The following is a 120,662-nucleotide window of genomic DNA, read 5'->3' on the forward strand; positions in this document are numbered from 1 at the left end:
TGAATTCTCCTCTTCTAACTGGACCGATCGATTTTCTCTACAAAAAACAAAGTTCAGCAACAAACTGTGTTAGCGTTTCTATTTTCTATCCAATATATTATTTCTTTTCATTCACATTATAATAAATTTTTATTATTAAAACGAAAATTTATTATAAAAAATTTATTTCCTGAATTTTGTATTTACTTTATAATTTTGAAAATGATAAAATAAATAAGAAAATATAATTTTGAAGTAATAATTTAAATATATATTGTCATTTTCGTAACATTTTAAATAAAAACCAATTCTCGGTTTTAAGAAAACCTTTAGATGTATTTCTATTAAATCTAAAGGTATTCAGGTTATACAACTATACGGATTTTTCTACTAGTTACTTTAATACCAAGTGCCAAATCATCTATTTTATAACTAAAATCATATTTTATATTAGAACTTCTCAATCTTCAAGTTCAAATATATTTATTTTAGTAAATTCAAGTATAAATATTAGTTTACTTAATAAATAAAGGCCCTTTATTTAGATGAATCTAGATTTTTGAAAAAGCCTATATTAGCTTTGTTTCTTTGTTATCGTTTTAAAAACCTCTTTAATTTTATCACACCAATTAAAATTTAACAAAATACAGACTTTGAGAAATTATTTTAGCGAAATTGCTATTCAATTACTACGATGACTTTAACGATGGTAATAATGCAACTAAATATTGCAAAGATAAAGGTATTATTAAAAAATTAAGAAAATTGCCACTGGAAATTCGGAAGGAATGAAAAATTAAAGGAAAAAAATCTTTTTGAAATAATATTTAAGGATATCGAAACTTTTGAATTGCACAGAAAATTTAAGTACCTATTGCAATTTTTTTAATATATTATTCGAATAAACTTCTTATTTTTAACCTAACCATTCAATTTTAATGTCAATATAGCTACTTATTTTGTGCTTAACAGTATAAAATAAAAATGCAGTATATCACCGCAGTTCACATGGAATTTAGACTTGGAGAGAAAACAGACCAAAAGACGGTTAAACCCTGAACTACCATAGGACATACTTCCAGACTCTTTGGATCAAAGAATCATAATACAATAATTGTATTACGCCCTTGCTATTCCATGATACTACAGTAAGGAATTTTCGTACTTTCTAGGGTTGGTGGTTGCAGGGTGCAGCCCTCCCAAATTTTTTAATATCTAGTATCATTGGGGAAGGAATCTTGGCATCAGAGTGTGTTCCTGAAGATTCTAATTCACTCTGTGTTTTAATATTAGCGCTGTCCATGAAATTCTAAATTCTGAATTCAGGAAGCTAGCTTTCGAGCCCGTAATATTAAGTAATATTGTTGAAACGTAGAAAAAATATTTTTAAATATTAAATTTACTATTTCCAGTAAAAAAGAAATATTTTTAAAGAATAAAAAATTAAATTTAAAAAAACAATTTTAAATACTTATACTTTATTCTAAAATAATTAGATTTTACACAAATAACATTTTTAATAAAACTGTTAATAATAATATTATAGTAGTTAGTAACGAGTCAGCCAAGGTTACTTTCTGGGACTCTATACCGGAAGTGCTTGAGTGAAGAATTCAGGTGAAACTATCTTTGTGTGGTCAACACGCTCTGGTGAGAACTTTATTAACTATTTTAACATATAACTAGTAGTGTGTTTATTCAACTTTTCAACATGAAGCGTTTATATATATGTGTTTAACATTTTCTTAAGGTAAAAATTAAATAATAAACTAGTTATATGAAAAATATTTTTACAAATTTGTCGATATATATATATTTAATATTAAAATATCTGTGTATTTTTTAAGAAATGGCAATTTAGAAGTATATTTTAGTTGGTAAATCAATTAGGACTTTTGGAAATAAGTTATCACAAGTCCGATACAAGAAGCTAGAGGAAATTATTATTGCATTTTACTTTTTGTGAAGTAAAAGACATTCGATGCAGGTGTTCGCTCAATCCAAAGTAGCCACTCAGGTGGAGAACGATCATCCCATCAGCAGTCCTTGTCTTCTGAGGCTTAATGCCGTAGTGCACTTAGCAGAGGGTAATCCAGGATAATCTTATTCTTGTCTCTGATCTGAAGTTTCCTCACATATTGTGCACCAATTTTTTTAAAAAAAATAAACTGTGGGCATCTAGCAAGGATCTTGGTTCTTTTGACCCCCAGATCTCAGACGATATATCCTGTAGTTGGCTGTGGTGTTGATGATTGGGAATGCTAGCTCGTGCTGCGACAATTTTACCTTATAAAATGCAACACCTTACGTAGTTGAGCTGAAACCGAGGATGATGAAATCATGCAACATCATTAACGAATGCTCTTCTCTAAATCTGTCATCTGACGATGATTTGCATCTGAGAATAAACACATACAACTTTCACTCAAAATCTTGTTTAGAATTCTTGTGTCTATAGATCATGAATTTCCTGCTGTATCTAAAAATTTTCGAATTCTGTAACTTTTTTCTGCGCTTCTAAAAACAAATACAAAATAAATTATTAAAATACCGAATTTAATTAAATATTTGGTATATTTTAACTTTCACTTGCATCAAAAATCAACTTGAATCCTGGCAAATCGAAAATGCAACTTTGCTGGAGTGATATTTAAATTTATCAAGATTTTTTCGAAAACAGATCTAACGGTGTTCTTTAAAAAAATTTTTTTTTTAATCTTCATCAGAGGTCATTTAGTGCCAGGAGCTTTTTTTCAGGGCACTGCCAGCTTGCGGACAGTGTTCCCTTGTAAAAGACAATTCAGTACCTCGCCGGAAAGTAAGCGATAAAGAGCTCCTAAGAAGAGAAAATATATTGGCCTGCATCTGGATTCGCAGCCAGGATTTCTAAAAATGAGAAATCAATTTTCTAATGCACTAACCACTGGGGATAACCACTTCCCAAAGGAAAGTGTCCAAAGATTCAAAGATTATTAGTACTATTTAATCCATCTAAAATAGCTATAACTTTGAAACATTTTTTTCTGACCAAATGAACAACTTTAAGCATCTTTCCAAAAATATACTTCAAAATAAATTCAATTCCGGCTCTAATAAAATATAGAATAAAAAAAAAAAAAAAAAAAAAAAAAAGAAGTTTTAAGATAGAATGTCAAATTTGACAAAGAAAATCGGTTTTCAAGCGACTGCATCGATATTACTAAATTGGCGATGCAATTTATTGATGAAATAAATAGCTACTTAAAGATAAAGCCAAAAATAATATCAACTATATCCAGAACAAACGATTTCCGATTGCATTGCTAAGGATTGGTATAAATTGAATGCTACTTCCGAATTGGACGGTAACGGCCTGTTAGATAGTAGGTAGAATAACCATCAGTTTCATCTCTAGTTAGGGTAATTAGTGACAAGCCCAACCGATCCATAACTAAGATTCGTTCAGTAAAATTCAGAAGTTTTAGAAAATTATAACACACAGGAGCGTAAAATTAATACTAATTTTTAAATAAGAGAAAGTGATGCAAAAATTTGTACTAAATTTTATTTTATTTTTTTTGATTTAAATTTGTTAAAAAATGTATCTGGTTTGAGAAGAAAATAAAAGTAAACCAGGTTATGGTTAACCAAATATGGCTTCATAACTAATTCCTTTTCTGGCTTTATCCTTAAGTCCAAACTGGAGTTTTTCTTTTTTCTTTTAACAACGCGTAGTATGAGTGTGTCGTCAATGGAGATATTTGCCACCCCCTAACCGCCACCGTTGGCCATTGACAGGTACAGTTTGACGTCAGAGCTGACGTATAACACTACCTACACATACCACATACATTTATATATATTAGGTAGATATATATCTGAGTATTCAACATTGAACGTACTTTTTCACACAATGAAAAATGAAAATATCGTTTACAACTGAAATTTCCTGTCTCAATATGAGAAACTGTGAGAAAAAATTTATCGGCGGACAATAACTTAAGTATATAAAAATGTCTTTTACAACCTTTTTATTTGGTATTTAGATCATACTGTTAAATAAGTCAAATATAATTGGCAAATGATTTCAGATTTTGTTTTGTAAGTCCTATTCAAGTGAATAAGATCCAATGTAAGATTTCATTTCGAAAAGTAATTTAAAAAATCCGAAATTTGTTAGCAAATTAACTTTTTAGTTACTTAGTAAGCACTAAATAAAAATACAAAATAAAATAAAAAAACTGTATTATATTCAGTTACGCTTAATGAACTGATACTAGAAGACCACAAGATAGTTAATCGGAATATATTACAAAGTTATTATAGTATAATTTGGAAAATGAATCCAAGGGGATTCCCCAAACATAAGACAGATGCATTCTTATTATTTCTTGTTAAATCATTATTTTGGAAAAAATTATTTGAGTTGGATTTTAGTATAGAGCACCTACCATCATCGTAAGAGCTACATGTTAGATCCAATCATAAATCCAATCGTCTAATTTGGATATTACATATCTCCGATTCAACTCCACCGAATATCGAATTAACTGGATCGTGGTCACATGAAATTAAACACAATGTAAGTAAATGTTACGTGAAACTTCACTGTGAAGGAACCTCCGCAAGTAAAATTTTAATTTAGAATACCATATCTTCTTAATCATTTTTCATCTTCAATCAGAAATTCAAGACAAAAATTGAAAATTTTGGAAAATGACAATGAAATTTTTCGCCTTCTACAAAGTGAAATAAAAATTAATTTTTTTAAAATTTAAATTTAAATGTTTTAATCAAGTTTTATTTAGTTAACTTTCGGACAAAAAATATAATATAATTCATTATTAGCTAATTTTAATATTTCAACAATCGGTAATTCTTAAATTTTGACATAACACATATAAAGAAATTATAAACTGATGCTACAAGAAAACATTGTATCGTTTTTGTTACGCGTGGACAGCTAACAAAACAAAGTTTTTCACTTCATCCAATGCACATTACGTCTATTACGAATACTTCCGAAGATAATCGAAAGAGTAGCCTTCGACTGACTAACAAAGTCATCGCAATTGGAATGAAGAACTGCGCAACTCCCATAGGCTGCAAGAAGTGGCAGCCTTTATTCATATTGAGAAAATAATAATTTTAAGAAAGTTTAAAAATTTTATTTTTTATAGAAAAGAGAAAAAAAAATTGTCAAAGTTGGGTGTTTTTCAACGTTACGCTTTTTAGTGCAGTTTTTTGACGATCAACTACCGGGCAGTTTTAATTACACTTAGTTTATTCATAGAGTACATAATTAAAATATTTTTTTTTTTTTTTTATGAAAATCGTTATTTCTCCAAAATGCCTCCGACTGTTTTCTTTTATTGTAAATTTCGCAAATACAATCAACTAATACATCCAGACTTAAAAGTTTTGTGGAAAAACTTAGTTTTAGAATATTTTTCGGCAAAGATTTGAATAACTTTCCTGTATAGTTACATTAAATGCCAAGTAGAATTTCACAAATCGTATTAATAATAATAATAGTAATAAAATAAAATTAATATGAATAAAAATTTCGAAATAAGAAAATTTTGTGAGTTAAGACATTATGAACAAGTAGCCAACATGGTCTTGAAAGTGTTCACATCGCTACTAACAATTTGCAATAAATAAAACCTTTAAAAAGATTAACTTCCATGTTTACTAATATACACCCATAGGCTAGAGAATTATTTTACAAACAATTTTAGACTTAAATTGGTTATTTTACAAGATATATATTTATATATTAGTCAGAGAAAATAAAAAAGAACACTGAGGGACAAAGTCTTATGTTTGTAATAAATAATAATTTAAATTTATCTTAAATAATAAGCGGCCAACTGTTGAAGGTAGCGTGTGATGGCGGCAACGATCGATGTGGCTGTGGAAAATAGAGGAGCAGATTCGAGGCGTGGGTGTGCGCGCCTCTATGTCCGTCAGCACAGCAGTGGGGCATTCGTCTGACCTCACCTGACATTCTTGCTTCCACCATTACACCGAGTACTGCCTTCAACGCTATCTTTTGGCCAGACCTTCAACTAACTACATTATTTTAAACTTATACTTTACAATATCTCTCTCTATACATATCTAGGCCCCGTTGGATCCACTACAGCGTTTCTTCATTATGATTTTTATGTGGACCGTTTGTTTTGACTGTTCAATGTACAAAGTACCGTTCATGGGAACTATACTCCACCAATACTACTTAAGTTCCTCACTTCGCTTCTAATTTCTATTTTTTTGAAAATATGATTAGGTCAATGTTGGATGATATACGCTGATTTTATCCATCTTAGCATGCATGCTTCTTGAAGCCTTGTCCGGTTTAAATTTTTATCCATCATAAGGGGTTTGATTAATAAATTTGGTGTAAAGAATATGACTTCAGATAAAATCGTGAATATTTCAATTTTTTTTTCACACAGGTGGATTTTAGGAGCCTATTTTTTTTTCAACCACCTAAAATAAAAGTTTTCTAATAATATACTGTAAAAAAAAGTAATCTATTGGAAATTCCTGTTCTAAGACAAGATTAAATGACAGAACTAATTTGGTATTAAAACTTTTTTTCTCTGGTCACCTTAACCTGGTACACCATGTATTTGAACCTGGTAACTTAGTTAAACCTACCTTCTGGTTATAATTTGTGTTAGGCCATCTAATTTTGCTTATTATTATATTATTATACTATTCAGTTAAACATGAAGAAATCTAGTGAACGTTCACAATGGTGTAAATCTGGATTTTTATATCATTCATACATTTTTGTCTAGTGCTAACGGAAACAATGAATGAACTAAACATAAACAGCAATTGATGTGTGGAATGGACCATTAGACCGATAACCAACTAATATATTATTTGATCAATGAGAGTAATGAGAAAGGGTTACTAAAACAATAGGTTGCCTAGATAATGGAGAACACTTTATCTTTAGTTCCTTTACTACTGAATACAATTAAGTTAGTTTCAAGGCCATGGTCTAGACAGTACTTTAAAGAAACGGAACATCCATTATGGCAGATCTTAGTCTTAGAGATCCACTCTATCGAATCTTAGTGTGTCTGTAGGCTAAATCTTTGTTATAGTAATTAGTGTTCACTCTTCACCTAATATATAGTTTGGTAATAGGGGTGATTCAATAACTTTGTTTATTCTAAAGAACTAGTGGAGAGCAAACTTCTCTGGTTAGGAACCTGATTTGATCGCACTAATTACAGATTACTTCTGGATAAAGGTAACTCTGGATCCACTAAATAGATGTAAGAGAATATGGAAGTCTTTTATGATAAATTTTTGCAATATTGTTTGTTTTTTCTTTATTCGTGCTTATTAATTTCACTGACTTGGCTTGGTGTGTTTCTTAACAAAATTAGAGTGGCCAGAAATATAGCATTTATCTGTGGAGATTGCCCAGTGTGAATTGAAATGAGGAATACGGAAAGATGTTCAGAAGCTGGATGAAGGTACTTGAAAAAATAGACTGACCTATGACCAAGGGCCAGTTTTTCAAAATGCAGTGAGTACTATAACCTGATATTTTTTAAATAATACTAATTACTTATATGAGGAGGACACTTAAACAAAATTTACAATGGATTATTTTAAACTGGAGTGCGGACTGTTGTGTTTGAGAGAAGGAATAAGAATGGTGTGCTCTTACTTTAGGTGGAAGATCATTTCCATTTTATTGCTAATGGTACCAATTCTGGGATATTTTTTTTTTTTAAAAAAGTACGTGAACCAGTACACTAACGGATCCACATTTTGAAGAGCATTTGTGTCAGCATTATTTGGCTTGCTTTGGAGTTTGCACTAGAAGCATGAAGTTTTAGACAACAAATTTTAGTTAACAGTATTATTGATAGTATTATTAGGATTCAGAAAATAATGAAATTAACACAAGTCCTTCAGTTATTTTGTTAAAATAATAATAGAAGGTAATGGACTGTAGAGGTTATAAGTTCAGAATTAGTTTGTGGGAGATCCCTAGTTCGAGTCCAGCGAATACTTACTTTTTATTAAGTATGAGCTTTCGTCTTTCGTCCACTATACCTACCTTGACAGCTGGCCTTAGAAAAATTGGCGATTACATTACTTTAATTTAATAGAAGGAAATGGACTGGTTCAGAGGTTATCGTACTGGATTCCCACACGGAGATCCCGGGTTCAAATCCACTAGCTGGACTATAGATTTTTCTTTTTCTTCTAAGCTGCCACTTACATCTCATTGTCAGTAGATGGAATATAACGAGATAACACTGTCCGGAGGCCGGCAGAGTACTAAAAAAAGGTTCCGTGCTTCAATAATCGAAGATTTCGACATATCTTTAATTAGAAAATAAAACACACTTTTCCAAAAATATAAATATTTTATATTTTTAAAATTTTGGATTACTTTTTTAAAATAAGTTTTTTCCATTTCATTGATACTTTTTCTTACTTTATTAGAAAGAGAAGTTATTGTAATCGCAGTTTCCGTTCAGCAAATACCGTTCTGTTGTCCTTTCAATACAAAATAGTGTTTTTTACAAACTGGACTGTTTATGTGTAGGTGTGCAAATCTATTCATCTTAACTTAAAAACTTATTTTAAATTTTATTCTCCATAAGAACTTTTGTATCTAAGTCGTTTATCGAGATTACCTCAGCGTATTCTAGCTTGTACATTTCTTTTGAATTGAAGCACAACTCTTGGTATTCCTTAACCAAAATAATTACAGAAAGTTAAAATTTTTGTTTAAGTACCATCAGAAATCACAATAACGTTTTGTCTTAAGTCAACCAAAAATATCACTTTACCAAAATTCTGTACATTTCTGTACATAGATCTATACATTTCTATTCATAGATCTATACATTTCTATTCATAGATCTGTACATTTCTATATATAGATCTATACATTTCTATACATAGATCTATACATTTCTATTGTAATTTAAATTACAATTTGATCCTTCTGAATGGTAAGAGAGATTCGTGTGAGTAATATCATAATTTTTTAATTTTATGTTTAATTTTTTAAAACTTTTTAAACGCTTCATAAAATTTTATTTCTATTCATATATTTGCTACATATAACAACTTTCTATCAACAAGATTCTACCCCTCTGACAGTGTAAGAACTTTGGGTAGAAGTTTGATATGTGATCACTGTGTAGCTCTATATTTTTGAGGATTTAATCTCTTTAGTATTATTAAACTCTGACGATGGATGAAAATTCGGTCAGAAATATGGATAAAAATAACCTGCATACGTTATAAGGAATTAAATCTACGAGATAATCTACTGGTTGCAGTTAATCGTGACATGGCCTAAACCAATAACTGTATCAGGTGACAGAGGCGCTGTATAACTGTCACTATTGTATTCATACACTAGCTAGAGAGAATACAACACGAATGCATTGTTCTGTGTACTGTCTCCTGCATTTATCGGACTGCTTATCTTAATTTAGCACTTTACATTGATTCTTCACAGCTAATTTCCTTTTTGGGGGGCTCTATCTTCAAATTAATCTCCAAATTTGGTTTTTCTGGAAATATTCAGAGATGGTCAAACATTTTTTTTTATAGAAAAAACTATTCTAGCCTTTACTGCAAGTTATAACGATAGACGCGACATATCGCTAAGCTGAAACGATGGTTAAAAAAAAAAATAAATAAACGAAAACTTGATTTAAGGAGAAATGATCATTTTTCAGGATTATTATCCTGAAAACTATGCAAGATTCCGAGGTATTATCATTTTCGAAGATCTCCCTTTATCAAAAACCAAACAAGAAAGTTAATCTAAGCTTTTTTTAAGTTTGTTTTATTATAACTGTTTTTCATCAAGCGTCAGCTGAATACAAATACTGGCGAAAAGGGACACTTTAGCTGCAACCGCTCAAGCATTATTAGCAAACTATAAGCTAATTTCTTAGGTTTTCCTCACAAATCTGACCTTTTTAAAGAAGACCGATTTCTGTACGTCAAGCAGAACCTGCAGACACATTTACAGGGCATTTATACTCCATAAGAACTTTTGTATCTAAGCCGTTTATCGAGATCACCTCAGCGTATTCTAGCTTGTACATTTCTTTTGAATTGAAGCACAACTCTTGGTATTTCCTAACCTTTTTCGGTGCTGATCCTGCAAATTCTAGTCCAATGACATCGCCATTTTGATGATCCGCGGGGCTTTATTGCCTAAATCTTTATGTGTGAAATCTGGGTGTCCAACTAAGACCTTTTTTTGTGGTAAAATTATTCAGGAAGCTTACAGCTATAATCAAGATTGGCTTCTGTGCGGCTGCATGTTGCTGCACTCTTCGCGAAGTGTACATTCTCGGGTGAAATTATCGTACCTTTGCAGTCACTCATTTGGAGCTAGCTACGAGCCACCACCAAAAGTGCTGCATGCTTTTGATGTCAGGGCTACATAGTTTGCAAGATTCCTGGTTATTTTCTGCAGTAATCACTCTTAGGTAACCCAAAATCCTGAAATTTGTGTTGTCGAAAAATAAATGTCCTTATTTGCAGACATAAGTTGCACGTGATATTTGCAGGCGCAATTCTTCTCTGGGCCATTCTACTCATTATGATAACAGCTTGAGCGGATTTGCCAAATTGAAAACAGTACAATTTCTGTCCATCCAACAGATACTTTGGAAAATAGGTGTCCTTGGACTTAGAAAAAAGGTTCACTTTTTTTTATAAGTCCTGTTCTCCTAAACTTTCTTGGTGAAAATTAGGCGATGGACAAATTAGGTTGATGCAAGTGGTAAGAAGCCATCTTGGTTCTTACATGCATCAAGTTGAGGTTTCTGAAGATATATGCCAATATTCAACATAAAATTAATATTGCGGAGCGGCCAGAATTGAATACCAGATTTATTAATTTACTTTTTTTTTAAAGTCCGCTTTCACCTAGTGGAACGCCCTAATTTTCAGGATTTTCCGATGCTGCAGCATGCCCAAATATTTACAAGGCCTGAGGTAATTCTAAATCAGGAAGGCGAGCCACGGTAGCCGAGCGGTTAGAGGCGAGACCTGCGAAGCTAATATGTATTGTGGTACTGGGTTCGATTCCCGGTCTTAGGCCTTGGATTTTATTTAATGGTTAATAAAAGAAATTTACAGTAAAGTATGTTTGCTAGGCGCCTCCGTCCATGACACCTAATTGGTAGTTGGACGTTAAGCCCCGCCTGAAAAAATAGGCGATTACTTTACTTTAATTCTAAATTAGGTACAGTAGCGTCGTCAACTGCTAGAATATGTTCGCTAATACTGAATGTACTTCCACGTCTTACGTGGAAAACTACATATTTCTTGTCTCCAGAGGATATTCTGATTGACTGAATAAAGAAGTAACATCGCCAAAAAAATCCTGCAACAGACACAGAGATTTAGGATAGAATTTATTATTTCAATTTAAATTTATTCATCAAAGCAACCTTAGAAACAAACATTCAAATTCGCAAAGGCGCCACGGTAGCCGAGCGGTTAAGAGGCGAGACCTGCGAAGCTAATATGTATTGTGGTACTGGGTTCGATTCCCGGTCTTAGGCCTTGGATTTTATTTAGTGGTTAATAAAAGAAATTTACAGTAAAGTATGTTTGCTAGTCGCCTCCCTCCACGACACCTAATTAGGCAGTTGGACGTAAAGCCCACCTGAAAAAATAGGCGATTACTTTACTTTACTTTTTACTTTACATTCACAAAAGGTATGATCCTTTCAATCAAAAATTCACCGTCAGATTATGGATTCTCCATTTTATGTCTCTAACTTTACCCTCCATAACGACCTCAAGATCTCATACGTAACTGATGAATCTAAATCTAAATATAGAAAATTCTTTTGACTCTCTTCCATTCTGTACCAATCGTCTTATTCAAAACTTTATCTCCACAACGATTCCGGACCGACCTTCACATCGATTGACCACGAGATCGTCTTAGCCTGTAATGAAACAAATGCCAGCGAGAGTCTTGCCGTCGTGCATCTTCTCTCCTCCAGCTCATCCTGGTCCTGAAGAAATCTTATATCAGATTCGCTGATTACATTTTATTTTTATGGATTGCGAATAGTAAATACATTAATAAAAAAAAATTATTATTAATATTTTATAATAATCAGAGTTTTGACAAATACTACCATAAGGAAGTAAGTGGTAAATAGATTTCTGTTTTAGTATTTAATCAATTGAAAAAAAAATGCAGGCTTGAGCAGAGGATAAAGGTAGCATCTCTGTTGTTAGCGTACAAGAGAGCGCGGACAGGGCGAGAGAATGTTTTAAAATGTAAGAGATGAAAGTTTATAAACGAGATTCTGGGTATGTGTTGGTGTGCACGTCGTACACAGGTCGTAGAGAAAAGAGAAATGAGAGAATTTTGGTGTTACCAAGCAGGCGGGTTGGTGGTGGGGGGCTAGAGGTAGTGGTGGAAATGTTTGTTTCAGAGAGAGAGTGACGTAATGGTCTGTTGCTCTCTCTCCGTCACTCTACTGTATTGTTAGATAGCGTTATCTCTATCCAATCTCTTCTCTCCTATAGCCGGGTTGCTTGTATATTCTCTCCAGTGTGCGGTATATAGCGGGGCCCCACAATTCTCTCCCAGATTGTATAGACTCACACAGAGAGAGAGAATGGACGAGCTGGCGTTTGGGGAGGGCAGAGCGAGAGACCAACTTCCGTTGCACTTTAGAAAATTACATATCTGTTGATTTACTTTCTCCCCCGACTCTGCTGTCCGCCCCCCACTGTTTCTGCGGCTCATATACACACACAAAACATTCGTTTAACATTTCTCAGAAAAATAAAAAAAAGAAGAGTATAAAACGCCAACTTAAATCAAATATAAAATCAAATCATCCTGGAAAGGTCATAATTAATACCAAAATCTCGTTTAAACGAACACGCTTCTTTCTTTTGCTTAATAATTAAATTTCAATTGATAAATTTTGAAAAAGTATAGATTTTTTACTTGCTCATTAAGTTAGTAAGGTGAATAGTTACACTGCTCGTCACTTGTAGCGCCACGATGCATTGAATTAAACCTATATAGAATGAAACCTATCATTTCCTTTAGATATTAATTTAGGTTATTAACAAAAATCAACATTAGGGTGTTTCAAAAAAATGTTGACTTTTAAATTTTAAAGAGCGCCAGGCGGAAAATCAAAGTTCATTTAAAAACAAAAACGTTTCGTTCCAAATAGAGCAAAATCGATTAATATTTAGAGGTCGCTACCATTGATCAAATAATTGTTGTTTTGCTTTTTTTTTTATAAAAAATCTTAATTAAATGTTTTATATCTTTTCAAATTATTAGCAAAACATGTAATTGTACAAAGTTTATTTAAATACAATTTGCTATAAAGACAATGCAGTTGGAATCATTTTGATGGCCTTTTTACTTTAAAAGTTATGAATAATTAAAAAAGCTGTATTTAAAAAAAAAAAAATATTAAGAAAAATATACATTTTTGAAAAATTTCGATTAATTAACGTTAAAATCACTCCAATTTTTTATGTGTTTCGTACAGAATTTAAAAACCAAATAATTTTGGATGCTGAAACGTCTAAATTAGGGAATATTTTGAATTTATTTTGTTATAATTTGTTTTAAGGCGCGTCAACATCTAAGGTTATTGGTGCCCGGAGCTTTTTTTCAGTGCACTGCCGGCCTCCGGACAGTGTTCTCTCGTTACAGTCATCACTGTCCATCACCGGACAGTGAGCTGTAAGAAGCTCCTAGGAAGAGAAAATCTAAGGGTCAGCACCTGGATTGGAACCTCCGCGTGGGAGTCCAGCACGCTAACCGCATAGCTAATCCGTTCCCTTCTTCATTTTTTGAAACACCCTAAACAAACATCTTTCAAAAGACGCCCGAGTGTGGCTAGTAAAGATTCTTCACCCAAAAGAATTCTTCAAGAAACTTAATTATTTCCAATAGCTTCAGAACTACAGACTTTTCACAAATTTATAGGATGTAAAGAACAGTAAGATGAGCGCACATTGTGATATCGATTAATTTCTTGGAAAGGGAAAAGTCTTTGAAGTCAGAAGTTTTTTGGGGTGAAAGAGAAAAAGTGATTAGTACTCGGCCGAAGAAGATCAGATTCTAAAAAGTAAGATGAGAAGATTTCGAGAACCAATCGACGTCAATTGACCAAACGACAGAAAATACCAAAAGACAGTAGGATGAATGAAATCATAAGTTTCTGATTGGTAAGATGAAGACGTGGAAGAAGCCTAAAGGCTATAAAGGAAGGAAGATCAGGAAAGTCAAGGCCAAAATTCAGAAATACCAAGACGTTTAGCGAAGGAGATAAGTCAGAGAAACTAAATCAAACGAAGAAGATTATTATTGAGAACAAGCTGAAAAAAAATCGATAGATAGAATAGAAAATGACATGATCAAAAATATAAAGTTAGGGGATTAGTCCAGAGTACATTGCGACGAAGTTGAGGAGGGAAATTTAGTAGCTGGGAAGAGCACGTTTCTGAACAGATAAAGTGAATGTTTCAGTGCATTGTGGGAAGTAAAAGAAGCTCGAATCTAGGAAGCGATGTGTCCGAATGAGGGTAAGACATGGTGGAAGGTATGAAAGAAAATAAGGCATTTAGTGAGGATAACATCTGTTTGGAAATGCTTGAATAAGAAAGAAAATGAAAGATGAAGCAATTATGCGAACTGACTTTGATCCTAAACGTTTGGGAAGAGACTTTGCCTGTTGTATTTTCACAAATCTTTAAACCGAGTAGCGGAAAGATTTTAAAAAATTACCGGGGGATTAGCAAAGGTTTATGACAGAATATCTTGGAAGATTTTCTGTTCCCCAGACTGATGCGGAATGCTCTGGAGTATAAGATGGCTTTTCTTTGCAAGGAGGTTTATCTTAGGTTCCTGTGAATGCAGGCTTCATGGGTGATTCGCTGTCATAGTTTCTTATTAACTTATTTACGGCAGTAGCAGTCCTACACATTAAATGTGTCAAATAGCAATATACGAGTATATGAATATGTAAAATCTCAAAGTTCAGCCCTAACATACAGCCTAAGTTAACAATATCTTGGGAAGTATTGATATTTTGAAAGAAACTAATACTTGCCTAAAAAGTACAGGCAGAGAGTCAAAAAGGCCAAGACTTTCCGGAGGCTTCAAAAAGAAAGAATAGATTCCAAAGATTACGGATTGTGAAGCCTTTTTAGAGGCCGTGTCTATGCTTTAAACTAACATCTAACCGTTACTCGGCATGCTGCACTAAATTTCAACGTAAACCGAATCCGTGGTAAGCATTAAGAGCATCCGGGCAGAAAGGCAACTCGATTGGCTGTAAGTTTAACGAATGTTCTTCGCCGTTTAGGTGTTCGATAGGGAAAGAAGAGCGAGACAAGTGACCATGAAGAGTGTGGAGTACTCGAATAAGGGTAGCCAAGGTCTCTGCAAGGAAGTTCTGATTCACATTGTTAAGGCCAGGAATCAAAACCACTGTCAAAATACATGTTAGTCGGTCTTTGTTGTTGCTCAGTTGTCGTAGTGCTATTTTAAGCTAATCCTTCCCTTATTCTGCTGCTTTTTGGAACAAATAGTAGGTTGTGAGAAAACGCAATCTTATTATGCGATAGAATTCTTATCGTATCCTTTAAAATAGCCTAAATCCTTAGGATATCCTACTTGATGTGTGGTTGCTAGGTTTTGTCTTCTTCATTATCTTTCAGTAGAACAATTATTCACAATTATTGGTTAATTTATCAAACGTATGTAAGTTAGATAATTTAAAGAAAGAAAAATTGACTAATTTTCAGACTATAGCCGAGTAATAAGCTGCGTCAAGGTCAGGAATCAAGGCGGAGGACCACTGCAAGGTCAATAGACGCACATATCGACTCAACATATCGACTAGTTCGCCAAACACACGTCACGACCTTACCAACCATTCTTCCGGAACAGTATGATGTAGCTTTATATTCACCCTCTTTTTTTTTTCTACTTCTTTTCTAATAAAAAAAAATATTATATTTATGAATATATATATATATATATACGCAACTTTAATACAATAATTAAAAACTACAAATACTTGAACTCCTCTCTGCAAGTCCAACACTTCTTTCAATGTCTGCAAGAAGTGAACCTTCCTCCACTGTTACAAAGAAGAGATTGAAGAATAATGATGTGCCGAAATTTCTTATTGAGGATTCGATTATGTTTGAATAGAGATTAAGAAGAGAAAAAAGACTTGAATCATATATGTTAAAGTTAGATAGAGCAAGAGAGCAAGAGAGCAAGAGAGCAAGTGAGTAATGTCGACTCTTCAAAGTATTGTAAACTTTGGATTGTTAGGAGGTAGGAATACTTGACAGAACCTCATTTTTGTTTTTGTTTTATTGCTGTAATAAATACATATATTTGCATAGAGTTTACATTCTCAATATTACAATTTAAAATAATATCTTTTGAAAAATAATTATATAGTTACAAAATAATAAAGAACAAGAAAGAAAAATAAATTAAATCTGATTCAGCAACAGATTCAGAAATGTCTAATGTCTTTTTAGAAAACTGTGCACTTAGAGATTCCTTTCTGATATTTCTCCAATTTCCTTATTCTTCAATTTTTAACTACATTGTCAAAGAATTGCTTCGTGATCAGTGGCGTAACTAGATTTTTTAGCAAATTCTAACTACGGGGCCTCACCCCTACTAACATTACGTGGATGATTATTTAATAATGTTGTTTTGTAGTTATAATTAATCTTAAATAATAGAATGTATTTGATATTTCAATACTTCTAAACGATATTTATAAACAAAAAAGATAATTAAATATATGATTATTTATAATATAAATAATAAATAAATATATTTTTAAAGGGGCCCCCGGCTTTAGGGGGTTCGAAAGCATTGCTTCCCTATAGCTACGACACTGTTCGTGATATTACCTGCTGGATAGGTATCAGTAGATCCCACCTTAGCCAACTCGTCCCTCTCTGATAACTCTGGATTCTCAAGAGAGCGTAGCTACGTAAATTCTCTAGGTCTTCTTCAACATTCAGCAATTACTTTTGAGTTCCAAAATGGCATCTCAAAACCAACAGTAAGCCACACTCTCCGAAAATATTCTCACTTCTTTAAAATCTTAGTGTCATACCCTAATATAATGAATTATCTCATCCTGAAATACGTCTATCATCTCCCCGATTAGCCACAGATCTTTCTTTCTGATCAAGCCTTGCAGCTAAACTTCAGGCCCAGACCATTGAATCATCAGAGAAACAGCAAACTACGCCGTTTCTTAGTACCTTCAGCAAAGGCTGAACGCGTGGATCGGTTTGTACAAATCTTAATAAAGCAGTGTTTCTTGTTTTTTTAAAAATTTAGTTTTTCAAAATACAGGGAAAAAATGAAAGAGTAAAAAAAAAAAAAATGCATTGCAAATAAAGCAATGTTTCTGAGCTTCCATTTCCCTGCAGTTATTGGTTTGACCACAATTGTGCATTTGATAAGTCAAACATGAAGCATTGCAGGAAGTTGCAGTTGATACTCTCCCGGTTAGATAATGTCGGGAAAATTTATTTCAGGTATTCTATAGGAGCTACAAAGTTAGATTTATCTAATTGATGTGGCAGGATGTAATGCATATTCGTAGCAATAGACGCTTGAGGGAGGGAATATGACAGAGAATTAAAGGGGTGGATGCAGATGACGTAGGAAGGGCAAATCATGGGCCCATTTCTCCTTGTTGTATCTTATAGTTAATGCTCTGAGCCACTGGACATTCTTAATGTCCGGTGATTTTTTAATTTTACAAAAATTACACAAACTTTAAAAAGAAATAGCCAACTGAACTGAAGAATTATTTATTAATTTGTGAAACCTTTAGGCTATACTAAAGGGTTAAGTTCAGAACAAACATAAATTAAATCAAAATTATAGTTTTTTTTTTAGCTCGCATGAATTTTACAGACGAGAACTTACAGCTAACAGATGCTTCTATGAACTCAGACAACATCTAAGAAGCGTCTTGTATCTAAAGACCCAAAAAAAAATGTCTCTACTAGATCTTAATTCGGGTATTGACCAATGGCTTCGAAATTGCCAAAAGAAAGATCCTCCGGTAAACTGATGGCCCAGTACGTCATGGAGAGAAATGGATACACTAACAGAAGCAGTAGTTGTATAAGATATTTAGGGATGTAGAGTAATGAAATGTATTTAACTTTGAAGACATGGTTGGGCCCGAGCACAGTTTGGAGGATGGTGAGATTCTAAAGTGGGTGAAAGAGCGCAGTTGCTAGAAAACAGAAGACAAGCAAAACTCAGAAATGCAGTTAACAAATTCTTAATTATAAGTGGATTGTCATTGAAAATTTTAGCTTCTCAGCTTTCATAGCTAGATAAGCTTCAGTAATTATAAGAAAAATTATGTACCAATGTAATAACTAAGGAACGGATTTTTATGTATTTAAAAATGCCAAATATTTAATTAAAATATGCATTTATTTTCGTCAATTATGTGGAAAATATGTGATTTTCTTAAAATATTTTCTGGAATATTTAAGTAAAATGGACTTTTTTTTTTATGAAAATCGTGAAATGGTGGAATGATTGCATTTTTCGAGAACCTCACAGTTCAAAAGGAATGGCTTTGAATCCACATCAGCATCACTGTCAAGTTTTCCAATAACTGCATTGGCAATATACCTGCCCTCAACGTCAGTGGTTTCATCAATTGACGCCCAAATCGGTCCATCTTTGATATGTTCTCGAATTTTGGTTAGTGTATCTTTATAGATATCTTCCAGGTAGTTTTTCCTCAGAGCGCTCTCGTCAGGCATTTTTTCCCAATATAGGTCTCTAAGAATCCTTTGAAATGAGGATTTTTAAGTTTGTGGAAAGGGATATCTGCTCTAACCAAAGCCCGACACAGATCTGTACTCAGAGTAGACTACTTGATGATGGAGATGTAAGGAAGGCTTGAAAGGACGTCCGAGGGATTTCTTTCTGTTTTTATTCTCTATGTGCGATCCGGTGGCAATATGTTGGGTGACTTGGGAACGTTGAGAGCAAGAAACGCGCTTGTCACAAGCTGTGCTGTACAAAATGTCTCCATCACTTCGAAAAATTTCTACTGGAAACTCGCGAAGATATTTAGCAACCAGTTGTTTGTTTGAGGCCGATGTTCGTGGCATTTCACCCAAAAAAGAATACACTAAGTGACCGAACGAAATGAATTGGACACTTCAACGAACGAGCTGAAAGAACAGACAACGTCAGACAACTTCAAAGAACTAACAAGTGCCCGTCACTGTTTAGCAGCATTCTGTATAAATTACAATAACCATTGTACCCACTGTGATTCACAGCCCTACAGTCTGTGGTTCACAGTTCCTGTCAACCACCTCCCAATTATGAAATATGCCCAAAATGAAAAATATGAAAAAATATGTACATATTTTGATTAAATATGTAGAAATATTTATTTATTTTAATCAAATATGTATAAATATGCGATAACATCCAAATATGTGGAAATATGTGAAATAAAAGTAGATTCAAACGGCTTAAAAAGTGTCAGTATGAATACTTCTAGTTGAAAAACATCTGTAAATTGCCTAGAAAAAAATATGTAAATACATACGAATCCGTTCCCTAGTAATAACTATTCAAAGTTAAAGGGTTTCGTAAGTGTAAATGAAGTATTGTGGTCATCACTCTTGAAGGCTTCTTTAAACAACGCTGGGAAAACTTTTTACACGTTACTCTACCCCTGTCTGTTATATAAACTTAATAAATACATTAGTAAATGAAAGTAATGTTTTTAATAATTCGAAGAAAAATTGGTAAATCGCTAAACCAGTAAAGAACATAAAGGAAATCTGTAAAGTATGGTTATAGATGAACCTGGCGAAGAGCAACCTACCGTTTTCTCGTTATTCACTCCCTTCGCTCATAGTCTCTCTCGTTTTATCCCTTCAGAGAGCCGCATCTTTTCAACCATTGTTCAATCCCCCTACTCCTTTTTAGTCTCTAGTCCCCTTTCTTGTTGGAAAGTTGGTGGTTGCTAGGGATGGTTGTTTAGAAGTAACTTCTTTTTATACTTTGTTAAAAACAGGAAAAAAAAATATTTCAAACTTTTAGAAAATTAACTCTCATTCCAATTTACATAATTACCAATATCTTATAAGTCAAAGGGCGAATTAATTAATATTAAAAGGTGAAAAAAATCTTTGTAGAGTTATTGTTCATCGTTTGATGATTGATTTATAAATCAAAAAAGGACGTTAAGTACGTAAGCAGGCAGGACAGAAGACACGCTAGCCTTACACATAACAATATAAACAAATATTATAACTTAGTAGCGTAAGCTCAGAAGATGAGCTAATCCTAGATTGAAAGCTTGGCAAAAGTTGTGGCTGAAATTGGCAATATTGTAACGAAGTTGACCTGGGCGAGAAGAAAGGCCTAGATTGTTCTAGGGGTTGAGCGGCCAAAGTCGGTAACAGGCCACCACTGTGTAAAAAAAAGGGCCAGTCACTACCTGAGGAGAAAAGAAAGGCCTAGATTGTACTAGGGGTTAAGCGACTAAAGCCGGTAACAGGCCACCACTGTGTAGACAAAAGGGCCGGTCTTTATTGAACTAGAAAGGAAAGGGCTAGATTGTTCAAGGAGTTAGTGACCTGTGTAAAAGCCAGCTAAGAGAAAGGCCTCAGTTGGGGTGGTGGCATATGTGTTTCCCAGCCTGTGATTGACAGGTGAGAGGGAGACAGACGGAGTTGGAGAGAGACGGAGAATGGGAGGAGGCGGCTCACAGCTGAGGTGGTGGCAAGTATGTTTTCTCCAGCCAATGAACATCAGGAGGGCGTGGAAACTTATGCTCAGAGAGTTGGAGGAGGGCAGTTCCAGTTGGAGGGAGGCACGCAGTTAAAAGGAGGCCGACACAGCTGGAGAAGTCAGTGTTAATCGAGTTTCAATCAAGTTTTAGAGAGTTTTAGTCAAGTTCGGAGTTAGTGTTGAGAGAGTCAGTGTTGCGGAGTGCTTCAGTGGTAGCTAGTTGGGCAATTAGTCAGTTGATGAGTAGAGCTGTGTTAGTGCAGCTGAGACTAGTGCAATTCGGTGCAGTGCGGACCAGTGGTCAGTCGGGGAACAGTTTTGTGGCGTTACGAAGTGAGTAAGTAACAGTAAACTGTTGTGACTGTTGTAAATGGTGACTGTAATGAATAGCATTAGTTGCTTGTAAATGTTAATGTTAGTTAATGTTAATGTGTGAATAAATCAGGTTATTACTTACAAACTTTAGCGAGTTTTATTAGTTAATCAAACCCACATATTTAATAACTAGTGGCAGGCACTAGTTGTGTAAGTAAAGTTTTTTTTGGGAAAAACTTTACATTGGTGTCAGAAGTGGGATCTAGTAAAACCGCTAAAACGAGTAAGTGTTGATTTTATTAGTTCGGGTGAATTGCCGGAAAGTTTTGGAAAATAGACGAGTGTTATATGCCAGTGAGTACTAGGAAGCAGAGCATGGAAGAGTTAATAACACTGATGAAGGAGATGAAGGAAGATGTGAGAAAGGGCCAGGATGAAATGAAAGAAGATCTGAAAAAATGCAAAGACGAAATGAAGGAAGACATGAGAAAGCACCTAGATGAGGTAAACAAGGGCCAGGAAAAGATGAAAGAAGAAATAATAAGGAAAATAAGAAGGGAAGCAATCAAGATGCCACAAGAAATTAAGGACGAAACAGAAAAGGTCCAAGAAGCAGACAACATCCAAGAAGAAGACGAAGGTGGCAAGGATGATGCAGGTAGTGGAGATAGCAGGTCGCAATGTTTAGGTGAATGTGACCAGATTAAAGGAGGGTGTAGCCGTGTAGAAGTTCAGAAAGTTGCGTGGGAAGAAGAAAGAGTAGAAAAATGCAGCGGACAGAAAGAGAAAGATAAAGGTAAGAAAACCATTGTTCAACCAGGTGTGCAAGGGAGCCTTGAAGCGTGGACAGCGAGGAAAGAAGAGGGAGTTCAAGTACTGCTGCAAGGATCGCAAAGGGACGAAGGGCTATCGGACATCCACGGAGGTAACACCGGGATCCATCTTGCAGTGAAGAGGGCATTGGCCAAGCGGAGGCAGCGGTTCTCTTTGGTAGGCTACCACGAGGACGGTGTAGACTGGGTTAGTCGTAGCACCGAGTGGGTAGCAATGAAGAGAACCAGCCGAAGAACCAATGGCGCCCTGAGGCAGGACAAGGTAGGAACTCCGTGCAAGAGGATAGCCAGCGATATGGCAGCACCCTCTCCTGATTCCAGAAGAGAGATGCGCTACATTCTGGTTGCGATGGACCACTTCAGTGAGTGGGCAGAGGCCCACGACGTAGCAGATCAGGACGCGTCAACGGCAGCTGCAGCATCGACGGTCTACCAGAACCTCGCCGTCAGGAGGACAAGGACGACGCCGCTACACCCTCACTCTGATGGCATAGTGGAGCGAATCGACAGGACCCTAGAAGGCCATCAAAGGTCTTTGGGGAATGAACATCAGGAGGACTGGGATGAATATACGCCTCTCCTAAAGATGGCGTACCGTTCAGCAGTTCCAGAGACCAAAGAGCGAATGCTTGCAAGCATTGCGTTTGGCAGGGAGCGTCGACTACCCAGTGACGTTTTATTTGGCAGCCCAGAGACGGACGAGTCGGACGTGAACAGCTATGCTGTGGAACTTCGACGTAAGTGGAGAGCTGCGCGGGAAAAGGTACGTGACAGGACGGAACAGGATGGTGACCGGACGAAGACATCGTACGACAGGCAGGGCATTGGAAGAACGTTCCAGAGAGGTGAGAAAGTTCGGTCGTATAAACGTGTCCGCAAAAAGGGAAAACCTCCTAAGTTGCTGGGAAGGATCTTGCACCATTGCCTGTCGGCTCAACGACCTGGTGTAACGGATTCAACGCACGCCCAGATCCAAGATGAAGGTGGTACACTTGGACCGATTGCTGCCCTACATCACGATGGAGACTTCTGTTCGGGACGAACAGTTCTAAGAGGGGGGCAGTGTAACGAAGTTGACCTGGGCGAGAAGAAAGGCCTAGATTGTTCTAGGGGTTGAGCGGCCAAAGTCGGTAACAGGCCACCACTGTGTAAAAAAAAGGGCCAGTCACTACCTGAGGAGAAAAGAAAGGCCTAGATTGTACTAGGGGTTAAGCGACTAAAGCCGGTAACAGGCCACCACTGTGTAGACAAAAGGGCCGGTCTTTATTGAACTAGAAAGGAAAGGGCTAGATTGTTCAAGGAGTTAGTGACCTGTGTAAAAGCCAGCTAAGAGAAAGGCCTCAGTTGGGGTGGTGGCATATGTGTTTCCCAGCCTGTGATTGACAGGTGAGAGGGAGACAGACGGAGTTGGAGAGAGACGGAGAATGGGAGGAGGCGGCTCACAGCTGAGGTGGTGGCAAGTATGTTTTCTCCAGCCAATGAACATCAGGAGGGCGTGGAAACTTATGCTCAGAGAGTTGGAGGAGGGCAGTTCCAGTTGGAGGGAGGCACGCAGTTAAAAGGAGGCCGACACAGCTGGAGAAGTCAGTGTTAATCGAGTTTCAATCAAGTTTTAGAGAGTTTTAGTCAAGTTCGGAGTTAGTGTTGAGAGAGTCAGTGTTGCGGAGTGCTTCAGTGGTAGCTAGTTGGGCAATTAGTCAGTTGATGAGTAGAGCTGTGTTAGTGCAGCTGAGACTAGTGCAATTCGGTGCAGTGCGGACCAGTGGTCAGTCGGGGAACAGTTTTGTGGCGTTACGAAGTGAGTAAGTAACAGTAAACTGTTGTGACTGTTGTAAATGGTGACTGTAATGAATAGCATTAGTTGCTTGTAAATGTTAATGTTAGTTAATGTTAATGTGTGAATAAATCAGGTTATTACTTACAAACTTTAGCGAGTTTTATTAGTTAATCAAACCCACATATTTAATAACTAGTGGCAGGCACTAGTTGTGTAAGTAAAGTTTTTTTTGGGAAAAACTTTACAATATTCTTTCTTCCTTCTAGAGAGCAATCCTGTTTGAATCATCCGCCTTACTTCCTTTGACAAATCTCACAGCCGTGAGTGACACCTTCTACCTCTAGCAGATCATACTGCCATAAATGGAAGCACACGGTAGTAGGTAGGTCTTATTTTCTTTTGCATTATATGCTTCCGTTACATCTCATAAATCTAGTAGTAATAGAAATCAAATATTAAAATTCAGAGTTGTATTAAAATAAGTAGTCGTTTTTTGTAATTTCAGGGTACAATCTGCGTGCCCAAAAAGAATTAAGGCAGTTTCTCGGGTGTATTGATAATGCTGTCTGGAGCATTGTAACTACATGTTTCTCAGATCTAATTGACCTGATCCTCCAAATATAGAATTCTTATGAATGTTTAAGTGAAGTTAATGGAAGTGCTACATTATTCTGAAGGTTATTTGGGTAAGCCTTAAGGTCACAGGCTCTCCATTCTCTTACAAAATCTTTGTCCCAGATTCTATGTCAATAACAAAGAAATTGTTACATACAGCTTGTCTGCGAAGGGTCAAATCCCTAGTTTCTAAAAAATATATTGGAGTTTTCTGTTGTGACCATGATCGTTTGTAAAGTGGTAATATCAAATAAGCAAGTGAATTAGAAAGAGCGGGTTTGAAGTGGTACAAAAATGTGGTGAATGTGTTATAGTGGCCTGGAGCACTAAGCTAGAACCGTTGAAGATACGACAAGCTTTACAAGTTCGCGGATGTTATGTGGAAATCGTAATCTCCAGTGAAGAACGCAGTTATCTCAGAGGTACTCTGGGAGAGTAGTGCTTCTTTTATTATCCACTGTCGATGTAGCTGGGTAATATAATCTACGCCACTACACGCAGACAATCGTAACCTAAACCCATGGCACAGTCATCCAGTTCTGCAAAGAGTGGATTTAATGTTTTGAAGGAGAAAAAAAGCTTGGTAGAGAGCAGAACATCTCGTCGAAACTCTAAAATATAATGAGCTTACCAGTAGTATATGATTAATAGTTATTTATTTAACAAGTGTGGAAAGTAGTACTTTTCCTCACGCGAGGCAGGGTTTGCACGCACGAGCGAGCGAAGCGATGCGAATGCAAGTGCAAATTGCCGAGTGTGAGGAAAATACTTTACACTAGAGTTAAATATTATATCTTTTCTGCAACCATTAGATTTATTAACTAATAAAATTAAAAATTTCATTTTTACAGTCTACAAAAAGTAATTTATTTATTATAAACATTTATTGTTATATTACAATTATTTACATTACTTATGTATTTACATTACTTATTACATTTTCTGCTGTTTCTTTTATTGATGGAGGAGTGTTTTCTAAACAGGCATCACTAGAATCCATTTTAAATTTCTATAAGGTAACACTATAACCTTTTTAACTGTTATAATTAAAAATATCTAATTATTTATTAAAGTATTCCTTTTAATTTTTATTTTATTTTTTAATATTCGTTTTTTAATTATTTAAATAAAATAAATTTAAATAAGCTTATTAGAGTTTTACAGAAAATATTTATGTTAATAACAAAACTTCTTATATCAAGGAAGCACAATAAAGTTTTTCCACTCACTTGTGCGGAAAGTGACACTAATGGGAATTTCCCCCCACTAGTGTGGGAAGTTGGGCATTACACAGCTGATTTTAATTGAGTAATGAGAACTTCCCTACATGGTTGCAGAAAAAAGAAATTAACATTCCATCACCTAGTTATCGTTTATTAGCAACCAAACACTGCACTACAGTTCAACTGGTTTTATTCCAAAACATCGCTGACGAACCTCTCAATCGTAGCCTCCCCTCTTAAGAAGTGTCGCTTCATTGAATCTATTACTTATGTTGGAAATAATATTACAGGAAAATGCTTCTCAAAGAAGTGAACTGGAGGAGAGGTGGGTTAAGCATCCCTCCTTAAGAGTAATGTGCTATACTTCATGCAAGTTACACTCTTCAGTACGTCAATAATAAAAGGAATTCAAAATATTGGTAAAATTCTAAATTTGAATCAAATCGGTAGTGTGAAAGTGACTGAAAAGAATTTGAAGTTTTCAGTGATTTATTTAGTGCAGCACTCTAAGAGAAGTTTGTATGAATGGGTTCTTAATTTAGCCAAATGTAATTGGTTTTGATACTGCAGTTTTTTTTGAACGTAATATCATATCTCTTTAACAAAAACTTACAGTTTAAAATGTTAAGTATAAGGGTTGATTAAACGCCAAAAGGTACACAAATCAGCAAGTACCCAACATTTCATTAATTCTTCATTAATATTTAAGTAATTTTACTGCATTAATATTCATTAATATTTTTTAGAATTTATTAGATGTCACAGATCCTTATGCTGGCCATTTTCATCTACAAAATATTTGTTCAAGACTGTAGACTGTAGAATCTATTTATTTATAATAATCAAACTATTAATTACAGGTTAAAAAGAAAAAAAATATGAGGCTAAAAAATTCAAAACCTTTAAAAAAAAAATGTTCACACCAACATACATTAATTATTTTATTTTATTTATTTATTTTTAAATAAAAATCGTCGGCTTAAGTTCATTCTTCCATTAAAGTAATTGTTATTTTATGAAGTAGTCAAACGTTTATAATAATAGATAATAATTATCTGGCTTTATCGCAAATAATGTAGTTTTCTTCAATTACATTCTCAATCATCCCACAATGTTGTATATGTGTAATATAAAATAAATAAGATATGCATATTTTTAGGACAGCTAATTATTCCAGTATTTTACCATAAGTAAAATTAGGGGAACTAAATTAAATTACAATTGAGAAATGAATAAATAATGTTGAATAATCTACTTGTTATTAACTGTGTGTTATTTGTGCTCACGAATATTTCGGTAAGACGAATTCAAGACTGAAATATTGTTTTAAATCCTCCGTGATTGAAATTTAAAAAGTGGCCGACTCTAACTTTGTTTTTTTCTACTTTAACGTGCATGTATATGTGACTACTCAGAATAATTCATCACTCATTTTATCATAATTATAATAAAAAAATATTATGAATGAACTGACCAGCATAAGGGTCTGTGACATCTAATAAATTCTAAAAAATATTAATGCAGTAAAATTACTTAAATATTAATGAAGAATTAATGAAATGTTGGGTACTTGCTGATTTGTGTACCTTTTGGCGTTTAATCAACCCTTATACTTAACATTTTAAACTGTAAGTTTTTGTTAAAGAGATTTTTGTACCTTTTGGATAGATTTTCCTTTTCGTCTATTTTGCAAAGTTACATATCCGCTTTACAGATTTTTTTAAATTTGGAATAAGCAATTCTATCATTATAACCTGATAAGGTGTTAAGTCGGAACGGTAACTACCACTAGAGAGATCTTTTTAAAGAATGATTATAGTTGCGGTCCCCCAAACCATCCTCAATAACAATTTTTTTTGAAAAAGCGTTTTGAATAACATAGGAAGGTATTTGTACGTAAATAGCAAAATTAAACTGCGATTTCAGTACTTCCTTTAAGAGGAGTAAGAAAAATAAACTGCGATTGCAGTACTTCTAGGCAAAGAGGCAATGATTTTTTAATCGAACGACAATTCATTGATTTAAATAGGTTCACTCATTGATAATTTAAACGATTGCAGTACTTCCTCTTAATAGGTGCAAGAGCGTGATAGCACTTCACAGCCATGTAGAGGAGCTTTAACCACTTATTTGAGCTGAATTTTATCAAAATCGGACTAAGCGTTATAGAAATATTGGTAATAATAATTTTAGAAAGGGCCTTACTTGGGTGAGGCAAACTCCCCTCCTTATGAGGCACAGCCTCGAGGCTTTTAAAGTGCAAATCTGTACAAAATTTCGATTCGAATGACACTTCATTCATGAAAATCGGTTCACGTCTCGATAATTTGAAACGATTGCTATACTTCCTCTTAACAAGTGTAAGAGCAGAATGTCGTTTTAATGTTACGTAGGGAAGCCATAACCCTATGATCCTACCAAATTTTATCAAAATCGGGCCAAGATTTACAGAGAAATTAGAAATAATAATTTTGGAGGGGGCCTTACATAAAAGGGGGCTAACTCCTCTCCCATTCGATGTACAGCGTCGAGACCCCCAAAAGGCACATCTTCATAAAATTCCGAATCGAATGACACCTCATTCATGAAAATCGGTTCTCGCGTTTAGGCGCTACGCAGTTTACAAAAAAGGTAACAACAACCATTTTTGAAAATGCCGTTTTTGCTCATTTTCAGCAACTTTTTTCTCGAAATCTATTATATCTATGTTGTTGCGAAAAAATTACAGGCATAAAGAAGGATTGCCCTACTTTATAAAGAAAATTTGGGAATTTTATCTTTTATAGAAAAAGAGAAAAAAATTGTCAAAGTTGGGTGTTTTTCAACGTTACGCTTTTTGTGCAGTTTTTGATGATCAACCCTTATACAACTGTCCTACCGGACAGTTTTAATATCAGCTTTACCGCGGTTTAATGTAAGTAGCATGCCAGATAAAAATTAATTCTCTGGTTTTAAATAAATCCCTGAAAATCCTATTTGTATAAACACCAAAGAAAACTGTCTGCCAATGAGCACAATCAGTACTGTCCTAAAGATAAGAGAGCATTGTCCATATATATGGGCACTCCACCAAAATGGAAAGTATTAACGTTGAATAGTATTTTTTAAGTTGGTTTGAAGGTAGATATTTAAATAGAAAGAATGAGATTGGTAGGTTAGTCTTGTTGTAAGCTACGTAATGTACTCGGAGATCCGTTACAAAGTCCTTGAGACAAAGGTTAACTTCTAAATAAAGGAGGAATGATATTGTGACTAAATTAACAAATATGGAAGATCCTGGTCTTTTAAAACAAATAGGAATCTCTATTTACCGCGCAATTTTTTATTTTTATCTTTTTATTTAAAAAATAAATAAAATAAAATAGTGCGTCCACTTCTACTTATTTATAATGCTGGCGTTGCTATTAGATACGTAACGAACACAATATTTATTTTAAAAATTTGAATGGAAATTTCAATATTTAAGAAAAAACTTAATTTATTTTTTAAATTTAATTTAGAACCTGAATTTAAAACTAGGAGTAAGAAATACATCCAAATCTTCAAAATCCAAATTCGTAATGGTGATCACAACTGCATAAGTGCCAAAAGCGGCTACCTTAGGTGTAATTCTTGATTGTTCCGGTTTTATTCTGGCGTAGTTCAAGTAATTCCAAATTATTTGTTTTTTAAACTTTCATTTTAAAAGATTCGCTTTGCCGCTAATCAAAAGCGTAAAGCACATCAACATCTCAACTGCACGTGTTTTGAGGAAGTGTTCGCAGCTGTTTAACACTGCATTGCCAATCCGAAGTCAATTTGTCTCCAAAAAAAAAAAAATAGGAATGGTCTCTGTTTCCCCACATCTCATAGCTATCCCGAAATGCTCTTAGATATGCTATCCCCACTCTCTCACCATTTGGATAGTCACAAGCTGAAGACCGTGGAATTCTTAGTTTCTTTTTGCAGATAAGTTTAATTGAATCATAGGAGTCATTTTGACTCCAGATTGGCATTACACGTAAATATATCGGAGTCATTTCGACTCCTGATTGGCAATATAAGTAAATTTTCTGTTATTAACTTGACTCCAGATTATTGCCTAAATACTTATTTGATAAATTTACATAATTTTCATAGAAAGTATCAAGGCACAAAAAAGCCTCTTTCTAGAATTGTTTTTCTGTCCGAATTGAAGCAAAAACTTGTAGCGAATTGGGTAATTTCCGATCCGTGTCAACAGCGCACAGTAATTGAAAAAATAGTGAATGTAATTAAAAAAATGAAAAAGCCCCTGATCAGAAGGCAGTCAATCAGGATTCTAGAAAATACTGAAACTACTGCGATCCTAAGTTAAAGTTAATTCCTTCTGCGTGAAATGTTAAAGCCGATTTGTGGACAGAATTTGTTTTTTCGTCCTTAATTCCTATTTTTTCTCATCCTTTAATGCAAATTTTATAATTAAAATTTATATCAACATAAAAAAAGATGAAAATAAATTATGGAGTCAATATGATTCCACATTGGCAATAACTGACTGAGTTCGAGCATTGGCAATGCTGTGTTAAGTGGTAGTTCTGCGTAGCAATCGAGTGATATTAGAAAGTGAAAAGCATCATTTACGCTAAGTGTGTGAACTGTCTCTCTGAGAGGCGTAAAGAAGAGATTGAGCGCAATTTTAGGGCTCGGAGGGATGATCATCTCAAGGGATGATCTAGATATTTTCTCGACGAGGATATTATTATAATTGAGGAAATCATTGAATTCTCTTGCCTCAGTCAGCCATTACTTAGGTATATAAAGCCAATTTAAAAATTTATGAAAGAAAATATAAAATTCCATATAAAAATACATTTTTAAAGTTAATATAAATGTTTCTTCACAACTCGATAATGACTGTACGAGACAAACTCCTCCTCTACAAAGTCATCATGAGGCTGATGTTCCTCTAAGCCTGCTCCGCCTGGAGCCCTGACCTACTGCAGTAGTAACAACAAGAAACTATAGAGTTCTCAAACTTGCGACAAAACTCTCCTTGACGTTCTAAAGTAGATTTAGATTGCGTCCCTGTGTCCAAAATCGCATGCTGAAACTTCTCTCCCTACCGAATTACCATCTTTAACCCACTCTGCCGTAAATGAGCCACCTGCGATCCTTCCATTCCTAATAGACCCAAAAGGCTTAAACATAACCTTCTGTAACATTCCGTACTATAATATAATGTCCATGCATTCTTTTTGTTTAAATGTAAGGTATTTAAATTGTTTTTTTATATCATATACCTTCTATAAAAGGATAATTTTGTATTATTTGTTTTATATGAAATTGTCAATTATAGATGGGAAAGCTGTGCTTCAGCAACTCGATACAGTCGAGTTTTGTTACTTTTTTTGCTCACCTGTCAGTCTACAATAGCTCCAGAATGGAAGGTTACAACTAAGAAAGTAAGGTACCCAGCAAATGTAGTGCAACAAGTATAAAATCTCGTATCTAAAATTTTAATGTGAACTTATCTATTCTTCCTTCTACGACAATATGCAAAAGTTTACTGATAGTTCTCAACTCTATTATGAACTTAATTATGGACATTCTGAACCAAATAATCTGCATACTACATTTTCATTAACTCTACCGTTGCAAGTATTTCATTTGATTAGGACATAAATTTTAAAATCTTTTATGTTTATCTAAGAAATGTAGGTCATAGAAGGATAAAGTTTTAGCTTAACTCAGCAACTTAATATCTAAACTATATGATTGATTGTATGTTATACAAGAATTTATCATTTAGATTGAGTAATCCAGCTTATTTCATTTTGACAGTTTTAAAATGTCTAGTCTGAATAATTTAAGAAATTACTTCATTTCTGTTTCTTAGATTAATGAATAGATTTCACTTTTTCGTTTGTATTTGTCTGCAATATCAATCAATTTCATTAAACAATCCAAAGAAGTTTGTATTTAATTAATTGGCCTCTACCTCTTTGCTAAATCTAAAGCAATTGAATAAGAGGGGATGTAGAAAATTTGACTTTCAATACAGTAATATGAGAAGGGAACAAAATTGAAGTCAAATTCTCAAATACTAAACTGATTAAGATGATGTAGACGTCACAATAGTCGAGCGGTTAGATGCGAAGTCCGCAAAGATAATTCGTATTGTGGTACTGAGTTCGATTTCCGGTCTCAGGCCTTGGATTTTATTTAGGTAAAGAAAAGGAATTTACTGTTAAGTTAACGTGCTAGGGATGCAAAAAATATTAGTGCTTTGACGTAATCTTATTTTCAACTAATCCTAGATGTGACCCATGTTTGAAGAATTGTTGAAAGATTCATCCTGTTAAGAGTATGGTGAACTATCAGCTTGCTAAAGTCTAAATTCTGTGGGAAGGACCAATCATAACAGAAAGCAAACTCCTTTTGAAAATTCGTTTGAAAAGTCCGTGCAAAGTCAGAGAGATAGCACCACTGGCGCGTATCGAGGTTATGTTTAGTTAGTAGCATCTCTTGGAAGAACACACACCAAGTTTCAGCCAGATCGGTCTATTTCTTTGTGTTTGGCATTCGTTTGAATCGAGGAAGTCGATTGATTTTCAAAAAATGGACGAAAAAGAATTTCGTATGTTGATTAAACACTACTTTATGAAAGGCAAAACGCCTCAGGAGACTAAAGAGAAGCTTGATAAACATTATGGTGACTCTGCACCTTCGATTAGAACAGTTTATAAGTGGTTTCAAAATTTTCGGAGTGACGCTGAACGTTCTGGACGCCCTGTTGAGGTTACTACTCCAGAAATCATTGATAAAATCCATGATATGGTGATGGATGACAGAAGAGTGAAGGTGCGTGAGATTGCTAGTGCTGTGGGCATCTCGAATGAACGGGTACATAATATTTTGCATCAACATTTGGACATGACAAAGCTATCCGCAAGATGGGTGCCGCGATTGCTCACGCTTGACCAAAAACGAAATCGTGTGAAGTGTTGCAAGGACGGTTTGCAGCTGTTCCAGAAGAATCAGCAGGACTTTAAGCGTCGTTTCGTCACTGTGGATGAAACATGGATACATCACTACACTCCTGAGACCAAAGAACAATCTAAACAATGGGTTACCAAGGGGGGAATCTGCGCCAAAAAAGGCGAAGACCGTTCCTTCGGCCGGAAAGATTATGGCGACTGTCTTTTGGGATTCGCAAGGAATAATCCTCATCCACTATCTGGAAAAGGGTAAAACTATTACAGGTGCATATTATTCATCGTTATTGGACCGTTTGAAAACCGAGCTGCAAGAAAAACGCCCACGATTGGCCCACAAAAAAGTCCTTTTCCATCACGACAACGCACCAGCTCACACCTCAGCAGTTGTGGTCGCAAAATTAATGGAAATAGGGTTCCAACTCGTTTCACATCCCCCCTATTCTCCAGACTTGGCTCCCTCGGACTACTATTTGTTCCCCAAGATGAAGAAATGGCTGGCGGGAAAAAGATTTTATTCAAACGAGGAGGTGATTGCAGAAACGAATGGCTATTTTTCAGACTTGGACAAATCCTATTATTCGGAAGGGATCAACAAACTAGAGCAGCGTTGGACGAAGTGTATAAGCCTAAAAGGAGACTATGTTGAAAAATAAAAAAGGTTTACCCCAAAAAATTAGGCTGGTCTGGGACTGTCTGGGTGCCCTGAAGGAAATTAGTGACCAAAATAAGGTCTTTCTGGTTTGGGTACCTGGTCATTCAGGATATAAAGGAAACGAAGTGGCAGATTTATTGGCCCGGGAAGGCTCTGCGGGACACTTCGTTGGCCCGGAGCCCTGTTTTGGGGTTTCGAAGTGTGTCAAGACTGCGGCCATTAATTTGTGGGTGCAGAGTAGGTCTCAGGAGTGGTGGCTCGCCACCACTGGACAGAGACAGGCGAAGGAGTTTATTAAAGGCTATTCGCCGAGGCTGACTGCAGAATTAATCCGTCAAGGCCGTGGGGCTATCAGGATGATTGTAGGCCTATTAACTGGCCACTGCAGACTCAGAAAACACATGCATCGCATGGGCCTGGCAGATGACAGCCTTTGTAGGTTCTGCCAGGAAGAAGAGGAAACTGCACTGCACGTGTTGTGTCAGTGTGAGGGGCTTGTATGGCTAAGGATGTTACTTCTCGGGGAGGAAAAACCAAGGCCTGAGAGCTTTACCCAGGAGTCACTCTCCAGAATTAAGAGTCTAATTAAACGGACGGGTCTGGAGGGTGAGCTCTAAAAGTCGGGGAGCCACAATAGATCCAAAGGGGTCGCAGTGGCGTAGGCCTTGTGGCCTCCCTTATTTAATCTTATCTTACCCCAAAAAATTAAGTAGTTTTTATTTTTGCACGGACTTTTCAAACGACCCTCGTAAATACTTATGCTCAGTGTATTATAAAATCACTTTTTTGCAAAAAATGTTTTATATAAAGTGTAGATAATTATTGCAGAACATATGTTGCATAAACAGCCTTTATTGGTAAGACATTTAAAGTAGAAGGGATTTTAAAGTATTCTAAGATTTTAATCTCTTATAGATCAAAGTATTTGCTTGACTACAAATATAAGTCGACAAATTATGAAATTAATTTTCAGAAAGAAATGAGGATAAGAAAAATAAAAATTATTTAATAATACAAAATAAAAAATTTAAAAAAAAATTATACAAAAAAATTATTGATGAACACATGATGTTATAATTGAAAAATTGTAATGATAGAATATGGGTTTAGTCCGAAGTTCATTAAAAAAGATGTTTTTATACTGAAAATGGCTGTAATACAACCAAATTCAAAGATAAAATTTATTAGACTTATTTAATGGACTTTTTTTTTAGTTTATTCAGCAAGAAAAAACAAAACAAAATGAACAATGAAAAAATATCTTAAAATACGAAAAAACTCGGAACGGAATAGTTCATTGTGGTATTGCGATGGATTTGTAACACGGAAATCCCGAGTTCAAATCCTGAAATCCTTGGATTTTTCTAATCTATGAGGTTGTACAGCTAATGTTTGCAACGAGATAAAGATAGTTCTTTTTTTAAATAAAAGACCGGCAATGTAATGGATTTCAGATTGGCGATGACTGAAATGCAACTGGAATTAGAATGCTTGGTTGAAGTTCATAGTTTTGCTCTGTAAGTCCAGATAGGGTGGACTAACTATTGTTTGGAAGTTTGTACTAGTAAACGTTTTAATAGTTTTGCTGTGTTTTGTCATCTATTTTTTGAGTTTAATGTGGGGATTCCACGTGAGTTGACGGTCTAAGGTATAATCCCAGGTATCGTACTTTGTCCGCTTATAGTTGGGGATTACGTTGAACTGTATGGAAACGACCTTATCTCTCCTAAGATAAAGTTCCTATAAGTTCATTTTGCTTTGTCTTAATAATTTATTTATATCAATTTATGGTATAAATCCTGGAAGGCTTTATGGTGTTTTCTAACAAATGCTACCCGGTTAGTTTGGTTCAAGGTTCAGCACTTTGGAGAAGAAACGACCCGCCATCATTCTTTACCCGGTATTCTCTCATCAAACTCTCTAAGCAGACATGATTGGAGGGGATGCCCTAACTAGCCTTTGCCACAATAGACCCTCTGGGTCTGGTTGGCGCAGGCTTCTTGGCTAACCCTCGTTTAACCAAATCTAATCTAATCTCGTCTATCTTCTATCACATTGAATTGAGGTATACTAAATTTAATTCATTTGAATTAATTTAAAATGCATTACAAATTTGAAATTCATACGGCCATGAGTCTATGAACCAACCAGGTAAAATTTTGAAGGTATATATTAAAGCTTCTTACAAACTCCGTGTTTTAAGATTTCAAAAATAATTATAAGTCAAATAATTATGACGTAAGCGAAAGTAAATCTGTCACACTACATTATTTTAAATTCCTAGATTTTACCATGTATTTTAATTTTTAAGGTTCACTTAATTGAAATAAAGTTTTATTTTTCTAATTAAAGACGCATTTTTAAAGCGTATTTCTTTCTGATCTCTTGAGAAGTTAATTATTTATAACCTTCTTGAAACCTTGAAATAAAGTAAAGAGAGTAAGAGAGTATGTGTGTGTGTGCTAGTGGTGGGGGGTTCTAAGATTTAGTCTTGAAGCTCCAAATGAATGAAACAGAAGAGATTAAAAAAAAATAACCTTTGAGAACTGATAAAGTACAAGCAGAAGATAACAAAGTGTAAAAGCAGTATTTTCAAAGTTAACACAAGACACGGTATCTCAATTTTTTTTCTCTTTATTTTTTTTTTTATTTTACAGGCAGTTTGGCTGTCCTGTTGACAGATGGCAGTGCGCTAGCAAGTCCACTGCCTCTTATATAGGAAGCTTTCCACTGGTTCCAGAGAATATACGTTGTCTGCCTATAAAGAGGGGTTAGAAAATAGGAGAGTTTCCCCCCTCCGATTATTGATCCGAATTGCAAGCAACGAAAACCGTCCCACGCTAAACATGCCAGTCTAAATTTACCCGTTAAAGAGCTTCCATCAGACTTGTACACTAACATTTTAAAGCCCACAACATATCTGGCACAACTTTACATGGTCTTAAAATAAATAAGCTTACTAGAGGAGGTTATTTTATTTTTATAAAAGTAAAACAAGTTATCAAGATTTTCTTTTACTCTGGGAAAAGCGATAACTAAAAAAAAAACTAAGAAAATATATAAAAAAAAAATGAAAAGCGAATAAATCTTTAAATTTAAAAATAAATAAATAAATATATACATAATTTTTTGTGTAAGAGAGAAATTTATTATACATATTAAATTGGTTTTCTCTCAGAGAGATATGCGTCCAATTTAGAAATATTAATGAAGACTATAAGGGACCAGCAAGAAAGCGTAATACGATTGGCTGGCCCCTCCCAATCACCAGATCAATAACCGGACATGACGCATGCGCACAAGCATGCCTTATTTTAAATTGACACTCTTAGAAAACCCGCCAACTTATTTAATTCAACGAAAATACCCTAGAACAAACTTGTGTATTGGATTATAAAGAGTAAAAAATAAATAATAATTAATGAATACTCGATGATTATTAATTATTTCTTTAATAAACTATAAAATAAATCATTATCTTGGACATGAGTATTTAATAGTGTACAATTTGAACAGCCGGCATTTTTGCACCGACTAGATTCGCCGGCCTACTTGTCATCCAGATACGCGCATAAAGCCGTTATAACCTAAACTTTTAACAACCTTAATTTTTAATCTATTCTTGTTATATTTCATTAGTTATTTTAATTTGAATCATCCCATTTTTTTATTTATTTCTATTTCTCTCTCTGTATGTACGTACATATATATTTTGTTATAATCTAAAATTATTCTTATCCTCTTGATAACCTAATAGGCTCCTTCCTTGTCGTTATTAAATAATATATTATTAACGATATGCATTCCGTTTAAATTATTTCACTGTAAACTTGTAGCTCTAATTTCGAATTCGTTTAGGAAAATCTATGAAAACTATTGGGTTGCTTAATTTTTATTAAAATTTAATTTTAAAACAATTGCACGCCAAAATTTTCTTAGTTTTTTTTTTCAAAATTCACGGCTAAAATAATGATTTCATAAATCTTGATGTTCATTTCGTCACTTGATGGTGAAAAAATAAATATGAAGAAGATACCCAATGAATTAAATTGGGAAACTCACGACATATCTTTGAAAGAGCTGAACAAAAATGTGTAATAAAGTAATTTTTGAAACAACTTTGATTTTAAATCACTATTTCTGTCTATTTTTGGTTTTTAAGCGAAGAATTAACACTGTCTCTCGTGCAGGAGATTACTAGTGGTCAGTAAATACGGTCGAAGTGTACAGCTAAGCACATTTCTAATTCATTGAGGTATTGTTCTAGAACTTTAACTAAACATCCATCTGCAGAAATCTTTTTGTAATTCATGAAGTAGATTGGGATTTCATCAAACCAAAAGATGCTTTCAATCTGGGACTCTTAGTGTTTTTAAGGTATGAATAAATATGTTAATTTGTGGTGCATCAATATCTAAGGTTATTGGCGCCCGACAATTTCAGTGAATTGCCCGTCTTCATGCACTGTTCTTTCATTATAGGCTGAAAGAGAAGAACATAAAGGCGGGCAGCTGGAATCGAACTCTTGATCTCCGCGGCAGAAATCCAGTGTCCAACAACTGGGTTAATCCCTTGCGGTATTTATTACATTTAGTCTATTTTGTAAAGATGTAATACTTATTTACTTTATTTACTAATTACTTTATTAACAATTCTAGTCTATGTGACAAATAATAATAACTTTTTTGTTACGTTGTTTCAGTTTTGAAGTTCGGGACATTCATTGAAGAACTACTCAGGGTTAACAAGAAATTTAAAGAGAATATTTTAATAAGAATTTGCCAAGAATGGCCAGAGTTCATCTCTTCACTTACAGTCATTACAAATCTTTCTGGCATGTTAAACTTTTATGCGTGAGACAAATTTTTAAATATTACTACATGTAGCTTTGGTTCTCAATAATCTTATAAGTAACCAGCATAATTGCTAAATAATTTGATTTTTTTTTTAAGACAGGTCAACATATGATGTCATTGGTGGTTCCCGAAGAATGATCTCTTTCGTTCTTTCTTTGCAGACAACAATCCAACACTGGATATTGAGCTATTAGATAGTGCAGGAATTTAGACTTGAACCTGGGATCTCCATTTGGGATTCAAATGCACTAATCACTGAGCTAAACTGTAACCTCGTGGGGGTACAGAACTTAATAATCTTCATTATATCGTAAAAAATGCTGATAAACACCGTTGCGATTTGTTGCAACATTTATTGAACCATTGGACATCTATAATCTTTGGTCTTGTCTTCCTTAGAGATCCGTTTTTAGAGACAGGTGATAAGGCCTACCAATTTTTTGTGTATTTAATAATAGTAAATCTTTTGCTAAAATTTTCGGCTGACAAAAATGAACAAAGTTCCTGCAATAGCACTTTTTTAAAAAATGAAATAGCTACCGTTCCTTAAGATATAAATTTTGGAAAGGTAGGACTAGGTTAGCTGAGAAATTGGGGGTTTTTTGGGCCAAAAACATTGCTGCAAAAGCGTTACTAGGATATAAAGGCTTTCAGGATAACTGTGAATGGCCAATAAAGAGGCTATACGTTCTCGAAACAATTGATAAGCATTTCGTTCTAAACTGCTTTCAGTGCATCGAAAATTGGACTCTCATGATCGGATCATGGGTAGAAGCGAATGAGGCACTGTAAGCTCCCCCCCCCCCCAAAAAAAACGCCTAATCTATTTCTTTGCATATCTGGGAGCCACTTTTTTAGGACATTTACCCAGCAGTACAAGACTTCTCGTTTCACCTTTTTTTTTTTAGCAGCCAAGCACAAATACTTGCAAGCTATTCCCTAAAATTGGGCACCTTCAAAGCTGGAATCGTATTGGGAAGACAATGAGTTCTCCTTGGTTCTAACCTCTCAAGACATAATTAACACACGTTTAGATCAGCAACTTTGGACAATATTAGCGATTTCATTAGTTAAGAGTCAGTTTAGTCTGGTGATAACTATAGACATGAATGAATAACGGATAAGATTATGAAGATTACCAGCTGAAGGAAATCAATAACAATAGGATATTAATTTAAAAAAAAATTGAACGTAAGATTTTTAATAGAAAAAAGTTATCCTTAAACGAATATATCGCTAAACTCATTTATTTTAGGATTTAATTTAATTGTTACACAATCAATTAGGACTTTTTTTTTAAATTAAGGAAAGAATTATATAATAATGTGGAATAAAGTAATAATAGAGTAATATATAATCGTGGGAAGTATTAAATTGATTATGTATCAAAAACAAAAAGAAAATAATATTTTCAACATTAATTAAAAAAATAAAATTAAATAAATAACTAAAAGAGTAAAAATTCAAAGTTTTTGTCATATTCCTTTGAATATAATTTTGGTTCGGTGGGTAACAGTGTTTTATAATGAATTCAAATGGTACTAGTCCTTCACTGAGCGAGGGAGCGAGACAGCAATAGAGGCCGTTAGAGAGAGAGAGACAGCGACACACTGAGAGGTGGGAGAGTAAGAGAGAGGGATAGATAAAGTGGGGAGCAGGTGGGAATGGGGAGTTTGGAGGTGGATGTAGTGGGGGAATAAATGGGACTTGTTGGAGGGGGCCACTCTCAGCGAGACTACCACCTACCAAACAGCCCTCTCTACTCAGAACGCAAACACAAAATAAGGCCATACTATTACTACAAAAACTTGTACAATACATCTCTCTCCTCAGCAGTACAAATAAAAATAGTTATATAATATCTCGGAAAATTATTAATTTCTATAATTCTTTTTTTGTTAAATAATAATAATAATAAAATGTTTATTAATTTAAAAAATAATACAGTAATATAAAACATAAAAACAAAACGCAAATAATGCATGGATTTTACTCCGTCTGCATTAGTTGCAATAAAATTAAAAATTTTAACCCAAAAATTATAATGTTTAATTTAAAAACTGAAATTTTTTTTTGAACTGTTGTAAAAGTAAATTTTATAACTAATCCCAATATCAAATTTGAAAATTCTGGCGACTTTCCATTTTTAAATGTTAACCATCCATACGAGCACACACAAACTAATAAGTAAGAACAACTTTACTAAACTCGGTAAAGCTCAAAACGGATTGAATATCAAAGTTTAAAAAATTAAAGCTTAGTTTAAAAAAATGATTTAAGGCGCGTCAACTTCTACGGTTATTAGCGCCCGGAGCTTTTTTCAGTGCACTGCCGGCCTCCGGACAGTGTTCTCACGTTACAGACAACATTGTCCATCACCGGACAGTGTGATGTAATCTGGATAGCAGACCTGTGTTGAACCCTTTGTGTGCTGTAAGAAGCTCCTAGGTAGAGAAAATCTAAGGGGGCCAGCAGCTGGATTCGATCCCGGGATCTCCGCGGGGGAGTCCAGTATGCTAACCTCATAGCTAATCCCTTCCCATTATGAGTTCAACCAATCTGGATAGCAGACCTGTGTTGAACCCTTTGTGTGCTGTAAGAAGCTCCTAGGTAGAGAAAATCTAAGGGGGCCAGCAGCTGGATTCGATCCCGGGATCTTCGCGTGGGAGTCCAGTACGCTAACCGCATAGCTAATCCCAGTCTGGTCTCTCTTCAAAACGAATAAATCTTTCGCCTTTTACTTAGTTAGTTTTAAAAACAAAACGAGATAGTTAAACAAGATTGATTTTTGCTCAATATCGATTCTAATGACTTGGGTGGCCAGAAGGAAAGCTGAAGAGACTCTGAAGAGATTCCATGATTTGGAGGATGACTTCAGGTGATTAGGAATTAGAGCATGGTAGGCTGAAGACAGACAAGTATGGTAAGTAATTCTGGAGGAGGCCCTGGCTCGAATAGGGCTGTAATACAATGCAGTAAGTAGTAAGTGGTAGGCAGAAATAAGTAGAAACAAAACAATTTAACGGTATGAGTTCAACCAATCTGGATAACAGACCTGTGTTGGACCCTTATTATCTTCAGTAGCAGGCACCACAATGCCAAACAAAATGCTGTGCGGAGTAGAAAGACTAGGAATGAAAAGCCATACCAAGGACCGATAGAAGTTGGGAAATACGATATGCCAGGGGTCCGAATAAAAATTAAGAAAAAGATCGGCGAGATGCAGTGCAAAGTGGACACCTGAATCCGGACGAGGAGTTAGTCAGGTAAGTTCGAGTGAGAGTCAAGTCAGCGTCAAGAAGAATCACGTGCTGATGAAGTTATTTAGCAAAGAGACCGAGTTAAATCATTTTCTGTTGGAAACGTTTTAGTTAAATTAATTTGCATTAGTGTTCTTCCAAAATGTTAGCTTTTTTAAAATTTTTCTCTCAAGTTTGCGTAATGTTTGGTTTTATTTTACTATTAGTTCTCTTATTACTCTTGCCATAAGAATTTCTGTATTTATGAACATCTCAGAACAAGCTGTGCTTAGCATTAAGCAGTTACTAAGGACTCAAAGGCTTAACCTGACTGCAGTATGTAATTTAGGCTTCTAAAGTCCTCTCCACCACAATGCCTAGGAAATATTTATTATTTATTTACTGCAGTTCATTTACCGATTCTTCGTTTGAGAGGGGAAGGATTAAAATAACCTCTTCTTTAATACTGTGCAAGAAACAAAAATCCATAGATTTTATGATTCGACAATTCAAAGGTTTACATGCTGACATCTCTTAACGAATCATACTGGCAATCCCAAATAGTCATTTCATGCGTTGCTTTCATCAGAATTCTTTCTTCTACAGACAACCTTTTCTTGCTTGTTCATTCTCAACAAACTGGACTTGATAAATGACTAGATAATACCAATTACCTTCTTTATTAAACAATTAAACATGCATATCCAGAACTATGAGCTTTCCTTCAACGAAAAGATGAAGAATTACAGCACTTTGTGTTTGTGCATCTGCGATAACCTCATTAACACAATGATCTTAAGATGAAAGGGAACATCTGGAAAAAAGATCCCTCTTCTTCCAAATCTTCTACCTCTCCCTTAAAGACAGGTTTGGATAACCCTACTGGAAGAAAAACCAAGAACTAGAACTAATAGGAAATCCACAAGAGTTATTCTTTTCTACTTTAAATATTATCAGTCAAAGAATGTCTAGATAGTTTTCTAGGGTTCAAGAAGACATCCGAATCTACATAAATACACGAACAGTTAGGCAGCTCCATTGCATGCTGAATGTGGATAGAAAGAGTCGATCTGTCCTAGAAAGCTCCAGCAGAAGCTAATGTGGGATCAGAAAGGCTTTTTAAAATCACTTTTTAAGATCTAAATTCTGGTTGAGCAATCCAACGGCTAAGTGTAAGGAAGACCACTGCAAAGTTCAGATATTTTCAAGCAGGTCTGTGGCTTGTTCTGGTTCTTACCTGAATCTTAAAGTATTTAAAATTTGGAATAAGACTCACATGACTTACATTTTATTCTACAATTCTCAAGATATAATTTTTTTCAAAAATGATGCTGATAGAAATAATGTTCATCTATGATTCTGCAAAAAAGATGCCAAGTTAAAAGAAAATCATTGCAGCCAATAGTGAGAAAATCACAATTAAGTGAGTGGAAAAAAGACTCATTAAAGTGGTACCTGAAGGATTTCCTTCGCAGTCAGTGAAAGCTCCAATGAGGGAACTCACTCGAAATATTTAGTCTTAGCTTCCTGTGATTTTCTTTTTTTTGAGCCAGTGTTTAAATATTCACCAGTTTTGAAACCCCAAGAATTATGTACTTTTGGTAAAAACTCATGAAAACCTGAGGTTTTTATCATCTACTCAGATTGTATCTCAAAAGATGCAGAATATTTTGTAATTTTTAGTTGTAGGAAAATTACTTTAGATAGAAAATAATTAATAATAAAATAAATCAATTCTCCAAATATTTATTTTGTAATGGATCTTTATTTCTGTAGGTGATTGTATAACAGGAGAGCAGTATATCACAGAGCTCTATGAAATAAACGATGAGTTCTAGGTGAGTTGCGTGCTATTCTGGTATCCTGCCATTTTTTTCTTGGTACCTCTTTCTCTATTGTTTTTTCTTCACTTCTCGTTGTTTTTACTTTTAAATATCACTTTTAAAAGTAAAAAAAAAAATGAAAAACATATTTGTGAGTTTTTTTTTCTCAAAATTGATTTTATTTTATCTATTTTAATTTCATTTTCAGCACAGCAAATTTCAAATTAAAACAATTTTTATTTGTAATTTAAATAAATATTTAAGACGAGCAATATGAAAATAGGGAGAAAAGGATGGGGGGATATGATGAGAAAGAGAATGGGTTACGTTTGAAATTTGTTAATACAAAGCGGCGGCGTTGGAGGCGGTAGACGGTGGCGGCAGTTTGGAGGCGGCAGCACACTTAGTGGAGAGGGTGGCGTACGAAGAAGAAGGAGCAAGGATAGGCAGGAAGGGTGGACGATATAGATGAGTGGAGTAGTTTTGTTCCGCTCTGCAGTGAGTATATATATTAGTTAGGTGGTTGCTAAGCAACTGAGGCCAACCAATGAGAATGCTAGCTCAGCTATACACCGTTTCCAACACCCACTTTCGAAATGTTCGCCTCCGCGCACAATATCATCTAATACAATAGAAAATTGTCATTTTCCCAGCCCAGACTTTCGGATTGTTTCGGATATACTACTCCTCCAGCGTGTTACACCAAAATCATTGACTTGGAATCCTTTTCGTACAATTTTCTAAAATTAAAAATTAAAAAACCCTTTAGAAAAGAAAAGTATTTCTCTATAACGCAATTTTCTTTTTCTTTTTTTTTTGTTAAGTAAACCATCCAAATTAAAAACGGAAGTCCAACTAATAATGGCATTTACGTACTAAAAGTACTGTTCTGTTTTCAGAGATAGATTCATCTTTTTTAATATTGACTTTATTGGTTTTAACTTCTGCAATATTTCAAATTGGAATTTCTGAAATTAATAACAATAAAAGGAAAAGATTAGCAGAATGGTAGCGCTAGAATTGATCCGCTACAGGTTCCAGGTTCGAATCGATTATTCCATTTTTTCTCCCTAAAAAGCCCTTCATTGTTCTTAGTCTTGAGAGGTGGACGTTAGACTGTAATGAAAGATCGCTGTCTGTAAGTCTTTCAGGAGACCCCAGACGACAACCAACTAGATATCTTTTCGAGTCCCCGTTTAAAAAAAAAAAAATCCTGTATGTAAAAACTGTGCGTAATATCAGAAAATGTCAGATTGATAAGACTAAATCATGAGTAATGTACTTAAATAATCCAAAAAATCTGTGAGTCAGAAATCACAAATCTTAGTGAAAGTAAAATGTTTATTATTTAATTATTCTTTAATGTAATTTGAAGAGGAATTCTTGGGCTCGGCAAAATAATGGACCTAAACACAAAGATATCATTAAAATCTAGGAAACAAGAGCCTCCGCACCAAATTTCGTAGAAGATCAAGAAGAAAGTATGGTTAGAAGGAATAGGTCTTTTGCAGTATCTCTGCAAGGAAGACACAATAACTAAAATTTTTTTTTTTTTTCTAGTCTAGTTAGTTCCTCGTCATAGGAAGAATCTTTAGGAAGAGATTAGAGAATTGTTACTAAAAATGAAATGAGCAAGTCTCGGGATACAGATCTTGGGTTTGAATCCATATCGGCTTTTAGATTTCCATTCCTAGGAGCTTCTTGCAAACATATGTTACTGTCCTGTGATGAGCAGTGTTGTCTGTAATAGTTTTACTATTGGAAGGCTTGTAACGGCGGCAGATAGGTCTACAGACCTATTAAAGGTACCAAGGAATTAGTTATAGATTTCGCCTTGCTAAAGCAGCATAGCAAACTTTTGGGTTGTAGGTGTACAAAGAAGTATATTGACTTATATGAGGTTAAGTTAGGAAGCCAGCTGTCCAGTGGTTTGAAGACACTTAAGACTTAATAATACAAGGGAGCTGCAGGTTGCCGACATTATTTAAAATCTTTTTGGATAGTGCTCTGTACGAGTGGTATAGAAAATGTAATGGGTTGGATATCCCACTAGAAGAACGATGTACATGTTCTATTAACTTTGCGGGCGAAAAAGCTGTACTTCCAAGATGAAGCAATTACCGTGATAGGCGCAGTGAAAAAGAAACAGAAAGACAGACCCTAATTTAAAAACTTAAAAATAAGAGACTTAAATATGTAGCTTAGATAGTAAAAACCAACGAGTATGTAGGTTCAGTTTTGGAGGATGTGAGACATCGGGGTTGGATATAATAGGAAGAACGTGGTATTCACTCCTATGGTGAACGGTGTTTAACAAAGAATATGAATAAGGGGAACACTTCTCCACTGAAACCTTAACGGCCTTGCATAGGCTTAGAAGTGGGCGGAATGTACAGAAATCGATTTCTGGTGATGATCTCTCAGAAAAGGCTTCTGCACAAAATGAAAAATTAAGACAAAATAAAGCCAGATGAATGAAAAAGAGGATGTGATAGAAAAAATAGTTTTAAAAACTATGACCCATTAACGTTTTGAACTCGATTTTCCAGGAGCGCAAGAGGAAAGGTTGAGTCCAGGCAGCAATAGAATGATGGGCAGGAAAAGAAAAAGGGCAGGCCATGCTTTTATTGTTGGCGATTGATTGGACAGATCTAGATGGAAACTTCGGGATGGCGATTCATTGGACAGATCTAGATGGCAACTTCGGGATGGCGATTGATTGGACAGATCTAGATGGAAACTTCGGGATGGCGATTGATTGGACAGATCTAGATGGCAACTTTGGGATGGCGATTGATTGGACAGATCTAGATGGAAACTTCGGGATGGCGATTGATTGGACAGATCTAGATGGAAACTTCGGGATGGCGATTGATTGGACAGATCTAGATGGCAACTTCGGGATGGCGATTGATTGGACAGATCTAGATGGAAACTTCGGGATGGCGATTGATTGGACAGATCTAGATGGCAACTTTGGGATGGCGATTGATTGGACAGATCTAGATGGAAACTTCGGGATGGCGATTGATTGGACAGATCTAGATGGCAACTTCGGGGTGGCGATTGATTTGTTTCTATGGAACTGAATTATTTCTATGTTGTATGACTGATCTATGTTCAGGCATAATAGACTAGAATTTTCAACTTTATTCCTGAAGTCACCAATAAAGAAGTTTTTAGGAAATTATGTTATCCTTCGTCCACGATACTGAGTGGCATCTGTAAGTAAGGCCTACCTGAAAAACTTTACCTATTTTTCTGATTGTGAACAATCAGAGGCTTGAAGAATGTAATAATTTAGAATTAGAAGTTCTTGGAAGTGGATTAGTTGAGAAGTTAGCTACTGGAATTCTATACAGATCTTGGGTTTGAATCCATATCGGCTTTTTCATTTCTAGGAGCTTCTTGCAAACATATGTTACTGTCCTGTGATGAGCAGTGTTGTCTGTAACGAGACCCACAGTACGGAGGCCAGTAGTGCACTGAAAAAATATCAAGGCACCAATGATTTCAGTTAATGACGTGCCTTAAATAAAATATAAAAAAAAAATAGAAGTTAGTTTTAAAGTAAATCTAAGAAAGGCTGGTCCCCAACATAGAAAAAATTTCAAAAGAAAAAAATGTTTGGGAAATAGAAATATCTTAATTTATTGTTGAGATTATCACTTACTTCCGACTATACAGGGTGTTCAGCATAAGACAACGGTAACTTCGGGAGTCGATTCTGGGCATCATGTGCAACAAAAAATTCCATATAAACTATGGCTCGATTCGGCTCCGTTTTATAGATATTTTTGATTTTATGTTTTTTCAAGGTGTTACTACTTTTTAGCAAAACGTTGTCTATATTTCTCAAACTATTAAAGCTACAGCTATTTTAATAAGCTCATTAGAAAGAAGGTTAAATTTCCTTTTAAATAAGCTAATTTGTATTCCAAAATAATAAAATTAAGTATTTCAAATTGTGGCCTAAACATAAGAAATAGCAAGTTTCTATTTTTTTCCAAAAACTTTGACTTCATTTTTCTCAAAAACATTTTATATGAAAAAACCGTGCACTATTCAGGAAAAACATCTACATACGATTACCTTTTGAACGGTATACAGTAATTGGGGTTATGTTAAAAATTGATGCAGAAATCTGTGATTAATTGCAAAAAAGTAGGCCTCAAAACAGCGTCGGCATTATGAAAGGAATTCACCTACCATAAGAATATAACTGATCAGAATCATCAAATCCAGTACGATTTTTTGCAAACGTGTAATTTAATAATTAATTTATTTAAGAACTATATTCAAAAATATAAAACTTACATTAAAAATAAATAAAAAGAAGAAAAATGAATATGATGTTAAATGAGTGTTAGGTACCAATTTCGAAAGAGAGGATTTTCGTTTAACGAGTTTAGATCTGTGTGTTATTCTTTAGTTAATTAAAGAAATATTCCAAATAATGTGAATAAATCATCATTTTGAACTAGTCAATAAACTTTTGGAATTAACATATTCATTTTTCTTCTTTTTATTTCTTTTTATTAATGAGCTTATTAAAATAGCTGTAGCTTTAATAGTTTGAGAAATATAGACAACGTTTTGCTAAAAAGTAGTAACACCTTGAAAAAACATAAAATCAAAAATATCTATAAAACGGAGCCGAATCGAGCCATAGTTTATATGGAATTTTTTGTTGCAAATGATGCCCTGAATCGCCTCCCGAAGTTACCTAGTCTTATGCTGAACCCTGTATAAATTAAACTGTCAAATTAGGTATTTGTAATGGTGTATCTTACTTTCATGAGTCATCATAGAATGTACGTATGGATTCCCTTGACAGTAGTAGCTTGTACACCAAGGAGTTAATATGTTATAATATTTAACACTCTAGATTAATATTTAATCTAATAATACAGAGATAACATGAACTCGCAAATAGAGACCATTACACATAATCTAATTGTTTAATGTAGGTACAAACAGTTGGTTACTGTGGTAGAATAAATGTGTAAAATTGATATAACTGTAAGATCTCTGTTTTGTTTACATTATTTAGAATGTTTTTTGTTTTTTTAATTAACATCACTTATTGTGATTTGCCTAAGGTAACTTTCTATGCTCCCAAAAAGATACATGAAAATAAATAATTTAGCTCAACACTCAGTGAGAATTTTAATAAATCTTAAGAATGTATCTTCTATGTTCTGTATTTTACATAGTTGAAGCTAAAATCAATATTTTCTCCTTCACATGTTAGTTTATTTCTCACCATTCGATGATTTTGATCCAATGAATTTGTCTGTAACGAGAGAACACACTCTCTGGAAAAGGTCCAGGCCTAAAACAAGCCAGGGTTCCTCTTTTCTGCTTTTATGTCTCGCCATAAATCTGATGAAAGTACATTTATTTATCTTCAATTTTCAAGAAATCTGTAATGGCTAATGAAGGCCAAAATAAAACTGATAATTCCTCCAATTGATTGAAAATGGTTGGTTTAAGGTTTTATTCTTGTATTCCCACAAAAATAAATAAATATATTAATTAATTAAATATTGAAACTTACACTATTTTGAAAGTGAACTTTTGAAATAGAGACTCTACTGCATCTAAAAAAGAGGTGTTAAACGGAATAAAAATAAATCCCTTCATTCACAGAGCAGATACCAAACACAAAAATTTATTTACATCATGAGAAAAAAAATCTACACAAGAAAAATAAAAATATGGTTAATTAGATTAAAAGTTATAGAATGAAATCACCGTTTTATAAAACTCCATCTAAAAACTTATATAAAAAAAAAATAAAAACCTTTATAGCATTCTAAAGAATCATTGTTCATAAAAAGTAGGGACATTAAATTTGAGTACATGGGTGATGGATGAGTAGTACATAGTTCCTTGTTGGTTCCCTGAACCCAAATGAGGCACACATGATCTCATTCTGCATGTGCTGGGCGTGTAGTGTAAGTATATAGGCTAATTGTCCTTGAGTTTGGGTTAACCACCATAGGAATTAGGATTGGATACCCTTAGGGACGCCGAGTTCCTGAAGAGGCAACGTTTTTCTCCCATCTAATGGAGAAAGTAAAGCAAACATTTTTTTTTTTAATTTACCTACCATCTTTGCTTGTACCAAAATTATTAGATGTCAAGTGAACTACCAATTTGGTATGCTCCCCAAAAAAGAGAGTATAGTTAATAAATTTTAATGGGAAATGACGCTTGCTCTTAAGTATGTTGTCTACTTTTTACGAAATAAGTATTTAATTTAAATGATTTTTTTTGCATTCAGCGAAATAAAATTTATAATTAGAAATTTCAGGATGAGTTTCGCTAGGCGTATAAAGAAAGTATAGATTCAATTCTAATTTGCACTTTTTGGCGTTATGTTTTTATCAGGCTTATTTTACAAGCAGCAGCTTTTCAGGCGGGAACCTTGGTTAACAAAATCGACCCTAGACTAGTGGCGCCGCGATGCTAGCTCAGCCTATCTGTGCTTTTACCACACTAAAGCTTTTTCTCTCTTTAATTTTAAGTTTCATAATTTGATAGAAGTAAATTATAATTATATTTTGAAGATAACCTGGTTTTCTTATTATTAATATATAAATAATTAATCTTTAATAAAAATGCATTAAAGCCATTACTTTCATTAGAATACCTTTAGCTAAGGGACAATTATTTATCTTTTGAATTGAAATCTTAAACACAAGTACATTTCGAACATCAATTTTCCTTTCAAGTTTTCTTGAGGGTCTCAAAACAAAATAATTCAATTCTATATCATATTTTACTATTTTTTTATTTCTGCTGAATATATAACTTTTTACTATTTTAATATCAGTCAAACTTTTTGTACTACAGGTCTTTATGTCAATGCCTCTTAAAACTGAATATGTCAGAAATGTATCTTTATATTAAATTTACATAGTTACAATCCAAAAATTTAATTAAAAAAAAATCGATGCACTCAATTAATTACAGGAGCCACGGAGATCATTAAGGGGAATTGCAAGATGAAGTAAAAATAATCATGATCAAGTTCAATCCCGAAAAAAGAAGTTTTTTTTCTCATAAAATGTAGGTACTTCTACCCCTCAAGGAAATGTAGTGCGCAGCACTGAGGCCACGATCCTCTGGGTTCTTGAGTACGGTACAATACATTGGTACAACAAAAAAAAATAAATAAATTAGCACATATACAAAACCCGTTGATACCAATTCTAAATAGCCTCTCGAATAACACAACTCAAAAAGGAGATTATGAAGTACATTCGTCTTATTGGAGTCAGCCATTGATACGTACATTAAGAGTAAATTCAAAATAAAAACATTTAGAGACCTAGTAAGTAAAAATGATGTGCAATGTAAGAGGATAAAATAAACAAATTTTATGTTTAATAAAATTAATGACTTATTTGTAAGATGTAGAGAAGATATCATAAAGTTGCTGTTCTTAAAAGGAAAATAGAAGTTGAGATGACTCTAGAAACCAAAAATAAAAGATAACTTCAAATTCAAACAAAATTTTTTCTATTGCGAATTCAACTCTCTTGAATTCAACCAAAATTTGGACGGCTTATGAAATGATAACCTCAATAGTGCCAAAGTAATTGGCCTCCACAGGCACAAAAAAAACTCTGCAACACCTGCTAAACTTAATAGAAATACAAAAATACTACAAGATTCTGAAGATTAATTGGCAGAGCAAAAAGTGCAGAAATATCATTCAGAAATATCTCTTCGCTGCAACATAGAGACCCTCCTTGCAAATTTTTGAAAAAAAAAGGCTTCGACACAAAGTTGAAAAATGAATAAATAAGAACAATTTGATTCCGGCTTAAACATAGTACCCAAATTCCTCTTTGTACTTGGATTAGATCAAAAAGTAAGTAACTCTCGGTTTAACATGAGGATTCTTCAAGAGAAAAAAGTGGGATAGTTGCACTCTACGAGAGCTGACATAAAGGTCTGAATGAGTCCAAATACAAGATAAAATGGCTTTCTCTAGAGATGAAACAGTAACAAATATTAACCTTCTCAGTGTTTTTTTTTTAACTTGATTAAGTCTTTTAAAGAACTAAAATTATTATTTTGAGAACACTAATCCATCCCTTCTGGAGTATTCAAGTGTCTATGACTGTAGTCAATACTTACGCCTTTTAAAGGAGGGTTGATCCTTTCTAGTTGCAGTAATTAGATTGCTAAAAACTGTTAAATGCCCAATGCATTTCACTACCATTGCAATTTTTAGATAATATGGAGGTCCAACATTTTATTTGTTCGATGTAGATTCAAATTTCTTTTACGTGGTATTGGCCGAACTTCGTAAGGAGTTCATGTTCATATAAACTATAATTACATGGTTATAGTTAGGCTTCCTATAAAACATCGGTTTTCTTTACACAATATTTGTAAATTTCCTACTGCAAAGAGAGGAAAAAGTATCCAAAAACATACAATTCAAGATAACTTACTGGAAGAAATAGAAATCTCTATCTCTGTCAAATGCCTAAAATAATTAATGAATCTGTAAAGAAAGAGCCTGTCCCAAGATTCTGTTTGGAAGTTAAAATCAAATGAAGTTGGTTGCTAGCGCGAAGTGCAGCCCCAAGGTAGCCAGTGGAATGTAGTTTACCTTGAATAAATGATCAAACATTAAAGAGTTTATATGTCAAACTGCAGAGAACTTTCTTTCGTCAAACATAAAAGCTTCTATACATATAAAGTGAGAATAAGAGAATGAGAATGGGATGTTGAAAGAGAAAGAGATCTAATGTGCAGTTATGTGGCTTCTTGTAGAATGCCATGAGCTAAAAACATTTTTATTTTTCATAGATTTTTTCAAGAAGAAAACGTATACGCCAAAATTGAATTGAATACTTAAAAATAATTAATTTCAACTAGTATAAGTTTCAACAATAAAAGAATGTTTATAAACTAAAATTTCAAAATGCACTCGAAACCCCTTTTATTTACTTTTTTATTAGTTTAAAAGTACTTATTTTTTTCTCCGCAAGAGTGGGCCAATAGTTGTTATAGGCAGTTTTAAATAAATAATTCATTTTTTTTTTCTTAAATTTAAACTATGCAAAAAAAACAATAAGCATTTTGATTATTAAAGTCATTTCTTATATTCACTTGCAATAACATATTGTCGAAAAATTGGGGGGGGACTTATTACTTTTACAATTTAAAAAACAAAGCCGTGGGAAAATTTGTGTTTCGTCATTTCTTTCAGGGGCCATTTTTAACTTATTATTCTCTTTCGATCATCCACAACATCTCCAATTAGTAAAAATGTTGTGAACTCCCATTTCTAAAAAAAAAGAAATATGGAAGATCTTTGTTTGCTTTTCAGTATGACTATTCTACTCGTGAAGTAGAAGACATTGAAGAAATGATGAGGCTACTTGTAAAACTCAATAAAAGCTCTCCGGGATTTTTTTTTTAAATAAAAAAAGATAAATAATATTTAATTTATATGCATCAATTTTTTTACGTTGTATATTTTGCCGAGAATAAACTGTTATAAATAATTCATAAATAAACAGGTACTTTGACAAAAGTATAAACTATCGCAGTAGATAACATAATCATAGAAAATTAGGAAAGTGACAAAATTAATATCCCTACTTATGTTTATAAATTACAGAATTAACTCAACGAATCAGTCTACTTAGTACATGTGTTGTGTTAAATAAGTAAGTAAACATTTAAGAGCTCACAGAAATTTTGGAATAATTTTTTTTTTTTCAATACATATTTAAAAAATAAAATAAGTAGACGATGAACAGATATAATATTTAAAAAATCATCAGCACTAAAAAAAACTACTCTGTTACGCCAGTATTATTTATATATGAATTATAAACAAAACAAAAATCTTTAAAATAACATGAGTGTAGATCATTCCATTATTTCATGTGTTAAATGCCCTTTAAATGCCCAAATTCAGTTATTAACAGCAAAAATTATTTGATGGCAACTAAAAATAAAATGCAATATTTAAAAAATAAAATTAAAAATTAGAATTATAATAGAAACAACTGTTACAAAGTTAAAAGTGAAATTATACCAAGAGTACCAATATATTCTGAATTATGATTGATGGAAAACGATTTAACGTTAAATTTTCAATAAATTACAACTGAGAGATTATTCTCTTACTTTCACGCAAAAAAGTATTTTCCAAAATTGAGAAAACTTTATCTTTCAAAGTTTCCTCAAGTTTACAAACATCAACTATCAAGTATTACAATCTTAAGAATGAAATAATAAACTTTTATTTTTTATGAGAACCTAGACAAAGTAAGCAGCAAGTTGTGCCATCTTATCTTTTGGCTGCCGTGGGCGTCCTTTTGCCCTAGATCTTCCCCGGCCACCTCGAGCTGGCTTGCCAATTGCAACAGGTCTTGAAGCCACTGCTCTGTGTTTCTCTACCAATGAAGAGAATTCCTGACAACAAAATACACATCCACTCATTTCTGGTACTCCTTTGGGAAGCTTACTCTTCTCCGATTTGTACTCTACATTGACCATTTGAGCACCACACTCGCAAATGTTATCTTCTACAGAAACTTTATGAGCATCCTCAAACAGATGAATTATAACGTCACACCTATTGCATCCCATTTTCCACTTTGGCGCCGAAGCCGGATCAAGTACTAAAACGCCATCACACTCATTGCAAGTAGATATACCATTAGTATTAAATGATTGTGGACAATTCGGATGTGTGCATGAATTGCATGCATACCCCTTTTTCATATCCCTAAAGGGTGGATGATTATAACAGTATGGGCATAGAGGAAAACTCTTACCACGCACTCCTGTAGACCAGGAAAGCAATTCAAAATCATCAAGTGGGCACTTCAATTCTTTGTAAATGCGAATATTTCCATTTTGTGGAAGACTATAAGTTTCATCACAATGAGAGCAATGCAGTCTAGAGGGTTTGGCTTGAATATATTTCATATATCTTCGACATTTTCCACATCTTGATTGAGCTTTGCCCGCAGTAGCTAGTGGAGAAAAAGTCACTTCAAACAACTGGTCCATGCCGTCAATATTTTTCACAAAGTAAAGGAATTTCAATTTAAATATGTCTACAGTGTGATCAAGCACCGACTGAAAGTCTGCAAGTCCTTGACCTATTAGGCTAAGTTGTTTCTCAACAGCAGATCTCATTGTAGGCAACACAAGTTCAGGATCTATTTTCTGATAACCATGCACCAAAACAATGCCAAGCGGGGTAGGAATTAACTTTCGTCCGGCTGCTACCTGAACATAATTTCTTTGACAGATATTGTTAATGTGTACAGGAATAGATGCATCTGTTCCAATTCCATGCTTCTCCATAAGAGTTATAAGTTCGGATTCCGTAAGATAATCGGGTGGAGACGTCTGACACTCTACCATCTTCACATCAGTTACTGGAAGCTCCTCTCCAACTTGAAATGTTGGCGTAGCGTCACTCTTGTGCATAGCTTGCCAATGCATAACAGTTGTGTACCCTGCAGATACCAAGTTTTTGCCACTGATAGAAAACACTTCAGTACCTACTTCGAATTTGGTTGTTGTTACCAAATATTTGCAATCATGAGCTACAGTAGCAATAAAATGACGAACAATATAATCATACACTTTCCAAGAATCTGAATCTAAATCTGAACGAGATGCCAACTTCATAGGTGTAATTGGAGGATGATCACCAGCATCATGGCCTTTTCGAGGAGCTTTAAGTCCTTCTTTCAACACTGCTTGCACCTCGCTTCCCCACTCTGTACCAGGCTGAAGAACATGCAATGTTCCTACCAGGTCAAAACTTTCGGGATATTGAGTTGTTTCTGTTCTAGGATAGCTAATAAAACCTTGAGTGTACAGCTTTTCAGCTATTTGCATTACATGATGAGGACCCATGCCCAAACCAGAACTGCCTACACGCATTAATTCAACAGTATTAAGGGCTTGAGGCCTACTTTTCACCTTTTCTTTACTAACAACACTTGTAACCCGAGCATTTAGAACCCCTTTAACAAGGTTAAGGAACATAACTGTAATATCCTTTTCAAAACATCTCACACGTTCCCATGATAGAGTTGCTTCTCTCCCTTCAGATGTTTTAATGTTTACTTGTAATACCCAGTACGATTCTGGTTTGAATGTTTGAATGTCATCATGACGTTTCACACAAAAGCCTAAAGTTGGAGTTTGGCAAGGTCCATAAGAAATTAGGGATGCATCCAAATCACCATATTTACCTTGAAAAAACTTAGTTTGAAACCGTGTGAACGCACATCCTATTCGTAAATCTAATTCTTGTCGGGCATCAACTGATCGTGCTTCATTTTCATTTGGTTTTCCTAGATTTAACATTGCGGATTTAATTTCCTTTTCTGTAATTGCCGAAAATTTGGCTCGATAAACAACATCCATAATATATGGGGGTTTTTTCATGGTTCCTTGAACAGCATTTATTACTTCGAAACAAATATTTTCCCCTTCCTTATCACAGTCTAACCATAAAATAAGATACTCACATCCACGAGCTTCCTGAGCTAGAAACTGTGGCATTTTAAGTTTGGGTGAAGCTTCTTTCTTCTCAGTCGTACATGAAAACAGTTCAACAGGATCAACTCTGTCCCAATTATTATATTTACCTATAAAATCTAAAGTCATTACATGACCACAAACAGATGTCATCTTAAAAGTAACGTTACTGTGATCAAAATGACCAGCCCATTCATGCACTGTACAGGTTCCATTACTGCCTTTTCGAGATGAATGTTTTCCATTGCTTAAAATTGAGGCTAAAGATGCGGCCAATGATGGTTTCTCTGCCACCATTAAAACATACTTCATCTTCACCAAAAATATGCATTAATCAGCAAAAAAAAAGTATGAATCAACTTTACCTTTTCAATGCACACATTTTGAAATCACGATTATTAAATTGTTAACTTTCTCCAAAACTAAAGGTCCACTGAAATCAACAGTTCTACAAATACTATCTTAATAACTGTATACTATTTTTCATTTTTATAACTACACAAATACTATTGACAATAACAATCTCAAAAACCTACACATCTTCGAGATGTGATTGCAATTCGATGTCACTACTATCGATACAATGCACAAAATGAGACGAATGATGTAGTTTTATGCCCGCCCTAACAAACAAATTTGCAAAATCATATTTCAAATTGACTTTATTTTTTTTGCGTAAATTTATTAAAAAAAAATTGTATTATAAATTCACGGCTTTGATTAATTTCCAGGAGTCACAATGGCTTCAAAACAGTAGAAAACTAGCCTTCATATATGCAAATTGGTCTTTCTTGGGAGATAATTTTAGCTGAACTGATTTTGTTCTTTCGTTCTTTTTTGGCAAATTTACCAACAGCTCTATGTGTAACTTCCTCATTCTTACCAATCAAAAATAGGGTTGAATTTTCAAATTTGATGAAAGTCAACTAACCGAAAGCCCACGCTTCTGAAAAGATTTCCTAGTAACAGGGGATTTTCTCAAAAATTGCTCTTCGGATTTTATTTAAACATCGAACAATAATTACAAAAATATAATGTACATTTTACATTTGAAACATTTGTCCTGGAAAATTTGGCTAAGGGTACTTCTGAAAGAAGGGATAAGTAGATTCCCATTAAAGTGCTACTTTTAGGTACAGCATGGTCCTATGTCTTGTGCTCTGTAGAAGAACTTTAAAAGAGTTGCTGAAATTCTTAGAATGAAGAAAATTTCTGAAATTAAGTTCCTCTATCTTTACACAATGAATGGTTAACTAACTTTAGAGATTTTCTCGTAAATGGCTCCTAGAATTTTATCTTAAATTTTAAATACACATAGATTTGTAACTTTTATTTATTAATTATACAGTTTCTTTTATTTTTATTCTTACTTTTTTAGTCGATTGCAAATATTTTATCATTAAATGAGCCAACTTTTTTTTAGTTTTTAGTTTGTAGTTATTAAATCTCTTTTTTTTTTTGTTTCATAATTTAACACGGTAAGAACCCGTTTGTATATGTAATATAATAAAATTTAATGTATCTAATAAGAAAATTTAAATAGATTTTTACTGAAGATAGACCAGGATGGACCGAAACGTATTCAGAAATAAACTGCTTTGAGACAGAAATATTTTTACCTTTATTTTCTCTTTACTACAAACAAGATTAACCCAAAAATATACAAATTATCAAATTTGATTATGTTCAAAATGCTTATTGAATAAATGTTCATAAATAGAATTTTGATGACATCGTTATATCAATTTTTTTTATGATTAATTTGTTCAATTTTGATTCAAATTTTTAAAAAGAATTACACATGTAACTAATATCAAAATTATGTGTAAGGATAAGTTGTAAATGACTTAGAAATTACAGATAAGGTAAGAGTGTAAAGAATGATATCTCCTTCACATATTATTAGTTATGAGGAGACATATTCAACACATAATCTAGAATTTTACATACATCTGTTTTTCTTTAAAATACATTCCTAACGTTAAAAAGTGGGTTTAAATTATTTTTATTATATTATCATTTGATTAATTAAAAAGAAGAAAGATTGTTAAGATTGATGAATGGTAGTAAATAATTCTTACATAAATTAAATAAAATTACTAATTAATCGAGTCATCAGAAAAACAATTATTAATTTTTTTCCAAAAAATTTAAATTAAAACTAATGATTCGTACAGAAATAGAAAGTAAACTCACTGCTTAAATTTTAGTAACAGTAATTTTGGCATATCGACTAAAACTTCTAGTATAAACCTTCCTTAATATGTACTCATTACATCGAAGTCCTCCGTTTGTTCCTGTAACTAAGCAGAAATGCAATACGAATATTAATAATAATCTGTTATTAGGCAAAGTTTTAGATGTGCGTAATTTATACGGGGTTGTATGGGATTTTAGGGGTTCATTAACAAAATGCAGAAAAATCTTGAGCTAAGTACTGCGATTCTGTTTCTTACATAAAACATTTTGAGTTCTTAGAAGTTTTAGAAGTTTGCGAAGATGATAAGCCTAATTAAAATGAAAATTTTTGAACGCAATGACAAAAATAGCTGTCTAGTATATTGTCTTTTAACAACTGATGTCATTGCAGGACTGAGACAAGATGATCTCTAACACCCGTAACGTTTAATTTAATCCTTCAATTATATCACCAAGAAAAACTTCAACATATCCCAGGGTAATATCTTTAATCGTTTGGTTCAGCATTTGGCTATTGCGGATAGAATGGCAGTCCCTTTAAAAGCCGCCTTTATGGCATTGAATGAGGCAGCTTAAGGTCATGAGATTGGAGAATAAACATGTAGGAAATTATCTACTTGACGAATTAAAAGATTTGGTAATCTTTTAGTAAGGCTCACTGACTTGAAGGAGCACGGAAATTCAAATATTAGGTCGCCCTTACTCTCAAAATGAGGTTAACTAAGACAGAAGTACAGATAACAGATGTTTTGGGGGTACGAAGAGGTAAGCTTCACTATCACCAAATCTCCAATGACCAATGGACATGCATGTTATGGTTGGGTTATATACCTGAACAAAAATCAAAATGTTAGGAAAGAAGTATGGAGGACATCCTGGTTGCATAAAATACCAAATGGACGACTAAGGTTCAGGTGGCTGCAGTATGTGTAATGCTTCAGATAGGTGCAAGCAGAGGAGAAGAAAATTTGTGGACCGCAAAAACTATCCATGGAGAGTAAGGTCCAGCGTAGGATGTACTGCCACATGAAGAGGAATAAGAATAAAAATCTCTAATATATATTTAATTAGTTCAAAGGAGGGAAAGGATTAGCTATGCAGTTAGCGTTCTGGACTCCCACGCGGAGGTCCCGGGTTCGAATCCAGCTGCTGACCCTTAGATTTTCTCTTCCTAGGAGCTTCTTACAGCTCACTGTCTGGTGATGGACAGTGTTGTCTGTAACGAGAGAAAACTGTCCGGAGGCCAGCAGTGCACTGAAAAAAACTCCGGGCGCCAATAACCTTTGATGTTGACGCGCCTTAAATCATAAAAAAAAAAAAAAATAGTTCAAAAGTATATGTGTGTTAAAAAAATTTGAACTTTTCATTAAAGACAAACAAATTTTCTGTCGTTAGTTCCATCTAATTTGTTACAATGTGTCTTTATTAGATAATGGATCACTGTTGAGAACCGAGCTATTACAAAAATATTTTGATTTTAATATCATGATTTCAGATAATGTTTATTTGAAGGTAATATTGTTTCCAAGTGAATATATCCTACTTTGAATCACCTACTGTCCATGAAAGAATCTGATTCTGTATTTTTGTAAAGGACATTCAAGTAATATCGCCTTCATGTAGGTCCTTAAAACCTAGTCCCTATGCCCAACAGCTATACTTAAAATGATTTTTGGTGAATATCGAGGTGCGGTCTTGAATAAAAACAACTTTTTTTGCTTTATACCAACGTTTCGGTAATTTTTACTACCTTCTTCAGGGTATTATAAAAAAAGTTTGTGAAGTTCAATGTAGAGCTACGAGTATATCATCATAACTGTACTTAAAATGTTTCATGGGTAGATAAACGCAAAAAAGTATTAGGTATGCGATCCATGTGTATCACTTTGATATTCATCAGATTGAACGAATGGAACTTTATTTTTTGCTACTCTTTAATGAATACTTCCTTCGTCATGGCCAATGAACCTCGCAAAAATTTGAGACCAAAACTTATTGGTCCAACTAATTAATGGAAAAGAAATATTGCCTTACTTCTTACACAAATAAATAAAAAAAAAAAAAAATCATATGCACACAAATTTATAAAACAGAAAAGAACAAAATCTTCCGTTCAAGTTTCCTAAATAATCAAAGAGGCGATTTTATTCTACATTTTCAATTTCCATACCTACCGTAAAAGGCTTTTGTTCACACATGCTTTGTAAAATATAAAGAAAAATTTCATTTATGGTACTTATTGGTCTAGTTGGAGTTAGCTTCCCTTTTTGCAAGGTCCAAGGGTTTTCTCAGCATTTTTTTTTTTTCAGATCTCAACGTGCCAAAGTTCAGTTATCGCACTAACTAATGCAATTAAATCAAACAGGAGGTTCCATCCTGCTTCTGACACAAACTGCTTAGGGGCTTTGATCTGTCTTACCTTGGCGGTATCCACAGATACTCTAGATAATTACGCCAACATTGTACACTTTACCTGTACATTTTACATTCTATGTTCAAATACTGGCTTCTAAGAGATATGCGTAACTATACGCTTTAGGCGCTGAAATTTGGTTATATAGCCACCAATTTCTTTAAATTTAGTTTTCTTCCTAAATGAAAGAACTTCAAAGAAATTCTGTTATTTTAAAGGCTGACTGCACTGAATACTCAAGTCGTAGGTAATTTTCCACTGCAATGCGGAACCTGCGCAGGAATCTGGGGTAAGCTTAGGCTATCCTGTGTGGTTGTTAATGGAGAAAGCATGACAAATGTTTATGAATGAAGGCCCACGCGATAGTTTCTGGCATATTCTGTAAAGTAATATATGTATATTTACATACACTGATCACGAAAGACATAATTTTTGGCCTCTTGATCACTCGCCATTAATATCTGCGGTGGAGAGCAGATTAATATGTTAAATATACAATTATTAACTGTGTAAATTATTGCCCTGCTAAAAAAATCGTAAGATAGTAAGGGTAAATAAACTGTAATAAAGATTGTTATTAATTTGTATTTTTACATGGTTATTAATTAGTTACAGGAGGACATAAAGAGGATAAAAATATACATTATTTAAAGTGTCTTTAATATCACTCTAAACTCAAGGAGTGGAAAGTTAACTCGGAAATTGGATTGGACAATATCTACTTTTCTTTTGTTACAAAGGCACCAATGAGAAATGCAGAAAATATTGAACAAAAAAAGAATACAAATAAAAATAACTACAGTGAGAGCTTTTAGATTGAGTGGAATAAAAAAAAATGGCTAGCACCTCACTCAACGGAAATATAGTTAAAACATAGCAAATTGAAGTTATTTACTCTATAATCATTGCAATTACTATTTCTATTTCAATGGAATGTCATGAAGAACAATAAATTTGGCTGAAAATAATTGGGAGCACAAAAAAAAAATACGATTATTTATTTTAATTATTTTTTTTTTTTAATCTTTCATTTAGAATATATTCAAGAATGTTTTTTATCTACCACAATCATGCCCGATATGATGCTACATGGACTAATGATGGTATAGATCCCTGAGTGTAAATATTTTAGATAAATTAATGAGCTTTTGTTTTCTTCTTCTTTTAAGTCTAAATTAAGCTACGATAATTAACAAATCTATCTAGACTGATCAATGTGGCTCCAAAATAAGAAAAAATTAAAATTAAATTTATACTCAACTTATGTTTTTATAATTCTGGTACAATTAAAAAATAATTTGTTAATTAGATAGTCAAACGATCAATTAATTTTGACTTATTTATAATTTAGACTATAACATCACTGTACACACAGCTCAGTATTAATGATCATTATTACTATATTTTTTTCTTATAGTTTTTATTTTATAATGACTAAATATCTCTACAACAATAATCACATCTACCTTTAATTTTATTTAATAATTACACATACTTTTGAATGCATCTAAACCTTTTCTTTTTTATTTATTGAACACAAGGGCCAATGCCCATTGGATAGATATGTATTATTTTAGTTGATTAAACTTTAACCAACTCAAAAAGTTGAAATGCTTAAATAATTTCGTTTAAATCATAATGCCTGCTTCCACCATTTTTTGGGGTGGGGGATATTAGGGTCATTATATTTTTCTTGATATTTACCAAAAAGAGTACTTCAATGAATTCGCTTGTTGCTAGAATTACTAGAATTTAGTTATTTATATGCGTATCATTCTACAGTTTCTCTGGAACTTTCAGATATTCACGTATTAACTAAAAGGACTGTAGAAATAGTAAATGTATGCAACTATTAATAGGTTTACCCACACAAAAATACTAAGTTCTCAATCACTCAGATTGCCAGCGTACCATGTGCTAACAGTGACACGTACAGGAGACACAAAGGTCTGTAGGTTGCGGGTTTGGTTTTTATAACTAACCACTCCCTTCACCAATCACCAATTTACAATTATTTATTTATATAAGTGCAATTATTGATCTGCCCTATTTTTTTTTTTTTTTTTTTGCAATTGTCAATTTTATTTTGATAACGCCACTAAAAAAATAAGTTTTGCGCCAGGCATGTAGTATGCATAATACAATAGTAAAAAGTTTAATTACAGAAGCTTTACGATTAATCGCTTCTCTCGGAAAAGTATTCTGCTAGAAACCCATTGCGACGTTATTGAATCAGTTTATCTCTTTTTCAGGATATTCTCGAAAACATTCTCAAATTATTTTAAACTTCACTCACCCGTTTTCACCCAACTAGATGCTAATCACTTTACACTTTTCCCCAAGAATATGTTTTCTAGCGATTTCTCCCTGATATGCTATTCTCAAAGTACTCCTTTAGAGCAATTTATGTTCAGCATTTCTCCTGTAAACTGCAGTAACATTTTTTCTTTAAACATTATAAACTACTTTTATTTGAATTACATTTTCTGAAAAAGTAACTTTAAAAAGTGACTTAGGTTATCGATTCTGAAAAAATAAATAAATAGAGAATTTATTATTTTAAATATTAAGATAATAACAGCTAACAGTTAATTTTTGTGCCATTATGCTTGTTTTTACAGCTGGAAATTTTTTCGGGCCATTGCCAATAAAAAAAACGAAAAAAAAAACCTTCTAATCAATATTTAAGGCTGGCAACTGGCATACCACTTTATAAAAATATTGTATGGAGGTTCTGGGAGTATTGAGAGCTAAGGGTTCCTATTGCTGGCCACTTCCTATCTTGTAAGAACCCATCAAATGTGTAAATGTGTTCATTGTTTTAAAAAAAAGAGATGGTCAATTACATCTGATGCTCAATCAAATGTGACTGAAATCAAATATGCGAATATTTCAAACCACTAAACTTATTAAAACCTAATTATGTACAAAATTCTTCCTAACAAAAAATTATTCAAACTGAATTTCGAATAGATTTTGATCGCAGCATGTCTTTTGCACATTGAGGAAGATAGATTTACCGTAAAGAATATAAACAAAAGAATAACAGTGAAATAAAATAAGAGACAGCCATTTTCTACAACAAATCCCCTACTTTATATAAGATCTCATTAGCTCAATTGTAAATATGGGAGAACATTCCCAATAGGTACTAATCGTCGAACTGGAAGACTGAAGATAATAAGGAATTATTACTGTTTTTGCTGAGCAATTTATTACTTTCAACATCTTTGAACATCTAACTCAACTAGATTGGGTCACAACAAAAGAAAAGTAATGGATGGTTTTATACCTTAAACTCATATGTTATGGTCACCATTCTAGAACAAAAATAAATAAATAATAATAATAAAGTAAGAAAGAATATAAACTTCTATAACCAAATCCTAACAAAGCCAAACCTTCTAACTGATTTAAGTTTCAAGCATTTTACTCCCATTAATTACTACTATCTTTGCGCAGACACAGTCAAAGAATTGCCACTCATTTTGGCCAACCTAATACTGCTAAAAATCTCTGTTTGCCTGAAAATATTGAAGTGAAAAAAAGCAACAAATTTAAACCTCCACCTTTTTGTTTTAAAAATCAAACAGATATATTTAATTACGCCTGAAGCAGGAGCAAATCTCTCTAAAAAGGCCCCACCCAGTTCATGTAAAAATTATGATTTAGACAAAATTTATAAAACAGGCATTACACTTTTGAAAAATTTTTAGTCTACAGTTTTCAACGAGAAATTAAATAAAATATAAGATTCATTCATTATGCCCATGAGCATCAATCTATTTATTTTATGTTTTTATCCAAAAATGTTTTTGTCAGTTTCAAATTATTTTACTTCCCTAATTAATTAAATAATTTTTTTCTAGTAATTTTCAGCATTTTCGGGTTACACAATTCTAATTTTGTAGAACACTATTTTATATTACAAAAAAAGAGCTTGTTCTTTAACAATGTTCATAATTTGTGAACCTACCGTATTCAATAACAAGGAAGTCTTATTTATCATTGATATTCCTTAAGTAATTTACATTTCTTTCTTTTTATTTTGTTTTTGTTCAATTATAAGCATTTCTTTAAATAAAATTATGTATATTATATACTAAAAATTATAATCTCACTAAAAAAAAAATTGTAAAGACTGTTCTAAAAAGTTTTGTTAACCAAAATATTATGAAATATATTCTTTAATCTAATATGAAACATAAAAGTAACAAAAATAATTTTCATGGCTATAATTACAATTATATTTCATAATCTCATAAATACAAGTTGTAAATTAATAATTATATATACCTACATTAATATATGTGCAGTCTACTTACTCAAATTATTGATTTTTTATTTTGCTTTAATTTTTAAATAAAATTTAATTTACATATTTAAAATAATAATATACATATTTAAGACACGATTTCATATTATACAGTTTTTAAGAATTACAATTTTGAACAAAACGTATTTATATAAATGAACTTTATTAACAACATCAACAACAACAACAAACAACAATAACACAGAGAAATATATTTTAACATTTTAAAGTTTCTTTATAAATTATTTTCTGAGTGAAAAGTAGAATTATGTTCTCTGGTTGTTCTAATTTTTTTTTTTTTTAAATAAAAATTTGCGAATATCACGTAGATGTTGATCTAAAAATTAAGGAAGCATCATTTACAAAACTTCTACATTTTTTTTTTTTTTTATGTGTTAATTTAAAAAACCACACCATTATGCAGACACACATACGATAAACTTTCACACCCACTACTTTAATAAAGTTGTTCATTTTCATTTCCTACTCTTCATAAATAATTAAATATACACATATAATTAATGTTACTGACGGGAGTAGTAATGTTAGTAAAAAGTAAATTATTTAGATATTTTTTCACTAAGCTCTGTAAAAATCTTCTTCATAAAACAAAGTGTTATTAAAATTTAAAGCTTCTAAACAAAAAATAATAAATAAAATGAAGGATCCTCTCCATGTATGTGAACCTTTCTAAAAAAATAATAATAGAATTAGAAGGTAATGCGTACAGAATCTTCATACAAGAAAGTGAGAATGTAATGAGTATTTAAATTTAGAAAGATTGTAGTTTATGCCATGAACATTATTTAAAAAAAAGCGTCCTAAGTTGACTACTGTAACTCCGCCTTGGCCAGTCCCAAGCCCGGTTGAGAAAAGAGGAGGGAAAGCCACCTGAATGGGCTAGAATATCCAGTCGTCTAAGGAAGTAAAAGTTATGTTTTAGAATGTATTATTTACTCTGAAGCTCTATAGTTGTGCCTGAAGTTGGCCTCCACTATGCTAGGGTGCTATGGGCCAATCCCCCATATACCTGGAAAGTCTATATGACTAAAAGAAAGCAAAAGAAAAAGCACCTATCTCGAAAGAAAGGCTACGCCCCGGCGAAGATATGGTACTTCGAAGAATGGAACCTGGAATGTGAGGAGCCTTATAGGTAAGGCACCCGAACTTGTGGAAGAAATGAAGAAGATGAATGTACCAATGTTGGCTGTAACAGAAACAAGTAGGAAGGTAACAGTTTCGTATGGGAAGAGAGAATTGATACGAATAGAAGATTACTAAGGGATGTTTTCTCAAATAATGTTATATTTAATACTAAATTCCCCCATAAATCTTTTTATAAATACACCAGAGTTGAATCTCCCATAAATGAAAGGCCCATAATTTAATACATTATTGAAAGAAGAAATATGTTTAATAAGATCAGAGATGTTAGAGAGCGATGCGTAGACAAGACCAGAGATAGGTAGCGATCATTATCTGTTGGTAGCCTATGTAGGCAGGAAAACATGGAAAAGCCTAAGAAAAACAAAAAAGTAAATGAGAAGATACAAAATTTTAAATTAACAGTACCGTAAATTAAAATACAATTTACAACAATAGTGACAGAAAATCTAGAAACAGTATGGGCAAACTTTAAGAACTTATTATTAAGAGCGGCGGAATAGGTTTGTGGAACAAAGCAAAAAGTCCAAGGATCTAAACCTGTCAATGATTAAGATCAAGACAATGGCAGTAGATAGAGAAAAGTGGCGTCTCTTTTGCAGATTCTCTACACTGTGAGGTAGAAAAGGAAGAATTCCGAATAATAAGAAGAAGACCAATGTTCGTTGGGTGCTAAAGAGAAATCCCAGTACTTAAAAAAAAAATGGAATCCTTTACTTTAGAGGAAAAAAAGTGCACAAACGAATTTTAGCTTGATTTATAATCCGCACAAGTATACCAAACTTAACGAACGAGTCTGATTACTATGACCACTTCCAATGATAGAAAACTGTTTTCTGTAACTCAACCAACCCGCATAGCCACGCCCTGAAGAAGACAATATATTTGTCGAAACGTTGGCAATAAGACGAGTTGTTGTTTTTATTTGGACCGATTCCTCGTCAATTTTGAATCCTTAATTTAATATTTTACAGTCACTAAACCAATATATATTCATTGTTCAAAACTTTGAAGGTTATGTTTGATCATCTGTATTCCTATAATGGCGTAGTAAATAATATCTGAAAAAAACCCTTCATAAAGTAATGATTCAATTGAAACGGAAAAATGGTCTAGTACTGTGGGTAATATATTAGTGAAAGAACCTAAATCCTGAAAACAATGTAACATCAACGCAGAGTAGATCATCTATATTACACTTTTGTTAAATTAATTAGAGGGATCATCGTTTCTTTCAATCATCCATTCTACACAATGAAATGATTTAAAAGAACAAGAAGGATTTGGAGAAATACCCGAGAAAGCTAAATTTTCTCATTAAGAGTTTAATGAAACGTTTGATCGGCTTGTAACAAAAAATATGTGATTCCAATCCATATACAAGGGAATGGAACGTTACCAAAAATTTACTACACATACTTAATAGTTTCACTTTTAGTTTTTTTAAAAGTGTAATACAATTTTTTTTTTTTAAATGTCACGGACTTTTCTAATTAAAACTTTCATAATGTTTCACAAATCTTAATGAATTACGAGAAGCTTAGCTTAGGTAAACTGATTGTCGTTTATGTCAATACGATTTTGCGGAAGCATGGTCGTTAGGAAGCTAACTGAAACATAAGCTGCTAGGTTGTACGAAATAAATACTGCAACCATAAAAAAATGTTCTCATAAGAGAACTATTATTTTTTTATATGTAGTCCGAAATGAACAGAACATTGTGAATGCAATATGCTGTAGCATTTTCCATTTACATTATTATTATTATAATTAGAGAATTAATATTTTTTCGTTCAAATTTAAGCATTTCTCAATCGAATGGTTACCGTTTGTGAGCCTATATTTCGCTCAAATCTTGTTACTTTTTTTTTTAATCTAATTTTGATCAATTTTAGTCACATTAATCTTTTTTTTTTTAAACAATTTTACTCTGAAATAAACCTTTAGTTGTACACATCAGTAAACTGAAAAATTGAATTGTTCCGTTAATTATTTTCCATTAATGAGTCAAAATGTTTTAAATAAGGCAACAGTATAAGTAAAATTATACAAAAAACAATTAATTTGAATAATACATAAATTAAATAACTGAAGTGTTAAAGTTGAAATAGCTCTAAATTTACAATTTTATTATATTGCATTCCTTCAAAAGGATAATTTAAGCATCAAATGAAAATAAGGCAAAAATATACATAAAAGACTATTAATTTGAAAGATTAAATTTAAGAGTCCAGTTTCAAGTTGTACTAAGCAAAAATTTGAAAAAATATTTCTTTGAAAAATAGTTTGTAACTAAGATAATTAATTAAGTAAAAGTAATAAATACATTATGATAAAAATCGGATTATTTTAAGCTAATTATAAAAAGTTATATGAAAAATTTTATATGAAAATGGTATCAATTGTGTAAAATAAATAATAAAAAAAAATGTGATTAAAATTGTTCAAAATTGAAAACTAAGAGTAATTTTATTAAAAGAATTGAATTTAATTGAAATAACATTCTCACAAAAAAGTTCATATTTTAATATTATTATTAATAATTTTTAAAGTTAATCCAGTCAAAAAGATTTAATTTGATTAAAATCAAGATTTCTACTTTTACGCAATTTATTTTCATGGAGAAGCAATTGTGACCTTTTATTCTATTTACTATTTATATAAAATTTGTTATTAAATTAACAAATCAAAACATATCCTAAGCCAAACAGTGCTTATTTTATTTAAATTTATTATATAAATTAAATAACGTACAGTTTTCGTTCAGTAAAATACTTTTTTACAGAAACTGTTTTTGAAGTGAAATAAAAATGTAGAATATTTTAATGATTGGGCAGTAACCATTATTTTATTGCATAATGGCCAACAAGAATAAGATTTATGCAACAATTATTTCTTAATTATATACATGAAAATTCATTTAAAAGAAGCAAAAAACTATTTTACATTTTACGTTATATCAGAAGATACTTTTTTTAATATTACTAATACAAAATTGGCGAAGTTCAAGAAAAAAAATAAAAAAGGGTAGCAGAAATATCTCTCAGGTATTATAAATCTAAAATAAATTGATTATTAAATTATTAAGAAATTAAAATGCATTTGAATATTCACACATTTTTACAAAATACACACTTTAGAAATAACATAACTATTTAAATGACCAATAGTTTTACACCTTTAAAATAAATATTACTACAAAGAGTATATTTATAATGGAAAACTAGATAGAAAGACATTATTACATCAGTTTGTGAGTTTTTATTTAATATTGGAGGAAATACTTGTATTACATAAATGGTTTTTATGTAATAATTTAAAAATAAGAAATGTGATGTGTAAAAGTAGTGAACGAAAAAAGTCAAATTAATATCATTTCTTTTCTTTTTTTTAACGTATTTAGTTTTATGTCTGATTAAGCACTTTATACATATGAGTGCCAAATATTAGTGAAATATAATATTGAAGTAGCATCGAAGTATCAGTCATTTATTGTAGCTGATAATAAGATTATTAGGAATAAAATGCAGTATTTAGAAACATTTTCTTTTATTAAGTTTGGAACTAATAATGAAGCTCTTCTTTCATCAAATGTGTAATAATATTTGTAATTATAAATGCCTTACATTTTATTACAAGGCAGCTTTGGATTCTTCAATGTACTTGCATCACCCTGAAAGCCATTAAGAGTCCCAGTCATCATGCATAAATGGCACGAAACATGCTCTTAAAAATATCACAAGACTTATATACACTGGTGTCTCGATTGTTTCATGGCAGTATTTCTAGTGGTCATTTTTAATCACATGCAAAAAGTCGAGATTAGAAGAACTTATACTCTCTCTATTTTTATAATCTTAAGAAAGTAACATTCAAGGAATTGAAGATCTCTTTAGTTTTTCATTGTAGGATATTATTTTAGGTAATTGATTCATTAATCTAAAAGGAAGAAAGATTATTACCAATTTCAGTCATAATTATTTATGACTAGAGACTCGAGTACCTAAACAGCCAGAACAAAAGACACTCTAACCTTTGATGTTAAAAATGTAAAAAATAAAATATTATAATTGTTAATAAACGTAAGTCCTGAAGATGACATAGTCTCTAGGTCAAAAGCTTGGCCAAAAATAAATAAAAAATTATGAAATTGGTAATAATTTTACTCCCTTTATTTTACCAGTTATTTTGCCGGAATAAAAGATTAGATTGCGATTCTATAACTTCAAAATTATTTTTATAACTAGTACGGAATTAAGTGTAGAACACTAAAAGATTTTATGCAACTAGAATATGCCAGTAATTTAAAGGAGTTCCTAAATTTCCCTGAATTATTCTAAATATAAGTGAGTTGGGACTAAGTATTAATTTAAATATAAAAATTACACCAACATTGATTAGGCTGTACTGCTCCGAACATGAATTTTTTCAGTCGTGCTTTAAATATAAAACACAGAAGACTTTTTTAATTATTGAAGTTTAACATTTTAAACGGGTTCTAGCCTAAAATATTTATTTTCAGGGATTCTTTTTTCTATCGTACTGGAAATGTTCCTAAAAAAAATTAACCAGCCTAATTCAAAAAAAGTGACTCACATTCTGCATACATTCATTTTGTTTTAATTGAAACGGAGTTATTCTATCGAAATACATTCATGTTTGAGGATTTGGTGCAAGATAATGTGCTCTTTACATTGTTCGTACGTTGTTTTCCAAATGAACAGTGACAATTAAAACCTTTAAACTGTTCACATCTTTATTGATTTATTCTCTACAAATTTGGAATTCTAGCCATGTGATTGATGACTGTTTACGTCATACACTGAGTAGAACGGTCTGGACTGAGTAGCAATTTAACTTAACGTCGCATTTACCCCGCATAAAAAAAGTTCCTAGGATCAGGCATTTGCTTGCCAAGTTGCAAACATTTTTTTTTTTTTTTTATAACTCAATATTGAGAGATTGGCAGAAATGGCAAGAAAGAGAAAGATCAGATGCTATTGGATCAAAATGTCTTTCAGATTTGAGCTTCATGACACAACTTGTACATATGACGCGTTCAAAACCTCTCGTTGAAAACCTTTGTTTCTATTTAAGAAATATGGATTCCGTACAAACTCAATTTAGAAAATTTGAAATGAACGATAACTTGTAGAAAAATCATTAATATTCGAAAACTAATTCAATATTTTATTTACCACTTTCTTATAAGCACTTACTTTGAAAACAATATCGCCTGACTAGACATTTACCTGTTAAATAAAATAATAAATATCAAATCATTATAAATAATTAAAATGAATAGCATCACAACACATTATTTTGAAACTTTAACATTGAATTGACGATTGCTTTTTTTTTTTATGCATACCGAATTTTAGACCATAAATATTTGTTTATCTAAATAACTATAAATTTCTCTAGGTCCCACTTGCTTGTTTTTATTTTTATGATTACTATCAACAAACAAAAGATATTGGTTCCTCTTTTTCCATTAATTATCTACTTAATAAATGTAAAAAACTATTTTTTTTCGATTTAATTTCGCAAGCAAAAGCCCGAAAAAGCTAATTCATTAAAAACTTAATTAATCTAGGCTTGGAAGACTTAAGCAGGCTGTTCGAACTATTTTTTTTTTCCACACTTAAATAACAATATAATAACAAATATATCTGCTTAATCCATACAAATATATTTTTAAATAGCCCTAATCTTCTCAAATGGCCTAAAAGATGAATTTTACAAAACCCAAACTACTTTCCAAATAATAATAATTTGTTAAATCAAATATATTTAAGCGCTAGGCTCGCGTATGGCATTTAAATTAAGCATTAAATTCATTTTTCTTCCAAATGGAAGTATAAGATTTTGGATGACACAAATAGAAGACTTTAAATGAAGTCCCAAAGTTGTTGATAAAAAATATCAAAGAAATTTGAACTCTTTGATAAGCTTTCAAAGCTATTTTGTTTTTTTTGATTCTTTAGATTTTTTAGGTACAAATAGTCTTCCATACCTTGGATGTAGATTATATTTTATACAGTCTTTCTTTATAAATTAAGGGATTTTTTTTTTAAAATTAAAAAATAATAAAAATAAAAATAAACAGAATGGAGATTCATGACATAATTATTTTTTACAAAAAGGTGGTCAACTTTGTTTTGTTCTTATTTATTAATTTTAAGGAAGCTGTATTGAGTAGTAGACCACACAAAGATTTTCCCTATCGTCGGAAACTATTACAAGCAGCTAGAGTGTGAGCAAAAGGTGTTTTTATTTAATGTCACTAATTAATTCGGAGTCATAATTATACTTTTATATAAACAGGCCAGCTTGACGATGTAAATAAGTTTTGATTAGAAAAATGCAGCATGAGTGAAAGAATTGGTTAATGTTCCTAACTACTTGAAAGACAATCAAAATAACTACTGCATAGATTAAAAAGTTGATCACAATGTATTGTAATAGTATTGAACTATAAAAGATTCCTTAATATATAACTAGCTGAAATATTATAATTCTGTACAATGACTCCATTCCGGAAGAAAAACGAAACTTAAAAACACAATTACTCAAACCCCAAAAAGAGATTGGAAGAAAATTTACGATCACTTTTTATATTACACAATTATTTATATAAACATTATGATAAAATAAATATACAATATTTTTATATATACTAAGAACCGAGGGGCTCAAACGGCGACTGGAGGGTCCGGATTCCTAAAGAGGAACTGGAAAGCGATGTATATAATATAAACATACCCAAGGTAGAGGTGGAGTCAGTCGGGCCGAGGATGATCACTACTACATCCTCCACCGGAGGGTCGATGATGATGTGAAGACTGTCTTGATAAATGCGGTGCCGAATTACCCTTATATAATTGTACTTGACCAAGTATTGTTAAATCAATTAGGACTTGTAATCCTCCACATAACCAAAATTGTGCTGGCGCTTCACGTAAAACAAAATAAGTGGTCTTGAACAGGTCCCCAACTGTCCACATCAATACCATTAGTATACTGTAACAATTAAAAGTATGTCTAAATTATCTTTATAAAAATAAAATCATTAAATAATTGATTTAACAAAGTAATTCCTAATTCTGCTATATCAATTCAATTTAAAAACTTAATAAAAGTAAAATTAATTTTATATAGACAATAAACTTTTCTATGACTGATCCATATATGAAAGCCTATTTCTTACATAATTCTTAATGCCATTTACATTGTTTCTTTAAATGTTAACCTCTCTTAATTGCAAACATTGCAATGGCTAAGGTTATGGTTCTTAATGTTGCTAATTTTCTGTAGCAAACCATTAGTGAATGAAATATATATTTTTTGAACTTCCTTAATTTAGAACGACCTTATTGAAAGTTATAAAAAACATCGACGTTATAATTTATTACTATTTTTCAATAACTTCTCTCTTTTTTAGAACTTTGATATGGAGTTTAGATCATAACGTAAATATTTTTATTACTTTTTAAAGTTTTTAATCTTAAGAAACAGTATAAGAGCCATTGAGCATTTTGAAAGATATCAGGTATTTTTTTTTCTTTAAATTATTTAAATTAAAAGAAAATGGAACTTTGCGAATGTTGTTCTAGGAACTGGAACAAGGTCAGAGGGGTTTTTATGCAATAGATTAATTAATTCTAGCACCTCCTCACTATGCTCCAATATTAGCCAAGAAAATAAGTGAAAAAAGTATTTTGTTTTAAGAAAGATGTAAATTTCATACTAGAAATGGGCATATTAAGTTTAACGTCCCTAATTGAACACATGAAAGGTTAAAAGGTATTACACAAACTAAATTTTAGGCAAAAAATAAAAAAATTCATAAAGCATTACTTCCAAATACCACAGGATCTTCGCTTCGGGGATTTAGCGCTACCTACAACCATCCTTTCATTAACGCTAGGTATGCTTCTTCTGCTTGACTAGAAGTAACGCTGCATGTTAACTTTCTAACATAGGTACAACTCTTTATAGCACTGATTATTTGTTATTTTATTATTATTTTTTTTTTTTGAAGACGTAACATCAGCTCATCACCGGAGCTTTTTTTTTCAGTGCACTACCAGCCTCCTGGCAGTGTTCTCTCGTTACAAATAACAATACCCATCACCGGTCAGTGTGCAGTAAGAAGCTCATAGGAAGAGAAAATCTAAGGGCCTAGATTCCAGTATACGCTAAACACTGAGCTAATTCCTTCCTTAAACACTTATTAATTAACTTTTATTTATTTTTCTATGGTGCACCAGCTGCTAAGGCTATTAGCGCTTTACTTTAGTACCAGCATCAAATATATATACAATAAATAAAATCTTATAAATCTTAATGCTTTCAAATACTCGATAACGTTTCTCATTTTGATATTAATATTATATTACTATATTATTACAATCATTTTGAAATGGATACAACGACGGAGAGGTGAGAAATCACAGATAACAACTAAAAAGGACTGTTTGAATCCTTTAATATCAACTAATTGTAAATTCACACAACTAAACACAAAATCAAAACAAACTGTAATCTTGAGGAAATAACTACTTGAAATATATATTTTTTTTTAAAAAAATAGAAAATTTCAAATAAATTACAGATATACATGAATGACAACACATATTTAAGTGTAAAGCATTTAATTAATTGGAGAAATATGGTTAATTGTATTTTTCTTACAAGCTAACGCTGAGTGTATACAACGTTTACAAAAATATATGCGAATTGTACGTTACAAAAATTTATGCTGTATCAGAAGGGTTTGAAAAAAAAAATACAACATACAACTCACCTCATTCCTTCAGTTGATTTTTGTTTAAAATTTCTGATAAGTTGTGGTACTGCGAGCATTGCTTCGATGAATAATGCCAGAAAACCAAGTATCTCAATGTATATGACAGAATCGAGTAAGAGAAATGTGAGTAGTGACATTACTAGGCTTACGATTAGCAGGAAATCTACATATGACTGGAAGTCTGTCCACGCCCAGAAGTATTTCCAGTCAAAGTCTGTAATGAAAGACACAACAACAAGGAGAAAAAGAAAAACAATAACATAAACAATATTAAGTGAGGTGATAAGTGAGGAAGCCTTGTAAATCATTAAATAAATACTGGTTGTGTTTTGTGTAGTTATTTATTTTTAAATAACTTTGTCATGTACACAGTAGGGGCACCTCTTACCTAAATAATGTTTAAGAAATAAGAGCCGTTTCGGTAATATTAATGTACTTAGGTTGAAACAAATTTGGATCTTACTTTGAAACATAAAGAGATCATCGACTTTGAAGTGTGTGCCATGTTTTAGACATATTTAGCAAACATCCACATCGCCAACTATTACTATGAATTCCCACACCCCTCTCTTACAAACATATCAACTACCCCGAACAAACGCCTTTAAAGACTATTATCTAAAAACCATTTTTATGTGATAAAGGGAATCCGAAATATATTTCTGGTTAACACTAACAAAGAAATCCAACAATACCCTCTAAATTCTACGCAAAAACATAGAAATCAAAATGGGTATGCCATACAGACATCTCTGTGCATAGAGTTGTACTGGAAGTGAGATACTAATTAGTGGAAGCAAATGTTCATTTTGAGAAAAGAGTAATTTACAAATATCTTCCAAACTCATATTATACATACAAAAATCAACAAACAACTTAGATTTTATATATGAGCTGTTATTTTTGAAAGTGATATAAGTCCATTTTTCCATGTATCGAGGAGATATTTAAGGTTTTGCATTTGAATTAATTTAAAAATATTCCTAAACCCTAATCTATTCAAGTGATGTTATTAACACTATACACCTATTATAATTATTACATTATATTAAATATGTAATAATAATTATTACAATTCTTAACAAAATAAACTATTTTTTTTTTAGCTCCAACTGGACTTATATACCACTTTTAAAAATAACTTGTTACAAAAAATAAAAACAGGAGTAAATATAAGTCCATATTTTTATAGACATTAGCTTTACTGAAATGGGTTTTTATGTAAAAAGTAATAATTAAAATGAAGACATTTAAATATACGAATAACCAAGTTTATTTTTTTTAAATTTCAGTTATATTAAAAATATAAAAATGAAAATTACTTCGTTAGGATCTTTAAAGCAAAAAAAGATATTTTAAACTTATTTTTCTTTTACAGTTAGCATAATATCTGATAACGAGCAGCGTACACTGAAGTAGCACTAATCAAAAATAATAGCAATAAGAAAGTTGTTTTAATTACAATTATTAGAAATGGACTTATTCCACTTTCAAAAAAAATATTTCCGTGATAACATTTTATAGTCAAAATTCTTTTGTTGACTTTATAAAAAAAATTGAACTCCATTGAATGTATGATTATAAATATGAAAAGAATGTGTCTATATCTTACTGAAATTACCATTAACTCATTTTTTTAAAAATTGGACTTATACCACTTTCAAAAATAACAGCTCATATTACTATATTAGGGAAAACTTGAAAAAAATTATCAAGTTAGGGAATGAAATAAACAAATGGAAACAATGTTTAATAATTCCATTAACATTATAACTGATACTTTCAATTTATATATTGAATTAACAATATTTAAACTAAAAAATTTAAACTAACTTTAACAATATTTTACTAAAAAAAAAAAAAAAATCGTACCAAGTGCACTGTGCTAGAAGGACGTTAAAAATCGCAAAAGATACATGCAACATGCAAATCAATTTTTAGCAATGACAGCATCTCGACTGAATCCCTATTAAATATTAACATAATTACGGAAAGTTTTATCCAAATGTGGCGCCATCCTATAACATGGCTTCGTATCTCCGAAATAGGCATGATGACGAACTGCAGATAAAAGAAACTTTTGGACAAATGCTCCTCTAGGAGATGTACTATACTGCGACGCTACTCACAATAGTAGACAAATAAAAATAACAATCTTCAAGATCTTCAATTCCTGGTAAGTATCAACTGATTCAATTTTCTGCTAGCAATGCTGAGGAAATAAGTATTCCCGATACAATGCCAGGTTATAACTACAAAATTCGTGCAAACTGTTTCTGGTCCTAATGTGACTGAGTGTATGAATGGCCTAATTTGACGAAAACTGCTGTAATTAAGGAACAGATAGAATGACCAATTAAAGAAACTGCCGTTCCATTTTTTCCTTTGCTCCCAATAAGGTTTCTCATTTTGAGATAAAAAAGAAATATTGAAGCTAAACGAAATTAGTGTATGTCTTATAAAATAACAGATAACACGGATGATAACTCCCAGATATTTATATTGAATTTAATTTTAATTGAGTATATTTTTAAAATAATTTTAATCACTTGAGTAAAAGAAAAATAAGAATTCTTTTAAGGAAATTAGAAAGTACACATAAAGAATTGAAAATAGGTAGTAACATGTATACATTTCGGTACAAAAATAATTACATAGAACTTAGCATTTAAATAATTTTATAAATAAAAATATAATTCTAAATCACCCTACAGGGTGATTCTAATTCTGCCAAGCTAGAGAAAGGTTAGTAAGTCATTTGAAACTCAAGACGTTGAATATTATACATTTTAAAAAATCATATTAAAACATGCTCACCTACCTTAGAGCTGCAACATCCGTGAATACCACATCAATAAATAATCTTTTTTTCAAAACAATTTCAGAAAGATATTATCCAAAAACTGAAGAAATAGTAACAAATGCAAAACATATAATAATAAATTTTATATATGAATCTAGATTATGTAAAAATTTCCCAAGCATATTTTTAAAAATTTAATGATTAGAAAAGGATAATTACGGGAAAGTGTAAATTCACTGTCGGTTAATGAGACCAATAAATTATGTACATTATTCAAAAAGTGTTTTAGTAAAAAATGAAAGAAGCAATTTTATTTATTAACTAAACATTACTAAATTTTATTGAAAATTGATAATCAATAAACTAAAATAAAGAATTAAGTAAATTAATTAAATAAATATGATTAAACTAAAAAATAACGTATAATATAATGTTTATATCTGGTATTTAACGTACCAATAATATATCGTCTTTTTTTAGTCTTTACAAAGGATCCCCCTGTATGACGACCAACACCTGTAGGGTGAAGAAAAAAATAATAATAATAATAGAAATAAACCAAGGCAATATAATAATAATGTAACAATGCAATAAGGACGAAAGCAAAATAGTGAAAACATTAAAAAGGTAAAAGAATCTAACTTAAATTATGCAACAAAAATATCTATCTATAGAGGTGTACTGTATGTATTTCATTATAATTAAAATAAACGTGTATTTGCGCTTATTTCTCTATCATCATAAAACATGATTTCTTTATTCTTATGTAAACTTAATACTCTAAATATAGGCCATCTAAATAGTACCCACCAACTGTGAACTAACGATGCCAAGCCTTTACGAACAGCAACTATCTTTGAAGGCCAATTCTCATAAACTTCCGAGTTTAAAAAAACATTATTAGCATGTTAAAAGTGGCTTTTGGTGAGGAAGAGGTGTTAATCGATAGGATTTGAAACCAGGTGGGTAATGTAAATTATTCAAATTATTAATTACCGATGACTTTGGACGATATCTTAAATCCGAACTTTTTTTTTTTTTCTATTCACCTATCAGCAATGCTCTTTCATCCAAAACTGAGTGTACGCGTTCTATCCGAATAGAGTTGAAATCGGATATAATTGCACGACTGTCAGTTGCAGCGCAACGCATTGAAAAAAGAAGAAGTTACAATTGATAATATCCATTTATTTTTTAATTTAGTCTCATACAATTTTTTGTTTTCTTCTTCTTTTAGATTCGTTTCTTCATCTTCAGTCTATAAAAGCAATCTATGTAATTATTATTTCAAATAATAATTAATTTAAATACTTTTATTACATGTAAAAAAAAAATCTGTTTTTTTAATTCATTTTTAGAATGTTGTAGAAAATGCCGAAAAAATAAAATTAAAGAAAATAATATAGTAACTGAATGATACTTATTAAATATAATAAAGGGAGATTTACAACTTTGAAAAAGAATATGAATGATTAGTCTACAAAAGAAAATTAATATATATATATATGTACAAATATATAACCATTTTTGTTAGCGGAATTTACATCCCAATACCAAATCAGGTGTTTTGTTTTGAGATGGGTAACTAACTAATATACTTTATTATAAATTATTCATACTAACTCTTATTTATTTAAAATAAATCCAAGGACAATGTTAGAACCCAATCATTATTGTGCGCCTGTCTTACAACAATATAATTTTTTTTTCAACACTGTCTATTTGAGACCTAATCTATTTCATTATTTTTGTTGGATTGTCAAGATAAATGCACTTTTCATAGCCAGTGATAATTTGCTTGCTTAAATTCCGTTTGAAGAAATATTTTATAGACTTGCAAGTCGACATGCAGCTTGTGTTGGCTTAATATATGTGCCAGCAGCAGCTCAGGTTCACGGTTGAGTGGAACATGACTAATTCTTCTCAACGTTTACTAGGGCTGGGACAGCAATTCGCTTTAACAGTTGTAATCAGAATCGTGGTCTCAAAGGCCCAAAGATGGTCTGAACATATTACTTTCTAGGCTCTTGCTCGTATATTTTTCGACCAGAAATGAGCAGCCCTCGTAGTCACACAGTTAACTCAATCATTTTTTAAATTGCAGAGATCTTTTCATAAACTAATACAAGCATAACTGGAAGTAAAAGGGTTCGGAAAAAAGTTGTAAATAGTAAAAAGTACGTTTACAAAAAACAAAAATCTTTGTTATACCCTGATAGAAAAAAGTTTGAAGAAATGTTTTATAGACTTGCAAGTCGACAATTTAAAGTCGATTATTTAATTAAAATAAGATTTTTTATTTTGCTGAAATAAATATAAATGTAATTATAAATGATAATTAAAAATTGATAAATATCAGTATATATAAAGTTGAAATTCATCTAAATTTAATTGTAATCCATACTAACTGAAAAAGTAGTATGTTTATGGTAACACTAGTCAGCCAGCTTATTTGATGGAACCAATCGATGTTTTAGTTCACTGGACATTCCATGAAATAAACTAGCCAGTAATCGTTTTTCAGTAACTATGAATTAAAATTAAAGTAAATTAATTCTTAGTTCAAAACAGTAACAGCTCATACGTGTTTAACACAAACAAATGTTTTTTAAAGAGATTTTCAAGAGAATTTACTTTAGAGGGTGTAGAGGAGCACTTCACATGTGCTTTTTCAATAAATTACACGGTTTTAAATTAATAAAGAATAAAATGAGGTGTCTAAATTCTGAATGTAAAAAATATTGGATGATCCGAAATGTGATTATTGGAAACTTTGTTTCCATCTCTTTGTTTGGAACATTTCCAAGAGTGCACTGATTTCAGAGGGATGTGGGACGACATGTTTCTCTCAAAAGTCTTGTTATTAATAAAAAGATCTTCGGCCATACTCTAAGAGTCTTTTTATTCAAAAACTTTTATGAAGTTTTATATCCACCATATTGTCTATCATTGATATCCATAACCTAAAGCAACAAACAAAATGTTTTGTAAAATGAATTTCTCTGGTTAATTTCCGAACATCCTTCTCAAAATATTTGACCTCATGTATTATGGATTAGGTATTATTTTAGAGAGGAGCTACAGGCCACTATTACTACAACCTAAATTTTATTGTGGCTTATTTTATTTTATGGAATCTTAAAATACATTTCAGTCAATTAAAATTAGTAAAAATTTTATGCTGATAGAAAATTAGTACTTTATTTAAGAAACTTTAATTGTAATTTTTTACGAAATGTTTAAAGAGAAATTAGTTTGTATGCGTCTGAATTTTAAAAATTTGTAACAATATTATGAGAAAATGTTGCCCCAAACTTCAAGAGCATATTTATTAGCACATTACTAAGCTTCCGCCAACTAATGAATAGAGCTTTTGAAATATTGCAAAGGGCTTTATTTATGATGATAAGATAGTAGGTCACCTGACTATTATGATGACCGCCCTTAAAGTAATTAAGGGTAGAATGGGAAAGGGTGTCCCGATACTATCTATTGATCAACCCTGACTCAGTCAGATTTCTTTTTCTTTTTTTACTTCTCGCCATATTTTTGTTTAAAGTAAAAATGGATTAATTAATTTAAATTAATTAAATTAATAATAGTGATATAAATATTTTTTTTAAACAATTAAATGATAAGGACCTAAATTGACAATTTCTATCGTAGATAAATGTAATAAATAACCTCAAGAAATTATTTGCTATAAATGAGTACCTCATTATCAGTAAGAAAAATAATTTTATTATTTCTGAATAAATTACATAACAATATACATAATTAGAATCGAAAATATGCTAGTTCATCTTTTGCTATCGCTTCGTAGATACGTTTAATCTGACCAGTACATGCAATCCGTTAATAGTACGCACAATCTAGACATTATAGCAAGCCATATTACAGTTAATTTTGGCCACTTCAGCCATGTGCTTTCTGTCAACCCAATATAACTTCGAATTTCTGGCCAAATCTATAGTCGTTAGAATCAAAAACATCAGATCAGCTTTTAAGATGTGTAATGGCCATGATAGCCCCAGTCTATCATAAAGTTCTCTAAATAAAGTTGAAGGAATCTTTTCTGTAGCTTTTTACAGATCTTTCCATAGCTTATATTCCTCTATTCTGTTCTAATTAATATCAGATGTAGCGCTGACTTTATTACTCTTTCAGCGCAATACATGGGCAATGGGTGGTCTTCAGCATCATGGATTCTTTCATGATTAGCCGATCAGCCTCTCTACAGTGCCCAGAAATTCTCTAAAAAACATTGAGGGCTTTGTGTTCAAATCTGCCCTCGGCTGCAAACTACGCAGATTTTTAATAATGCGTTACTCGAAAATGCTGCTTTCCTCGGCCTAATAAAAATGGCAAAAGAGTTTTCATATTCAGTATCTGTAAAGTTGGACAACTATTATTGTATTTATTATTTTAATAATTTAGATAAATATTTTTATTTGATAATGAAAAGAGAAATAAAAAATAATAGCAACAGAAAGGATATATTACTCATCATAGTGATTGCTATTTTTAAACAAAACATTTGTTCGATAACTACCTAAGGAAACATTGTTGGCTGATAGACGTTCAACGGTTAAAGGAGCTGAAGTTAAGTTTACTTTAAGTTAAATATAAGGGGAAGGGATTAGTTCTGTTATTAGCGTATACTCAAAACCAACGCGGAGATGCCGGGTTCGAAATAGCTGCTGGCCCTTAGATTTTCTATTTCTATGTGCTTTTTACAGCACACCATCCGTTAATCGAAAGTGTTGTCTGTAACGAGAGAATACTGTCCGGAGGCCAGTTGTACTCTGAAAAATAGCTCCAGGCGCCTCAGATTTTGACGCGTCATAAATTAAAAAACAAAAAAAAATTACAACTACCACTAAAACATCTTTGCAGCTTTATTGAAGCTAGGAAAATAAATGAAAAGAAGTTTGAAAAGGTTAGTAGCTAAAGCTGTTTGAAATATATAAATCTAAGTAGTAATAACACATATTTACCCTCATCAAAGATCTTTTTGGTAAAAGAAATATGATTTAACCAGGATAAACCTACAAGGTAGCTGGAACCCTTGAAAAAGGTACTAAGTATAGCTCCTCTACAGAGTATCGAGGGTTTATTGTCCTATAGAACTACATCACTATATGAACTACCCTCGTCTATTTGGGACCTTCAAAAATAACAAAATTAGACAATCATATCAGCAAGACATATACGAAACCAATTAGTGAACCTAACATTCGTATTTTAAAGTCCTCTCTCAATAAATTTTTGCTTTTAAAACTTTTATTTTGAAATGCACGTATAAAATGTTCTACAATGAAATTATAATGTATTTTGATTAGGAAAACTAATTGGATATAAAATTAATGATGAACAGTTAAGGAAAGAGCAATAATTAGATAAGGTTCATTAGTAAATGAAACCTTAAATAAAATGTTATACAAACAATAATAAAATATGTTAAGAGCTGTCCTAATCAGTTATCACAAGGAAACTGCAAATCAATTTTCTTTCATCACGCTAAGTGAATTTCTCACGGTTTAAATAATCAAATAAAATGAAAGATATGGAGATTCCACACAAATAATTTTTGAAAACGACCAATGAAATTACTACTGAAATTTGTCTTGTTTTGTTTTCTTGACTTTTTAATGCAATTTGTATTATCTCTTGAAAATAATTGAGATTAAATTTTCAAAGTTATTTTAAGTCTTGAGTTTATCTATTTAAGTATAAAATAGTTTTCACAGTCTATAACACACACTAGTGCACATAGTATGTGCAAATAACTAGAAAGTAACATTACTTGATTTTCTCTACGGGTATTTGAGTTATCTAATAATTAAGGAAAGTTTAATAAGGAAATAAGGAAACCACCCAGCAACCTGAGTGAAATTCATGTTTTGTATTTTCGAAAATGGTTTTGGAATTTTCATTTTTAACCAGATAGTTTTACGTGTATACTCGGGAAAAATACTAAATTGCCAGTAACTATAAAAACTCGAATTTTAATAAAATACAATAAGAATATTATTTGGTGGGATGTTTCCTTTAGCTTACCAATAGAACTGCCAAGTATTTTATACGGAGAGAGTGGAGGGAGTCAGCCAAATGATAAGTGGTTGGTACATGTTTGGTCTCCACATTAGAGATTGGGAATTACGCACACAAATAGAAGCTCTCAACCCTTGTGCAATGCCGTTTTCACCTTAGATAGAGATTCAGACCTCAGTACGAGCATGATTTCATTTTGCACAGAATTCAAAGCTCTTTCCTTCCTTGAAAAAAAGGCTCTTGCGTCCCTAGTTAACTAGGCGGCAATGCATACGTGAAGCGGTGCAAGATTTTGAATGAGCACAGAATGCTCTGTAATCTCAAGCCCCAGAGATTGCAGAAAAAGTCTCTTGCAGTGACTATTATGACGTTGTAAATGTTCGGTTGTTGCGTCCTGCGTTCGACGTGTATACCACGTCATTGTCTGATTTTAATTCCGCACACTGTGAGGGGTTTTTTAAAACTAAATTCCACGCTTAACTGGTTAAACACAAATTATTTTTGAATCTTTGCAGAAACTTTGAAAAGAAACTTGCAAGCAATTTTCCACCTTTAATGGACAACACAAATCAAACCCTCTTTATTCTGTGTGTCGTTCTTGCAATCAGGTCAATGACGAAAGAGTCAATGCGATCTAATAAAATTCAATTAAAATATTTTCTGGAGCGTAACTTGGGATATTAATGAGATCTATTTTTACAATTTGGATTCGCAACAAGTCGGTACTAGGCAAAGAAATTTAGTAAAGGACTTTTGAAAGCTCACGAAAGACCTGCTCATCAAGGTATTTGATGAAAGATGTGTAGACAGAGAAATTACAGAATAGAAAACACCACTTTTTGGATGTAGTGTTCCAGTTTTTGCTTGAGAAAAAGTCACCTCTCCATTCCACTACTACCAAGAGATATCCCTTCTTTGAAGAACTACATTATTATTTTTTTTCGTAACCGGAGTAATGAGTCAATTAACACTTGAAATATTATTAAGTAGTTGTTTAAGATAAATTTTAAATTGTGAAGGACAGAAAGTATAGGCTGCATTTTCTATTTGACAAAGAGATGTGCGTTAATTAAAAACAAAATTTTATTATAAATAGTCATTCTGATTTAAAATTATCCTATTAAGAATAAATGAAATAATAGAAATGCTGAAAAATGTAATTAATAAATTAGTATAGTATTTTTTCGCTAGTAAAGTAAATACTTGTACGAGAATTAAAACTTCAGTTTGTAAGCTTAACTTCTATTGGACATTCTGGTTTTCAAATTTACCAAAAGAATTTGTCGTAAGTTATTATTAAAATAAGTAATATACAATTTCAATAAAATAAAATTCTATAAATTATAACATCTCACAGCAAAATCTCCATAGAGATAATATAAATTTACTACAGTAGACGCCAGTTACAAATGTTTACACCTCTTTACTTTAATAAAAATAATGCAAACAAGTTTATACTAGAAGATTAATAGAATGTGTAATTGAAAAAACAGTGCTAATTCTTAGTTTAGGTAAACTAACAAACATTCCAAAAATATTTACCAAAATTTGCATGCAATTATCTAAAAAAACCAGTAAGAGATTTATAAAAGAAAGAAACAGTTAAAAAATAGTTATACCTAACCAGACGATAAATAATTAAAAATTAATGTACACAATGAAAATCATTTAATATATTTTTGGAAACATAGAATAAGCGAGACTGTTTTCTGCAGTAATTCAAAATAAAAATAACAATCAACACCCACCAAACAAGAGAATATACGCTGTCGATTAAAATTAATTAGGTTATTTTTTTGTTTTTTTACTTACCAGTGAAGACACGATCTGGACCTCTGATTATCTGCCCTCTATTTTTAACCCGAACACATAAATGTATCATAAGCAACATCATTACATTCATTATCATACTCTGAGCCAACAATGGCAATTCATATCTTTTTCCAAACCTGTCGACATAAATATTGTGTTTTGGAAAAATAAGTGAAACGAAATAAAACAATTTTTTTAAAAAAATATATATAAGATTTAGCTGACCAAAATAATATCCTGAGGGTGTTAGCGATGAGAAGTACTAGGCAGACGTAGAGGGAGAATCCTTCAGCATCATTCTTTTTTTTTATCTCTCGATATTGTGGAATAAAAGGAGCTACACCACCGAATATCATCACCGTCGACGATACCCACTTGATCACCTTTGAAATGGTGATCTCTTGGACCTCCTCCAATATATAATCCATCGTAGTCGTGCCTGCCTTCTTCAAGTGAAAAGTACCATTCCATACTAAAAATTAAGATAAAAAAAATATATCAAATTTTAGGTTTCATACAAATTGATGCTTGAAACAGCAAAAAAAAAAAAGGTCACAAGATTGCTTCACTTTTAACATTTGTTTCAAATTATCTTTAAATTCGTTCACATATTTGTGGGTCTCCAGGCTCCAGCCTCAAAGGTTGGTTTGACAAACAAATACTGTATTTTCTATAGTTGCAAAGTGAAGAGCGAGTGGTTTAATAAAAGATATGTAGTGACTCTCTGAAGTGTCAGTGTTTCAGAATGTCGGCGTCTGTAACGAGTACTAAGAGTAAATGTTATGTAAGTTCATTAATTATCAGCTAGAGAAAAGCCTACGGGTGCGCTCAACCAAAGTAATTACACAATTCAAATGCAGGTCCTACGTGTACGGTGAGAGATAACGATGTCAATTTGAATGTTATTCGCTTAGGTAGACTAGGATAATCACCATTCTTCCTGCAGAAGTGACTTCCTCCTAAAAAGCGTCATTTATAAAATTTAAACTCTGTGCAGATCTTAAAATAGTTGAAGCAATGCAATTCTACAAATCTAAGGATACATCTATGCGGACAAAAAGATAGGCAAGGTCCTGATTATTGATCTCTGTATTTATTTTCTGGTTTTTAACGGGGGCAATTTATTTTTCCTGGGCACTTTTACGGTCAACTTCTTCAACTTCTACGGCCATTAGAGGCTATTCGTTACATGTTTTTGAGTTTTACTTAAATATTTTTCGAATGAAGCGCGATTCTAGATTAATTTGCGGCTAGTTCTGAATTTGTATCTGAACTGAAATTGTATTTCATTAAAATAATCATTTTAAATTTTCCTAATTATATCTAATATCAATGTGTTACATTTTTCTTGATGAAACATAAATGAGGAAAATAATAATGCATTTAACTTAAAATTGCGCTAGTAACTTTACGATTGCGAAAAAAAAAAAAAAAAGCTTGAAAAGATACTGATTAGTTAACAACTATATTTCCGTAAATTAGGTAAGCGTAATTCAAAATTTTAAATTTAGAAAACACATGCATCGCCTAGGCCTGGCAGATGATAGCCTCTGTAGGTTCTGTCAGGAAGAGGAGGAAACGGCACTGCACGTATTGTGTCAGTGTGAGGGGCTCGTGTGGCTAAGGATGTTACTTCTCGGGGAGGAAAAACCAAGGCCTGCGAGCTTTACCCAAGAGTCGCTCTCCTGTATTAAGAGTCTGATTAAAAGGACAGGTCTGGAGGGTGAATTTTAGAGTGAGGGGAGCCACAATAGATTCAAAGGGGTCGCAGTGGCGTAGGCCTTGAGGCCGTCCTAGTCTAATCTAATCTAAGTTAGAGCGGTAAACATAGGAAATTTGGTGCTAAACATTCACAAGATTTTGCTTTAATTCAACTCTCATAGTAGTAAGAGAGCAATATTCTTATGATTATCCGTAACACCATTTATTTACATTATGGTATCACAAGTACTAAAACCGTATATTTTACAAATGAATGGCTGAGAAGATCCAATACCCCCCTCCTGAGCCTCGCAAAATTAATATCTCGAAAAACATTCAGTCAAAACGATTACCTAAGTCCTTAGAATGTAGTAAAACTTTATGAAGAGTTCAGATCGGTAGGTATTCGAGGAAATCACAAAAATTAGTAAACGTATCGACAAATTCTTCCAACTCGAAATTCTCAAAAAAAAGTAGTAGATCTTTTGCGTGTAATGAGAGTTTAAAGAAGTTCTTAGGGCCATTTTTGAGTAAATCTCAAAAACTAAATATTTATCAGTAAAGTATTTCTACCAGTATTCGAGGAGGGATTTTCATCGCTAGTTATACCGAACGAAATATGGAGTGTGATTTTCCCAAAATTTTTGTTTCTGTTTTGTTCTGAGTGTTCAAATTGAGTGATCTTTCGATGAAAACAAAATTTGTCACGAAAGCAATACTTCCCTTTACTAGGACAAATAAATAAGAAAAAGGAAAAAGAGAAGATCCATCAAATATAAACATCTTGGAAACGTAACTCATAATTTAGTTTCTAGTATTTGAAATGCCTCGCCCATAATTTAACACTGAATCAGGGACAATGTTGTGATAATGTTCTTTTATTAGAGGCGAGAGCCCATTGTCAAGTAATCTAATTTCAAAATAGCGAATACCCTCTGTTAAGTCTTCATTATTAGTTCAAAACAAGTATATATACTGAACAAGTATAATTATTAGCAATTAATATACAATTTACACAAATAAAAATTATTAAAATATTAGAAAATTTTATTTGAATTTTTTAGTGACCGAAAGAAAATATTTACTAACTGTCCCTGTTAAAATTCAATATAATTGTTTTAGATCCGATTACGTTATATTCAATGACATCAAAACCTATTTATCCTAAAATGGTTCCAACTATACCTTATATTTCACAATACAGATTTCTCTACCAAAGAGAAACCTTATTAAAATAAACTATTAATGTTTTTCCTAAAATCGCGGCAGTAGTAGCTGAAACCTTTTTAATAGGAAATCTATTCCACATTTCCTAGCTGTTTCCTACCGTTCTTTAGCCTTACTTTTTTCTATTGGATTGCAACATACATGAGGAAGAAAATGTGACCAGTTATATCTTGAACTTATTTTGATATGAAAGCAATGTCTGCTAATAATTTATAACATATTGGAAGAAAACCTTTTCAAATGGATATTTATTTTTACTTACTAAGAACATTGATTAACATATTGAGTCACTCACTGGTCATTAGCTGTGTAAAAACAATTGACCGTTCAAATTTCTAAAACAAAGATTAACTATAACAGAAGTGAACTGAAATTATGTAATAAACTGGTAGACGTTTAGGTGAAGTACAAGTTTTGACTAACTTAAGTTCAACATGACCTTTACATAGTTTTAAAGGTCACTAAGAAAACATTAGATTCTTGATGCAATACAAATATTATCAAACCGAAACTATTTGTCCTCACATTTAAAAGTTTTCCAATATGTTTTCAAAATTATAACTTTCAACTTATTGAAAGATTTATAGTACTTCTAAAGATGAAGGGAAAAATAGAACATAAAAATCTGATAGTTGAAAATGCATGTTTAACATACCCCTATTTTTTCACCACAACGATGTTTATTCCAGAAAACTGACTTTCATTATCTATTCTAAGACGAGTTCTTATTAACAATCACGACTCTACAGATGAAAACCCTAAATGCAACCTCCAACTCTACATTTATGAATCCCACCACTGCCTTGTCAATCCGAACGTTGCAAATTTGCCTCTGAACTATTGAGAGAGTTTACACCAATTTCATACAGAAATAGATGCAAAATAATCCTTTTTTTTTACTTTTTTTCCCCTTAATTTGGAATATTTAATCTTCTTGAGATTATTTTACTATGTGGCTAGAGAAAACTAGACTCATAAGTAAGGAACGGATTTTTATGTATTTAAAAATGCCAAATATTTAATTAAAATATGCATTTATTTTCGTCAAGTATGTGGAAAATATGTAATTTTCTTAAAATATTTTCTGGAATATTTAAGTAAAATGGACATTTTTTTTTATGAAAATGGAATTTTTTTTTTGGGGGGCAAGTTATAATTATTTATACAAGAAAAGAACATTTTTACAATTTATAATAATTTATTAGGAACAAAATAATTTGTTTTTACAAGTTATAATGATTTATACAACAAAGAACATTTTTACTATTTATAAAAAGATGTGTTAAATTTTCAATTTTGAAAACTTCACTCTTCGAAATTGTTTGCAACCACATGAAATTTCAAATGTTGGAACGTAAAGTGACGACGATCTGGACTTGTAACGACTAAAAGATCGTTCAACATCTACAGATGTTATAGGTGCCTTGCTGAAAGAAGTTATCTCGTTGGTTGTAAAGGGTACACGATGTTCTGAGGTGACTTCTGATCCACTGATAATATCAGAAATCTGGCAGATGGTCTCCCACCCTTTGTTCTTGCTCAGTACTTCTACCAGTTTTGATCTGATCAGATCTCCCTTACTCCCAGGTATTCCTTCCACTTTTTCGATGACTTTTTTAACGTTGGACACGTTTTCTGTCAGTCGAACATTTTGGGACTCAAGTTGGGTAATGGCTTGTGCAAGAAATACGCAATTGTCAGAAATGAATGCAAGGTCGTTCCTTAAATTAGGTTTCTCGAATAAAGACTTGGCTGTATTTATCGCTACTGCTTCGTCTTCGAGATGTGTAAGGACATTCTTGATTTTATTGTAGTTTTCATAGTAATACTGAGCTGTTTACTGTTAATACTGTAATGCTGAGCAACCAGTTGTTTGTTTGAGGCCGATGTTCGTGGCATTTCACCCAAAAAAGAATACACTAAGTGACCGAACGAAATGAATTGGACACTTCAACGAACGAGCTGAAAGAACAGACAATGTCAAAGAAATAACAAGTGCCCGTCACTGTTTAGCAGCGTTCTGTGTAAATTACAATAACCATTGTACCCACTGTGATTCACAGCCCTACAGTCTGTGGTTCACAGTTCCTGTCAACCACCTCCCAATTATGAAAATATGCCCAAAATGAAAAATATGTGCATATTTTGATTAAATATGTAGAAATATTTATTTATTTTAATCAAATATTTATAAATATGCGATAACATCCAAATATGTGGAAATATGTGAAATAAAAGTAGACTCAAACGGCTTAAAAAGTGAAGCAGTATGAATACTTCTAGTTGAAAAACGTCTGTAAATTGCCTAGAAAAAAATATGTAAATACATACGAATCCGTTCCCTACTCATAAGAATTTCATTTTACGATTGGTCATTGGCCTCTAAATTTCATTATTATGATTCAAATTGAACAAAAGATTCTAATAAAAGTGTAACTTGGAAACCTTGATGTATTAATGTAATCTTAATGATAAAATGTTTATAACATCTACTTTTATGGATTAAAAATACTTTTCAAATCTAATTACTGTCAGCCACAGCATTGATTATATTTTATATTGTTGACTTCAGAAGTACAGAACATCCTCGATTAAAAAAAGATTTCTGTTCCAGAGACTGAGTCCAGAAAAAAACAAATCCTATATTCAGTGAGACTATAGTTTTAATTTGTACTTATGTATACCCTGTAATGTTAAACTATGAAAAATTATGTCTAATTCATTAAACTTAAAAAATCCATCGCAAAGTACTTCATATGTTAAATAAAATAAATTTACGATAGAATCTTAGAGTACGTTTCAAAGCATAATTTATCTATCTGAATGTGTTTAAATTTCGTCATCCAAGCAGCATCAACATGATGCATTTACTACTATCTCAAAATTTATGAAAAACACACGAGAAAATCTATTACTAAACAAGGCAACTTTATTATCATATTTAAAATCAGATGACCTCGCTTCCAGAGGGATGGAAAACAAGTTGCCTCAAAAATGCAGCGGTGTACTAAAAAGTGTGGTGTAGAGAAGAAAACTTGTTTGCTTAACATAAGAGAGAAAATTAAAATAGAACAGACATTTTCGAAACAAATGATACGAATTGTTAAATATTCTTTAAGAATTACAGAGAACGTTGCTTTATTTGGTTACTATAGATACAATAAAAATTACCAAAGGTGCCAGCGGGGTTCCGCAATTTATTCACTCTTCCTTTGAAGTCACAAAAGAATTTAAGACAAGAAATACAACTGAATTAATTGAAATAATATACTTAGTTCATTAATCATGTTTATTTTATAAAATTTGGAATTTTTATTCCTTATTTTATTTTTTTTAATAAGCATGCAAAAGTACAATATCTCCAATTCTGACTTAAGATTTCAGATCAGTTTTGGAGGTGAATGCTTTCACAATAATTAGCTAGCCTGCAGAACATGTGTATGCTTCATTATCATTAACAGTGACTACTTTTAACACATACTATGTAAGTAAACATATACGAGGTGTGTTCAAAAAGTAACGGGAATTTTTAAATTTCGCGGGTTTGGAGAGTCTGATTGTAAATTTTTTTTTTTATTATGTTGGTACACATGCCCCTGAAGTACGATAAAATTTTCAGTAATATTCATTGTTTACTTCTTAAGTGGCAGCCGTTAAGGTTAGACGTGTTTTTCGAGCTTGGCGATTTTTGTTTGTTAAAAAAAATGGATCAAAGAATTTGTATTAAATTTTGCGTAAAAAATGAAATAAAGTGTGTGAAATGTTAATAAAGGCATATGGTGAGTCTGCTATGAGTAAAACAAGGATTTACGAGTGGTATAAGCGTTTCCAAGATGGCCGCGAAAACGTTGAAGATGACGAACGACCTGGACGTCCAAGCACATCAACAACCGATGAAAACGTGAAAAAAGTGAAAGAAATGGTTATGAACGATCGCCGAATCACAATCAGAGAAGTCGCTGATGATGTTGCCATATCAATTGGCTCATGCCATGAAATTTTTTCGGTTGTTTTGGGTATGAAACGTGTGGCAGCAAAATTTGTTCCAAAATTGTTGAATTTCGAACAAAAACAGCGGAGAATGGAAGTTGCTCAAGAGTCACTCAATGAAGTCGACAACGATGCGGATCTACTGAAACGTGTTATAACAGGTGACGAAACATGGGTTTACGGATATGATGTCGAAACTAAGGCTCAATCGTCCCAGTGGAGGCATTCTGGATCGCCAAGGCCGAAAAAGGCTCGACAAGTGCGGTCGAATGTGAAGGTTATGCTCACTGTGTTCTTCGATTTTAATGGCATAGTGCATCATGAATTCTTGCCACAAGGTCAAACAATCAATAAGGAGTACTACCTACAAGTTCAACGCCGTTTGCGTGAAGCAATCCGAAAAAAACGCCCGGATTTGTGGCAAAACAATTCATGGATTTTGCACCACGATAATGCACCTGCTCACACTTCATTGCTTGTTCGTGAATTTTTGGCCAAAAACAAAACTTTAACGATGCCCCAGCCTCCATATTCGCCAGACATGGCTCCATGTGACTTTTTTCTATTTCCAAACATAAAGAGAACATTAAAAGGCCGTCGTTTTACAAGCATAGATGACATTAAAAGCGAATCGCTGAAAGAGCTGAAAGCTATCACAAAGATCGAGTTTCAGAAGTGTTTCGAGGATTGGAAAAAGCGCTGGCACAAGTGTATTGTATGCGAAGGGGACTACTTTGAAGGCGACAATATTAATGTAGATGAATAAATAAATATTTTTTTCAAAAAACGAAAATTCCCGTTACTTTTTGAACACACCTCGTACATACATATCTGCTCTGAAAAAGTCATGCTATACGACCAAATAATTCGAAATTGAGATACACAGAACAACCCTTCATAGAAATAAATAAATAAATAAATGTGTAAAAAGATATATAAAAATATAAATTTCAGTTCTGAAACCAAGTAAGGAAACCCACAATAATAATTATTTAATTACTAAAATTATTCAAATTTTTACCCCTCTTAAATCAACTTCAAACAAAAGAAAATCAGTCCGAAAACATAATATGGCCAAATTTCTTATGTATTTTTAGTACATTCCTTTTTTAATATTTTAACAAAACTTGTTAAATGTTTTCTACTTTCTATTTTGTTTTATAATTCTCACATTACAAAATATATTCCACAAAGGACCCTTCCTTATTTACTTAACATAAAAGATGATGAAACTTATGTACTAACATTTGACTAGAAATGATTATTTACATCAATTGATTAATCATTATTATCACAAAAACACTAGAATAAATTATCACTTTTAAATTACAATAAAATGATGATATGTTTACGAACGACGGCAACAACGCTTAACATCATGAGTGAAAATTAAATCTAGATGCTATCTTATGATCCCAAGAATGATTGTTAAAAACTAGAAATATCGCCATTTTATCATACATGTTTTGTGAGTTCCAGAAGTAAAATATGCTCCAAGAGATAAAACTACTGACTATTTGGATCTGATTTTTATAGTGCATTAAACATTTATAGAATTACAGACTAGAATAATATTTAATTTATACATTATGTATATATAATTCTGATTTAAAAAAAAATATGATCTTTCATAAAATTTACATACTTCTTTCAGAAAACGTACTCTCTTAAAAACATATTTTAAATAGAGGTCTCAGTCTTCTCTTCAATTCTATTTAAACGATAATTTCTTTTTACCTAAAGATTCAGTGGAGCTTACTTCAAATAAAGTTTAGGTAGTTTTCATTTTTGAATCTTTTACCTCTTCAAATTAAGTTCTAGGATGTTTTATTTGGCTGATTCATTTGGTTGTTCATAGATAAATGGAAATGATGATTGGTGGATGGTAAAAGCCGATGTCAATAAGCTAAAAAATTTGGTTTTATAGCATCTTTTGGTAAAATAAGCACCAGTTCATTAATATCCTTATAAATTTCAATTTTAAGAAATTCTATTCTATTTTGTTTTTGCTCTGTGTGTTTAGTTATGTTGTATTTTTATTTTTTTCATGTTTAACATTAAGTTCAATGAATTTTCAACTGGTGTCTACAAAGAGTAAGAGGTCAAAATTTACCTTGTAAAAGATAAAAATGTATGGAAAAATATATATATCTACCCAATTATTTTTTAAAAAAATGGTACACATCCATGCTTTACATTGCTTTCTTCCAAGGTGTAACCTTAACATTATGCACCAATCTATTATCAAGCACGAAATGTTTGAGCCTTCGAGAGAGCAGAATTGCAATGTAAAGTAATCCAAGATATTGAAGCCAGGCAAGTTTTAGCACGTGCCATAGTCCCGGTCGATAGTAAATTATCTCTTCTGGATAGCTGATTTGCAAGGATAAAATGAATTGTTGATCTGGTGATCTGCCACGAGTCCACACTGTGTAAACATTTTCTAGCCTGGTAGAAACTGGGTGGAAAAAAGATTAATAACTGAACAGTTATTATTAAATTGTAGCAGATAAAAGTAATCTTAAGTAACATTTACCATTTCTATCAGCATATTGTGCTATCATGTCGAACAGACTAAATTGATGCAATTCTGTAGCAGTTACTACAGAAGTATTATATCTGGTATCTCTTCCTTGATGATTGAATAATGATGTTTGGTGTAAACTCAAACGTCCAGTAGCTTGAAATCTACCTCCACCCAAGGGGGAACTGGACTGGAGCCAGGCAGCGCTTTCCATTTCAAACCAACTATGACTCTGTGAAAATTAATTTACTGTAGTGTATTAACAATTATAATTTTTTTTTAAATTTACTTTTTTTTCTTTTGATGATCGCTTGCACTTTTTACTACTTCGGATGTGTGATAGTCAATGTATAATGAAATGGGCACAGTAGATTCAATGACCAGGCATCATAATAAAAATTGATCTTAAATTATGGACTTGAGAAAGCAACCTGCGACTGCCAATAAAAGCAATAAGTGGCAGTTTTATTATTTTTACAAAAGGTTTGAGCAATAATGCTGAAGGCCTCTTTTTTCAACCTAAGTTAGGAGCAACAAGTCTTCCATTCTCTTTCTACGGTATGAGGAATAAAGCTGAATTCCCATCTACAAAAGATAACCTCAAGATTACAGACACCTTACTAATACATGAGATAAGAGCAATGGTTCCTTACACTTTGCGCATGATTGGAGGACTGATTTTTTACTCACTTTTTATCAAAATAAATACTTTTATAGCTAAATTAATTTCTGATACTTACATATAATTTGTAATTAAATAGCAACAGCACTGTGACGCTATAAACATTTTCAGTTGCTGATAGTAATGACTCAGCTTCAAAGTACAATTTATCTTTTTTGCCATCTTTGTCATAATCATCTTCTTTGACCTTTACAAACGGAATAACGAAATTAATTTTTTTTACATTGTACATAAATGGTAAAAACTTAGCTCGATGGTTAGCGCATTGGACTCATACGCGGAGAACTCCTATTAAAGTCCAGCCAACCAAAGGACAAAGTTGAATACAACAAACTCACATTAACAATATGGAAAACGTTTCACAGGCATCCCAAACATTCATAAAATAATTAGAACAGAGATTAGCTCAGCTGGCATCGCAATTGACTATCAAGCCCAGGTTCAAATCCTGGTGTTCAACTATTTTTCTGCTTTATAGCCTTAATAGCTCATTGCTCATGGATAGCGTTGAGTTCAGGTCACTATTTCAGTGGCTCTCTATCTCATCACTCTGAAAGCCAAATAACCTTAGACGCTGATGCACCTTAGATAATTATAATACCGCAGAGTCCACAGAGAGTACAGCTATTAGGGTTTAGTAAACCCATAGGTTACTTTAATTTACCATTAAAACAATCATTCATTCCTACACGTTTAATCATTAATAGATGCAGTTATGTGTCGAACGATCACTGAAACCGGAGGAAGTAATGGCAGATCTTTTAGGAACGGAGATTTCCTACACTTTTACCCTACTTTTTGGAGGTCATCGGTGAAAAGTAAATTTTCTTAGAGAATAATTAAGAGGCCCTTGGCTATCTAAAATTTTTCTAATAAGTTAAGAAATGTTTCGTTTGAGCCCTCTCACAAATAATAAAAACAAAGGCATTTCCAAAGCACGATTTTTTCAAGTGATTGCGAATATCAGTAGCCACAAAACATGGCTTCATTAAATTTTTCTAACTTTTAATAATTGGGTTAGCCAATAATTAGGTTTAGAAAGCAAATATAGGTTTGGAAGAAAAAAATTATTGAAAGAATGATAATTGCAATTCCAGTTAATACGAAAAAAATTAAAAGGATTCGCTCTAAGTGTTTAATCAGTTTAGTTTTTCTTAGCACTTCTCAAGAAATGTTTTGGCTGAATACTCGAAGCATTAATGATCCGATGAATAACTTATTGACAATGCTATTCCACACAAATATCATTTGAAGAACAGCAAAATTAGGGAGCAGGAACTTAAGAAACTCGTCCATCAGCACTGCTAATACTTTTCACTCATTACTATCTTCTCCTATGGTGTCTAAATCAAAAGAATCAATTCATCAAAAGAAAGTTATGAACTGAGATGGATGTATAAAATGTGGCTTCCGAGAAACGCAAATCAAAGATTTCTTCCATTCACATTTCAATAAATTTGGCATGCATCTAAAAAGAACAGTTCAATGAAAAGCAGGCGCATTCAGCATCAATTCTTAAAAATTAGTCTAAACTATTACTTTTATCACTGGACATCCATTAAACTCCTCTATGGCTGATGATAATACTTTAAATGTAGTGCAAATAACGGGAGATTCAATTTTATTAGTTTCCAACATAATAAAATATTCGTACATGAAATTTACATCTGGCTGCTCCCTGTACGTGTCCATCTTTAACCATAGTCCTGGAAACAAAATGAACGGAGGTTTTATTCGTTAAATATAACTAAACCAGTGCTGGGAGAAAATTAAGTTCACATACCTTGAGTCCTGTATGCCACTAAAAAAGGAATAAAAAACGTCAATATATTGATAAAGTAAATAATAAATGTCGCTTTAGAACATACAGAAGTTTTATAAATAGTCTGAACGCTATCCGAAAAGATGACATATAATACCATTTTAATTGAAAAAAAAAACAATAAGTATCAAATAAAGTTTCCAATGCAAACACGTTACAAAAATAAGTCCCTTAACACTATTGCTGTTCCCTGTGGTTGGATTGTTGATGTTTACATTGGAGTTGATTCACGTTACCCCCACAACGAGCGTTAACAACAATCTGACTCAGAGCGTATCATAAGTTTATAAAAAAGCCGATAGATCGCAGATGAAGTTCAAATTTTAAAACAACATCAAAGCAGTGGCAGAAAAAAAAGTAGTTTGAAATATGTACTTTGATTTCTCACAATTTTTTGGAGAAAGGCGTATCGACTTCAAGGCCGTTAGTGCCTATTTCTCCTATTCTGCTTTTCCTAATTGGTAAATATTCTTCAACTTAGTTGTTAGCGATAACTTCTTAGTACTCAAGTTTTAAAGGGTTGGACGAACCAGATAATTATTGCGCGGAAAATGCTCGTATTACGTTGGTATCTGCTAGATCACTTCCTTTGTTAACTTGTCTTCCTTTTCGATTATTACAGCATATTTTGGTCATAGAATCATAAAACCTTTTATGTCTAGACTACAGCAGTCCAAAATAGCATTCTTCATATTGTCAATCCCAGTTGCTTTACAGCAGTAGCGGTAACTCTGAACTACATAGATCTCAGCTTATTGCTTAGAATCAAGGCTTCTAAGCCTGGCTGACCACTAATGATCTTTATTTTATTTACATTTAAATTTATTAATCTCTGAACGTACCAGATGTGAGAAACTTGCTGTCCGCAAGTTTGTTACATTTCCTGGTAACTGCCAAACATAAGAGTAAATAAGATTTCAACAAAAAAAAAATAATATATATATAATATATTGCGAAACATTTTGATTTCTTTGTTTCTTTCCTATTAGAAACAAGTTTTGCAAACAATTCAAATTTCTAAAGTTAGGATTTCACAATAAATTGTTCTTAGACGTCTACACCATTCATCCTTGTCGATGAATTCGTTGGGTTATCATGCAATCAAAATGATGTTTTATAGTTATGTAACTGCTATGTCTTTCAGTTATCTCACCAATTTCTGAAGGGAAATATCCATATTAACATAACAAGATATAATCACATTAACACAAACATATTAACAGCACATTACTTGCCCTGAAACTCGTCTAAACAATTTCTTGTTTTCCTTCTTTTTTCTTAAAATTGTTTGCAAATTTATCTAATTTTCTTTTCCTCTAAAACATAAATGTTCAATCGAACTCATCTTTTCGCGGCGCCCCCTCCTTTTAAATTTCGCGCCATGCTTTTCCCGCGTGTTGGTTCCCGCCAAACTTCTATAGCCTCGCATCTTGTAACCTTCATTGTGTTTTCACTTCTCTTCTTTTCAGGCTACAGTGCATCTCGTCATCGGCACGAAGAAGGAGCAACAACCGCCTTCCTGTATCCTTTACATCACACTTCTCTTCAGCATCAGCTTTTCTCCATTTACATCTGCAGGGTTATCTCGGTGTCTTTTGTTTGCCCTCTTTATGGCCCTGGCCCTTCAGGCCTTGACCCCACTTGGTGTCCAACCTTGTCGAGGTGGTGGGGCTTACGCACTAAGGGCACTAGAGATTAACCCTCTCTAAAACTATCGCGTTTTCCGCTTCTGGGTGTACGCGTCTTCGCGCGCCTACATTATGGTCCTCCGGGCCGGATATACTTCCGGTGCTTCATCTCAGGTCGCGCGGTTGATTGAATACTTCTCTTGCCTTTTCTTCGCATCTTTTACGCTTATTATTCTTAAGGGCGAGTAACTTGTATTTCAAGGAAGACGACCCATTCAGTGGTGCTTAACAGTCGTACTCTGTCCCCATTTATGCCTATCGCGTTTTCCGCTTCTGGGTGAAGGCGTCTTCGCGCGCCTACATTATGGTCCTCCGGGCCGGATATACTTCCGGTGCTTCATCTCAGGTCGCGCGGTTGATTGAATACTTCTCTTGCCTTTTCTTCGCATCTTTTACGCTTATTATTCTTAAGGGGGAGTAACTTGTATTTCAAGGAAGGCGACCCATTCAGTGGTGCTTAACAGTCGTACTCTGTCCCCATTTATGCTTCGCCTACGCCCCCCGCCCACTCTACGCAAATCGCTGAAGCCGAGTCTTCAGGGCGGGCGGGATGTTCAGTCGAACTCATCTTTTCGCGGCGCCCCCTCCTTTTAAATTTCGCGCCATGCTTTTCCCGCGTGTTGGTTCCCGCCAAACTTCTGTAGCCTCGCATCTTGTAACCTTCATTGTGTTTTCACTTCTCTTCTTTTCAGGCTACAGTGCATCTCGTCATCGGCAAGAAGAAGGAGCAACAACCGCCTTCCTGTATCCTTTACATCACACTTCTCTTCAGCATCAGCTTTTCTCCATTTACATCCGCAGGGTTATCTCGGTGTCTTTTGTTTGCCCTCTTTATGGCCCTGGCCCTTCAGGCCTTGACCCCACTTGGTGCCAACCTTGTCGAGGTGGTGGGGCTTACGCACTAAGGGCACTAGAGAATAACCCTCTCTAAAACTATCGCGTTTTCCGCTTCTGGGTGTACGCGTCTTCGCGCGCCTACAATAAATATAATAAACCAATACATATAATTAAATGTCAATAGGCGATTTCATAACAATTTTTAACTACAAAATCTGATAATTTATTAAAAAAACCTTCGAGAAAAAAATTAGTAAAAAACCTTTCTCATTCCTTCCACTTTTATTCGAAATAATTGTTCAATTTCCTAGGAAATGGATTTTGAGGAGTTTTATGAGACAGAAACACTAAGCATTTCTTTAAAATACTTCTCAAGGAACAGTTACAGTTCTGTCGCCGACAAAATCTTAGGTTCTTTTAAAAGTATTGCTTATTGTAAATGTTAAAAAACTCTGCAATCCGATTTTTTTTTTTTTTTTCTTCTGAAAAGTGGCACTATTGAATATTTCTAAATTTAGAATGATGATTATAGAGATATTTATCTATTACTTTCTTTTGAAAGTATTAAAAAAAATAATAATTGGATTGTGGAAAATCTGGGACACTGATGTCAAATGTATTGGTGTCTAGTTGTCTAGAACCACAAAGTATTAATCAAAACATTTTAACTCTACATCGGACGTAAATCTGTCTAATTATCTCTAATATGCAAACATTTATGCATCATTAGATGTTTCAACTAAGTGACAATAATAATCTATCCAAACAGCATAAAATTTCTTAACAAAAAACTTTCGTTTATAAAAGTTAAATATAAGGGTTAAACGTAAAAGGGTTGATTAAAACACACATCAGCAATTCACCAGCATTTCATTCAAGTTTCAGCTAGTTAGAAACGTTCGAAAAAAAAAGCTTGTTTTGTTTAAATTTATTTCCCATTTTACCAAACTGATTTCCCTCACTTCTACTGGGACTTTCTAAGTAATTTAACTTCGCTCTTTAACAATGTTTTAATGAATCTTTTAATCCGTAATTTGAATCATGGAATTAAAATTTCAGTCTTGTAATCGTAATATAGTAGAATAGGTGAGCAAAATTACACCCAGTTAAAATACCACATAATCAATGATGTTCTTGTACTCATAAATGACTATTGATAAATAGTTCATTTATACAGAACATTGAAGAAAAGTGCACCTCTTTTATAGACTGTTCAGATTTGCTATTCGTTCAAAACATTTATGTCCTCATGTATTCCGCTATGCAGAAAATAACATTGGTATCGGTCACTGTGATTAAGATTAAATTAACTAGTGTCCATTTGCTAGAATGATGCATTCTGTAAATAGCAATTCATTGACATTTTCAGTACAGAGTTTTTGACATTTAGATTGGCCACTTCAAATCTTGATGTTTTTACTCAAATATGTTGGGTTTATTTATGTTTACACGATTCCAGCTTTAATTTTTTACTCTATTATTTATATATACTCCAACTATCCAGGTTGTAAGTTATTTAACCTTCTTTTACTCAACTAGTAAGAAAAATGGTAGTGTATCCGAGCTTCTTTTCGATTTTTGAATTGTCAGAAAATTTGATTTTTAAAAAATAGATACGTGTGTATTTATCAGTATGTCTGTAACTCAAAAACAAAAGTTCACAGAAAGTTGAAATTTAATATTTCTCTTAGGCACTAACGAAAAATATCACAACCAGGTTTTTTCATAAAAACGGCTCCAATGGTTATCCTTAAACTTTCTGTACTAATCGTACAAATGTATTTATATTTTTATTTGAAATATATATTTCCAGGATAATTTTATTAATGATTGAGAGAGCAGGAGATTAGGATTAGCCGATCGAACGTGAACTTTTTATGGTGGTTATAACTTAAATCTACAGTGATATTTAAAATTCGTAATGTGATTCTTAGTGTATTCGTATTGTTAATAAAATGGATTCTGTGAGACAGAACAAGGAAAAGAGGAAGGCAGTTCTTGAGATGGAAGCAGATGATGAGATGGAGCAGCTCAAAATAGAAATGGTTGGAAGAAACAAGGAGAGGCCTTTGCCTAGTTACCAATTAAATTATTTTGCAAGAATTCATTTAAAAAGTTATTTGTTTATTTAAGTTTCAAGTTTTTATTCAAGCTAATTCTTTTAGTTTAGTCCTCGGTTCATTTGTGACTAAATATTTGATTTTTGTTTTTTAGTGAAAAACTTTATAATTGGTAATAAAGGCTGTTGTCATTATTATTGTTAACAGCCAGCCGTTATCAATTTTTTTCAATCTTCACAATATGAAGTTGAAAATTTAAGAATTATACCTTAATAAAATTATTTTTGAGATTGAAAATGAACATAGTAATGATGGAAACGTCCGATGAAATTTCGTTTTGCTATTAAAGAGAAGAATTAATAAAATTTGAAGAGACTGAAATGATTTTTGTTTTTATTTCAGTAATTTTTAGTAAAACTTGGTGAAGAGAAATTTTAAAGTTAAATTCTCTTCACAAATATGATATTCCAATATTTGAAGATGGATGATAAATTAAAATCCTAAACATATCAGAATGAGAAATCAAATATTTATCTAAATTCCCACTTCGTGTACAACAATTATAATATAAAATTATCCTTCAATTAATGATTGAATCAAAAGTGAAAAAGTCAATTCACAGGAGCACTTAATTATTTAGTCATATTTAAACTTAACCAAAATATCAATGTTTTTTTTTATTATTGGAAAATTTAATTAATAAAATTTGTGGAAGTTAAAACAATAATTCTTTGTTTACAGCTTCAATTGAATGCGCTTTAAACCTTGAATTTGATGTGAAGTGCCAATATTGAACAAGAGATCTGTTCCTTTATGAAAATTAATCGAGTACTCTCCAAAACGTTTGGGTGTGATTGAAAAACCTTTCAAAGGACATTTATGTATTTTGAATATTGTAAAACCAAACAATATTGTTTTTATAACATTCTAAAAATGTACTGTAATAATATAATAACAGTTTTTAACAACAAAGCTAAAATACATCGGTAGATTTTTTGTTTGATTTCAGTAATTTTTAGCAAAACTTAAATAATATTGTCATGTTATAAAAATAATATCCTTATTTAAAAAAAAAAAAAATCTGTAACAAATTACAATATCCATTGTTATAATAGCTGCAGTCACCCTTCTTATCAGTACCTCATCTTCATATCAGTACGATATGGAGCCGTACTTACACAATGATGACACCTTAAAGGTAATCAATTAATTCCCTTTCCTAGAGGTGCCCTTAATCAAAAGTTCAAGTTTAAAAATCATTGGAGCTATTTTCAAGAAAATCTAAAAATTCTAAAAAATCTATTGGTAAAGTGGTACATTATGTTGATCGGATTTGACAAAAGGTGTCAATTATTATGGGCACACTCTTGCAACATTCCTTACTGTTGCACCTCCAGACAGTGAACTATAGAGGCCCTCAGAAAGAGAAACTCCAAGGGTACTCCATTGTGCTTTTTAAAAAACATACACTGGCCTCTTGTGGAAGCTTTAAAATATTTTACCTGCCACGTTTTATTTAATCATAAAATCTTACTTGTCCGACAGATACTTCAGAGTGCAAAAAGGATCTTCTTTCTCCCCACTTAAACTTATCGACGCTGGAGTTTCACAGGGCAGCATTCTGGGTCCAATTCTCTACTCCATTTACACTTCAGACATACCCACAGATCCTAACACTACACTTCTCGCATACGCAGATGACACCGCCTTACTGTCCACTAATCATGATCCTGTTCTCGCTCACAGAAATCTGCAGTCACATCTCTCCTCATTAGAACAGTGGTTCAAGAGATGGGCTATTAAACTTAATGAAAGCAAGTCTCAAAATATCACCTTCACTCTTCGGCGCATTACTCTTCCTCCAGTCATCTATAACGTAACACCTCTACCAGTAATAAACGTTGCCCGCTACCTTGGGCTTTACTTAGACCGAAGACTTTCTTGGAACCCCCCACACTAGACTTAAAAGAACAGAACTGAACAGACGATATCGACTACTTAAAAGACTTTTAGACGACAGAACAAAACTCTCTCTGGACAACAAAGGACTAATTTATACTTCTATTTTGAAACCCATCTGGGCGTATGGAATAGAGCTGTGGGGTTCAACCAAACGCTCCAATCTCCAAAGGATTCAATCTCTACAATCTAAAATATTTCGAACTATTGTACAAGCTCCTTTTTATGTCTCCAACCTGACTATACAAACTGGACCTTAACATTCATTTTGTCACCCAACTTGCAGAAAACTTCACTTTAGCCTGCAATCTCATATAAATCCTCTAGCTCAAAATCTTTCTTCTAGAACTCTTCCTGACAACCCGACAAGACGTCTTAAAAGACAGTGGCCTCGTGATCTCCTCTCCAGTGAAGAGAGTGACTAAACATCTTATATTTGAGAGTTTTACCACTGGGTAACTTCTCCACTCGTTACTTATCATTTGTTACTCTGTTATCATTGTTACTTATAGCGCTATCGCGCTGACTGTAGCATAAATAAACGCAAAAAACGTATTATAAATATTATTTATACAGTTTTTTATTTGATTAGAACGTTTAACTTATTCAATTTGACGATCACAAACAAAGTTCGGAGGTTTTATAAATAGACTTTTCCTAATCTTTAACTAAAATTTTAGTTCATCTGAAACATGAAACGAATTGGAAATTTTTGAAAGATGGAAGGACGGATTTGATTAGAAATTGTGCTCCCTCTAAAATTATTTCCTCAAGAAAATGTTTCAACTCAAAGTGATGAGTTCTAAAGTAAAGGTCAACGAACATTATTAATTCTTTTACAAGAGATTGAATGAAAATGAATGACACAGTTCACAAGTAAATGCCAAAGTAAATTATTTTCACCCTTATTGCGGAAGTAATTACAAATAGAGATTTTGAAAAATGTTAAAACATGTGGAACAATTTTTAGAAATTTATTAATATTAAAATCTCAAGATAAAGTTGTTGGAAATGTAAGGTCGCTGTGGAGTTAGGGAGGAAGGACTGTTTTAGCGAGGCCTGCAGGTGAAGCCAGCTCGCACGAGCAAGCAGCCGTCCGTGTACATGCCCTGAATCTCAACAACTGATCTACCTTGTTTGTTCATATAATTCAACAAAACTCACCCACAACTTCCTTTTTCGCCGCTGTATCTTCACCGTTTTACTCTGCTAACAAATATATGTACTAGTAAATACCAAATTTAAACAAATAAAAATTGGTTGAGTATTAATTGATTTATTTACTTAAAATTTGTTTAAATAACAGATATTTTTTTAAATAATATATTTCGCTTTTGATGAATTAATTTTAAGAAAGTTTTATTCAATTTAAAACAGATATCTTAGGGAAATGACTATTTTATGGTAATGAGATTCTACAATCTAAGTAAACCCACTCAACAAAACGATTATTTAGTGGGGAAAATGAAGAAACCAGAATTAGGTGCGGATGTAACTGTAAGAAGAAGTGAAAATAAAGATTAGAATAAGAACATATATCTTATTTAACGTCTTAAGTTTAAGAAAATTATTCAAGTGGCCCACTGTAAGAAAAAGCAGTTCTTTCGTTACCTAGTAACAGAATGTTAGTAGTCTAAGAAAGATTGAAAGAAGCTTTAAAAAAATAATTGTTGAGAATAGTTTAGTTCCAATAATTTCCAGTAGATGTTGTGGATGTATTATAGATGATAGACCAATGTCACAATAATTACCGGTTATTTTAAGTTCATTTTTACATATAAAAAGAACATATAAGTTCAACAAAAAATATGGTAATTTTCAAAGATGGAAAATTGTAGCGCAGTGGTTAGTGTTCTACAACCTCCACATGGGGATCCTATGTTGGAATCCAGCTGTCGGCAAAGATTTTTTTATTCCTAGACGCCTGAGGCAACATCAACGATCCCAAATACTGCCGAGCCTTAAATTAAAACAAAATAATAATCAAAAATAAAGAGGAGGTATTGTGATCAAGCAGATTGTTTGAGTTTACACCAGAAATATTCTTTTAAAATATTCAGAGAAAAAAGTTTTTTTAAACAAATTGTACTGTATATTTGTGTGCATGGGTTTGGACCTGCATATCTCAAGAGAAAAACTTAATTTCTCAGAAAGTAATTAGAATGTAGAACTGGTGCCACCATCGTTCTCAGCAATAAGGTTATAGACAAATTCAAAAGTCATTTAAGCTTACCAAGAAAAGTCATAAAATCAAAACATCTAAATAATATTATTTATTTCAAATTGAAAAGAATTAAAGAAAATTCTTTATTACTATAATATTATTGAAGTATTTCTTACAAAAATGTCTTCTTTATGGACTCATTTTTAAGAGTCCATTATCCAATTTTTTGTGAAACGCTTTGATAAAGTTAGTGACAAATTCATTACTATGTTGCAACATAGTAGCGCCGTCTAAGTTTGCGAACTTCAGTTCAATGACTAATAAACAAACAACTACGAGCAAAAATTAAGAACAATTATGGCCGAGATAACTGGTGTAATAAAACATAAGCATATTAAAAAAAATAAACTGAAAGGATATCACGATAAACAAAATAATATTATCTGCATAATAAAGTCATTTTGAATACTTAGCGATAAGTTGATGAAACTGTTAAGAGTTAAAATTGTTACAAGAACTATCTACTGTCATGAACCATCAAAGGCCATTCAGCATAGTATTTATCGATGAAAGGTACATGGAACATAGACATTACTCACATCGACTAATGCAGATCTTGATTGAGGTTCCAAGCAGAGTCAGAGTGTTCTTGGAAGTTCTGGCAAAGTAAGAAAGTAGCTTCAAAATAGATAGATGTCAAGGTTACCGCTTAATTATTAAATTATATAGTAAAGATGTTTTTTTTCCTTTAATAACAATAAATTAAATGGTCGTTTGATGAACAAAAACAGGATGAAATAATCTTGGAATTGGCAGTCACAACTTATTAACGTTACTTTTTGGAAATAGAAAACTAGACTTGAATGGTAAAGTGACTGTTGACTGATTTTAGGCGTGCTGACTTTGATTTTCTCTTTCAAGAAGCCTCTTCAGGGCATTGTGCGGTGATAAGCAGTTCACTGAGGTGGTTTTTGACATTTTTATAGCTAGCCCGTGAATAGTACACATCACAGTAAAATTTTGAGGGAAATGCACTTTCAGAAAGATTTATTCAACTTTTTTTTTAATAATTCATTAAAAATCCTTACATTTATTTTCAAGTTCATTCTTTAGAATCACAGGGACATCACACTTACATAAAATGAATGGCTAGCCAAATGACCTACTTACTTATATGATAAGTAAAATTAGATGTTTGCAGAGTAAAAAAAAAAACTTATAATATGAAAGAAATAATATATGTTGCATTCCTTGTAAAAACATCAAACGAATTTAATATTCATAATATATTACTTAATTTACAAACTATGTTTGGAGACACCCACGTTTACCTTCAGTCTGAGAGCTACATCGTTTATATATATATATATATATATATACATTTAGTCAGACTGGATAAAACTGGCAAGCTGCTCGGTTATAATACAAATCATTAGTGACAGCAGGCCACTGTAACTTTGACCAAAAAAACAAAAATCCCAAAACTGAAATTACAAATGTGCTACCTTTGTAAGATTTCAGTATTGAAATCAGCTTAGACATGAGCAGTTAAACAATATATAGGCCAACAGCATCTTTTTTACTGTTTTTCTTACAAACTGGTATTCCTCTCATACCATACACCTTATCAACTTGAATCTGTTTGGAATTCTAACATTAGGATTCTTTTGTCGCCCACTGTTTATTGTATTCCCCTTGGAAAAACCTACCTTCGGAAGATCAACAGTCAAAACACGTACCCAGTCGCAAACACCTAGCTATACCGCAAATATACTCTACTTACTCCTTTAATACTATTTGGACGAAAAACAACTAAAAGAAATAACTTATTTAAATACTTCATAGCTTCGTTTACTTAATAAAAAGCATTGTACGTTATCTTGAGGCATTATATTATAAACTTTATTTTTTTTCTGGGTTCTCGCTCCATTTCAGCAAACATCGCATCCACTACCTCTTCTTCTTTTAGGATAACAATTGAAAAACCTTCTTCATCATCCTTTCCAGTCTAACTTTTCACGCTACTCCACAGGCCCTTCAATACCTAATTATTCTTGCTGTGTCGTCATTTATTTCATTCTTCATTAAACCTTAATTTTAATAAACATATAAATATATTTTTCGTGCTTAGCAAACAACTAGTAATATCCTAACTATTTATTACAATATCCTGAAATCGCACTTACCGGTCGAAAAGGCGTTTGTAAACAAAAAATTTGAAGTATAAAATAAAATCGTTTTGGAATTGAGCTATAAAGTAGAGGCAGGTAATCACGGTACATACCGAAAGTGGGAGGACGGCCAAAACCGGTAAATGAACAAAAAATGAGAGAGGCTGTAAAAATCAGAAAGACATCTTGTAGTGATCGAATCTTGCTGTCTTTAGGGCATATCATCATAGATCAGCGCGAGTAAGGTGTAGTTCTTGAGATGAACTTGAAAACTATACACATTTTTATGAGTGATTGAAATAAGAAAGCAAGAAAATATAGTGGGATAGTATATCTAATCAAATGAAAAGGTCAAGACATTGTAAGGAAATGTTCATCCATCAAAGAAAAAATTTTTAGACTGGGATATGGCTGTTTTAAGGGTTGACGCTCTTAAATAAAAGATAAGAAATGCTTTAGAAGTGTGCTTTTGGACTGCTTTGTTGATTTTGTAATTACTATTTACATATATCTTTGCAAGTTACATTTAGCGTTTTATTTCCAGAATAGTGTGATTCCGTCTATATACTTGTCTTCAATCTACAAGGCTGGTTGTAGTGGTTGATTATATAAAATACAATTCGAAGACATTAAAGTTATTAAAGCCCAAAAACAAGATACTTGAAGCATGTTTTTAATTAGCTAGTATTTTAGAAGTACTCTAGTTGAGTAAGAAGATAGTTTTGACTGTGGTATAAATTAGTCTCTAGCAGAATAAGCAACAGCCAAGGCCCTTAAAGAAAAATCAGACGTTACTTAGACCTTGCTTGAATATTTTATAAAAGATATCCTCTTTTAACTAATAAATTTTTTTTTTTTTTTTTTTTTTTTTTTTTTTTTTTTTTTTTTTTTGGCGCATCAACAGCTGAGGTCATTAGCGCCCGGAGCTTTTTCCAGTGCACTGCCGGCCTCCGGACAGTGTTCTCTCGTTACAGACAACACTGTCCATCACCGGACAGTGAGCTGTAAGAAGCTCCTAGGAAGAGAAAATCTAAGGGTCAGCTGCTGGATTCGAACCCGGGACCTCCGCGTGGGAGTCCAGTATGCTAACCTCATAGCTAATCCCTTCCCTAAATAAATTTAAAATAAGTAATAACATTGAGTTATCAATGTTTGAGATGGTTGACTTGCCAAAGTGGTCTTCCCAGCCTCAGGTTCTGGCGTTCTTGATGAGATAGAATTATGTGAAATCTGTCGTTTGGGTGAGCCCACTTGGTTTCTACGAACTCTTTTTCCTAAAAGAGAGCCATTATTCGAATACTGTGCCAACCGTAAATACTGTTTAAGTTTGGCCAGACCTTCATTGCAACACAGTTCCATTCATTTTTCGGATGGAATCCTTGATCAGTATCTTTCTCATGTCCATTTGGCTTGCTCATGTTTTCCAAGATTAATCAAGCTGTCAAAGTTTCCGTCTGCACTGATAAAGGCAGAACCAGAAAAACACTTCCCAATTTATTCTTTCCTCGCAACAGATTAAAACAAAATGGTTTTGCTGATTAGCCTTTTATGAAGGCTTTAAAAATAATTACTTCATTTTAAGTAATCTTGATTGTACATATATGATCTCAGATTCTCTAAAATAAAGCACCCTTATTCTTTTGCAATGAAGGTCCCGCAAAGGAAATTTCTTTTTATTTCTTTAAAATCTTCTACCTCCTTACCATTAAAGGGAAATTTTACGGTTCATACAAAACTGTATTTCTAGGAAACCATTGTACTACAATTACGTCGAACCTAGAAAATTTTAAACTTAAGCTATGATTTAATCATAATTTTTCACCCCGATATCTAGCCAAAATTGGTCTTTCAGTAGACCCGATTTGCTGTTGTGAATCTTGAGGAAACCATAACAGACTACCACCTACTACTACCCTGCACAAAATGTGCACTTGGCAGGGATAAACTTTTGAAGACATTAGTCCAGACTAAAACGTCCGCTCCTAGCAGACTTACACACGATTTTGACCAACAACAAAGACGACTCATACTTGGAACTGTACATTCACATCAAGACAAACAATATTTCATTGTAAACATCCAATTCATCTACAGGTTGACAAGATCTTAAGTCAAGTTTTGCAAGTTTGATTTAAGTCATCTTCAGTCATGCTGATGCTTTTTTCTACAAGACGATTTTAGACTTTATTATTAAAACTGTCCGGTACGACAGTTGTATAAGGGTTGTTTTTTATTTAAGAAGTGTGAGTTTTTTATGTTTACAATGAAATATTGTTTGTCTTGATGTGAATATACAGTTCCAAGTATGAGTCGCCTTCGTTGTTGGTCAAAATCGTTGTTGGTCAAAGAACTCATACTTCTTAAATAAAAAATAATAAAGTCTAAAATCGTCTTGTAGAAAAAAGCATCAGCATGACTAAAGACGACTTAAAACCAACTTGCAAAACTTGACTTAAGATCTTGTCAGCCTGTAGATAAATTGGATGAGAATCAATAGTGTCCTGACTTAATGCTAAGGCACTCAATCCTATAGTATCAATCACCCTGCACTTTGACCTTAAACATCAAACTAAAATAACACGTTTGATCCAAGAGCCATGCAACAACCAATCTTCCATCATTTATACAGACAAAAGCGGGGCTCGGAACTAAAACTAATATGACTGTTTCGCTGATGTGATATGGGGACTATACCAGCCTAGCTGTTTCATGAAATCGTTAGAAAGATAGCCTCCCATTTGGCCGGAAGAAGAGACGCTAAACTCGCATTATGTAAATATAGTCTGTATGTAATACAGACAATAAACTGTTCACTTGGACATTGAAATCTTGCAAAACCTCAATCGTTTCATTCAGCAATTTGGTTTCTTCCTAAGTTTGTTCATTCCTACAACGACGATGCTAGATCAAACAAAAACCTGAGTACTTGAAGCAGAGAATAATGGTTTCGGTTTGTAACTAAACAGATATTTGAGCAATGCACGAAAACTTTTGGAAATGAGAAAATAGAGCACAATCGATGATGGTACGAGTAGAAATAGCTTACGAGAAACTAACAATTATAATACTCCGTATCTTATTAGATTAGATTAGAGATTACAACAGGACCTTCGTCAAATAGTTTAAAAATAATTTTAAGAAACTAGTGATCCCAATGGAATCAATATGGTAGAAATCATTTTGACATTCCATATCGAGAGAGAATGGAAGTGGATGGGCGCTTCACATCTAGCAAACTTGAGTCAGTATTTTTTTATTCATTTATTAAAATATGAAATTATAATATAAAAATAACACACACATTCATGTTCAAAATAAAAATAAATAAAAAATAATCCTTTAGTGTTCAAAACTAATAACTAAATAAATATTGTTAGCCGGATTTGTACTCTTTCACTTCACTACTATGCTCTTCTCATAATACTATGATGGCACTTATGTTACTTTTATAAAGTAGATTACAGAAAAATAGATATTATTTTCCATATAACATCTGATATCTATTATAGTATAATATCTGTGTCAGAGTGCTGTATACTGTGTCTGATATCTATATAGTATCTGTTATTTTTATACAACAGATTACAGAAAAATTTAAATATCTGAAAAAAGTATAGATCGACATTTGCATTAGGTATTTATACTTATCGTACACGAAGGATATGGTTAAAAACAATGTTAGAATTATCATTGAAAAACCATATCATATATATACATCATATATTACAAAAAAAGTAGTGAATCTTAACACTATCATTCTAAGAAATTGAAGGTCATGTGATAGATAGTTGCATTGCATAATAACTATTTCCGAACTGGATGACAACTTACTAAATAAGGACATTAAGGTCAACTCGTCCCAATTAAACTAACCGGTTTTTTTGTATTGCAAGACGCCATTCTTTACTGAAATCATTCATCTTAAAGATAGAGAGATTTGTCAAATGTTAGATTTATCAAAATATACGATTTATTTAATATAAACTTCTTCTTAAACGTTTGATTATTTCTTTCTCCCTCTTACTTCTTGTGGAATCAAAAATTGCATTTTTAAACTCTTTGAAAGGTGGTAGTGCGATTAAGTCAAGAGAGTTATTTATTGATTTAATGGAATATTTCGGTGTTGTACAATGGAAACAAATTTACTTAATTATTTTTTGGTTTTTGTTCAGGTATAAGTCATGTCACTCTGTTAGTGACTAGTTGATAAGTGGAGGAGATAGTAGTTTTAATTATAACACAATAATTGCTGGGAAGCTAAGCTGCTGCAAACCAATGGTTGTTTGTACTATCTGAGACTACTTATTAACAACGAAAACAATTTTATAGCAAAATATGAATATTTGAAGTACGACAAAAAAATAATTTAAAGTCTACTATGACTTGAAATATGCGAAATAGCTCTGATCGTTATTTCACTTTATATTTCACAAAGCTACTGAATGAATGTTCTATAATGTGTGTAGATGTATTCATGAACTAATGGCATTTATAGGTCCCTATGGAATTGGTTTCTTTCACTGCTATTCTTAAGATCTTATTTTGGAATACCTGAATTATTTGATTTTTGGTATTAGAAACACTCCAAAACTTCACCTCTAATGTTAGTAACGGTTTTTTACTAGAACTTTTACAAGAGAGTAGTACTTTAGGGTTTAAACGTTGTTCTTTCTACAGATGATTGTTAAAAGGAGATGAAGTCTCGCATGTTGCTTCTATTAGATTGTTGTTAGTGTGTTAGGTAAAGGTTAATCGACCATCAAAATGTATGCCAAATATTTTACAGCTATTTAATGTTTAATAGCTTAATATTGTTCTTAATATAATTTATAATAATGTATTTTGTTTGTTGCCTTCATCAAGGACACCTAATTTGCTAGTTAGACGCCTGAAAATTAAGCATTACTTTACATTTTTTAATTTTAATTTTACAGCTTAATTATTATTTACTGTTTTTACTGATTATGAGTAGAAATCTATCTGCTTGGGTCTTGTTAACATGGATATTGGTGTCAACAATAATTAAGATTTAAGATTATTCTCCACCTTGCAAGGTAGTCCATTAGAAGTTTAAAACTCTCTTGAAGGAGTCAAGAGCTTCTAATATATTACTGTGCCACAGTGAACACTACTGTATCACCTGCAAGAAGGACTATAGAATCAGGAATGAAACTGTTGAAATGTCCAAGAAGTAGTGGTTAAACAGGATAGAAGATAATTCAAAACCATGAGGTATACTTCCATTTATTGCATTTGAGAACGAGTGATAATTCTAAAATTAAACGTTCTGCCGGTTAGATATGTATAATCATTTCGAAGAGATAAAATGTGTATCTACTTGTTTCATTTTGTACAACTGGATTCTTGAATCATCTTGGCCTCCTTAGAAACTAATCTAGTATATTTTTACCAATAAGTGCCCCGGCTGCCGAGGGGTTATAGTCGCGGCCACAAGCTATGTATTGTGTTGTTAGGTTCATTTTCTGAGCTTGTATTTTATTTAATGTTATAATATTAGAAATTTAAGTAAAATATATTAGGTAATAGCTACCCATCTCCATCCGCAATATCTGATCGGTAATTTTGAGTAAAGTCCGCCTGAAAAAATAGGCGTTACTTCATTTTTTTATGTTTTCTATAAAAAATTAATGCATCGAACTAGTAGCTGACCGCAACTAGTAACTAGAGCATATTGTTATATATTATAAAAGAAATAGTTTGTTAAAGTTTTGTTATAAATAGAATTGATCAAAATCAAAATGTAGAACGAAATCAGTGAGGTTATAATTATCTTATTGGATAAAGAATAAATCAAGGAAATACTGATAAAAATGTGGGTGCCCTATTTCGAGAAATTTGATAATTAATTAAACTGATAAAAGTTTTTATATTGTGTAATTCTAAACTTAATGTAATGTAATTCATTTATGATTTACTAATCGTGTGAATACAAATAAAGAAAGAGCGGATTTAATTCACGATTGAAGCAACTTACCGCCTTTTCTCCTTTTTTGTAAATTCTAGAAAATCAAAGTTCTTTTATTTCAATGCTTCTTTTTTTTTTAAGTCCTAAAACTTTCTCAAAGTGGTCTTGTTTGAGACCTTTTTCAGAGATCCTAGAAGAGCACCCAATATCCTGAGCACCAACTTCCCTATAGACTCATGAAACGCTACACTATAGGATACAACTTTGATCAAATCGTCACTTGATGAATGAAAATGGGGAAGGCAGGTGGAATAAATTGTTCTACTCATTTGTATACGTGCCGCCAGAGGCTCTTTGGACAATGTCAATGATGTGTTCCTCAGCCCATAGGTAATTGGTATTAAAATTACAGGAAAAAATCACTAAGAAGATAATAATAATAATATAAGGGAAGGGATTAGCTATACGGTTAGCGTATTGGATTCCCACGCGGAGATCCCGGGTTCGAATCCAGCTGCTGACCCTTAGATTTTCTCTTCCTAGGAGCTTCTTACAGCTCACTGTCCGGTGATGGACAGTGTTGTCTGTAACGAGAGAACACTGTCCGGAGGCCGGCGGTGCACTGAAAAAAGCTCCGGGCGCCAATAACCTTAGATGTTGACGCGCCTTAAATCATTAAAAAAAAAAATAAAAAAAAATAATGATGATAATAATAATAATATTGGCAATATTTAGAATGATGAGAGAACAAGTTGAGTCTAGAACGAAATGGTACTTGCACAATCTGTGGATAGATGGAGGATCAATATACCTCTTAGGTGACTGCGATGCTATTATACAAGGAAGATAAAAACTCCTGGGTGATTACTAAATGCTGGAAGAGGACGTACACTTCTTACAATCCTCTTAGATTCTGGAATTTATTCTTCATCAGAGGACTGGAAGGGGTGCTGTAGAGATTATTTACGTGACACCAGGAAGGGGGCACAATAGAACCCTGGGCACAGTCGTGTGGTTTAACATTGATGGCGGAGAATATCGTTGACAAAGAAGAGTTACTGTTTGATGGTCTGCCAGAACAGAGGTTTGTTCCAGAGGGTCGTGGTGGAAGTGACTGACCGTATTTCTTAAATTAATAAATGATTTGAGACACCAGATAAGCTAGATATAAAGTATCGCCTATTTTTTCAGGTTGGCTTTACGTTCAACTACCAAATTGGTTGTCGTGTCCGGAGTCGACTAGCAAACGTACTTTGCCATAAATTTATTATGTTATATATTTAACAAAATCCAATCCAAGGCCAAGACCACAATCCATTTTGGTTTTGCCGAACTTGCCTCTAATTATCGGCTAACGTGGCACCTGATAGTTATATGTTCATTTTCATAACAAGTTGTCAGTGACAACTTGTCACAGTTCTGAAAAGTGTCGGAGAAACAGCTAGATTGCATGTCGGAGTCAGGAATCTCTGATAAAAACTAACCGAAGCGTGTCAGAGTGTAGCACAGTGAGTATTTATCGTAAAAATCAAAACAATTTATCGTAATGGCGACACTTCATTGTCAACTAAATGGCCGTTTCTGTGTGAGATTACTTCTTGACATTATTATATTTTAAATACTGTCCGGCATCTCTTGTCATCACATCACTTGTTCAAGTACATTAAATGCGACTGAAACATCACTCTCTAAACCATTTGTTTTGATTATTATGCCAAAACAATATTTGCCGTTCTATTAATATGTAAAACGTTAACGGCTGACGAAAATAACACCATTTAGCAGGGAATCCCCATAAACGTTGAATTGACCTACTAAAACTGTACATGTTTAACACACATTTACAATGATTTCTTAGAACTTAATTATGATACTTTTCAGTTAGTGTTCCCCACTACAAACACTACAAGGTTGTATGACATGCAAGATATTTCACTAATTTAATACTTGATATAAAATTACAACATTTTAAGCGCATATATAATTCACATGAAAAATTTCTGTATCAATTGTTCAGTTATAGTATCCTGTTTTAAATAGATTAAACTGCTAACTCACCACAACTGTAGTTATTTTTATCTAAATAATATTATTTTAATTTTATTTTTACAAAAAAAGGAAGTCTTATAATTGATGAGATTTTTATCTTAAACATTTTACCAGACAATTCTGGTTTGTTGCGTTTTCTTAATTGAAATTAAATTGACCATTTCCTTGATATGAATTCTATTTAATATCATAAATTAACCACACAGCTTCATTTTGTTTTTATAATAAATTTATCTGGAACAATTTATATTTTATCTAAAAACTATAAAACGGCGAAACAAATTATCATTAATTGAGTGAGATAAACTTTATTATTTCCACAATCAATAACTATTAGATAAATAAATATTTAAACTTTGTTTTGGCTTATTCTGCTTGGTTTGTATTACTCTTTAAAATTATTTTCCAATACATTGAAATTAACCATTATTACATTTTTCTTTTAATTTAATTATTACTTAATAATTGACAAATTTTTCTAATTTAAATTCCACCAATACAACTCGATTTCGTGTGAACACTACCTATAAAAATTGACCTATTTATACAGTCCTATTATGCTAAAATCTAAACTAAACGACAATATAACAATTTGCAATTATTGATGAACCTTTATTCATTATATTAATTTACGCAGTGGTAACAGTTGATTAAATGTATGTGTTGATTAAAATTAATTAATTTACTATCGAACGGATAAATGCATATGTAATTGCTGACTATCGTGTCTTCAAGATAATTGCAAGAAATATTTGGATCTATGATTACTTATGTTCAGCTTGATTGATGTACAGCTCAAAGCAAAATTAAATGTCGAATTTCTAGTCTTAAAGTGTTGCTCCAAACCAGTAATATTTGTTATTGACATAATCAGTTTGTAAATTATATTTAAAATAAAAGCTCTATAACATATGTATGTTAAATTGTGACAAACTAAAAAAAAAATCAGTAGAGAGCTTGTACATTTGGTTGACTTCATTTCAGTATCACTCTGTAATTTATGGTATCACTTGTTTTAAAAATTTGTAGTGAACTGTTGTCCACAACCAGTGTCCAGAAGGTTTCCTGTCGTTGCACAGGATCCACTTTTTTCATCTCCAGTTACTATTTGATCCCAAAATTAGTCGCTTTTGTTTCACAAATGCATTGGAAAACCTTCAAAAAGTTTTCTCTGATTATTCAAAGCATGACGCACTTATATTTTTTTTCCCACAATTCCATGCGTTGTAAACTATCCAATAACAAGGCTAGCTTCCAATTGATCAAGAACTCCTCGAACCATTTGAGATGGGCTTAAAGTATCATCTTCATTTAGTTTAGAATGACTAGTAAGTGGGTGATCTTCGTGTTCAAAATCTCAAGATTGAATATTTCTGGAATTGAACTTGTACAGTGGTTGTTACTAACACTATTGGAGTTCAAAACAGGATTCATTTAGTTCTAACTCTAAAAGAAAATCATTCGACATTGCTTCCTCGACATGTCGCAATGTTTTCTTAAAAAATGGAGAGCGAATTAAGGTTAAATGATAAAACAATAGATCATCCTCAAAAGCAGAACATTTGGCATAAGAGAGTCTTCGATCAACACGATATTAAGTTAATATTTCATTTAGAAAAATGCTTATGTTCATATGATCACGTCTTTGGTAGAATTTTAATAAATCTAAAAAAAAATAATTTTAATTAGTAGAATAATCTACCTCTTGTCCATCATCCATTCATTGATAAATTTTAAAACTAACACAAATAGATGGAAAATGAAGAAATACTTTGAAAATATATTTCCACAAGGTGAGTCCTTGAACTACAAAAATAATAATACTAGAAGACTCATTTTTAGTGAGTAACACGTTCAGGTGACTAATTCTATTCGACAAAACATTATCTTATTCAATGATAGAATTGAGTATAAATAACTGTCATTGTTAAGTGGAATCTCTTAACTACTAACAACATAATTACACAAAAATTGTAAAAACAGTTGTGTTCACTTCCTCAGAACATTTGTATGAGTCTAGAAAGAACATTTAATATCAGTTCAAAGAAACTAATCTCCGTTTACATTTCGAGCATCAGCAGGGAGCAGATACCATTTTTGAAATAGCGATTTCACAGAAATGATTTTTTTTTGCCTTTTTTTTTTTGGCATTGGCTTTCGCCATACAGCTTATCACTAGAATATCACTCACTCTCCATTCTTACTTATAAATACATTCGCTTCACACATTCATCCCTCTGTTATATACAACTATTTACATTCAAACTTACAACTAATGGATGGACCAGAACTTTATATTCCTGCCATCCTTATAGCTTAACCGAAATTAAAATCACGTAATCTTTCTCTAATCATTTTCTTTCATTCATTCTATAACTTTTAAATACATTCATATTTCATTGCTAGCTCTGCTATAGATTTAAGCACATAGATGTTGGTGGAGAATATTATGTCTTTGTAGCGAAATGGTGCATCTAAATACCTGTATATGTCGTCAAACATTCGTTTCCTTTCTACCACATAACGTGGACATATCATTATTATATGTTTGAAATCCTCCTCCTCATTGCAATCTACGCAAAGAGGAGAAGACCTTTTGTTGATCCTGTGAAGATACGAACCGCACAAAGCGTGGTTCACTCTCAGCCTGCTTATTGTCGTAACAACCCATTTATTAGTGAGAGTTCCCTTAAACCATGGTTTTCTAGGTAACTGATCTGCCACAGTTTTATAGAATCTCCCTTTATTACCATTACTGTAATCTGTCTGCCATTTTTTTTTTACAGATTTTTGCCCAGAAATGATACGTTCGGAGATTCCAAAAAAAAAAAGAAAAAAAAGAAGTGACTTTTAAATTTTGCTTTGAATATTCACTTATGGCATGCTTTTATTTTTGTTATTCATTGATTTGGTTTGAATTTGGAATCTCTTAGTTTTTGAGCTCTAATCCTATATTTTTTATATTTTAGTTGCCATCTATGAGAATCATACCCCTCCACCGAACATATATAAACATTCATTGGCAGAATTGGTTGACATAACAGAGGGTTGATCATGAATGCCACTTCTTACACCCACATATCGACAGGCTTTAAGCAGCGCTCCAGGTCTTGAACCAGAGTCTACGGCTGCAAGTCCTAGAAATATCCCATTACAACTACGTACTTGTCTTCTATTAAATATTATTTAGTCCAATAATTTTATCGAATCATCCCCTTTAAGTCACATTCACTGTTTCCAATACTGACATCCACTATTTATTACACAATAAACAATACAATAAAACACAATATAAGAATGATACAATAAAACTGAAATGGCTCTTAAAAAAGTACATTTGCTTATGAATATTTAAAAGATCCCTGGTCTAGTTACATTGATAAAATAAAGCAATTTCCTATGCCAATAGACCAAATTAAAATTTTCTTTCATCCAATTAAAATTTAAAGTAAGGTAGTGCCAGTATTATTTTTATAATTTTATTATAAATTTGTTTCATTGACTTAAAACCAAATTTTTTGTTCTATATTTAACACATAACTGAATTTCCACGGAGTAACCTTGATAAATCTTGTAGAACGTTGTTTCTGCAAAGAATTCTACAGCGTTCTGTTTTCTTTCTTTATAATAATTTTATTATTAAATTTTTATTTATGAGCAACAAATTAAGGCCTGAGCTTTGCTTTGGATACCACATTGGAAAGCTCTGTCTTAGCTTTTCCAGAATCCTCTGAAATAATTTTTATTGGCAAATAATTTTTAAATAGTTACATACAACTTTCTATTTGTAGTCCTTAATCAGGTTTTTCTATTCAATTTTGGTTATTCATTATAATCTTTGGGTCCAGTTACAAGGTCTTGGCACTGGGTATTCATTTGATGTAAGCAACCCGGATCTAGGTAAAAAAAGTCACAAGAAAAATCATTGAAGCTGTTTATAAGAAATTTACGGAAAAAAATATGACTGAAAACTGCTAAAGCAGAAGCCAAATTTTCTTTAATCTTAATAGTTAGGTTTGTTGTATTTTTTTGTTATTTACTAGCTGAAAATCCGTTCGTCGTAACGAATTATAATTACGAGGTGTGGCTAATAAATAACGAGACTGATGCTGCTACAGAAGAACTATGCATGCGCAAAATCCTAACGACCGACAGCTGTGCAGCGTAAAGCCTTCTCTTTCGATTGCAGCGTCTCACGTGTTTGTAGAGAAATCTGTTTGACCGGAACCGTCGTTTGGGTAAGAGGTGTTAGTTTCGTTTTGCCGAAAACATGATACTACACAGCATGTAGAGCAACGAATTGTCGTGAAATTTCACTTGAAACTTTTATTAAAAGAAGTTTATGGCGATGAATGTTAATCACGTGCGCGAGTTTTTGAGTGGTTCAAGCGTTTCCAAGATGGCCGAGAAGGCGACGGAGATGATGACCGCCCGGGTCGCCCTTCCACGTCCAAAACAGATGAAAATATCGATTATAATTAATCAACAATACTACCGTGAGGTGCTTGCTCAACTCCGTGAAAGAGTAAGAAAAAAAACGACCCGATTTGTGGAAGAACAAGTCACAGGTTATCCATCAAGACAACGCGCCGGCTCATACTGCATTGTCTGCCAAGACGTTTCTAGCCAAG

At 32.6% G+C, this 120,662-nt stretch overlaps 3 protein-coding genes and 1 long non-coding RNA gene across 19 annotated transcripts; 1 reads left to right on the forward strand and 3 right to left on the reverse strand.

Annotated features, from left to right (window-relative positions):
* The first annotated feature begins 6,097 nt into the window (after positions 1–6,097).
* Positions 6,098–39,989, forward strand: LOC141455433 (uncharacterized). 2 transcript variants are annotated; one of them, XR_012459267.1, is made up of 6 exons: positions 6,098–7,256; positions 7,371–7,513; positions 37,460–37,569; positions 37,674–37,769; positions 37,895–38,045; positions 38,149–39,989. It is a non-coding gene; the product is annotated as an uncharacterized lncRNA (long non-coding RNA). The 2 variants fall into 2 exon arrangements; XR_012459268.1 differs by having other exon boundaries at positions 6,098–7,231.
* A 12,587-nt stretch (positions 39,990–52,576) lies between these two features.
* On the reverse strand, positions 52,577–56,217 carry Top3beta (DNA topoisomerase 3-beta). The gene has a single exon (XM_074130209.1). It carries the CDS (start codon positions 55,969–55,971, stop codon positions 53,410–53,412), a length of 2,562 nt encoding a protein of 853 aa, XP_073986310.1. The 5' UTR covers positions 55,972–56,217; the 3' UTR covers positions 52,577–53,409.
* A 1,037-nt stretch (positions 56,218–57,254) lies between these two features.
* LOC141456280 (solute carrier family 66 member 2) lies at positions 57,255–88,982 on the reverse strand. Of its 15 annotated transcripts, XR_012459688.1 has the most exons (8): positions 88,422–88,568; positions 85,457–85,703; positions 85,232–85,368; positions 77,822–77,881; positions 74,560–74,776; positions 72,516–72,773; positions 70,970–71,002; positions 60,839–69,423 (listed from the first exon to the last, which is right to left on the reverse strand). XR_012459688.1 is itself a non-coding variant. In XM_074132127.1 (7 exons), the coding sequence occupies exons 1-6, from the start codon at positions 88,438–88,440 to the stop codon at positions 72,533–72,535; spliced, it is 921 nt and encodes a 306-aa protein (XP_073988228.1). In that variant the 5' UTR covers positions 88,441–88,567; the 3' UTR covers positions 57,255–57,962; positions 72,516–72,532. The 15 variants fall into 15 exon arrangements, 13 of the variants coding, with proteins under 13 accessions (XP_073988228.1, XP_073988232.1, XP_073988230.1 ...); XM_074132127.1 differs by lacking the exons at positions 60,839–69,423; positions 70,970–71,002 and adding an exon at positions 57,255–57,962 and having other exon boundaries at positions 88,422–88,567; XR_012459687.1 differs by having other exon boundaries at positions 70,970–72,773.
* Positions 88,983–94,327: 5,345 nt separating this feature from the next.
* LOC141455389 (transmembrane protein 231) lies at positions 94,328–97,399 on the reverse strand. Its single transcript, XM_074130412.1, has 5 exons — positions 97,139–97,399; positions 96,895–97,061; positions 95,414–95,542; positions 94,686–94,905; positions 94,328–94,607 (listed from the first exon to the last, which is right to left on the reverse strand). The coding sequence occupies exons 1-5, from the start codon at positions 97,275–97,277 to the stop codon at positions 94,342–94,344; spliced, it is 921 nt and encodes a 306-aa protein (XP_073986513.1). The 5' UTR covers positions 97,278–97,399; the 3' UTR covers positions 94,328–94,341.
* Between the last annotated feature and the right edge of the window lie 23,263 nt (positions 97,400–120,662).

The sequence above is a fragment of the Rhodnius prolixus genome, unplaced genomic scaffold, assembly GCF_049639745.1.
Source record: "Rhodnius prolixus isolate KJV_2025 unplaced genomic scaffold, Rpr scaffold_4, whole genome shotgun sequence".
In the NCBI taxonomy this organism is placed as follows: Eukaryota; Metazoa; Arthropoda; class Insecta; order Hemiptera; family Reduviidae; genus Rhodnius; species Rhodnius prolixus.

Excerpts from the sequence above, each read along its gene's own strand:
- LOC141456280 (XM_074132127.1), bottom strand. Across the intron at positions 85,369-85,456 it reads ACCCTCAGGATATTATTTTG|GTTTGGAAAAAGATATGAAT; the intron begins GTCAGCTAAATC and ends TTATGTCGACAG. Across the intron at positions 77,882-85,231 it reads TCCAGATCGTGTCTTCACTG|GTGTTGGTCGTCATACAGGG; the intron begins GTAAGTAAAAAA and ends TTCACCCTACAG.
- LOC141455389 (XM_074130412.1), bottom strand. The coding sequence starts at position 97,277 with ATGGTATTATATGTCATCTTTTCGGATAGCGTTCAGACTATTTATAAA. Across the intron at positions 94,906-95,413 it reads TATTTAATTACAAATTATAT|AGTCATAGTTGGTTTGAAAT; the intron begins GTAAGTATCAGA and ends TAATTTTCACAG. Across the intron at positions 94,608-94,685 it reads ACAATATGCTGATAGAAATG|TTTCTACCAGGCTAGAAAAT; the intron begins GTAAATGTTACT and ends TTTTCCACCCAG.
- Top3beta (XM_074130209.1), bottom strand. The coding sequence starts at position 55,971 with ATGAAGTATGTTTTAATGGTGGCAGAGAAACCATCATTGGCCGCATCT.